This window comes from Triticum urartu, chromosome 5, assembly GCF_003073215.2.
Source record: "Triticum urartu cultivar G1812 chromosome 5, Tu2.1, whole genome shotgun sequence".
Taxonomy (NCBI): domain Eukaryota; kingdom Viridiplantae; phylum Streptophyta; class Magnoliopsida; order Poales; family Poaceae; genus Triticum; species Triticum urartu.
Window position 1 is genome coordinate 190,600,843 of NC_053026.1, and position 144,179 is coordinate 190,745,021.

Sequence of the window (144,179 nt, forward strand, 5' to 3'; positions counted from 1 at the left end):
GGGCGTCACCACGCACGACAATTTTCTCAGATGATTTGTAGTGTCACTTAAAATGTTTGGTGTCACAAAAAATGATCGGCGGTTAGAAAATGATTTTAAAATGGCATGTTGGTGTTCAGAAGATAGTACCTAATAATTTCTCCCTTGGCAGAGTTTATAACATATTAGAATCAAACTTTCAGAGTTCAGGGTTCAAATTCTCGTATCGAAATGCATTGATCAATTTTTCGTACATTCTCATTGTAGTGAACTTTGAGAGCACGAACGGGAAATATGACCACATAGAAATATATTGCGTTAAAAGTTGTAAACTTCACTTCAAATGGTGTGCTTAGACAGCAAAGGGACTGCCAAGTCAGGTGGTAGTACTAAACTTTGTTTTCAGGTTCCTATCGGATGATGTGCATGTAGGGAAGCTGCTCCTTGTTGATAAGGGATGCTTCTTCGCAGTCTTTATTGTTTGCCCGAAAGTTGGCATGTCGCAAGCCAAATGCCATGTTGCCTGAACTGGATGAAATGGTAGTGCTTGTCACGATTTAGATTGAAACTAGACTGGACATGAGAGGATTCTATGGACAACTTCATAATATAAGGTTAATACTGAATATCATTATAAGATATGCATAAGTTCATACATAATTATCATGCACATTTCTAAAACCTAATAGTACTACTCGAACTTATTCATCGTCGTCGCTGTCGTCTGTAGGATCGAAAATATGTCTAGAGGGGGGGTGATTAGACTACTTGACCAAATAAAACCTAACATTTTCCTAATTTTAGTTGTAGACAGATTTTAGCAATTATGACAAGTCAAGTAACACCCTACACATGCAAGTCTAAGAATATAGTAGCGAAATGTAAGACATAGCACATGTAAGTAAAGGGAAGGGTTTGGAGAAGCCAAACACAATGGGGACACGAAGATTTTTGGTGTGGTTCTGATAGGTGGTGCTATCGTACATCCACGTTGACAGTGACTTCAACCCACGAAGGGTAACGGTTGCGCAAATCCACGGAGGGATCCACCCACAAAGGGTTCACGAAGAAGCAACCTTGTCTATCCCACCATGGCCATCGCCCATGAAGGACTTGCCTCACTCGGGTAGATCTTGGCAAAGTAGGCAATCTCGTCGTCTTTACAAACTTCTTGGTTCAACTCCACATCATGTCGGAGGGTCCCAAGCGACACCTAACCAATCTAGGAGACACCACTCTCCAAAAGGTAATAGACGGTGTGTTGATGATGAACTCCTTCCTCTTGTGCTTCAAATGATAGTCTCTCCAGCACTCAACTCTCTCTCACAGATTTGGTTATGGTGGAAGAAGGATTTGAGTGGAAAGCAACTTGGGGAAGGCTACAAGTCAAGGTTCAAATGGTAGGAATGGAAACTCTTAATCTCAACACATGAGTAGGTGTCTCTCTCTCAGAAAATGAATGGTGAAAGTATAGGCACGTTTGGATGGCTCTCCTCAATGACGAAGAAGGGGTGGACGGGTATATATAGCCTCCACACAATATCCAACCATTACACATTTTTTACCCAACTCGGTGGCACCGATCAGAAATCTCGGTAGCACCAACTTGTGGAAAAATATGAATGTTAGGAATCTCGGTGGACCGACGGGAACAACTCAGAGGGACCGATGTGCAAGGGCTTAGGCAAACCTTGTCTCGGTGCCACCGATTGCATCATCTCGGTGGCACCGAAGTGAAGCAATAAGGCAACAGAGAGTTGGTCAAGCCATCTTGGTGGGATCGATTGCAATTCTCGGTGGAACCAAAACAATTGCAACAAGCAATAGAGAGCTGGCAAGGCCATCTCGGTGGGACTGAGATCCATATCAGTGGATCCGAATTGTTAGAGTTTTGGTAGTGGCTAAGTCCAAATGAACTCATTGGCTCTAGATAGGAAGTTTCGGTGGGGCCGAGTTGGAATGTAGGGTTTGGAAATATATGGATATAGAAAGTGGTTGAGTATTTTGGAGCAATATCACTAAGCACTTTGAGCAAATAGATCATTAAGAAACACCTCATACCCTTTTAATAGTATTGGCTTTCCTATCGACTCAATGTGATCTTGGATCACTTAACCAAAAATGTAGAGTCTTGAGCTTTTGCCAATCCATTTTATTTGCATTTTGAGGGGTCTACAATCACTAGTACTTGCCATGCCAATCATTGAACATCCTGGAATATTTATCTTAAATGGACATTAGTTCAATGAGATATATGTTGTTATGAATTAACAAAACTACCTGTGGGTTAGTTGCACTTTCAATCTACCCCTTTTTTGTAATTGATGACAACATATAGATCAAAGCTTCGAGAAATGATTAAATGTATGAAATACATCGTCGCTTTGAGAAGTATGTGATAAGAAATAGCTCCCCCTAAATTTGTGCATTATTAAAAAAATTTCTTTTGAATGCAAAGGCACAATAGATTAGGATCATGGGTCTCTCTTCCATGTCACATACAACTTGGTGGAGCGCACAAAATGACATGAATGGAATAGTAAGCACGCATCAGCAAAAACATAAGTGAATCATCATACACAAATAATGATTAAGGATAAGCATTAAGTATCATATGAAGCATAGTATGATCAATTGTGACGCCCCCGATTCAATCGTACACTAATCATACACGCAAATGTGTACGATCAAGATCAGGGACTCACGGGAAGATATCACAACACAATTCTAGACACAAATCAAAATAATACAATCTTTATATTACAAGCCAGGGGCCTCAAGGGCTCGAATACATAAGCTCGAATACACAACAGTCAGCGGAAGCAACAATATCTGAGTACAAACATAAGTTAAACAAGTCTACCTTAAGAAGGCTAGCACAAAAGCAACAATGATCGAAAAGGCAAGGCCTCCTGCCTGGGAGCCCCCTAACTACTCCAGGCCATCAGCGGCTGTCACTTAGTAGTAGGCACCCTCGGGATAGTAGTAGTCCTCAGTGGGGTCGTCTGGCTCCTGGGATCCATCATCTGGTCACAACAATCGGGTATGGGGGAAAAAGAGGTAGCAAAGCAACCGTGAGTACTCATCCAAAGTACTCGCAAGACCTACATCAGATCTAAACTAAGTATGCATCTGTATCAAAGGAATGGGTTGTATATGTGGACTAAACTGCAGAATGCCAGAAGAGAAGGGGAAAGCCTGGCCTATCGAAGACTAGCATCTTCAAGCATCTTGCAGCATTTAGAAGAGTATAGATCAACATAATGTAAAGTAGTAGTAGTGTTATCAACCTCGCCCAGAGATCCTTCCTCGACCCCCTGCAAGAAATCAATCCCAGAGCCATACTATCCATTTCTCGCCACAAGTATCCAGTTCTAATTGTATCGATCGGGATACAACTTCGAGCGTCCGTTACCGTAGGACAGGCTATCGATAGATGTTTTCTTCCCTGCAGGGGTGCACCAACTTACCCACCATGCTCGCTTAACTCCGTCTGGACACACTTTACTGGCTCATGCCCGGCCTCGGCCAAACAATATGCCACAACTCGACCTAGGCTTAATAGAGAGCTCAGCACGCTGGACTAAACCCATGCCCCTAGGGGTCTTGAGCCATCACCCCAGGAACTCCTGCACGTTGCGTGGGCGGCCGGTGAGCAGACCTAGATACCTCCTTAAAAAGGCAGGTGCTTACGCAGTCCAACCCGGCGCACGCCGCTCAGTCGCATGACGTCTAATAAGCTTCGGCCGATCCAAATCGTAGTGGTTTAGGAACGCGCGGTAACGAGCAGAGACTCACGATCGATGTGAACCCATCGCCCCGTATCAAGGACTCGCGACAAGGACTAAGAATGTCCGGCCACGTCTCGTAATTATCTCGCGGGCACCTTCCAGGTCAACCCGACTCCACATCACTCGCAATTAAGCTCGCGCGGGTACCTGATACGTCCATTTTGCATCATGCTTCTATATCGATATTTATTTCATTATGGGCTGTTATTACACATTATGTCACAATACTTATGCCTATTCTCTCTTATTTTACAAGGTTTACATGAAGAGGGAGAATGCCGGCAGCTGGGATTCTAGGCTGGAAAAGAAGCAAATATTAGAAACCTATTCTGCACAGCTCCAAAAGTCCTGAAACTTCACGGAAGTCATTTTTGGAATTAATAAAAAATACTAAGCGGAGAAAGTTCCAGAGGGGGCCACACCCTGGCCACGAGGGTGGGGGCGCGCTCTACCCCACTAGGCGCGCCCCCTACCTCGTGGGCCCCCTGGTGGCCCTCCGGTGACCATCTTCTGCTATATGAGCTCTTTCGTCCGAGAAAAAAAATCATAAGCAAGCTCACGAGACGAAACTCCACCGCCACGAGGCGGAACCTTGGCGGAACCAATCTAGGGCTCCGGTAGAGCTGTTCTGCTGGGGAAACTTCCCTTCGGGAGGGGGAAATCATCACCAACGACCCTCTCATCGTGAGGGGGTCAATCTCCATCAACATCTTCACCAGCACCATCTCATCTCAAACCCTAGTTCATCTCTTGTATCCAATCTTTGTATCCAAACCTCAGATTGGTACCTGTGGGTTGCTAGTAGTGTTGATTACTCCTTGTAGTTGATGCTAGTTGGTTTACTTGGTGGAAGATCATATGTTCAGATCCATTATGCATATTAATACCCTTCTAATTATGAACATGAATATGCTTTGTGAGTAGTTACGTTTGTTCCTGAGGACATGGGATAAGTCTTGCTATAAGTAGTCATGTGAATTTGGTATTCGTTCGATATTTTGATAAGATGTATGTTGTCATCCCTCTAGTGGTGTCATGTGAACGTCAACTACATGACACTTCACCATTGTTTGGGCCTAGAGGGAGGCATTGGTAATTAATAAGTAGATGATGGGTTGCTAGAGTGATAGAAGATTAAACCCTAGTTTATGCATTGCTTCGTAAGGGGCTGATTTGGATCCATATATTTCATGCTATGGTTAGGTTTACGTTAATACTTCTGTTGTAGTTGCGGATCCTTGCAATGGGGGTTAATCATAAGTGGGATGCTTGTCCAAGTAAGGATAGTACCCGAGCACCGGTCCACCCACATATCAAATTATCAAAGTACCGAACGCGAATCATATGAACGTGATGAAAACTAGCTTGACGATAATTCCCATGTGTCATCGGGAGTGCTTTCCTTCATATAAGAGTTTTTCCAGGCTTTTCCTTTGCTACAAAAAGGATTGGGCCATCTTGCTGCACCTTATTTACTTGCATTACTTGTTACTCGCTACAAATTACCTTATCATAAAACTATCTGTTACCGATAATTTCAGTGCTTGCAGAGAATACCTTACTGAAAACTGCTTATCATTTCCTTCTGCTCCTCGTTGGGTTCGACACTCTTACTTATCGAAAGGACTACGATAAATCCCCTATACTTGTGGGTCATCAAGACTCTTTTATGGCGCCATTGCCGGGGAGTGAAGCACCTTTGGTAGGTGGAATTTGGTAAGGAAAAATTTATATAGTGTGCTGAAATTTATTGTCACTTGTTACTATGGAACATAATCCTTTGAGGGGCTTGTTCGGGGTATCTTCACCCCGACCAGTAGAGCCAAGAGTTGCTCCTCAACCTACTGAACCTACTGAAAATGTTTACTTTGAAATTCCTTCGGTTGTGATAGAGAAACTGCTAGCTAATCCTTTTGTAGGAGATGGAACATTGCATCCTGATTTACACTTAATCTATGTGGATGAAGTTTGTGGATTATTTAAGCTTGCAGGTATGCCCGAGGATGTTATCAAGAAGAAGGTCTTCCCTTTATCTTTGAAGGGAGAGGCATTGACATGGTATAGGCCATGTGATGATATGGGATCATGGGACTACAAGCGATTGAAATTGGAATTTCATCAGAAGTTTTATCCTATGCATCTTGTTCATCGTGATCGTAATTATATATATATAATTTTTGGCCTCGCGAAGGAGAAAGCATCACTCAAGCTTGGGGGAGGCTTAAGTCAATGTTATATTCATGCCCCAATAATGAACTCTCAAGAGAAATGATTATTCAAAATTTTTATGCTCGGCTTTCTCTCAGTAACCGCTCCATGCTCGATACTTCTTGTACTGGGTCTTTTATGATGAAGACTATTGATTTCAAATGGGATTTATTGGAAAGAATTAAACGCAACTCTGAAGATTGGGACCTCGATGAAGGTAAGGAGTCAGGTATAACACCTAAGTTTGATTGTGTTAAATCTTTTATGGATACTGATGTTTTCCGTGAATTTAGCACTAAATATGGACTTGACTCTGAGATAGTAGCTTCTTTATATGAATCCTTTGCTACTCATGTTGATCTCCCTAAGGAGAAGTGGTTCAAATATAATCCTCCCATTGAAGTAAAATAAGTTGCACCTATAAAAGTTAAAGAAAAGACTGTCACTTATGATGATCCCGTTGTTCCTGCTGCTTATATTGAGAAACCACCTTTCCCTGTTAGAATAAAGAATCATGCTAAAGCTTCAACTGTAGTCAATAAAAGTAATATTAAGACACCTAAACCCCCTGAGCAAATTAAAGTTGAACCTAGTATTGCTATGGTTAAAGATCTCTTGGCCGATAATATTGATGGGCATGTTATTTACTTCTGCAATGAAGCTGCTAGAATTGCTAGACCTTATGCTAAAAATAAACATAGACCTGTTGTAGGCATGCCTGTTATTTCTGTTAAATAGGAGATCCTTGTTATCATGGCTTATGTGATATGGGTGCTAGTGCAAGTGCAATACCTCATTCCTTATACAAAGAAATTATGCATGATATTGCACCTGCTGAGATAGAAGATATCAATGTTACCATTAAACTTGCCAATAGAGATACTATTTCACCGATTGGGATTGTTAGAGATGTTGAAGTCTTGTGTGCGAAAGTTAAATATCCTGCTGATTTTCTTGTTCTTGGTTCCCCACAATATGACTTTTGTCCCATTATATTTGGTAGACCCTTCTTGAATACTGTTAATGCTAAGATAGACTGCAATAAGGATATTGTTTCTTTTGGTTTAGGGGATATGTCTCATGAGTTTAATTTTGCTAAATTTAGTAGACAACCCCGTGATGAGGAATTGCCTAGTAAAGATGAAATTATTGGTCTTGCTTCTATTGCCGTGCCTCCTACTGATCCTTTGGAACAATATTTGCTAGACCATGAAAATGATATGTTTATGAATGAAAGAAGGGAAATAGATGAAGTATTCTTTAAGCAGGGACCTATTCTAAAACACAACTTGCATGTTGAAATCTTAGGGGATCCTCCTCCACCTAAGGGTGATCCCGTGTTTGAGCTTAAGCCTTTACCTGATACTCTTAAATATGCTTATCTTGATAAGAAAGAGATATATCATGTTATTATTAGTGCTAACCTTTCAGAGCATGAAGAAGAGAGATTATTGAAAACTCTGAAGAAGCACCTGCTGCTATCGGATATACTCTTGATGATCTTAAGGGCATTAGCCCCACTCTATGTCAACACAAAATAAATTTGGAGAAAGACGCCAAACCAGTTATTTATCACCAACGACGGCTGAATCCTAAGATGAAAGAAGTGGTAAGAAAGGAAATATTAAAGCTCCTTGAAGCAGGTATAATTTATCCCGTTGCTGATAGTCAGTGGGTAAGTCCTGTCCATTGTGTCCCTAAGAAGGGAGGTATCACCGTTGTTCCTAATGACAAAGATGAATTGATCCCACAAAGAATTATTATAGGTTATAGGATGGTAATTGATTTCTGCAAATTAAATAAAGCAACTAAAAAAGATCATTACCCGTTGCCTTTCATTGATCAAATGCTAGAATGATTATCCAAACATACACATTTTTGCTTTCTAGATGGTTACTCTAGTTTCTCTCAAATACCTGTGTCAGCTGAGGATCAAGAAAAGACCACTTTTACTTGCCCTTTCGGTACCTTTTCTTATAGACATATGCCTTTTGGTTTATGTAATGCACCTGCTACCTTTCAAAGATGCATGATGGCTATATTCTCTGACTTTTGTGAAAAGGTTTGTGAAGTTTTCATGGATGATTTCTCTGTTTATGGATCCTCTTTTGATGATTGCTTGAGCAACCTTGATCGAGTTTTGCAGAGATGCGAAGAAACTAACCTTGTCTTGAATTGGGAGAAGTGCCACTTTATGGTTAATGAAGGTATTGTCTTGGGGCATAAAATTTCTGAAAGAGGTATTGAAGTTGACAAAGCTAAAGTTGATGCTATTGAAAAGATGCCGTGTCCCAAGGACATAAAAGGTATAAGAAGTTTCCTTGGTCATGCCGATTTTTATAGGAGGTTCATTAAGGACTTCTCAAAAATTTCCCGACCTCTGACTAACCTATTACAAAAAGATATTCCTTTTGTCTTTGATGATGATTGTGTAGAAGCATTTGAAATACTTAAGAAAGCCTTGATTTCTGCACCTATTGTTTAGCCACCTGATTGGAATTTACCCTTTGAAATCATGTGTGATGCTAGTGACTATGCTGTAGGTGTTGTTCTAGGACAAAGAGTTGATAAAAAATTAAATGTTATTCAATATGCTAGTAAAACTCTAGATAATGCCTAGAGAAATTATGCTACTACTGAAAAGGAATTTTTAGCAGTTGTATTTGCCTGTGATAAGTTTAGACCTTATATTGTTGATTCTAAAGTAACTATTCACACTGATCATGCTGCTATTAAATATCTTATGGAAAAGAAAGATGCTAAACCTAGACTTATTAGATGGGTTCTCTTGCTACAAGAATTTGATTTGCACATTATTGATAGAAAGTGAGCTGAGAATCCCGTTGCAGACAACTTGTCTAGGTTAGAGAATGTTCTTGATGACCCACTACCTATTGATGATAGCTTTCCTGATGAATAATTAAATGTCATAAATGCTTCTCGTACTGCTGCATGGTATGCTGATTATGCTAATTATATTGTTGCTAAATTTATACCACCTAGTTTCACATACCAGCAAAAGAAAAAGTTTTTCTATGATTTAAGACATTACTTCTGGGATGGCCCACATCTTTATAAAGGAGTAGATGGGGTTATTAGACATTGTGTACCTGAGCATGAATAGGAACAAATCCTACGCAAGTGTCACTCCGAGGCTTATGGAGGACACCACGCTGGAGATAGAACTGCACACAAGGTATTGCAATCCGGTTTTTATTGGCCTACTCTCTTCAAGGATGCCCATAAGTTTGTCTTATCTTGTGATGAATGTCAAAGAATTGGTAATATTAGTAGACGTCAAGAAATGCCTATGAATTATTCACTTGGTATTGAACCATTTGATGTTTGGGGCTTTGATTATATGGGACCTTTTCCTTCCTCTAATGGGTATACACATATTTTAGTTGCTATTGATTACGTTACTAAGTGGGTAGAAGCTATTCCAACTAGTAGTGTTGATCATAACACCTTTGTTAAGATGCTTAAACAAGTTATTTTTCCAAGGTTTGGAGTCCCTAGATACTTAATGAGTGATGGTGGTTCATATTTTATTCATGGTGCCTTTCGTAAAATGCTTGTTAAGTATGATGTTAATCATAGAATTGCATCTCCATATCATCCACGGTCTAGTGGTCAAGTAGAATTGAGTAAAAGAGAGCTCAAATTAATTTTGCAAAAGGCTGTTAATAGATCTAGAAAGAATTGGTCAAAGAAACTTGATGATGCATTATGGGCATATAGAACTGCATATAAAAATCCTATGGGTATGTCTCCGTATAAAATGGTTTATGGTAAAGCATGTCACTTACCTCTTGAATTAGAACATAAGGCATATTGGGCTATTAAAGAGCTCAACTATGACTTCAAACTTGCCAGTGAGAAGAGGTTATTTGACATTAGCTCACTTGATGAATGGAGAACCCAAGCCTACGAGAATGCCAAACTGTTTAAAGAAAAAGTTAAAAGATGGCATGACAAAAGGATACAAAAGCGTGAGTTTAATGTAGGTGATTATGTATTGCTATACAACTCCCATTTAAGATTTTTTGTAGGCAAACTTCTCTCTAAATGGGAAGGTCCTTACGTTATCGAGGAGATCTATTGTTCTGGTGCCATAAAAATCAACAACTTCGAAGGCACAAAACCGAAGGTGGTGAATGGTCAAAGAATCAAACATTATATCTCAGGTAATCCCATAAATGTTGAAACTAATATTATTGAAACCGTAACCCCGGAGGAATACATAAGAGACACTTTCCGGAATGTTTCACACTCCAAAAAGGAATAGGTATGTGGTACGGTAAGTAAACCGACTCCAAAATAGTTCTAATGGCAGTTTTTCTCCGTTTTGGAACATTTAAGAAAATAGGAAAATAAGAAGCAGAATGAAAAGGACACGGGGCTTCCACGAGGGTGGAGGGCGCGCCCCCTGCCTCGTGGGCACCTCGTGTGCTCTCGAGACTCCGTTTTCTTGCACGATACTTCTTTTGGTCGGTAAAAATTTACTATATAATCTCCCAAAGGTTTTGACCACCGTATCACGCAAATATCTCATGTCTTTGTTTTGAGCCGCCTGCTGCAGATTTGAGCAACATGTCGTCCCAGGATTCGGAAGGAGAAAGCTATGTGGCTGATTACCTTGCAGATCCTAAGGTCTATGGGGATGTGGAGCATCGTGGTTGGACTACGGAAGAAGAAGATGACTATGAACCCAAGGGAAAGGAGGAGACGAGCTCAGATGAGGATGAAGCCCCATTACCTCAACCTGGGGACATGCATGTGGAGTTCAAAAAGTCAAGCCTCCCTGATAGAGCAAAGAAACCTAAGATCGAGTTTATCCCTTTTCGCCTCTTGGAGGAAAACAAACATGAATTATGCAAGAAGATATTAAGCCTTGAGCAGGAGATCGATGACCTAAGGGATCAAAATTCTGTCCTCAAGCACAAATTAAGGAATAAGCCTACGCCATCAACAAAACCATCACCTTCTTCACCAACAAAGAAGAACTGAGAATCAGGTATGGGCACTCCCCTTGGCAACTGCCAAGCTTGGGGGAGTGTCCCATTAAATCCCTGGTGATTATAGATAATGCCACAAATATTTTTGGAGACCAGAATAATTCTTTTGGTATTTTTCATAATAGGATAACATTTAAAAATGCTGAATTGGTGCTGTTATAATTGCTAATGCTCATATTTGCACAAAAGTGATGTTGTGTTCCTTAACAAATAATTGTTATGGAAATTTTGACAAATGATGAACATTTTTCCAGCAACTTTTGAGCAACTTCAAACTTCACTTGAATTTGAATTGACTGAAATTTCAAATGGGATATTGAACAAAGGTGATTAAGCACTGTTTGGAAAAATGATTAGTTTAATCACACAGGGTTATTATAGCATGACACTGGGGGTGTTACATCAATCAGACATAACCAACGTATCTCACACGCATAACGAGCTAAGTAGCACAAATCAAATGGAAATAGTAGCAGAAACTCTCAAGAAAAACAAACAAGCAAAAGCGAGACACTCTCTCTCAAAGCCTAATGATCTATACAAATTCCCCCCCTTTGGCAACAAGTACCAAAAATTTCGAATAGGTATAGGGCTATACGTCTCTCTAGGAACGATCCTCGGCGGCTCCTGAAGGTGATATCTAGTTGGCGGCTCTGGTGTGCGTAGATGGCATTGAGAGAAGTGCATATGCAAAGGCTTCATCTGATGTCCGCTGAGCTAGTTGAGTAGAGACTAGAGGTGGCACTGTAGAAGTAGCAGCAGGTGAAGAGTGAGTCGTCCTCATGTCTGCAATTGGCACTCCTGCAGATCTGGGTGCTCTGGGTACTGCCTGCTATCTCTCAGTCGTAGCTCTCTCATCTCCACTAACATAAGCTCTGGTTGCATTAACATCATCTCTAAGCTTCTTCACAATGGTATGTACCTCAGTGATCTTCACATCAAGATCATAAACCTTAGTCTCGTCTATCCGCTCTAGGATCTCCTGGTTCTTGATGAGGTTTGCCAGACTTTGCTCAATCCTCAGGGTAGCTTCCAGTAGGTAAGTCATCTGATCATTTTTGGGCTTGAGGTTGGCAATGGGTGCATTGAGAGCATAGGCCTTCTCGGCTTCTTTTGCTACTGTAGCTGCGTGGATCTTCTCTTGGACTTGGGCGGATGTAGGGTGTGAAGGGTCCATCACCACTACACTGTCCTCGAACTCTGGGTGCAACGGGAGATGGTCACGATCAAGTAGATAAGTGCGCGTTCCAACCTTGGAGTTGATGAGAAACTTAATATGAGGAGCAAATCCACAAGATATCTTTTGGTCAGCTGCGGTTCTCTTGATTGTCTCAACAATAAGGCTCATTACCATGAACTTCTGCGGTGTGTCAAACAAATGTAGAAAGTTGATGGACTGAACACGAATCATCTTGTCATCTCCAGACTTGGGCAAAAGAGTGTGCCTCAAGATTGTGTTGGTGGTGGCCAAACCAGTGAGCGAATGCTTCACAGAACCAAACTTATGAGTTTCAACATCTTTTTCAGGGACGGCCCGAACCTGGGTAAACATCGTGTCCCCTGCCTCCTGTTACCATCCGGCCTAGACGCATAGTTCGGGACCCCCTACCCGAGATCCGCCGGTTTTGACACCGACATTGGTGCTTTCATTGAGATTTCCTCTGTGTCGTCGCCATTAGGCTTGATGGCTCCTACTATCATCGATAGTGATGCAGTCTAGGGTGAGACTTTTCTCCCCGGACAGATCTGAGTGTTCAGCGGCTTTGCACTGCGGGCCAATTCGCTTGGCCATCTAGAGAAGATCGAAAGCTATGCCCCTGGCCACCAGGTCAGGTTTGGAAGCTTAAACTACACGGTCGATGTCCGCGGAGACTTGATCTTCGACGGATTCGAGCCTCTGCCTTGTGCGTCACGCGGTCACAATGAGTACGATTTAGCTCTACCATCGGACAGTGTTCAGGAGATCGCACCGGCAGCTGCTCCGACCCTCAATTCGGAGCCAGTTGTGCCTTTCGCGGATGGGTGGATGGACCCCGCCACGGAGGCCTTACCCTCAGCGGTGATCAAGCCGAACATCGACCTTACCTTGCACGAGAGCCGTGTTGATAAACTGCCGGATCCTTCTCCGGCCATGGACTCCGAACCGCCCGCGCCCATTCCTATCGAATCCGATGGGGCGCCGATCATGGAGTTTACCTCTGCGGATATTTTTCAGCACTCGCCCTTTGGCGACATCCTTAACTCGTTAAGGTCTCTCTCCTTATCAGGAGGATCCTGGCCGAACTATGTCCAGTAGGACTGGGATGCGGACGACGAAGAAATTCGTGACCCACCCACCACCCACTTAGTAGCCACTGTCGATGATTAACCGACACGCTCGACTTCGACTCCGAAGACATCGACGGTATGGACGACGATGCAAGAGACAAAGAGGAACCACTGCCCACAGGGCACTGGACGTCCACCTCATCACACGATGTATACATGGTGGACACACCAAAGGAAAACAACGATGAGGAACGGAAGGACGCAACGGAGGGCTGTCCCTTCGAGAAGCAGTCAAGGCGGCAGCGTAAGCGCCGCCCCAAATCCCGCCTCGACAGAAATAATGATCATACAGACCCAGCGTTAGAGCAGGGCGAACCACTGTCGGACCACGGCAACGCGGAGAATCAAACCGAACAAATCAACTCCGTCAAGGATAATAGTCCGGAGGACATAACACCAGACAGACACCCGGAGCAACAAAATGCCCATCAAAGGCTTGTTGCCACCGCAAGGAGTCTAAAAAGGCATAAGCAAAGGCTCAAGGCGGCGCAAGACACACTCCAAATCAGATGGAGTAAAGTACTCAACACAACAACGAAGTATGGCGGTAATCGCCTCACCAAGAGCTACCCGAAGCGGAAGTTGCTACCTGAATTCAATGAGGAGGCCTTAGATCCCCCGCAACCGAAAATTAAAGCAGCCACCAGGCCGAATAGACGACCTCACGGCCAACATGGAGCGGCAAGCAATGCCGCACAGAAGCCAATACGCGATCCACGCAGGTACTCGCATCAAAAGGACGGAGCAACTAGATCCATCTATGGACCGCGCAAGCGTGCTCCAATACATGATGCAACACACCAAACATTCGAACACCACGGCACGCCCAGATACAGGGGCGCCGCACACCCCCTATGTTTCACCTATGAGGTGCTGGACCATGAATTTCCAGAGGGATTCAAACCTGTAAACATAGAGGCATACGACGGAACAACAGACCCTGGGGTCTGGATTGAGGACTATATCCTCCACATCCATATGGCTCGAGGAGACGATCTCCACGCCATTAAATACTTACACCTCAAACTCAAAGGGCCAGCTCGGCACTGGCTTAAAAGCCTCCCCGAAAACTCCATTGGAAGCTGGGAAGAGCTCGAAGACGCTTTTCGGGCAAATTTTCAAGGGACTTATGTCCGACCTCCGGACGCGGACGATTTGAGTCATATAACTCAACAGCCCGGACAGTCAGCCCAAAAGCTTTGGAATAGGTTTCTTACTAAAAAGAACCAAATAGTCGACTGTCCGGACGCCGAAGCCTTGGCAGCTTTTAAGCATAGCGTCCGTGACGAATGGCTTGCCAGACACCTCGGCCAAGAAAAGCCGAGAACAATGGCAGCATTAACAAGCCTCATGACCCGCTTTTGCGCGGGTGAGGATAGCTGGCTAGCCAGAAGCAGCACCAGCGACCCCAGTACATCCGAAGCTAGAGATGGAAACGAGAAATCACGGTGCAACAACAATAACAAACGCGTGAATAAAGAAGACAGCACGAAGAGCACGACAGTAAATGTCGGATTCAAAAGCTCGCGGCCAAGTCAGCAAAAGCCGCCCTCTAAAGGCGCCAGAGACGAACTGTCCAGCCTAAAAAAAATTCTGGACCAAGTATGTCAGATCCATAGCACCCCTGGTAAACCCGCTAATCATACCCATAGAGAATGTTGGGTCTTCAAGCAGTCCGGCAGGCTCAATGCCGTACACCAGGGGGAGGATACACCAAGCGAAGACGAGGATGAGCCTCTCAAGCAAGACACTGGGGAACAAAAGAAGTTTCCACCAGAAGTCAAAACAGTCAACGTGTTCCACGTGATCAAGGGAAGCAAAATGGCACTCCCAGAGAGACACGCCCAAGGGCCTATCACAGCGAAGTCCTGCCACTGGTCGTCTCAAATGATCAGTTCCGACCATCGTGATTACTCAGCAAGTATCCGGCGGGCAGGATGGGCTGCCCTGGTATTAGACCCAATAATTGACGGATACCACTTTACACGAGTTCTGATGGGCGGTGGCAGCAGTTTAAACCTGATATACCAGGATACAATCCGCGAAATGGGGATAGACCCAACGAAAATCCGCCATAGCAACACTACCTTTAAAGGAGTAACGCCAGGCCTAGGGGCTCACTGCACGGGTTCCCTACTACTAAAAGTTATATTCGGCTTCCCCGATAACTTCCGTAGCGAACATTTAACCTTCCACATTGGTCTGTTCCAAAGTGGTTATCAAGCACTACTGGGACGCGAAGCTTTTGCTCGCTTTAATGCAATACCGCATTACACTTCCCTCACGCTCAAGATGCCCAGTCCATGTGGCATCATTACAATGAACGGAAATATTGAGCGATCTTTGCGCGCCGAAAAGAATGCGACTGCCTTAGCAGCCGCACACTAAAAACAGCCTCACCAACTAAAGCATTTGATAGGTCGTCAAGACCACGGACACGGTTAGACGAGTCCGGCGCAGCTATATGTAATTAATACCAGATTTAGGGCCACACCCCTATTACAAATACAAGGGGCTCAACGCGCGCAGACAAGTGGAATTTTTTTACTCATTTTAATTATACATGGTTTCTTTTAAAACCCACCTTTTTGCACGACAACTTTTTCACCTAAGTTCCTCTCTTTTACAGATGACCATCGTGCTACACCCGTCCAGGATACGGCACAACGGAGACACAGGCGCAGACGTGCAGCAGGGACCCGCTCCAAGGATTCCTTTTAGATTAAGACCCTGTGTAAACCTTTTTTACTGTCTCTTGTTGATACACATCCGTCAGCACAATTGAGAAGGATGCTGACGTCTTGGCATGTGGCCACGTCAGAATAATGCACGTACCTGGACACAAGGGGCTTCTTACAAAGGGTACTATTTCGGCCCGGTTTATACCATAAAGACCGAATACCTCAGGGAGTGTTCGACGTCGCGAGTTTGGCCTTATATGCATCAGCTCCGAATCATTGTCTTTGGTCAAATGTTGGGTTTGGCCGGATCCTGTGTTTTGGTGCCTTACGTTCCGCTTTACCGGCTAAGGTAGCACCAGGAGAACTACTACGATTGTGCCCTGGTTCATCCGGACGAGCACCTCAGTAGAGAAAGCCGAAAACTGACTGTCATGATACAGCGTGAGACTGGTCAACCACTCGATGACCTATCGGAATGTTAGAATTCCTCCGCCTTAACGAAGGGCCGTTTTCGGCCAGGCATGAACGCACCCCGAGATCAGGAGAGTGCGGAGCCACCAGGGGCTATCTAGTAGCCCCACTGTCAAACTCCTATGGCTAAGTGAAAGTATTAAAGCATTATAGTCCGGTTGCCTTGTTCACTGTGCTATCACCTCCTTAATAGGATGAAGACGTTGGGTTAAGTGTGAACATGCATTTTTTGCGAGCACCTTCGCATTATATGCGTGGGGGTTGAAGCTGACGACTGCAATCTTTTAGGTTATATACATATATACATAAACGGTCGCACAGGAGGCATCATATTACTTTCCGGCAAAAGTATAAATACAGCCTTACTATATTTCATAAAAATATTGTGTTTACAATGGGAATACATGTCACTCAAACATAATATTCTTCGAGCACTGGGACTCTATCAAACGAGCACCCTCAAGAACCTCTTCAAAATAGTGCTCGGTAGCTACTCGGCCTATGGCCGAACCTTGCGCCGCAATAGTGGTAGCATCCATCTCCGCCCAGTATGCCTTGACATGGGCAAAGACCATCCGCAATCCTTCTATGCACGCTGACCTCTTCATCGCGTTGATGCGCGTCACCGCACCAACGAACTGCTGCACTAAGCTGAAATAGCTGTTCGGCTTCGGCTTCGCCGGCCACAAATGATCTACAACGGACCTCATGGCGAGTTTGGACAACCTAGTAAGTTCGGCCCATTCAGCTAGCTGATCATTCAGGGGAAGCAGATGCTCTGGAGCGTTAAATTGCGACCAGAACAGCTTGTCTACTTCACGATATGACTGATCTCAGAAGTATTCGACCGCATCAACAACTCTTGCCGCCAAGTCCATATATGCGTCTGCCGAACTCCACAGCCGATCCAGAGGGGCATACCTCGGATCTCCGAACTTCCTCTGCAGCAGAAAGGGCTTCCCAGCCGCAATATACCCGGCTTCGCGTAGCTCCTCCTTCTTCGCCCTCATACCAGAGTGAGTGTCTTTGGTCGCCATCGTGGCCTTCTCAAGGTCCGCTGCCTTCACTCGATTCTCTTCTTCAAGGAACTTGCAATGATTGGCAGTGCCTTTTAATTCTACGGCCATCTCGGCCATCTTTTCTATGCTTTCGCAATGGGCGGCCTTATCGGCTCTTAACTCTTCGGCCGCCTTCAAAGCAGCCGCGTTACTAACCCTCGCTTGTTTCTTGGCTCGGGCAAGTTCTGCCCGAAGGGTCTCCACGGTGGCTGCTCCGTCTGTAGTCACAACATATTAAAGATACTGGCGTCATGCTGCTCTTATTAGGTGACATTCACGTGAAAACATTACTTACCCTGTGATTCATCAAGCTGCTTGTTAACAAGCTTGATGTCGGCGTCCGCCGCATCCAGTTGCCACTTTAATTCGGCAAACTCACTAGTCCGGCTAGCCACCGGAGCTTCCACCACCTGCACATAAAGGCAGTATGGTTATTACCTGGAACTATGATCCTCTGTTCGCCGCCGTTCTCGATGGCAACCAGAGTCTCAGGGGCTACTATCTACACAGGGCACACCTAACATGTGCGGTACTATCAAATATTATTTCACGTACCTCAAAGCCTGTTAGTAGACTCATAAAGGCTTCATGTAATCCGCTTTCGACAGACAAAATTCTTTCCATCACCGTACCCATTAGCGTACGGTGTTCTTCTAAGATGGCCGCTCGCTCCAACAGCTCCCTCAGAACGTCCGACCGCATACCAGACGGTGCCGGACTCTTTTGTTTTCTCTCCTCGAGAGCCGGACGCTGAGGACTTTGGATGACTATGGGATTATCTTATGGCCTCACCGGATCCGGAGAGGCCCACCGTGACGACACTTCGGGGTCACCCGCTTCTTGAGCAAAGGAGTCCGGGGGAGGCATTTCGCTCTCCATCATCTCCGGAAGAAGATCCCCCGAAGACGAGCTCAGCTGAGAAGGGCTAAGACCCGAACTGCATGATATATGCGGCGGTTATTTTCCTCAGAGGAAAGGTAGTATACCTTAACTATTAAAGTATTTTTTGAATCACTTACGACTCGTTGGAGGGTTGATCCCCCCGCGGACTTTGTGCGGAGAGAGCACCCCCCGAGGCAGGACCCGCTGCTGGAGACTTCTTCTCTCGTTTGGAGGCCTCGACTTCTGGATCCTCAGAAGCAGTCCTCTTCCTCCCCCGGTTATCCTCCTTTATGGAGGCGCTCATTCCTTCAGTTGGAACGGGCAATAATGGGGGCCCGCTTTCGCCCATATTATTCCCCCCTGTATCTTCCTTCGAGGGCTCCGGGCAAGGTGCGAGCTCGAGCATCTTCTCCAGCACCGGATTTTCCAAACCCTCAGGGAGGGGGGCCGAACACTGGATCATCTTCGCTTTTGTTTGCCAATCCTGGTCAAAGAGTGATTTCTCAGAGATGACGTCATGATGAATAAAAGACGGTGTGTTCGGCTAGAGGATTACTTACTTGTTCGGCGGCGCGGTTACTGCTCAGGCCCACGTCCTCGGTGGTATCCGGACACTCTATTTGAGGTTTGACAAATAACTTGTACATTTCCTCTTGCGTCAGGCCGAGGAAACTTTGAATAGCACGCGGTCCTTCTGGGTTGAACTCCCATAAGCGAAGGGGCCGGCGTTTGCAGGGCTGGACTCGACGAACCAACATAACTTGCACTACCACAACCAAATTAAAATCTCCCTCGAAGAGATCTTGAATGCGGCTTTGCAGTATAGGCACGTCCTTGGCTGGACCCCAGCTCAGTCCCCTGCTAATCCATGACATCAGTTGTGGTGGGGGGCCCGAGTGGAAAGTGGGGTTAGCCGCCCACTTGGCACTTCTGGGAGCCGTGATGTAAAACCACTCCCGTTGCCATAATCCGGACACCTCTGGAAAGGAACCTTTCGGCCATGGAGCTCCTGCTATCTTGCTTATTGATGCGCCTCCGCACGCTGTGTGTTGCCCCTCGATCATCTTCGGCTTCACTTCAAAGGTCTTGAGCCACAGGCCGAAGTGAGGGAAAATATGGAGAAAGGCCTCACACACGACAATAAATGTCGAGATGTGGATAAAGGAGTCCGGAGCTAGATCGTGGAAATCTAGCCCGTAATAGAACATCAAACCTCTGACGAAGGGATCCAGAGTGAGGCCTAGGCCTCGGAGGAAGTGGGAGACGAAAACAACATTCTCGTTGGGTTCGGGAGTGGGGACGACCTGCCCTCGAGTAGGCAGCCAATGCGAAACCTCGACGATCAGGTATCTGGCCTCCCTCAACTTCTTTATATCCTCTTCCGTAACGGAGGAGGGCATCCATCGGCCTTGAAAGCTGGATCCGGACATGATTGAAGATCCGGAGCATCTGACCTGAGCTTTGGGTGTTAGAACTCGAGGCGGGGGAAGGGTTCGATTGAGCACGGGAGAGAAAAGGCGAAAACTTTGTCCCTTTATAAAGAGGGTGAATATCAAGCGTCCTCACTGTGGCCGTTTGGACTTGCCTATAATCTAGGAGTCCTAGACACGGTTGGGTTGCCCACGATCGTATTAATGAGAATCCCGTGATTAGGGGAACACGATCTCTGCTTTGACAAGACGTGTCAAGAAACCGCCTCGCGTTATGTGTGGAGCTGGTTGAAGAAAAACGGTTCGAATAAGCACCGGGCTATGGCATGATGTCATGTTGCCAAAACGTGTCAGCAGACTAAGATTTTTGGAAATATTATTCTCTACGGTGGTATGTGGAACTTATTTTGCAGGGTCGGACACTATCCTTATATTCAAAATTCTTCCGTGGTGGAGGAACCCACCTTGCAATGCCGAAGACAATACTGCACGCCGGACTCATCGTCATTGAAAGCCTGGTTCAGGGGCTACTGTGGGAGTCCTGGATTAGGGGGTCTCCAGACAGCCGGACTATATCGATTGGTCGGACTGTTAGACTATGAAGATACAGGATTGAAGACTTCATCTCGTGTCCGGATGGGACTCTACTTGGCGTGGAAGGCAAGCTTGGCAATACGGATATGTATATCTCCTCCTTTGTAACCGACCTTGTGTAACCCTAACCTCTCTGGTGTCTATATAAACCGGAGGGTTTTAGTCCATAGGACAACATACAATCATACCATAGGCTAGCTTCTAGGGTTTAGCCTCTCTGATCTCGTGGTAGATCTACTCTTGTACTACCCATATCATCAATATTAATCAAGCAGGACGTAGGGTTTTACCTCCATCAAGAGGGCCCGAACCTGGGTAAACATCATGTTCCCTGCCTCCTGTTACCATCCGGCCTAGACGCACAGTTCGGGACCCCCTACCCGAGATCCGCCGGTTTTGACACCGACAAGCACCAAGAAGATCAGCCCATTCAGAGATGGTTGACTGGTATTTGGATCCCTCAGTCATCCACACAATTCTGCCATCGGGGTAAAAGTGTGCAATGGAATAGAATTGCATGATCATCTCATCATTCCACTTTGTGAGCTTCTTCGCAAGAAAATCTGCAACACCTGTATCTTGAAGCTTTCATGAACGTGGGGGAAGTGATCCTCATTTGCATCGATGTACTTCCAGTCCACCCACTTCATGTCACTAAATATGGGCTTCTTGTCAAGCAACACTGTCTCATAGAAGTCTTGTTGCTCTCATCATAATCACATGCAGTTCTTCTCCTGGCAATATACAGATCAGACAATCTCGACTAACGTAGTCCCTTGTCCTTCCTGAGCATCATGTTCTCTGCAACAGGATGTGTGTTATCATGGTCTGGAATCTTGGGTCTAAACCTTCTGAGCACTATTGGCTCATCATCAACCTTAGCCTCAGGCACTGGGGCCTTGTTCTTCTCACTAGCTAAAATGTTCCTCGTTGATCTCTTTGGTGCTGGAGCTTTGGGCTTGGACTTGCTGGGGGCAGTAGACTTCATTGCATCAGACATGAGCTTCCAAGTCTTTGCTGGATGTGCATCAGCTGCTCGTGCCTCATCATCATCATCATCATCATCAACAACAACAACCATGGAGGGTTTGCCAATGACATTGGCAGTAGTCTTCCTAGCCCTCTTCTTCTTCTTTCCTGTAGCAGCTTCTGTATCACTTCGCTCCTCAAGTGTGAATGTCATGTGTTCCCTTGGAGCTATGGCCTTGGAGAGTGGGACTTTCCTCACTACAATTCTCTCCTTGGCACTGCCTGAAGGTCTTGATCTAGCTGTTGTACCATACTCCTTGGCAAGCACCACTTTCTTCTTCTTCGATGTGGCCTCACTAGCCACAAAATCTTCATCCCATCATATGATGTTCTCTTTTTCCTGGTCCTTGTGGCAGCCTTGGGCAGTTCAGGTGAGCTCCTCACTCCTTAATAATAGCTGCCCTTAGGACTAGATTGCTCACTGAGATCCTCATGCTATTCTGACACATCCTGGAGTGGGACTTTCCTCACTACATTTCTCTCCTTGGCACTGCCTGAAGATCTTGAGCTAGCTGTTGTGCCATACTCCTTAGCAAGCACCACTTTCTTCTTCTTTGATGTGGCCTCACTAGCCACAAAATCCTCATCCTCATCATCTGAGGTTCTCTTCTTCCTGGTCCTTGTGGCACCCTTGGGAAGTTTAGTGAGCTGCTCACTCCTTCATAATAGCTTCCCTCAGGACTAGATCCCTCATTGAGATCCTCATGCTATTTTGACACATTTTGGTTGTCACTGGCACTTGACATCTTGCAAATAGACCATGTGAATAGATAGGTATGGGCAAAGTAGATGAGTCATCACAAAAGGCAGTCATTTTTCATGAAAATTGAGTTCAAATCTTAGTTTTAAGTTTTCACAGAATGCATTTCGGATTCACCGAGTTGATAATTTCGGTGATACTGAAGCACCCAACAGAACCAAAGCACACCATTTCTGTCAGACTGAGATGTGATTCGGTGTCTCCGAGATGCTAGGGTTTCATAGAAACGTTACTTTCGGTCTCACCGATTAGTACTTCTCGGTGGCACCAAGACATACTAGTGCAATGGCCAGGGCCAAACCAGTGACTCTGAAAATTTCAATTCGGCCGGTCCAAGATGCTTTCGGTGGAAACCTAAACCTAATTTTTTTGCTCGAAACTAATCTAAGGAATTTTTCCACTGGATAAAATTATTTGATACATGGCAAGATTCATGACAAAAACCTAGTGCATTGAATCAGAAAATTAAATGCACAAGGGGGTGGGATTTTTACCCTAACTCGGCGCAAATCCCCTATGGCAGCAACGGCGAGAATCATTTCCGTTGACTGCGCCGGAGTCCAACGGCGAGGGTGCGCTGGACGCAATGGCGAAGTCCGGAGACGAGGGCGACGGAAGCAGAGGGGTGCGGGAGGCGTGATGTTTGAGTAATTTCATCCATACATGACCTGTGGGATATATATACCTAGCCGCTGTCGGTGGCACCGAGTGGAACAAATCAGTGGCACCGTGATGTGTTACTACGAGCAGTTATAACATATCGATGACTCTGAGTTGGTCTAGTCGGTATCACCAAGGTTGAAAAACTAGATCAGTCAAAATGTTTCGACGAGTCTGAATGAGAATGGATTGGTCACACCAAAGCAAATTTGAAGGTTTTGGAAGTTATCCCTTTCATATCAGTGGCTCTAAGTGCACCTCACCCGGAGGGTCCAAAAATGACTTGTTCAATTTTTGTGATGTAGCATGAAGAGAATTTGAGACAAGAAAGCATAGATAGCAAGAGAAGGTTCTTAGGCATTCTTGTTCATCCACTTGGCCAGAAAAACCAAAACAACAAATGGATGTACTTGAATGAGGAAAACATGCAAACCAACATATATACCCACACAATAAAATAACAAATGAAATATGTGTCAAACATGCACAACCAATTCTAGCATCTATCAAGCAATTGGTGATGACTAGGTCATCTATATATGAGTATATTTACTTAGGAGTCAAATGAGAAGATTTGATCATATGTCATACTCATCATTTAAGCATGAGTGGGGTTGCCACTTTTACATAAAGCATTAATGTGTTCACACCATTAGAGTTGCTTTAGCTCAATTGTTAGAGCAAAGCTCCCCCTAGGTGTGATATCCTCCCAAGGAGGGATGAACTAACCTTGGGTTTTGTCGATGATGACTTCATGTAGATAGTGAAGACGTGGACGCACAATGTTGATGTAGACCATCAAGAGTTTGGATCAACCCTTTGGAGTTTTGCACTTTCAATACCTACATGAGTTAGTCCCAAAAGGAACATACAAGGATATCCATAGACATACTTGAGCTAGCCCAACAAGAGGGTTTGTGACTCCATATGATGATGTCCATGAATGCATTGAGTTACCTTGTCCCTTGTCTTACCAACAAGAGGGTTTGTGACTCCATGAACTAGTGCAAGATGTGAAAGTTGGTTGCTCAAGTCCTTGCTAAAATGAATATGAGTGAAGTATGTTGGCGGAGTCACCCTCAGGAACACTCTAGTTCTTCTTCTTTAGGACCCACATCAACTTGATGGGAGTCCTTGGGGTTGTAGTTGAACTTGATGAAGTAGAGCTTGAAGAAGTCTTGGGAATCCACTTGACCATGGCTTTAGGTGCTTCTTCAAATGAGTCAATCTCTTCTTGAAGCTTGTCCTTGCCTTTTAGCTTGTGGTATTGTGGTGGTAGATCATCTTGAGCTTGTGTTCCCTCAAAAGAAGTGGGGTCATACTTTTCTTGTTGAGGAACAAACTTCGTCTTGGGGTATTGATCTTCTCCCCATTCAATTCCATTCGCATTGAACTTTTGTTCAAAACCAACACCTTGATTCTTCCGCTGTTTTTCTTGCTTGCGTATAAGTTCCTCAAATTGCTTACTGCCGGCAAGACTCTTGTAAACACCTTTCTCTATAATTCCCTTCAATAAGCTATTTTCTTGCTCAAGTGTAACTTGTCTAAGAGTATCATTAGTGAAATCAAGGTAATTACTAGAAGCAACAATACGGGATTTAGCATGGTTATTGTTACTACTAGAAGAAGAATATTTCTTTATCTTGTTACTAGGTTTAACTTGTGGCATGTAAGTAGAAACGAGGAGACATTTGGCAATGTAAGAATAACTCTTCTTTCAAAGATCATCATTGATTGCTTTTAGGAACTCATGATCTTGCTATAAATTTAGCTTCTCGAAGCATAGCTTCTCATGAGTTCTTAGGAGCTCTCTATGATCCTCTTGAGTCATTTCATGAGCTAACTTAAGAGTGTTTAGTTCTTTAGTAGGCGCTCAATCTCCTTCTTAGCATTGTCATGTGTTTCATCTTGACTATCATGATTACTAGCAAGTTCATTATAATTCACATCACTAGTTTTATCAATAAGCACATCATCATCACCTAGCAAATCATCTTCATCACTATTGAAATCAAGATACCAAGGGTGTGATACCTTGGGGCATTTAGCCATGAAGCATCTTACAATTTCTTCATTTGGTGAATCAAATATGTCATGGGAGTTGGATGACACTAGTGCAAGACCGGCAATACCTTCATCTTGAGTATATTTGGAGTCGGAGTGATAGCTTCTCTCAGAGTAGTTCCTGGAGTCGGTGTCGGAAACCCATTCACCAACATGAGCTTGATGTTTTCATCTTGTGTAGCTCTTTGATGACTTGTCATTCCTTTATGAATCCTTGCTTCTTCGAGAGGGACTTCATTCATAACAATCATCTCTACTCCTTCGCTCGCTATGAGGTGATTCATCTCTTCTACTCATCCTTTTTGGCGAGTCTTCTCTTTTATTGTAGGGAGCCGTACAATCATTGGAATAGTGTTCGGGTCTTCCTGTAATGCCCCGAGACCGATGCACTAGGTGTCCTCCGGTTATTCGTTGTTGTTGCCTTGTCTTTTGCTTGGGTGTTGCATTTCATCATGTCATCATGTGCATTGCATCATCATGTTTTCAAAACTTGCATCCGTCCGGGTTCCCCCAGTTCCGTCCGTTGTCCGTTCTGAGTCCAGACACACTTGCACGCGCCCGCGGCACCTCCGAAATATTATTTTACAAGTGGCCGGAAAATGTTCTCGGATTGGGTTGAAAGTTGGCATGCGGTGTTGTTATAGTGTTAGCACGTCGCCTGCCAAGTTTCATCGCATTCGGAGTTCGTTTGATAGCCCAACCGTTAAACTATAGCGGCAGTATAGCCGGTCTTTTCGTTGGACGTTTTCGGTCTCCGGAAACCCTGCCGGGCTGCATCTCTCCCCTCTTCTGTTAGACCAACCCGCTCTCCACAGTCCACCTAGGCCCAGCCTACCCCTCTTTGTGCAGTACATCGGCCCCTCGCGCGCGTCCAAAAATTGTCCCGGACCCGACCCGGACAGTCATCACCGTTGGATCCAGATCATCCCCAAACATCTACAAAACGTCTCCGTTTTGTTAATTGGACTCCCTAGCTATTTTTTTCAAGATCGTCCGATTACGATCGGAGGGACGAGGTAGCCCCTAACCTAGTCTGTGATGTATATATCCCCACTCCTAGTCTATTTGGACAAACCCTAAAACGTAGGGAGTTGTCCCATCTTTCCTTTTCGGCCGCCGCCACTCTCTCATCGGGATCCTTCCCGATCCACCCACCTACCTCTTTCATTTTCCCCAGTGGCCAACCAGCACTCGAGGCTTCCCCTCGATCCAATCCCGCAGCCCCTCGAGCGGGAGGGCTTCGCCTGCCCGGAGCCCCGCGTCCCCGCCTCCATCCGGCCATACACATCGTCGCCGCACTCAGCAGATGAGCCGCCCTGCCGCCGTTCTCTTTCCCTCCATCTCTCCCTGCAGCTCCCTCCTCTCACATCTCTCTCTCTGAACCAGGACGCCGCCCCATGGCCTCCAGCTTGCCGGCGCCGCCCACAGGAGCCCACCTGCGCCGAGCCACCCAGCGCCATTCCGCCGCCTCCGTCTCGATCTGGTTCCGGCCCCGACGCCCATCCCCGAGGTTCCCTCTTCAACCTCCCACAGACCGCCGCTGCCTCTGCTTCAGGAAACCACAACTTGCCGCCCTGGCAAGCATGGCCTCGCCTTCACGCCTCCGACGACCGGCCTCATCGTCGCCGGCTACCCCAGGCAGGCCCCATCGCGCCCCTGGCATCTCCCTCGTCGTCTCTTTCTTCCCCACTTCCTTGTTTGCTTCGCTGAATTCCCTGTCTTTGTTCTTCAGGTAACAGCCGACGCCATGGACGCCAACCGCCAAGCCGTCGCCTTCCACCGCCGCCCTTGCCTCGGATCCGGCTGATTCCCGTGGTCCCTCGCCCCGCCGAGTCCCTCTACTGCTTTCTGCTCCGCGCTGCTACTTCCCCAGCGTCCAGAGGAGGACGAACGCCTCTGCGCCCCGCATCTCGTTTTGTCCAGGAACGAGCGACTGCGCCCGTATCCTCCCCGCCTCGCGTTGACCACGCCAGCGCTAGGCCCAACCCGCTTCTTTGCCAAGGCGTCGTTTTAGCCCACCAGATCCGCCAGCCCATGAGGCCTGGTGAGCAGCCCCTTGTCCCTGTGCACTTTTGGGCCGGCCAGAGTCGGCCCGGGATATGTTTTCTTTCCGCAGAACGAGTTTCCTATTTATTCAGAGACTGTAGGTTTTGCAGAAAACCCCCCGAGCATCATGCATTTGATAACTTTAGAACCGTGCGTCGGATTAAAATAAATTATATATAAAACTTGCTTAGAATTTTGTGTAGATTAATAATTTGCAACTTTCATCCATGTTTGAGATGTTTAAAATGCGATTTGTGTAATTTTGCCCATATGCCATGCTAAAATGCTTTAATTCATTACTATTTAACCGTAACTCAAAATTTAATAAACTTTATATGTAAATGGGGTAGAAAAATGCCTAGATTAACATGGTGGCATCTATTTGAATGTTTAACTACTCTTAAATTGTGTTTAGGGCAGAACAGTACCAAACCTTAAAATATGCACATGAGGAGTTTCCGGAATTGTTGTTCGTTGTTTTCGGCCTCATTTACACTTGCCTAGATAGGTAGTTTTGTTGTGCTTCACACATTGCCATGTTAATTAACATTTAATACTGTTGGGTACATAAACGAGATCGAACTAAATAACTTGAATGTGGTGTTTCGTCAATATGCAACTCGTTGCATATTGAGCTCCACTTAACTTGTAGTGTTGTTTGTGCACTTTGCCATGCCATGCATATTTAAACCGGACATGCATCATACTTGTTTGCGCATCATGCCAGTTTTATCTGATGGTTGTTCACTATGTTGTGTGCTTATTTCCGGTGTTGCTTCTTCGGGTTGGTTCCGATAATGTCGTGTTGTGAGGATTCGTTCGGCTACGTCCGTTTATCCTCTTCATGGACTCGTTCTTCTTCCTTGCGGGATTTCAGGCAAGATGACCATACCCTCGAAATCACTTCTATCTTTGCTTGCTAGTTGCTCGTTCTTTTGCTGTGCCTATGCTACGATACCTACCACTTGCTTATCATGCCTCCCATATTGTTAAGCCAAGCCTCTAACCCACCTTGTCCTAGCAAACCGTTGTTTGGCTATGTTACCGCTTTGCTCAGCCCCTCTTATAGCGTTGTTAGTTGCAGGTGAAGATTGGAGTTTGTTCCTTGTTGGAACATGGATTTCACTGTTGGGATATCACAATATCTCTTATTTAATTAATGCATCTATATACTTGGTAAAGGGTGGAAGGCTCGGCCTTATGCCTGGTGTTTTGTTCCACTCTTGCCGCCCTAGTTTCCGTCATATCGGTATTATGTTCCCGGATTTTGCGTTCCTTACACGGTTGGGTTATAATGGGAACCCCTTGATAGTGCACTTTGAATAAAACTCCTCCAGCAAGGCCCAACCTTGGTTCTACCATTCGCCACCTAGCCTTTTTCCCTTGGGAGTCACGCATCCCGAGGCTCATCTTATTTTAACCCCCCCGGGCCAGTGCTTGTCTAAGTGTTGGTCCGAACTAGAGCCACTTGCGGCGCCACCTCAGGGAAACTTGAGGGCTGGTTTTAGCTGTACATAGTGTTCATCCGGTGTTGCCCTGAGAATGAGATATGTGCAGCTCCTATCAGGATGTCGGCGCATCGGGCGGTCTTGCTGGACTTGTTTTACCTTTGTCGAGGATGTCTTGTAACCGGGATGCCGAGTCTAATCGGATTGTCTTGGGAGAAGGAATATCCTTCGCTAACTGTGAGAGCTTGTGATGGGCTAAGTTGGGACACCCCTGCATGGATTTGAACTTTCGAAAGCCGTGCCTGCGGTTATGGGCAGATGGGAATTTGTTAATGTCTAGTTGTAGAAAACCTGAAGTTGATTTTAATTAAAATGCATCAACCGCATGTGTAACCGTGATGGTCTCTTTCCGGCGGAGTTCGGGAAGTGAACACGGTGTTGGAGTTATGCTTGACGTAGGTTGTTCTAGGATCACTTCTTGATCATAGTTGTTCGACCGTGCTTTTGCCTTCTCTTCTCGCTCTCTTTTGCGTATATGTTAGCCACCAAATATGCTAGTGGCTTGCTGCAGCTCCACCTCATACCTTTTAGCCTTCCTATAAGCTTAAATAGTCTTGATCGCGAGGGTGTGAGATTGCTAAGTCCCGGTGACTCACAGATACTTCCAAAACCAGTTTGCAGGTGCCGATGTTACCGAGCAGGTGACACAACCAAGCTTAAGGAGGAGCTCAATGAAGATCTTGTCCTTTGTGTTGTTTCGTTCTAGTTGATCAGTAGTGGAGCCCAGTTGGGGTCGAGGATCTGTGTAGCATTTGGGGTAGTCTTCTTTTATTTTGGTTCCGTAGTCGGACCTTGATTGTATCTAGATGATGTAATGCTTTATTCATGTATTGTGTGAAGTGGCGATTCTAAGCCAACTATGTATCTCTTTCCCTTATGTATTACTTGGGTTGTGTGAAGATTACCTCACTTGCGACATTGCTTTCAATGCGGTTATGCCTCTAAGTCGTGCTTCAACACGTGAGAGATATAGCCGCATCGAGGGCGTTACACTTCCACAATTGTAGGAATTATGATCACAACTAGAAGATATTTTATCATTCTAGGACCTTCACTTGGAGGTTCAATCTTTGCTTCTACTCTTTTAGAACTTGTTGAAGTTTTTCGCCATTAAGCTCAATTCTTCATTGGAGACTAGCTTGTCACTTGATGTTGTAGGAGCATCACTTGAAGCTTTGTATGAACCATGTGACTTGTTGTGGTCCTTATCCTTGAGTGACATCTCATGAGCAACAATTCTACCAGTGACTTCCGTAGGCTTGAGATCTTTGTAATTGGGCATGATTTGGATCAATGTGCACATGGTATCATAATTGCCATCCAAAGCTCTAAGGATCTTCTTTCAAAACCGGATAAAACAATACTCCATGTATTTATTTACAGAGGGAGTAGTATATTTTTTGTGACATGCATTACTAGATATTGCGAGTCAAATACTAATTCCAGACGGAGGTGGTAGTACTACTAAATCCAGACCATGGTGCTAGTACTAGTAGTACTACGAATGCAGTAGTACTGTACTACCCGTTGGTGAAATTTACGTGTTGCTCATCACAGTGAAGTGACAAGACCCTGCGCCGGAGATGACACATGAGTGTAGGCACTGTGTTCGGCATACCAAAGTCAGCCTCACCATGTGCAGTCACTACCATCATGGTTGTAGAGCTAGCCCGCTTACAACTAGCTGTGTTCGACATAATTTCCCGTGCGTTGCCACGAGCAATAATAAATATTGTACTCGAGTAATGGGTATATCATTACCGCACCTATGCACATGAACATTCATCATAACATAGTACCTTGTGTTGTATAGTCGTAATATTACAAGTTACAAACTAATATTACAAATGGTAGGAGTAATGTTGCACCCACGAAGAGGGAATTATTAGGAAGTTTACGCAAGAACTTTCGTTACTTTAGGTGGATGTAGCATTATCGTACAAACTAAAATCCACCGCACTGACAAGTCACTAATGGGAAAATAATTTTTTGAGTCTCTTGCGACTTGATGTTTCAAAAACAAATTCAGCTTCTGCAGAGCCTTTGTCATTTAGGTTTAGATGCTCGTGGTGATCAGCACGCCATTTGTTGTTGTGCCAGAGAATGCCAAACCTCATTACCTTGAGCACACTTGCCTCCAGCACAAAGAACCTGGCCAATTTAATCTCAGATGTGCTGCCTCAGTAGTCAATCAAATCAATTTCTGTAAGATGGAGATCAAGGCATTCGATGAGATTATTATAGTGCAACACATTTTTTATTTAGGGTCTTTTTTATCTGCAAAAGAAGAGAACATATTAGAGCAGCTGGATGTATAAGATTGTTGTGTCATCAAGAGGTACCAATGTCATTTGCACATACGATAGTGTTGGCTATAGGGTAGGCTCTAAGGCTAGTGATATTTTTCACTCTCTCTCTCTCTCTCTTTCTCTTTCCTCACATTTACCTAGGAGCACGTGAAGAGCTTGGGCATTTGTTGCCTTCCACTATATGGCCGAAGCCATATTTCTCAAAAGTATGCCATATAATATGCATCGATGTCAAATCAAAAATATTTTGGCACTACTCTAGCAATGTGAGAGAGTTCGCACCGTTGTGCACACTGACCCACATGTATAAACAAATCAATCAAACAAACTACACCAGCCACTCCATCTCCCAAACAAGTGTTTTTATTGCCTCAGTCCTCTCCCTCTCCCACGCAAGTGTTTTTTCATTGCATGAGTTAATTGGGCACCAGAGTAAAGTAGGTGAACCAGATTGGGGCACCATATGAGCAATGGAGGGCATCGATTCCAAATGCATCAGAAGTGAATTTGGCATGTGTAATTAGTGTAAAATTTTGACCATACATTTACCTATGAAAATGCCAATGCATGTCACCAAAAATTATACCATCTGAATGTTGGAAATATGCCCTAGAGGCAATAATAAATTGGTTATTATTATATTTCCTTGTTCATGATAATCGTTTATTATCCATGATAGAATTGTATTGATAGGAAACTCAGATACATGTGTGGATACATAGACAACACCATGTCCCTAGTAAGCCTCCAGTTGACTAGCTCGTTGATCAATAGATGGTTAGAGTTTCCTAACCATGGACATTGGATGTCGTTGATAACGGGATCACATCATTAGGAGAATGATGTGATGGACAAGACCCAATCCTAAGCCTAGCACAAAGATCGTGTAGTTCGTATGCTAAAGCTTTTCTAATGTCAAGTATCATTTCCTTAGACCATGAGATTGTGCAACTCCTGGATACCGTAGGAGTGCTTTGGGTGTGCCAAATGTCACAACGTAACTGGGTGGCTATAAAGGTTCACTACAGGTATCTCCGAAAGTGTCTGTTGGGTTGGCACGAATCGAGACTGGGATTTGTCACTCCGTGTAACGGAGAGGTATCTCTGGGCCCACTCGGTAGGACATCATCATAATGTGCACAATGTGATCAAGGAGTTGATCACGGGATGATGTGTTACGGAACGAGTAAAGAGACTTGCCGGTAACGAGATTGAACAAGGTATCGGGATACCGACGATCGAATCTCGGGCAAGTATCGTACCGCTAGACAAAGGGAATTGAATACGGGATTGATTGAATCCTTGACATCGTGGTTCATCCAATGAGATCATCGTGGAGCATGTGGGAGCCAACATGGGTATCCAGATCCCGCTGTTGGTTATTGACCGGAGAGTTGTCTCGGCCATGTCTGCATGACTCCCGAGCCCGTAGGGTCTACACACTTAAGGTTCGATGACGCTAGGGTGATAGGGAAAGTATGTACGTGGTTACCGAATGTTGTTCGGAGTCCCGGATAAGATCCCGGACGTCACGAAGAGTTCCGGAATGGTCCGGAGGTAAAGATTGATATATAGGAAGTATGGTTTTGGCCACCGGAAGTGTTCCGGGCATCACCGGTAGTGTACCGGGACCACCGGAGGGGTCCGGGGGTCCACCGGGAGGGGCCACGGGCCCCGGAGGCATACATGGGCCAAGTGTGAGAAGGGACCAGCCCCTAGGTGGGCTGGGGCGCCTCCCCACCAAGGCCCATGCACCTAGGGAGAAGAGGGGGCAAACCCTAAGGGCAGATGGGCCCTAGGGCCCATGCCTGGTGCGCCTCCCTCTCCCCCCCCACTTGGCCGCCACCCCAGATGGGGATTGGGGCTGCCGCCACCCCTAGGGTGAAAAACCTAGGTGGGGGCGCAGCCCTCCCTCTCCCCCTATATATAGTGGAGGCAAAGGGGCAGCCCAACACATGAAGTTCCTCCCCTATTGGCGCAGCCCTACCCCTCTCCCTCCTCATCTCTCGTAGTGCTTGGCGAAGCCCTGCTGGAGTCCCGCGCTCCTCCAGGCGTAGGAGACGTCACCGGGCTGTACGTGTGTTGAACGCGGAGGTGTTGTGCGTTCGGCACTAGGATCATCGGTGATTTGGATCACGACGAGTATGACTCCATCAACCCCGTTCACTTGAACGCTTTCGCTAAGCGATCTACAAGGGTATGTAGATGCACTCTCCTTCCCCTCATTGCAAGATTACTCCATAGATTGATCTTGGTGATTCGTAGAAAATTTGAAATTCTGCTACGATCCCCAACACTGAAATTATGTTCTAATACGAATCCAACGATACAATTTAGTGACATGCATTAATATTTTGTGAGTTAAACCTATGGTTAAATTTAGATACTACAAAATACGAAGAGTAAGCCAGGACGGAGGTAATACTTGCTCTTAAGCTAACCATGGAGTTACTAGTCTAAGTTAATTGCCACTATGACTAGCCTAGGCTACTAGTACAACAAAGAAACAATGCAGGTGATGATGTGAGAAAAAAATACTAAGAACATTTCTTTCGGTGCAGTGCGTAGGTGCAGTTTTGAACACTACACTGGTCATCGTAATTTGGGAGAAGTATGAAAAATTTGAGCTGCGTTGTGATTACCGTTTACTAATAGGAAAGAAGTTTCACCTTGATGAGTAGTTATCCATGCACAGAAAGCATCTAAGGAATCCAACAACTTGATCCAGATTGGGGCTGATTGATTTTATTACTAAGATCATCGTTGTGCCCACAGATTGGGTCAAGCTTGCGGGAATCATTTTCTGGATGATAGTCATAAATACATCAAGAAGAAATTTAAAAATATTAATTTCAAGAAGATGGAGAAGAAGATGAGTGTTGTACCTGAACGGTTATGGATCCAATAAAGAGTTCGGAGAATTTGGCAGACGAGTACACCAACGCTGTCAATTTCGGCGCGTCAATGACCCGGATTTTTGTTAGACCTTCTAGATCAGATACAAGCAATCTCTCAAGGAAAGGCACATTCTCAATGACTATAACGTGGAACAGCATTGCGGGGCCAACAAGACACATAAATTCATCTGAGATTCGTCGAGGCGATGTGGAGGCTATTGAAACCATGGATCTGCCGAAGATGAAGGTACTCGAGCGCAATACAGGCGCGGAGCAGGTGCTCCATGGTCTTCTTCGAGATGCCAATGTCGAAGAGGTCGAGCTGCTTGAGTTCAGGGAGAAGAAGGGCGAGCGCGGCATTAATCTGGGGAAAATACCAGGAGCTAAAGTTGGCATCACGCAGCATTGGCGTGAGGCAGAGCGCAGACAGCGACAGATAGCGACATCGTCCAGCTTCAAAACTGAAGTCCTCGAGCTGATCTAGGGTGGGGGATAAGAACCACTCGTCGAACTTGGCTTGGACCTTGCAGTTAGTACTCAACATGTGGATGTTAAGGCGTCTGACTGGCCCTGGGTGCGATGCAAGGATCTTGGAGACCGCGGTCATGCGCTGGTACGCGTCGGTGCTATACAAATGGTTTTTAACCCCTTTTCGCGACGACATTTGGAACCGTCGCCAAGTGAGTGTGGGAGGTAGGGGGGTCCTTCCCACACGACCCACAAATCGTCAGGGATAGGCCCTCCTGGGACACAGGCTGGGTCCGTGTGCGATAAGGCGAGGCATTGAAACCCAATCATTTCCGTAGGTATGTACATCCCACTCGGTGAATCCCAGAAAAACAGTTCCGTAGGTATGTACATCCCGCACGGTGAATCCTAGAAAAATATTTCCGTAGGTATGTACATCCCACATGGTGAATCCCAGAAAAACATTTCCGTAGGTATGTACATCCCACACGGTGAATCCTAGAAAAACATTTCCGTAGGTATGTATATCACACACAGTCAATCCAAGGAATACGTTTCCGTTCTTATGTACATCCCACACAGTCAATCCATGGAAAACATTTCCGTTCGTATGTACATCCCACACAGTTTTATGTGTATGCTCGTGTGTGAAAGGTGTAACTATCACACACGGTCTGCCTTGGTTAACAGTTTGCTTTTATCAACTACATCACACACGATTTGATGAAGAAAACTGTGTGGCATTGGGCTATCCACCGCAAGCGCTTTTACTGCTAGAACCGTTTGCAAAGGTCCATGGCACATTTAGCGGCTTTATTAGTTTACAATTAATAATTCCAGTATTATGCAAATTCACATTTCATATTGAACAGCTGTTTGCCAATTTCATATCAGGCACATAAATATATTATAACATCACAGTATGGTAGCTACACGAAAACAACATAGTACAACATATAGCCACTTCAACTTCATAAGAACAATATATTCATTTCCCTAATCGAGATCATCCAGGCTCGTCTTATCCACCTCTGCTTTCAGTTCAGTAAGAACCTATTTTGCACGGGCCAACTGGGAAAGTGCCTCCTCCTTCGCCAACACCATCTTAGCAAAGTCCAATTTAAAAAAAATCTGAGCTTATTCTCCACCTTCAACTTTTTATCCCGCATCTTCAAATATTCTTCAGCGTTGACAACAGTTTCTCTAAGCCTACGTCTGTTCGCTTCCTCATACTTGCTCCGGAGCTTCGCTACGCACATCTTCAAAGACTGTGGCCACTCTTGATCAACCCACTCCAGGTAAGAACACTTCCATTCATCCTAAAATATCTAAAACTAGATCAGTAACAATTGTAGGGGAAATGGGTTTATAGCAACATAGAAAATCACCAATGCTTATTTTGAAAAACTGAAGAAACATGTTAGTTATGACATATCTTCTCAAAAAGATCAATGTTTAAATGAATTAATTGCTACTGACACAACAACCAAATTCTGGAACATCAGAAGCTATAATTAACTACAACAACGCTACAAGTTCTTAGTCATGTACAATAAATAACAAATTGAACATTTTATGAGGAAGGTAAATATAACTGCAACAACATAGCGACAATGTTTGGATGACAGCAAATTGATACTAACAGGTGTGTACATGCACAAATTTAGTAACATAGAACAAATAGCACTAAGGCCGTGCACTATGTATGCCAAAACTGGGGTAAAGACAATTGTTGCTACATCTCGCACCGGTGCCCTACAGTGGCAAGCTGATGCAGCGGAAAAAAAAATCAGGGACCCGGATTGTGGAGCACGTAGTTGCTCCGATGCCCATTTCCTTGTGCCATAAAGATTTAGTATTTTACTGCTTGGCTGCTCGGATGTGTGGACCAAAGTTGGCTGCACAAACTGCTGAAGCGGTGCCAAATAATTTTCTAATGGCATCGCTGATGAGATGGCAACAATTTAAGATACTAGGTACAAACTGTGACATTGTCTTAGGATGCGTTTGGTTGAAGGTGTGGTATGAATGGGTTGGGACCGTGATAGTGTCTGAATCACATCTAACGAATGATTTGTAACAACGGAAGAGGGTCTAACCTTCTCTGCACATGCCAGAAACTTCCTCCCACTGTCCACAGATTCAAATGTAACTAGCTTCACGCATGGAGATTGGTGGTGACAACGAGCAGATAGATCTCCAGCCACCCCGCTCTATTCGTTGCCACTGATGGTCCTAGGGAGCTACAAGAGGAAGAAATGACTCAAATCGGTCGCTGGGTAAAAATCCTTCATTCCAAGTCATAGCCCGAGAAAGAGGGAAGAGAGGCATACCCGGGTGGTGAAGGAGTCGTCGCCGGAGGAGGGACCGATGGAGAGGTCTTTGAAGAAGACCATGGCGACCCCAGCGGTAGGATGCGAGACGACGAGAGTGAGGAAGTGGCTATAGCTTAGGAAGGAAGGAGGAAACCGGAGAAATGTGACTTGTGGTTGGGGAGAAAAGGGGGTGGGGAAGGGGGGAAGGGGGGCGGGGGTAGATATTTTGGCGGTAGGCCGAAATTTTGGAAATGTGGAGGGAAACTTTGCACACGGTGCCGCCGGACCATTCACTTTGAACGATTGTGTGCATCGCAAACGATTCTTGTTCTTTACACGCATGGGATGAGTTTGATAATTCAAATTTTGGTGGAAATTTCCCCGGGTATGTCATTGCATAATTTAACATCGCTTGCTAATTTGGGCACACAAAAGACCGTACAACAGACAGACCACACTAACTGAATCGAGCAATTTTAGTAATTAAACAGAGCCAGTTGACCTAAACATTGCTCTAACAAAAGACCAACATTAAAAATAAAGCCAAAGTACGCGTAATTTTAACAAATCCGCCGCCGCGCCGGCCTATGCATTGCCGGTGTGAGATGAGACATCGATGACTTGTCCTGGCGACATGTCGGCGTTAGTGGACTCCGCGCCCCCCTGCTGAAGTCAATCGTGTCCTCGTCCTCAGCGCCGCCCTCAAGGTTGTATTACTTGTAGTAGTGGCTGCGCCAGAGCTCGCGTTGGTACTCCACCACCGATTCCTCGATGGACAGACTCTTCTCTACCTCGACCTCAACCACGCGCAACTCCTCCTCCCGTCACTCCTTGATCTCCGCCGCCTCCTGCATCTCCAACTCCCGCTCGGCAACCTCATGAGGAAGAAGGTTCTCCATGGCTGGCACCGCCTTTTCGGACGTGGGTTGCATGCTGGAGTCCGAGGTGGCATGGAATATCTTGGCATGTGCATCCTCAATCTTGGCGTGGATGGCCTCGACCCGGGCCAGGGCGACATCGGCGGCACGAACGGCAGCTAGAGCGCTCTTGGCGTTTTCAGCTGTCTCGGCTACTGCAGCTGCCCTGTCGGCTGCCACAGATGCCCTCTCGGCGGAAGCGGCCACACTCAATGCGGATGCGGCGACACTCCCGGTGTAGGCGACCACGCTCTCGGCGCAGGCGACGGCACTCGAGGGGGGACGCGACCATCGTACGGGCCTTCACGAAGCGTTTCCGTGACGTCATCTTTACTAGAAGGGGGTGCGGGAAAGGGGATCGGGATTCGAGGATTCGGGTGTTGCCGGCACTGGAGCAGACGAGCCGGCGAAGCTTAAGGAGGGAGACTTAAATAGACCCAGATATTTTCATCGCAAACGGTTCCTAGTAAGCAACTGTGTGATGTTGTAGATATTTTTTATTAGTTGCGAAAGATGAATTTGGAGTAAAGTGGCAATGGATGGTGTTTTAAATGTACGATAAATTTTGTATTACTAATACAATTGTTATGTAAAATTTTGGAAAATTTCAGGGGTCATTTGACCTTCTAAGACATTTAAGTGATTTTCTAGCCATTTAATGACCGTAATTGAAATTTGAACTACATGTACATGCAACAGCTAACCATAACGGTTTGAAAACTCATATTTTGTGTACTTGAGTGCGATTTAATTTCATGTGCAGTAAATTGGAAGGAATTATCAAACATATTGGTCTAACGGCTATGACACAATTAAGCATGGAGTGACGTGGCATTTTAATTCCAAAAAAATTAAAAAATATCAAAAACAGATGAAACCTTGGTTGATGTAATGTCATGCCACCAAGATGATGTGGTAAAAAACTTGGCATGTTTGACGAAAGTTTGGACACACACCCCTCACAAACCGGAGCAACTCGCTAGAAGGCTCGTGGTTCTGAGACGGAACAATGCATACTTGATGACGAACGGGAGATAGCTTCCTCTTACGGCCTTCAATTTTTTTTACGTTTAACGTGCATTACTATAACTGTAATGTGAAATTTTGGAAAATTCTAGGGGTCATTTGACCTTTTAAAGACATTTGAGTGATTTTCTAGCCATTTAATGACTGTAATTCAAATTTGAACTACATCTACATGCAACGGCTAACCATAAAAGTTTTAAAAAACATATTTCTGTACTTGTGTGCGAGTTAATTCCATGTGAAGTAAATTAAAAGGAATTTTCAAACATATTTGTCTCATGACATGGACACATGCATCTGTATGCATGGAGTGGCATGGCATTTTGATTCAAAAAAAATTAAAAAAAATATCAGAAACACATGAAACCTTCGTTGATGTAATGTCATGCCACCAAGATGATGTGGTAAAAAAATTGGCATGTTTGACGAAAGTTTGGACACACACCCCTCACAAACCAGAGCAACTCACTAGAAGGCTCTTGGTTCCGAGAGGGAACAATGCATGTTTGATGACGAATGGGAGATATATAGCTTCCTCTTAGGGCCTTTATTTTTTTTCTACCTATAACGTGCACTACTACAAATGTAATGTGAAATTTTGGAAAATTTTAGGGGCCATTTGACCTTTTAAAGACATTTGAGTGATTTTCTAGCCATTTAATGACCGTAATTCAAATTTGAACTACATCTACATGCAACGGCTAACCATAACGGTTTGAAAAATCATATTTGTGTACTTGTGTGCGAGTTAATTCCATGTGCAGTAAATTAGAAGGAATTTTCAAACACATTTGTCTCACGGCATGGACACAAGCATATGTATCCATGGAGTGACATGGCATTTTAATTCCCAAAAATTAAAAAATATCAGAAACACATGAAACCTTGCTTGATGTAATGTCATGCCACCAAGATGATGTGGTAAAAAAAATTGGCATGTTTGACGAAAATTTGGACACACACGCATCAAAAACCAGAGCAACTCACTAGAAGGCTCATGGATCCGAGAGGGAACAATGCATGTTCGATGACGAACGGGAGATATATAGCTTCCTCTTACGGCCTTGAGTTTTTTATGTCTAACATTCAGTACTACAACTGTAATGTGAAATTTTGGAAAATTCTAGGGGTCATTTCTCCTTTTAAAGACATTTAATTGATTTTCTAGCCATTTAATGACCGTAATTCAAATTTGAACTACATCTGCATGCACCACCTAACCAAAACAGTTTGAAAAAAAATCATATTTGTGTACTTGTGTGCGAGTTAATTCCATGTGCAATAAATTAGAAGGAATTTTTAAAAATATTTGTGTCATGACATGGACACATGCATATGATGCATGGAGTGACATGGCATTTTAATTCCAAAAAATTAAAAAAATCAGAAACACATGAAACCTTGCTTGATGTAATATCATGCCACCAAGATGATGTGGTAAAAAATTGGCATGTTTGACGAAAGTTTGGACACACACCCTTCACAAACCAGAGCAACTCACTAGAAGGCTTGTGGTTCCGAGAGGGAACAATGCATGTTTGATGACGAACAGGACATAGGTTCCTCTTACGGCCTTCAATTTTTTTCTACGTCTAACATGCACTACTACAACTGTAATGTGAAATTTTGAAAAATTCTAGGGGTCATTTGACCTTTTAAAGACATTAAGTGATTTTCTAGCCATTTAATGACCGTAATTCAAATTTGAACTACATCTACATGCAACGCCTAACTAAAACGGTTTGAAAAATCATATTTGTGTACTTGCATGCGAGTTAATTCCATGTGAAGTAAATTAGAAGGAAATTTTCAAACATATTGGTCTCACGGCATGGTCACATGCATGGAGTGCCATGTCATTATAATTCCAAAAAATTAAAAAATTATCAGAAAAACCTGAAACCTTGCTTGATGTAATGTCATGCCAGCAAGATGATGTGGTAAAAAAATTGGCCTATTTGACGAAAGTTTGGACACACACCACTCACAAAACGGAGCAACTCACTGGAAGGTTCATGGTTCCAAGAGGGAACAATGCATGTTTGATGACGAACGGGAGATAGCTTCCTCTTACGGCCTTCAATTTTTTTCTATGTTTAACTTGCACTAATACAACTGTCATGTGAAAATTTAGAAAATTTCAGGGATCATTTGACCTTTTAAAGACATTTAAGTGATTTTCTAGCCATTTAATGACCGTAATTCAAATGTGAACTACATCTACATGCATTGCCTAACCATAACGGTTTGACAAATCATATTTTATGTACTTGTGCGATTTAAAAAATCATCAGACGATGTAAATATCTGGTGTTCAAAAAAGAAAAATGTAAAGATGTGGCAAGACAACCGGTCCCCACATGATTGGCACTCTATCTCGCGGTTCGAGGTTTGGTAGGTGAGTGGCGGGGATCATTAATCAGAGATAGTTCTGCATTGGAAACCGTCAGCTATTATGTTCACACACGGATATTGCTGCGAGAATCGTGTGTAATTCAAACTACAGTACTTGTAAATTCCGGCGACCGGCGTGTGTATTGTCCCCATGGATCTAGATTCCGACCGCCAATAAATACTACCTTGCTCACGTCGTCCCGCTTGCATTTTCATCTACATCCTCCCCTCGCTCGCCCTCTCTCTCTCTCTCTCAAATCTCTGCCATGGCGCCGCCGGTCTGCCCACGCGCCGACGAGGAGTCGCTCCCCCCCGAGGATGCTCACTCGAATAGCAGCGATGAGGACCCCTACACGCCGTCGTTCGAGGTTGCTCCGGACCCCCCCCAACTTTGGATTGGTTTTGGGGCCAGTACAATCTTTGTCAGTGGAAGTCACTGCTGCTGGCTGAGAAAGCCAGGCAAGTGGCATTCAAGAAGGAGATGGCAGAGGAGGGAGCCAGGTACCAGGCGGCCTATGAAGCCCGTGATGCCGCCTGGAAAAAGGAGACGACGGAGCTTTGGGGGCTGACGCGTCGTCATGTCGAGGAGGTGTACCAAGACGGGTACTTCGCGAGGAAGGTCATAGGCGCTGTGCGCCTCGTCGCTGCATGGAGGTGGGCCGATAAGCTCCAGCGTGCCACCGACGAGGAGCTCCGATGGGCGCCCAACTAAATGGCAAGATCGTTCGTGCGCGTCCGCCATCAAGAGGCAGATCGGTACGTCAAGCGCCGTGAGGCAGAGGAGGCGGAGTACTGCCTCCGCACTGGGAAGAGGCCGCGCACCAGGGAGCTGCTGGTGAGGGGCTGCCAGAATACTGGCCCCAGGGGGATTATTAGTTATAGTATTGTTCGTTTTCAATGTTATGCATTGTACCTAGTACTTAAGTATCATCACGTATATGTGATGATATTATGTATATATATATATTCTGTGATGAACTAATGAACAATTAATATATATATATATATATTATGAATTCCATTTTCTATCTGTTTTTGTATACTAATTTGAATCTAGCTGTTATCATCCACATATACAGAATGGAAAGCGTATATACACACATTGAAACAGAACATATAAGAACGGAAAACAGAGTACACACATTGAAACAGAGGAATAAACAGAGAAATACCATGATTGATGTGAATACATTGCTATCCACGTCGAAATGACTCAACAAAATAAAACGCATCCATGAGACCATGACCAGCAGCCCTTTCCTACGGTAGCTCTTGGCTCTGCCTGAAGTCATGCAGGCGTTCGTCCAAGCGGTCGACATGCTCGTGGTACATCTGGAGCGCGATCTCGAGCTCCAAGTTGGCTATTTCATCGGAGATCACCAGCTCGAGAATGCAACGACCATGTTCCTCTACTACGCATAGGTGGACACCTGGGCCAAGGAGGCGGTCGAGCCTACAGACCAGCACGTTGGCATACAGCGGGCCGCAGACAAGGCGAACGACGCCACCCATGTGAACGACGCGGCGGGCGTTCGGTGCAAGTACGACACGGCCGGTCTCTGGTGCAAGTACGGTGCTGAGGGCCTCTGCCCACTCCTGGCGAGGAATGGGGGTACTGACAGGACGTGTACCCAGCCGCGACGTCGTGTCGACAACAGGCAAGCGCTGATGGATCCGCTCTTGCTGTGCGGCGCAACGCACCTCTCGCTCTGCGGCGCTCCAACGGTCTCGCCGTGCGGCGAGCCGCAGCCTATCTGCGCGGACGCGCCTAGCTTGCTCTACGGCGCGCCATCGATCATGCTGTGCGACGAGCTGCAGCGTGTCAGCGCTGACATGCCTATCTTGATCTGCGGCGCTCAAGCACCATGCGCCAAAGGTGTGTTGAACCCTGGCGATGACGCGCATCACAGTGTCATCCATCGCATTGCCAGGGAGCGCCTCGGCCTTGACGGGACATGGTGCTTGCTCGTTTCCTCGTCGACGAGGTTGATGGCATAGGCGGCACTTTGGTGGGTTGGCATGCTTGGAAAAGGTGGATGTGCTACAAGTTGTGCTTGTCGCCTCCTTGCATCGCGCGCCGCCTAGGTTTATGCGCAATATCGCTGGGTGGTGGGAAACAGGTGAGGAAATGGCGGGAAACGGTGGCGTGTTCATTAAACGCCGTCAATTAATGGAAACTTAGAATAGAAGGAACATCGAGCTAGCACAAGAAGTAGATGATGATCAGATGAACATGGACCACACTAGGGAACCCGTCGATGATGAATTCATCAATCGCAAACGGTTGAATACTAGCAAGTGTTTGCCCACAACACACACGGCTTATTCCATCACAAACAGGTCGGTTAGATCAACTGTATGCCACGTATCACACATTGTCAAAAGTAATGCGGTAGCCCTTCTTTAACATGTGTTGAAAAATAAAAATAAAAATAGAACAAGGACCTCGAGGTTAAATTTACTCATGGCTGCTCCATCAACACAACTTCCCATCCAGTTAACTTGAGAGTTCTCTTCCATGAGCTACTGGTGGAATAACTAGTTCTTACTGATATAGGATGCCTCTTCGCATCCTTATGGCGTATCCGGATGACCGCCCATCCCCAATGGCCAATAGATGTTGTGTAGACAGAGCATATCACATACGTCTTATTAGAAGCAATCGTCTGTGTTATTATCGGTCTTCACACACATTTTTTATTACAGACCTGTTTGCCGCATATCACACACATCTTTGATATATTGAACCGTTTCTGTTTTCTTGTCTCAACGCAAACAGTTCATCCAAGTGAACCACATGCCGTATATCGCACACACCTTGATCTGGTTGACCGATTCTTTTGTGTGGCCTAATCACAAACAGTTCATCTGAGTGAACCTGCCGGATTCCGGGTTCCGGCAAAACCCTTGAGGTTCGAACACTGGGGTGCGCACGAAGATCTCTCCCCCCAGCTCATGCTCTTCCAACGATCCTAAATCCTAACTTACCGAACCTGCAAAACAAGGGACACAAGAGTTTATACTGGTTTAGGCCACCGATGGTGTATAATACCCTACTCCAGTGTGGTGTGGTGGATTGCCTTGTAGGCTGAGAATGAACAAGTACAAGGGAAGAACAGCGTCCGGAGGAGAGGTGTTCTTGAGCTCGGTGAGCTTGTATGGTGGTCTTCGTGGAATGGATCCGGTCAAAGCAGATGCCTCCCTACAGTGGTGGCTAGTCCTATTTATTGAGGCCCTGGTCCTCTTCCCAAATATTCGGTGGGAAGGGATCCCACAACGGCCGATTCGAAGGGGGACAGTTAGTACAAGCCATCCTAACAAAAGGTGGTCTTTGCCTGCCAAAGGCTCTGGTGGTGACGCCGTCGTGGGCTCCGCGATGACCTCCGTCCTGCCGTCCTACTGGTCTTGGTCTTGTTGCACCGATATGGAAACCTTTGCCTGATGCCTCAGGACTCCTCGTCTATGCCTGCTCCTTTAGCACCAAAGAGGCAGATGGTGCTCTGTGCCCGCTGGCGCCCTCCTGTCGCCCGCCTAGCCTTGGTCGTCATGGCTCATGTCACGGGAACCTCACGAGGTGCCCCTTGCCTTGATCTCTCTGCTCCTCGTGAGCCAGCCCAGCGAGGCTGCCCCTGAGGAGGTCTTGTGTCATCCGCCTCGTGAGGCTTGCCCCCTCATGAGGGTCTTGAGTGTTTGTTGGTGAAGATGGGCCGCACCAGGCCACTAGAAAAGCCACGCCGCGGGTCGCAGGTAGGCAAGTCTGGGGACCCCTTGAACACCGACAGTAGCCCCCAAGCCCAAGGCACGCTCATACTTGGCTTCGAGGTGAAGCAAGGGGACAAGTGTGGAGCACCGTGGGCCACAACCGCCTGATGCCTTGATTAACGCATGGCGACTGACGAGACGTGGGTGTCCCCGCTTCCCCATGCGACCTTGATATCCGCATGGCTAGGCGGCCACTGCGACCTACACAGTTATTCCCTCATTGCTCGCGACGTACTGCCCCAACCCTTTCGCCTTCCCGCAACGACAACTTCTCCTTCCAATCTGTCTTGGGCTCCGTCCTCTCCATCGCCATGGCGCCGAGCTGGACAAGGAAGGGGAAGAAGAAGCCCCAATCCTCAGCCGAACCACCTCCGGCCTTTGAGCCAGCTGTCGGACAGTCGGTGGTGCTCAACCAGGAAGCCATGGACAAGGTCCGCCTTGCGCTCGCCACAGATTTCAACGAATGTGGGAAGACGATGGCCTAGCCCGCATCCCGCGCCTCCGTTGATAGGGCAGTCACTGAGGTCCATACTTTCCTTGATGCCCTATGGGCCGGACTGATCCCCCTTTCTCCACCTTCTTCAACGCCGTGCTTTCTCATTACCAGATCCATATGCTGCACCTAGATCCTCAATCCATTGCCCTCCTTGCAGTCTTCACATTCGTCTGTGAGGCCATGGTGGGCATTGCTCCTTCCGTGGCCCTACTTCACCACTTCTTCTCACTACACCTAACTGACCCTCAGTAGTTCTCAGGATGCCTGAGCTTGCATGCCGTGGTTGCGATGGCCAGCTCGGGGATTGACTTCGAGCTTCCGCCATCAACAAGTGGGTTCTGGAAGCGGTGGGTGTTCGTGGACGTCGGCATGCTCAACCCCCTGCTCTCGCTTCCGTCGGCACCCGTCGTTCCCAGCTCTGGCTGGGGCCACGAGAGGCTCGCTGACCCGTGTCTTGCCTACGTCTGGCTCCCGTTGAAGAGGCTGAAGGATCTTGACGTGTCTGCACCCATGGTGGTGAAGGAGTTCATCCGGCGCCGTGTCGCCTCGCTTCAGCGCCATTTTCGACCAATGTCGACCTTGTCCGGTAGCAAGGACCGCATGAGGCTTCACGAGTCTGGGCTTCCCCTTGAGGCGCAGCAAACTATGCTTGAGATCTTGACGGGCGACCCGTCGCTAGCCAACATGCGGGAGGAGGGTTGTCTCTTGTACTGCTGCTCGAACAAGGTGGATTTCGTGATGCAAATGCCCCCTTTCGATGAATGGGGATTACGCCCGGCCGATCTTGAAGGGCCTCGCGAGAACCCGGTCCTTGTGGCTCCCTTGCCCGCCACCAGCGCGATAATCTCCCCGGAAGTGGGCGCAGGGGGCGACCACCGTTGGCCGCTGGCGTTCCGGCTGCTGAGGAGTCGGCGCTGCTCGGGGCTCCCGGAGGGCCGCACGGCCCTCCAGAGAGCTGTCTTGAGGGAGCTGCCAGAGGGGCGTCCCAGCCCGATACTCCTGAGGCCACCGCCCCCGAGGCCTCGGAGGGTCGCCGCGAGGCGAAGGATGGCACCCCCGAGGTCGCCCCCTCAGGAGCTACCCAAGCTGCGCCCGGAGCTGGTGACCATGCCCTGGGCTTCGGTCGGTTTCGATTGAACTTTGATGCGCTCTAGAAGAGGAAAGGGTCTCCAAGCTGCAGCGGTGATGCCTTCCGGCCATTGAAACAGAGGAAGTATATCGCCAGAGACGAGTGAGTACCTTATCTTTGTAGTTCCTCGAGTGCTGCTTGCCCTCCTGACTATGGCTCCTCTGGGTCCCTTCTGCTAGGGCAGCGAAATCTCCCGAGAAGCCACTTCCCCTTGCTTCGAGTCCCCCGCCAGTCTTGAGCGCCCGAAGCCAGCACACCGCACTTGGCGCGAGGTCAGCTGGAGGGGCAAGCACACCCGCCTGGTGCCTCGAACTTGTGTTGTTGTCATCCCTTCTTTGTGGCCTTGCATGCGGGGCAGGAGGTGTGCCAAGGGCTCCTCCCCTGGTTATTGACGGCGGTCGGATCACCTCGGCCTTGGCTTCTTTTTCGAGCAACGAGCCTTTGCTCCTCTGGGCCTCCGCTGATGCCCGAAGGGCGACCGGGAAGGCGCCCGCCTCCAGCTCTCTGCTGGGAGGAAGCGAGCCACTTCAGACTTCTTCGACATCCTCTGGCATGGGGGACGGGCCCGGTCGCGCGCTCGAGCTTGCGCACAAGCGGGGTGCCGTCCTCCACGAGCTCTTCTGGGAGGCGATGGGTGCGCTGAGTAGGCTTGGGGAGGAACTCGTGGATGTTGACGCTCGTCTTGAAACCAAGGGCCTCCGGCTCGTGGACGAATGACATCAACTGAAGGTGGCCATCTGCTACCTCTTGAACACTGTGTTGGTTTTCCCTTGAAGAGGAAAGGGTGATGCGGCAAAGTAGTGTAAGTATTTCCCTCAGTTTTTGAGAACTAACGTATCAATCCAGTAGGAGGCCACGCACGAGTCCCTCACACCTACACAAACAAATAAAATACTCGCAACCAACACAATAAAGGGGTTGTCAATCCCTTCACGGTCACTTACGAAAGAGAGATCTGATAGATATGATAAGATAATGTTTTTGGTATTTTTATGAAAAGATGCAAAGTAAATAAAGCAAAATAAAAACGGCAACAGAAATATCTTGTTGATGGGAGATTAATATGATGGAAAATAGACCTAGGGGCCATAGGTTTCACTAGTGGCTTCTCTCGAGAGCATAAGTATTATGGTGGGTAAACAAATTACTTGAGCAATTAACAGAATTGAGCATAGTATGAGAATATCTAGGTATGATCATGTATATAGGCATCACGTCCGAGACAAGTAGACCGACTCCTGCCTGCATCTACTACTATTACTCCACACATCGACCGCTATCCAGCATGCATCTAGAGTATTAAGTTCAAAAGAACAGAGTAACGCTTTAAGTAAGATGACATGATGTAGAGGGATAAACTCATGCAATATGATATAAACCCCATCTTGTTATCCTCGATGGCAACAATACAATACGTGCCTTGCTGCCCCTACTGTCACTGGGAAAGGACACCGCAAGATTGAACCCAAAGCTAAGCACTTCTCCCATTGCAAGAAAGATCAATCTAGTAGACCAAACCAAACTGATAATTCGAAGAGACTTGCAAAGATAACCAATCATACATAAAAAAATGCAGAGAAGATTCAAATATTGTTCATAGATAAACAAGATCATAAACCCACATTTCATCGGTCTCAACAAACACACCGCAAAAGAAGATTACATTGAATAGATCTCCACGAGAATCGTGGAGAACTTTGTATTGAGATCCAAAGATAGAGAAGAAGCCATCTAGCTAATAACTATGGACCCGAAGGTGTGAGGTAAACTACTCACACATCATCAGAGAGGCTATGTTGTTGATGTAGAAGCCCTCCGTGATCGATGCCCCTTCTGGCGGAGCTCCGGAAAAGGCCCCAAGATGGAATCTCACGGGTACAGAAGGTTGCGGCATTGGAATTAGGTTTTTGGCTCTGTATCTGGTAGTTTGGGGGTACGCAGGTATACATAGGAGGAAGAAGTACGTCGGTGGAGCAACGTGGGCCCCAGGAGGGTGGAGGTCGCACCTGGGGGGGGGGTAGGTGCGCCCCCCTACTTCGTGCCTTCTTGGTTGATGTCTTCACGTAGGGTCCAAGTCCTCTGGATCACGTTCGTTTCGAAAATCATGTTCCAGAAGGTTTCATTCTGTTTGGACTCCGTTTGATATTCCTTTTTTGCGAAACTCTGAAATAGGCAAAAAACAGCAATTCTGGGCTGGGCCTCCGGTTAATAGGTTAGTCCCAAAAATAATATAAAAGTGTATAACAAAGCCCATTAATCATCGAAAACAGAATATAATATAGCATGAAGCAATCAAAAATTATAGATACGTTGGAGATGTATCAAGCATCCCCAAGCTTAATTCCTGCTCGTCCTCGAGTAGGTAAATGATAAAAACAGAACTTTTGATGCGGAATGCTACTTGGTATAATTTTTTAATGTAACCCTCTTAATTGTGGTATGAATATTCAGATCCGAAAGATTCAAGATAAAAGTTTAATATTGACATAGAAACCAATAATACTTCAAGCATACTAACTAAGAAATTATGTCTTCTCAAAATAACATGGCCAAAGAAAGTTCATCCCTACAAAATCATATAGTTTAGTCATGCTCCATTTTCGTCACACAAGAATGCTCTCATCATGCACAACCCCGATGACAAGCCAAGCAATTATTTCATAATTTAGTAATCTCAAACTTTTTCAACCTTCACGCAATACATGAGCGTGACCCACGGATATAGCACTATGGGTGGAATAGACTATAATGATGGGGGTTATGTGGAGAATACAAAAAAGGAGAAAGTCTCACATCAACGCGGCTAATCAACGGGCTATGGAGATGCCCATCGATTGATGTTAATGCAAGGAGTAGGGATTGCCATGCAACAGATGCACTAGAGCTATAAATGCATGAAAGCTCAACAAAAGAAACTAAGTGGGTGTGCATCCAACTTGCTTGCTCACGAATACCTAGGGCATTTGAGGAAGCCCATTGTTGGAATATACAAGCCAAGTTCTATAATGAAAAATTCCCACTAGTATATGAAAGTGACAAAACAAGAGACTCTCTATCATGAAAATCATGGTGCTACTTTGAAGCACAAGTGTGGAAAAAGGATAGTAGTATTGTCCCCTTTTATTTTTTTTTTATTTTTTTGGGCCTTCCCTTTTTTTGGACAATACTCTATGAATGATGATCATCACACTTCTATTTATATACAACTCAATGATTACAACTCAATACCAGAACAAAGTATGACTCTATATGAATGCCTCCAGCGGTATATCGGGATAGCAATGAATCAAGAGTGACATGTATGAAAAATTATGAATGGTGGCTTTGCCACAAATATGATGTCAACTACATGATTATGCAAAGCAATATGAAAATGATGAATGTGTCATGATAAACGGAACGGTGGAAAGTTGCATGGCAATATATATTGGAATGGCTATGGAAATGCCATAATAGGTAGATATGGTGGCTGTTTTGAGGAAGATATAAGGAGGTTTATGTGTGAAAGAGTGTATCATATCACAGGGTTTGGATGTACCGGCAAAGTTTGCACCAACTCTCAATGTGAGAAAGGGCAATGCACGGTACTGAAGAGGCTAGCAATGATGGAAGGGTAAGAGTGCGTATAATCCATGGACTCAACATTAGTCATAAAGAACTCATATAATTATTGCAAAAATATCAAGTCATCAAAAACCAAGCACTACACGCATGCTCCTAGAGGGATAGATTGGTAGGAAAGGACCATCGCTCTTCCCCGACCGCCACTCATAAGGAAGACAATCAAAGAACACCTCATGTTTCAAATTTGTTACATAACGTTTACCATACGTGCATGCTACGGGACTTGCAAACTTCAACACAAGTATTTCTCAATTTCACAACTACTCAACTAGCACAACTTTAATATCACTACCTCCATATCTCAAAACAATCATCAACCATCAAACTTCTCTTAGTATTCAGCACACTCATAAGAATTTTTTTTACTAGTTTCGAATACTTAGCATATTAGGATTAATTTCCCAATTTAAGAAAATTACCATGCTTCTTAAGACTCCAAAAATAATATAAGTGAAGCATGAGATAATAAAAGTTTCTACAAAAGAAATCCACCACCGTGCTCTAAAAGATATAAGTGAAGCACTAGAGCAAAAACTATATAGCTCAAAAGATATAAGTGAAGCGCATAGAGTATTCTAATAAATTTCGAATCATGTTTGTTTCTCTCAAAGGTGTGTAAATCAAAGTTGATTGTGGCAAACTAACAAATAAAGACTCAAATAATACAAGACGCTCCAAGCAAAACACATATCATGTGGTGAATAAAAATATAGCTCCAAGTGAAGTTACCGATGGAAGTAGACGAAAGAGAGGATGCCTTCCGGGGCATCCACAAGCCTTGGCTTTTAGGTTTCCTTAGATTATCTTGGGGTGCCATGTGCATCCCCAAGCTTAGGCTCTTTCCACTCCTTGTTGCATAATCCATCAAATCTTTTACCCAAAACTTGAAAACTTCACAACGCAAAACTTAAAATAGAGAATCTCGTGAGCTCCGTTAGCGAAAGAAAACAAAACACCACTTCAAGGTACTGTAATGAACTCATTATTTATTTATATGGGTGTTAAACCTACTTTATTCCAACTTCTCTATGGTTTATAAATTATTTTACTAGCGGTAGATTCATCAAAATAAGCAAACAACACACGAAAAACAGAATCTGTCAAAAACAGAACAGTCTGTAGTAATCTGCAGCTAACGCAAGTTATGGAACTCCAAAAATTCTAAAATAAATTTCTGGACGTGAGGAATTTATCTATTAATCAACTTAAAAAATAATTAACTAAATATAACTTTCCAAATAAAAATTACAGCAATTTTCGTGAGCGCTAAAGTTTCTGTTTTTTACAGCAAGATTGAAAAGACTTTCCCCAAGTCTTCCCAACGGTTTTACTTGGCACAAACACTAATTAAACACAAAAAACACAACCAAAACATAGTATAGGTAAATTATTTATTACTAAACAGGCGAAAAAATCAAGGAATAAAAGTAAAATTGGGTTGCCTCCCAACAAGCGCTATCGTTTAACGCCCCTAGCTAGGCATAAAAGTGAAGATAGATCTAGGTATTGCCAGCTTTGGTAGGAAATCCATAAGTGGCTCTCATAATAGATTCATATGGTAATTTAATTTTATTTCTATGGAAGTGTTCCATGCCTTTCCTTAACGGAAATTGGAATCTATTATTCCCTTCCTTCATATCAATAATTGCACCAATCGTTCTAAGGAAAGGTCTACCAAGAATAATAGGACATGAAGGATTGCAATCTACATCAAGAACAATAAAATATACGGGCACATAATTCCTATTTTCAACAATAAGAACATCATTAATTCTTCCCATAGGTTTCTTAATGGTGGAATCCGCAAGGTGCAAGTTTAAAGAGCAATCATCAAAATCACGGAAACCTAGCAAATCACACAAAGTCTTTGGAATCGTGGAAACACTGGCACCGAAATCACACAAAGCATAGCATTCATGATCTTTAATTTTAATTTTAATAGTAGGTTCCCACTCATCATAAAGTTTTCTAGGTATAGAAACTTCCAACTCAAGTTTTTCTTCATAGGATAGCATCAAAGCATCAACGATATGTTTGGTAAAGGCTTTATTTTGACTATAAGCATGTGGAGAATTTGTCACGGATTGCAACAAGGAAATAAAATCTATCAAAGAGAAATTATCATAATTAAATTGCTTGAAATCCAAAATAGTGGGTTCATTGATATTTAAAGTTTTGACCTCTTCAATCCCACTTTTAACAATTTTAGTATCAAGATCTAAAGACTCCGAATTTTTGGAACACCTTCTAGGTAAAGGTGGATCATATTCAGTCCCATCATTATCAAGATTCATATTGCAAAACAAAGATTTAATAGGGGACACATCAATAACTTTTAGATCCTCATCTTTATTTTCATGGAAACTAGAAGAACACGCTTTTATAAAGCAATCTTTCTTAGCACGCATCCTAGCGGTTCTTTCTTTGCACTCATCAATGGAGATTCTCATGGCTTTGAGAGACTCATTGATATCATGCTTAGGTGCAATAGATCTAAGTTTCAAAGAATCAACATCAAGAGAAATTCTATCAACGTTCCTAGCCAACTCATCAATTTTAAGCAATTTTTCTTCAACCAAAGCATTGAAACTCTTTTGCGAGGTAATAAATTCTTTAATATTAGATTCAAAATTAGAGGGCATCTTATTATAATTTCCATAGGAATTGTTGTAGGAATTACCATAATTATTAGAGGAATTACTAGGGAACGTCCTAGAATTAAAATTACCTCTATACGCATTATTACCTAAATTGTTCCTACCAACAAAATTCACATCCATAGATTCATTATTATTCTCAATCAAGGTAGACAAAGACATATCATTAGGATCAGTAGGAGCACTCTTATTAGCAAACAATTTCATAAGTTCATCCATCTTTTCACTCAAAACATTAATCTCTTCTATCGCATGCACTTTCTTATTAGTAGATCTTTCAGTGTGCCATTGAGAATAGCAAACCATATTATTATCTAGGAGTTTTGTAGCTTCTCCTAAAGTGGTTTCCATAAAAGTGCCTCTCGCGACCGAATCTAAAAGATTTCTAGAAGCAAAATTCAATCCGGCATAAAAAATTTGTATAATCGTCCACAAATTCGAACCATGTGTAGGGTAATTAGGTATCATTAATTTCATCCTCTCCCAAGCTTGTGCAACATGTTCATGATCAAGTTGTTTAAAATTCATAATATCGTTTCTGAGAGAGATGATCTTAGAGGGAGGAAAATACTTAGAGATAAAAGCATCTTTGCACTTATTCCAAGAATATACTATTTTAAGCAAAGACGAAAACCAAGCTTTAGCACGATCTCTAAGCGAAAACGGGAATAGCTTTAATTTAACAATATCATTATCCACATCTTTCTTCTTTTGCATATCACACAAATCAACAAAGTTGTTTAGATGGGTAGCGACATCTTCCCTAGGAAGGCCAGAAAACGGATCTTTCATGACAAGATTCAGCAAAGCAGCATTAATTTCACAAGATTTAGCATCGGTAAGAGGAGCAATCAGAGTGCTAATAAAATCATTGTTGTTGGTATTAGTAAACTCACACAATTTGGTATTATCTTGAGCCATCGTGACAGGCAAGCAATCCAACACACAAGCAAACAAGAAACAGGCAAAAAGAGGCAAATAGGGAAAGAGAAGGAGGACGGAGAGAGAGGGCAAATAAAACGGCAAGGGTGAAGTGGTGCGGAGGAAAATGAGAGGCAAATGGCAAATAATGTAATGCGGGAGATAAGGGTTTGTGATGGGTACTTGCTATGTTGACTTTTGCGTAGACTCCCCGGCAACGGCGCCAGAAATCCTTCTTGCTACCTCTTGAGCACTGCGTTGGTTTTCCCTTGAAGAGGAAAGGGTGATGCAGCAAAGTAGCGTAAGTATTTCCCTTAGTTTTTGAGAATCAAGGTATCAATCCAGTAGGAGGCCACGCATGAGTCCCTCGCACCTGCCTGCATCATGTATATAGGTATGATCATGTATATAGGCATCACGTCCAAGACAGAATTGAGCATAGTTATTGACAGAATTACTGTTGAGCAATTGACAGAATTGAGCATAGTTATGAGAATATCTAGGTATGATCATGTATATAGGCATCACGTCCAAGACAAGTAGACCGACTCCTGCCTGCATCTACTACTATTACTCCACACATCGACCGCTATCCAGCATGCATCTAGAGTATTAAGTTCAAAAAACAGAGTAACGCTTTATGTAAGATGACATGATATAGAGGGATAAACTCATGCAATATGATATAAACCCCAAATTGATATCCTCGATGGCAACAATACAATACATGCCTTGCTGCCCCTACTATCACTGGGAGAGGACACCGCAAGATTGAACCCAAAGCTAAGCACTTCTCCCATTGCAAGAAAGATCAATCTAGTAGGCCAAACCAAACTGATAATTCGAAGAGACTTGCAAAGATAACCAATCATACATAAAAAAATGCAGAGAAGATTCAAATATTGTTCATAGATAAACTTGATCATAAACCCACAATTCATCGGTCTCAACAAACACACCGCAAAACAAGATTACATCGAATAGATATCCACGAGAATCATAGAGAACTTTGTATTGAGATCCAAAGAGAGAGAAGAAGCCATCTAGCTAATAACTATGGACCCGAAGGGCTGAGGTAAACTACTCACATATCATAGGAGAGGCTATGGTGTTGATGTAGAAGCCCTCCGTGATCGATGCCCCCTCCGGCGGAGCTCTGGAAAAGGCCCCAAGATGGGATCTCATAGGTACAGAAGGTTGCGGCGGTGGAATTAGGTTTTTGGCTCCGTATCTGGTAGTTTGGGGGTACGTAGGTATATATAGGAGGAAGAAGTACGTCGGTGGAGCAACATGGGCCCCAGGAGGGTGGAGGGCGCGCCCCCTACCTCGTGCCTTCCTGGTTGATGTCTTGATGCAGGGTCCAAGTCCTCTAGATCACGTTCGTTCCGAAAATCATGTTCCCGAAGGTTTCATTCTGTTTGAACTCCGTTTGATATTCTTTTTCTATGAAACTCTGAAATAGGCAAAAAAACAACAATTCTGGACTGGCCTCCGGTTAACAGGTTAGTCCCAAAAATAATATAAAAGTGTATAACAAAGCCCATTAATCATCCAAAACAGAATATAATATAGCATCAAGCAATCAAAAATTATAGATACGTTGGAGACGTATCACCATCAACCTCGGGAGCCTCTAGCATGAGCACGCTAGTGCGGATGCCGAGGCATCCCTCACAACCTCGCGCGCGGCCAGCGCCCGAGCCTTGGAGGAGGCCAGGGAGGCATACCACCGCCACGAAGTCACCGAGGAGTGTCGGCGGGAGCTCCAGGCCTTGAATGCCTCACTGGAGCAGCAAGTGGAGGCGCGAAGAGCTGCCTTGGCGTCGATGAAGGGGGCACCGTCCGACGAGGGGGAAATCCTGAGGCGCGAGGAAACGCTAATGCTGGAGGCCACAGAGCGCAGCCTTGAGCTCGAGCGGTTGGAGACGAGGGAGCGTCAGGTTGCACACACGGAAGACGCCGCTAGCGCGCGAGACCAGGATCCAGGAGGAAGTGGACCGCGGGGAGGCGGAGGCCCGCGTTGATCTTGCCAATAGGTACGATCTGGAGCTAAAGTTCGTGGAGGTTGAAGCTGAGGGCAGGACCACCGCCCTCAGGTCAAGGTTGGCGGAGGCGGAGCAGCGCGAGAAAGCCGCCGGAGCTACCCTGATCTCCGTGCAGGCCGAGTTGGCTTTCGCCCGTGCCGAGCTGCTGCTGAGTCCCTTGTGCAACAGAGCAGGGAGGAAGCGCTCCGGCAACAGACGCTGTTGCGCGAGCACGCCCCCATGCTCTGGGACCTCAAGACGAGGGCCAACCAGGCGTTGGGCGCCATTTGCGACGAGCACGCCCCTCATCCCCACACAGAAGACTGCGCCAACCATCTTCGCTTCTTCGTTGATGTCGTGATGCGCTTGGAGAACCGGGCTGAGAGGGCTCGCGAGCTTGTCGAGGAATACAGCTGAGACCTCCTCGGGCGCGCGTTTTCCCACGTTTTCAGCCATCTCCAGAACATCAATCCTGATTTTGACTTTGACGCCGCCATCGCCCCGGTGCCCGAGGTCATCTGGGACAACCTAGCACGCTGGGTGGACGACAATGTGGATGCTCTAGTCAGGGCCTTCTCCTCCGAGGACGATGCGGTGGCGGCTGTGGCAGATGAGGGCGGCATGGTTGATGATGGTGAAGATGGTGCCAGCGACAGTGACAGTGGTGCCAGCGACGCGCCTGATAGTTACCCGGAGGACGCGGCGAGCGACATGTCTGACTGAGCCCGCACTCCTTTGTTTTGAACCTGCATGCAAAAGTTTGTGCACGACCCCTCAGGGCGTAAGAGCATTTTGGGGGAGGGGGGCCTCATGTAATCAGACTACTGCTTTATTCCTTGAACCATACTTAAAGCATGCTTTTGTAAACTCGCGAGCCCCCTGGGAGCGTGCGGCTGTAACTTACCTTGGCCCAAGTAGGCTTTAACCTGATTTGGTTGTTGCGGATGAGTATTTTCTCGAGGGGAGTTCTTCGCGGGCTCGCGAGGCTTGGGGCTCCTGAGGAGTCTGCTAGTCCGCCCGAGAGGGCCTCACGAGGAGCAAGCGCCAGTCATGGTGGGGCGCGGGCGGTGCGCGTACGCAACGCCCATCCCCCGCTCGCGAGGTGCTCGGAAGGGGGGAGGTGGCAGACGCAAACCTCAAAACAAGGCACAAATCTAGAAAACTCACAAAACTAATACGGACGAGAAAATACACCCACCATGATTGCCAATGAAAATACGACTTCAAATTCAAATCCAAAGGCTGCAAATTGAGCTACAGAAAAGGGGTTGAAAACAAAAGGCCGTGTGCGGCACCTAGCTAGTCTTCTTGTCTTCTCACCAGCGTGGAGCGTAGTGTCGTTGCCGGCCATGAGCTTAGTCATTGGGGGACAGTGTCGACGGCCAGTGCAGAGCATGGTGCTTCCACTATGACGTGGGCGGGAGGCCGGGAGCCCACGAGGCCCGAGGGTGACTCTCCGGAGACTCCGGGGCGTGTACAACCCCACTCATTATTACATGAGAGTGTCACGGGCGGAGACATTCATAGGTGCAAGCCTTGCTTCATATCGCCAGACAGGGGCCCCGCCTTGCGCCACCCTCGACCACCGTTGGGGCGTCCGGAAACCAGGACGAGACCAAGGGGCAGAGGGGACGCCAGCGGCACCCTCGGCGACCACGGGCCCTCTGCCGGGGGGAGGGCTTGTCGGCGCCTCCCCGGCAGAGGACCTACCTCCAGGTGACACCTTGCCCCGCGTGACATGGGGGTGGGCCTTGCTCCGGACCCCTTCCGCGCAGCCCCCAGTGCATCGCCCCTGGCTGGGGTAGGGCTGCAGCGCGGGGGGCACCGTCTACCGACACGGCCTGGTCCACCTTTGATCCATGGTTAGCGGAAGCCTACTCCTAAGTTATCTATGGTACCCTGCGGTGGTTGCCTTCGGCGGGGTCGGCGAGGCTCCTGGGTGGCCCGTAGAAGGCCTCGGCTTCCAACATCTCTTCTTCCCAACCCGGCTCATGGAACATGCAGGGGTCGTCCTCTGGCGTGTACTCCTGACTCACCATGCGGGGCAGATAGGCTTCCTAGGCTGTCTTGCCGGAACCTCCGCCAAGGCACCCCGTGCCCCACGCCGCCGAGCCCTGGCGCGCCTTCCTGGTGGTCGTGGGGTGGCGCTCGATTGGGATCGAGAGGAGCAACACCTACGCCCACGCCACCTAGGGGAGGCGAGGGCGCGGCCGGGTCCCCGACACCACCGGTCGTGCCGATGTTGGCGAGCCCTCCTGGTGCACCTGGGAGCACGCGGGTGCCACAATGATGTGAGTAGGGACCAGAAAGGCGGTGTACCCCTGGCCGCAGCATCCAATAGCTCGGCAACGCATTCCAGCAGCACGTCGCGACCGCTCTCCATCAGCCGGCACCGCAGCAGCTCCCGCGTCACCACGAGCGTGGCTCACATGGTCACCTGTTCCCGTCGGGTGTGTGGCGCTGTCGCTGCTGCATAGCTTGCGGATCTTAAGGTGGACCACGCGCGCCGCGGCGTGGCATCGGCGGATGTTGATCCACGTTGCCCACATCCGTGGGCGCTGGGCGGCGCACGGGCCGCCTGGAGCGTGGAGTTCAGGTCTTCCGGAACTGATGGAGGTGTTTGAGCTAGCCGGGCCGCCTAGCGGTCGGCCTCGGCCCTCGGATCGTCAGACATCGGAGATGCGGGGCGACGACGGATCGGTCGATGGGGAAGAAAACGTCGGCGCACCCCTACCTGGCGCGCCAAATGTCGGATTACGGGTTCCGGCAAAACCCTTGAGGTTCGAACACCGGGGTGCGCACGAAGATCTCTCCCCCAGCTCACGCTCTCGGAACGATCCTAAATCCTAACTTGCTGAACCCGCAGAACAAGGGACACAAGAGTTTATACTGGTTCAGGCCACCGATGCGGTGTAATACCCTACTCCAGTGTGGTGTGGTGGATTGCCTTGTAGGCTGAGAATGAACAAGTACAAGGGAAGAACAACGTCCTGAGGGGAGGTGTTCTTGAGCTCGATGAGCTTGTATGGTGGCCTTCGTGGAATGGATCCGGTCAAAGATCAGATGCCTCCCGGCGGTGGTGGCTAGTCCTATTTATCGAGGCCCTGGTCCTCTTCCCAAATATTCGGCGGGAAGGGATCCCACAACGGTCAATTCGAAGGGGGGCAGCTAGTACAAGCTATCCTGACAAAAGGTGGTCTTCGCCTACCAAAGGCTCTGGTGGTGACGCCGTCGTGGGCTCCGCGATGACCTACGTCCTGCCGTCCTGCTGGTCTTGGTCTTGTTGCACCGATATGGAAACCTTTGCCTGATGCCTCAGGACTCCTCGTCTGTGCCTGCTCCTTTAGCACCAAAGAGGCAACTAGTGCTCTGCGCCCACTGGCGCCCGCCTGTCGCCCGCCTGGCCTTGGTCGTCATGGCTCACGTCACGAGAACCTCACGAGGTGCCCCTTGCCTTGATCTCTCCGCTCCTCGTGAGCCAGCCCAGCGAGGCTGCCCCTGAGGAAGTCTTGTGTCGTCCGCCTCGCGAGGCTTGGACCCTCGCGAGGGTCTTGAGTGTTTGTTGGTGAAGATAGGCCGTACCAGGCCGCTAGAAGAGCCACGCCGTGGGCTGCAGGCAGGAAAGTCTGGGGACCCTCATTCCTAGAACGCCGACAGAACCGTATACCATATATCGCACACACCTTCATCTGGCTGCCCGTTTCTTTTTTTCCTCCTCATCACAAATAGTTAATTGAACTGAACCGTGTTCCCTGCATCGCACACGCAACTAAAATTTGAACCATGTTTGATGCATCCTCCATCGCAAACGTTTTGCATATGTTTTGACGATTTTTTACACCATCGTTTGCGATTATTGCATCGCACATAGTTTCGTCAAAGGGTCTCTGATCGTAGTGTCGCGTTAGCAACATCCTGCAGTAGTGATGTGTTTGCAATCCCCGCCGCAGAAGCAGCTGTCGACGGTGAGGTTGAGGGCAATGCGGTGCCAGAGGGGCGCCACCGCCGGGAGAGTAGGGTGGCCCGCACGACAAATTAGGTGGGGAGGAGGGCGATGATGACGAGCAGCATGTCATAGGGGAGGCTGCTAATGAAGTCCAGGCTCATGCGGATGCTCTTTTGGCTCAATACGCCTCCGCTTGTTGGCCGCCTTGCCGTCCATCTCAGCTGGCGGCGACGCCGGTGTACACATGTGCTGGTGTGTATTGTGTGATGGTACTGTGCGAGTGCGTCCTTGTTTGCATGCCGCCACGCGATGGTGTGGTGTGCGCGAGTGTGTCCTTCACGCGGAAGAAGTGTGCCCTCAGTTTACTAAAGTGCATGTGAAACGATCGAGAAGAGGTGTCTAGAGGGGGGGTGCTTAAACCCTCATCAAAGAAAGATAGCAGTTTTTAATTTCTTCAAGTTAAGGTGGAGTTTTAACACAAGTTTAAACATTCACAATACATTTCAAGCAAGCATGGCAAGAGTATATGAGCAGCGGAAAGTGAAGCATGCAATTTGCAAGAAAGTAAAGCGATGGGATTGGAGTGCGCAAATGCAATTGGAGACACGGAGATTTTTGGCGTGGTTCCGATAGGTGCTGCTATCGTACATCTAGGTTGATGGAGACTTCAACCCATGAAGGGTAACGGCTGCGCGAGTCCAGGGAGTGCTCCACCCACGAAGGGTCCACGAAGAAGCAACCTTGTCTTTCCCATCATTGCCATCGCCCATGAAGGACTTGCCTCACTTGGGTAGATCTTCATGAAGTAGGCGATCAACTCCACAATCTTGACGAAGGCTCCCAAGTGGCACCTAACCAATCTAGGAGACACCACTCTCCAAAAGGTAATATATGGTGTGTTGATGATGAACTCCTTGCTCTTGTGCTCCAAATGATAGTCTCCCCCACACTCAAATATCTCTCACAAATTTGGATATGGTGGAAAGATGATTTGAGTGGAAAGCAACTTGGGGAGGCTAGAGATCAAGATTCTTGTGGTTGGAATGGAATGTCTTGGTCTCTACACATCAGTAGGTGGTTCTCTCTCAGAAAATGAGTAGTGGAAGTGTAGGCACATTCTGATGGCTCTCTCCACGAATGGAGAATGGGTGGAGGGGTATATATAGCCTCCACACAAAAGCTAGCCATTACACACAATTTACCAAACTCGGTGGGACCAAATAGTGAAACTCGGTCAGACCTATATGGTTCAAAATGTGAACATTAGAGTTTTCGGTGGGACCGATATGATCAACTCGGTGGGACCGATGTGCAAGGGTTAGGGTAAAACCTCAACTCGGTTTGACCGATTTAACAAACTTGGTGGGACCGATTTTGGTAGTAAGCAAACATGGAGTTGGTCAAGCAAACTCGGTGAGACTGACTGCGTTTCTCGGTGAGACCGAAATAATTACAATAGGCAATAGAGAGTTTGCAAGCCCATCTCGGTGAGACCAAGATCCCATTGGTGAGACCGAACTAATTAGGGTTTCTGACAGTGGCTATGTCAAGTGAACTCGGTGGCGCCGGATAGATCAAATCGGTGGGGCCGAGCTTGACTTTAGGTTTGCGACATATGTGGAAATGAGAAAGTAGTTGAGGGCTTTGGAGCATATCACTAAGCACTTTGAGCAAGCAAGCCATTAAGCAACACCTCATCCCCTTTTAATAGTATAGGCTTTTCCTACGGACTCAATGTGATCTTGGATCACTAGAATGAAAATGTAGAGTCTTGAGCTTTTGGCAATCCTTGTCCTTAGCTTCTTGAAGGGGTTCCACATCCACTTGTCCATGCCACGCCTTTGTTGAACTTTCTCAAATATACTAGATAAAAATATTAGTCCAACAATAGATATGTTGACATTAATTACCAAAATCACCCAGGGAGCATTTGTGATTTCAATCTCCCCCTTTTTGGTAATTGATGACAACATACATCAAAGCTTCAGATAAAGATATGAAGGGTAACAAGTAAAGCTTTGGAAGGACATGTAACATGCATAGGCTCCCCCTACATGTATTAAATCATGTAAATATAGAATATAAGAGCATGTGAGTGCATAAGTTAGTCAGAGAAAGCAATGAGTTACATGTATCTTGGCTATATGCATCAAAGCAAATGATGTAGATACAAGAGATATACCTTCATGTTCTTGAGTCCTTGGAAACAATATGTACAGCAACAAGAGATCATCATGCACATGAGTGTGATGCATATACTTACATTGTGGTCTCGAGCTGGATTTGGAAGAGATGAACCTGAGTAAACAAGTCTAGATAACATAGAAACATCTACTAAATAGAGCAAGAACAGTAAACCACAAGAGTAACAAGACTGGGATGACATGTAGAGAGTGAGTACTTAGTACTCTATTGGATATAGACATGTCCCCAAATAGTAAAGATATGCAATGAATTCGAAGATTTCATTCCCTTATATGTCTCTCTCCCCCTGAATGTTATATTGGATAATGGGAGAAGATAGGGCAAAAGAAAATCAGAGCAAAAACAATCATAACAAACATAACACAAACTAACATGTCTTTCCCCTCTTGAAGACATGTGACTTCTCTCCTCTATGGATAATAAGCATCTAGAGAAGTTTAAGGTGTGCATTCTCTCTTCTGTGATAAGCTTTGATGTGCTCTCTCCCCCTTTGACATCAATTTCCAAGAAGGGATCTTCTGGAGCATGAGTCAAGTAGGTTTGGTCCTTGAGTCACATTATAAAGCATCATGTAATATAAGATGTTGTTAGAGGACAAGAATCATCGAGTGGAGCTGGAACAAATGTGCAGGATGCAAATGACAAAGTGTTCTCTCAGCATTGAAATCGGTAACACCGAGCCTTTTTCTTCGGTGGCACCAAGTTGTTTTAGTTTGGCTGAAAGAAACAAACCGGTGGGATCGAATTCAACACAAGGAGAAAACAATTGTCATCTTAGCTCTCTAGGAAAATAAGATCTCACAAAGATTTGCAAGGAATTAGCTGAAGGATTTTCAATGAATTGGATGCATGGAATGCAGAACATAACAGAGAAAAAGAAAAGAAATCTAGATGAATTTTTTTGAAAAGGGAAACAAACAAGCAAGAGACAAATGCAAGAACATAGAAAAACACTAGAGAACTTCATCTAGAATTGGTCGGTGACAAAGTCACCTATGTTAGAGTATATTGACTAAGGAGTCAAGTGAGAACACTTGATCATAGGTCATACCCATCGTTTAAGCTCAAAATGGGGTTGCCATTTTTCCTTTAAGCATTTTGATGTATTCTCATCTTGTTAAGCTGCTTTGACCCATGAATTGGGTTAAAGATTCTCTAAGATGGAATTACATACCTTGGGTGGTGGTGTTGATCTTGGTCATGTAGTTGAACTTGTGTAGGATGCTCAAGGTTGATGTAGCCCATCAATGAGTTGGGAGCACCAAGTGTAGTTTGAGTTCATCTACCTACATGGGTTAGTCTTGCAAGGAAGAGCACTCATGTATCCAAAGTGACAATCATGAGATTTGATACCAATTGATATTTGATACAAAGAAATTGTCAAAGGATATGTTGAAAGGTTTAATGCTTCCTTGTCTTTAACCACCATATTGTAGTAACTTTGTGATGTAGAGATTGCTCAGGATGTGAGTGAGTTGCAATCTCATAGATTTGGATCCATCCAAGTACCTACAAGGGTTACATAACATGCAAGGGTACAAGTGTATGAGGCATATGATCATCATCATAAGAGAAATATCAAGGATTAGTCAAAGGCTCATAATGCTTTGCATGCATCTAAATGGAGTTTCTACTCCAAGTTTGAGGCATCAATGATGTTCAATTCACCTCTCAAACGACAAAATACTTTCTCATCAAGCGGTTTGGTGAATATATCCGCCAATTTCTTATCTGTACGAACATGCTTAAGATCAATGTCTCCTTTAGCAACATGACCTCGAATGAAATGATGACGAACTTCAATATGCTTAGTTCGAGAATGTTTCATGGGATTGTGAGAAATCTTAATAGAACTTTCATTATCACAAAGCAATGGAACATGTTTCACATATATGCTATAATCTTTAAGAGTTTGGGTCATCCAAAGTAATTGAGCACAACATGAACCGAAGGCAATGTATTCTGCTTCATCGGTGGATAAGGATACCGAGTTTTGTTTCTTGGAGGACCAAGACACAAGAGATCTACCAAGAAATTGACAAGTACCCGAAGTGGACTTTCTATCAACCTTATCACCGGCATAGTCTGAGTCGGAGTAGCCAACAAGATCAAAAGAAGAACTCTTAGGATACCAAATGCCAAAATTTTGTGTATGAATTAAGTATCTCACTATCCTCTTCACAGCCTTAAGATGACATTCTTTGGGGGGGCGCTTGATATCGTGCACACATGCACACACTTAACATAATATCGGGACGGGAGGCACATAGATATAATAATGAACCAATCATAGAGCGATAGACCTTTTGGTCAACCGGTTTGCCATCCTTAGTCAAGTCAAGATGTCCACTAGTAGGCATGGGTGTTTTCATACCTTTGCTTTCTTGCATATTGAACTTCTTGAACAAGTCCTTGGTATACTTTGTTTGAGACACAAAGGTACCCTCCTTAGTTTGTTTGATTTCCAAACCAAGAAAGAACTTGAGTTCACTCATCATAGACATCTCAAACTTCTCCGACATTAGCTTTCCAAACTTTTCACTAAAATGAGGGTTAGTCGAACCAAATATGATATCATCAACATAAATTTGGCACACAAATAATTCACCATTAACCCTTTTAGTAAAAAGAGTAGAATCTATTTTTCCAATCTCGAAGCCTTTTTCAATAAGGAACTTGGTCAAGCATTTATACCATGCTCTAGGAGGTTGTTTAAGACCATAAAGAGCTTTGTGAAGTTTGTAAACATGGCCGGGTTTCTTAGGATTAACAAAGCCGGGAGTTTGTTTAACACAAACTTCCTCCTCAATTTCACCATTTAGAAAAGCACTTTTAATGTCCATTTAATACAATGTGATATCATGATGATTGGCATAAGCAAGTAAGATGCGTATGGACTCAAGTCTAGCAACGGGGGCATATGTCTCACCATAGTCCATACCTTCGACTTGAGTGTAGCCTTAGGCAACGAGACGGGCATTGTTGCATACTACTTGTCCATCTTCATCTTTCTTATTCCGAAACACCCATTTGGTACCAATGATGTTGTGGTTGTTGTCGGGCTTCTCAACCAATGTCCACACTTGGTTCCTCTCAAAATTGTGTAGCTCTTCGTGCATGGCGTTTATCCAATCCGGATCTTCTAGTCCTTCTTCAACCTTCATAGGTTCAATTCTAGAGATGAATGAATAATGTTCACAAAAATTTGCCAAACGAGTTTTAGAGCGAGTGATTCTCCCGGTTTGAATATCGTTGAAGATTTGGTCGACGGGATGGTCTCTTGAGACTCTTCTCTAACTCGTGAGAGCTTTTGTTTGGGCCAGGTTGGAACATCTTCTTCATCATCTTGTTCTTCCTCTTGGCCTTCTTCGTTGTTGTTCTCTTATGGAGGTGGAGAAGTAGGTTCATGAGGTTCATCTTGGTGCACTTCCTCATTTTCTTCATCTTGGCATGTCCCACATGTGGATGCCTCCGAGTCAACTCTTGGTTCACCTTGTAGTGAGGTAGAAGCTTACACTTGGACAGACGAGGTACTTTCCCTCACCTCCGTTGGGCGAATCTTGCCAATAGGCAAGTCTTGGATTGCTTCCGACGGATCTTTGTGTCCTACATCAATTGGCAATTACTCTACTTGTGAGTCATTAGATTCATCAAACTTCACATCTACCATCTCTTCAACCTTCCGGGTGAGATTGTTGTAGACACGGTAAGTGTGTGAGTTTGAACCATAACCAAATAGGAAAACCTCATGAGATTTAGAAGCAAATTTAGAACGACGATGCTTATCAAGAATATAGCACTTTGAGACGAATACTCAAAAGTATCCAACTTGGGGTTTGTTACCGATGAGAAGCTCGTATGCCGTCTTGCCGAGTAGCTTGTGCAGATATAGACGATTTGTTGCATGAAAAGCTGTCTCAATCGTTTCCGCCCAAAAGTGTTTCGCGTCATGTACTCATCAAGCATGATTCTCCCCAGCTCAATAAGAGTCCGGTTCTTCCTCTCAACAACTCCATTTTGTTGAGGTGTGTACGTAGCCGAGAACTCATGTGAAATCCCTTCTTCATCAAGAAGGGTGTCCACATTTGCATTCTTGAACTCCGTTCCGTTGTCGCTGCGAACGTTCTTGATCTTCACTTCAAATTAATATTGGGCCTTCCTAGCGAAGTTCTTGAAGATCTTTTGGACCTGCGATTTATCATCAAGAAAGAACACCCACGTAAATCTTGACAAATCATGGATTATGACTAAACCAAACGAGTTTCCAGCGAGACTTTTATAGGCATTTGGACCAAAGAGATCCATATGAAGTAGCTCAAGCGGTCTTCTCGAGGTCATGTTGTTCTTCACGGGGTGGCTTCCTCCAACCGGTTTTCCTGCTTGACAAGCACTGCATAATCTATCCTTGTCAAATATAACATCTTTCACTCCAAGGATATGATCACCTTTAATAAGCTTATCAAGATCTCGCATGCCCACATGACCTAACCTTCTATGCCACAACCAACCTCTAGAAGACTTAGCAATCAAGCAAGTTCTAGGTTGAGCCTTTTTAGTGAAATTAACAATGTATAGATTACCTCTACGTATACCGGTAAAGAACATTTTATGATTGTCTCTTCGGAACACTTGGCAATCTACTTCAGTAAATAGGACAATGAATCCAAAGTCAGCTAGTCTAGATATGGAAAGTAAATTATAGCCAAGAGATTCAACAAGCATAACATTTTGGATGGAGCTGTATGTGAGATGGCCACCTTACCAAGGCCAACCACCTTACCCTTTGAGTTGTCACCGAAAGTGACATACTTTTGAGGGTCGTCGTTTCCAGCAAGCTCACGAAACATATCCTTGTCTGCGGTCATGTGATCGATACATCCACTATCAAGAACCCATTCCTTTTCTTCAGCCATATAACTGTGAAGATTAGCCATAAGACCAAAGTGTCTCATAGACTCATCGAGATCAACGTCACTATCATCATCCTCATCATAGTATCCATGTTCAACATCGTCTTGTGAATGATCATCACCTACAGACAGTGATTCATTAGATATATGATCATGACAATGTTCATCTTTATGAATTCTAATGACTTCGGAAATGATGTTGCTAATGATTCCAACATCTCCTTTAGCACGCATAAGATCACGAAGCTCAAATAAACAATCACCAAACTTAGGATCATTGGAATTCATCTTACTTAAGGCAATTGACTTATGAAGAATAACATCTAGATTTTGCAAGGAATAGTTTGGAAATCATTCCTCAAGAAATCTCCATATGGTGTAGGCACAATCAAGAGTAGGCAAGCAAACAATCAAATTTCTAGGCAAACCTCTAGTGATAACATTGATAGTCCTAAGGTTGCGAATCATGTCAAGAGATTCATCAGGGGTAGGATGTAAGGGGTCAGCAAGGGGTGTACACGGGCTAGTAATGTACTTGTTCAAATGATATTCATTGAAAATCTCAAGCATCTCATTTTTCCAAGCATGAAAGAACTCTCCATCAAGTATAGGCACTCTATGTCTAAAATTCCCCAACATGGACTCATCCATCTTTCTCCAATGGTGATTAAACCAAAGCAGTGGATACCAATGCTCTGATACCAATTGAAAGGATCGAGAAGAGGTGTCTAGAGGGGGGTGATTAGACCCTCATCGAAGAAAGATAGCACTTTTTATTTTCTTTAAGTTAAGGTGGAGTTTTAACACAAGTTTAAACATTCAAAATACATTTCAAGCAAGCATGGCAAGAGTATATGAGCAGCGGAAAGTGAAGCATATAATTTGCAAGAAAGTAAAGGGATGGGATTGGAGTGTGCAAACGCAATTGGAGACACGGAGATTTTTGGTGTGGTTCTGATAGGTGGTGCTATCGTACATCCACGTTGATGGAGACTTTAACCCATGAAGGGTAATAGTTGCGCGAGTCCACGGAGGGCTCCACCCACAAAGGGTCCACGAAGAAGAAACCGTGTCTATCCCACCATGGCCATCGCCCACGAATGACTTGCCTCACTTGGGTAGATCTTCATGAAGTAGGCGATCTCCTTGACCTTACAAACTCCTTGGTTCAAATCCACAATCTTGACGGAGGCTCCCAAGTGACACCAAACCAATCTAGGAGACACCACTCTCCAAAAGGTAATAGATGGTGTGTTGACGATGAACTCCATGCTCTTGTGCTTCAAATGATAGTCTCCCCAATGATAACCCACAAGTATAGGGGATCGCAACAGCTTTCGAGGGTAGAGTATTCAACCCAAATTTATTGATTCGACACAAGGGGAGCCAAAGAATATTCTCAAGTATTAGCAGCTGAGTTGTCAATTCAACCACACCTGGAAACTTAGTATCTGCAGCAAAGTGTTTAGTAGCAAAGTAATATGATAGTGGTGGTAGTGGCAACAAAAGTAAAGACAGCAAAAGTAATGTTTTTGGTATTTTGTAGTGATTGTAATAGTAGCAGCGGGAAAGTAAATAAGCGAGAACCAGTATATGGAAAACTCGTAGGCACCGGATCAGTGATGGATAATTATGCCGGATGCGGTTCATCATGTAACAGTCATAACATAGGGTGACACAGAACTAGCTCCAATTCATCAATGTAATGTAGGCATGTATTCCGTATATAGTCATACGTGCTTATGGAAAAGAACTTGCATGACATCTTTTGTCCTACCCTCCCATGGCAGCGGGGTCCTATTGGAAACTTAGGGATATTAAGGCCTCCTTTTAATAGAGAACCGGAACAAAGCATTAGCACATAGTGAATACATGAACTCCTCAAACTCTGGTCATCACCGAGAGTGGTCCCGATTATTGTCACTTCGGGGTTGCCGGATCATAACACATAGTAGGTGACTATAGACTTGCAAGATAGGATCAAGAACTCACATATATTCATGAAAACATAATAGGTTGAGATCTGAAATCATGGCACTCGGGCCCTAGTGACAAGCATTAAGCATAGCAATGTCATAGCAACATCAATCTCAGAACATAGTGGATACTAGGGATCAAACCCTAACAAAACTAACTCGATTACATGATAAATCTCATCCAACCCATCATCGTCCAGCAAGCCTACGGTGGAATTACTCACGCACGACGGTGAGCATCATGAAATTGGTGATGGAGGATGGTTGATGATGACGACGGCGACGAATCCCCCTCTCCGGAGCCCCGAACGGACTCCAGACCAGCCCTCCCGAGAAGTTTTAGGGCTTGGCGGCGGCTCCGTATCGTAAAACGCGATGATTTCTTCTCTCCTATTTTTTTCTCTCCGAAAGCGAATATATAGAGTTGGAGTTGGCGTCGGAGGGTTTCCAGGGGGCCCACGAGGTAGGGGGCGCGCCCTAGGGGGGGCACGCTCGTGAGAAGGGTGTGGGCCCCCTAGTCTTCATCTTTGGCGAGGATTTTTTATTGTTTTTTCTAAGACATCCCGTGGAGTTTCAGGTCATTCCGAGAATATTTGTTTTCTGCACATAAAACAACACCATGGCAATTCTGCTGAAAACAACGTCAGTCCGGGTTAGTTCCATTCAAAGCATACAAGTTAGAGTCCAAAACAAGGGCAAAAGTGTTTGGAAAAGTAGATACGACGGAGACGTATCAACTCCCCCAAGCTTAAACCCTTGCTTGTCCTCAAGCAATTCAGTTGACAAACTAAAAGAAAGAAAGAAAAACTTTTACAAACTCTGTTTGCTCTTGTTGTTGTAACTATGTCAAGCCAGCATTCAAGTTTTCAGCATAGATCATAACTAACCACATTTGCAATAATTCTCAGGTCTCATAATTACTCATATCAATAGCATAATCAACTAGCAAGTCATAATAATAAATCTCGGATGACAACACTTTATCAAAACAATCATAATATGATATAACAAGATGGTATCTCGCTAGCCCTTTCTGAGACCGCAAAACATAAATGCAGAGCACCTTTAAAGATCAAGGACTGACTAGACATTGTAATTCATGGTAAAAGAGATACAATCATAGTCATACCCAATATAAATTAACAGTGATGAATGCAAATGACAACTGCGCTCTCCAGCTAGTGCTCTTTAATAAGAGGGTGATGACTCAACATAAAAGTAAATGGATAGGCCCTTCGCAGAGGGAAGCAGGGATTTGTAGAGGTGCCAAAGCTTGGTTTTGCAATAGAGATAAATTGTATTTTAAGCGGTATACCTTCATTGTCAACATAACAACTAAGAGATGGTGATATCTTCCATGCTAAACACATTATAGGCGGTTCCCAAACGGAATGGTAAAGTTTATACTCCCCCTCCACCAACAAACATCAATCCATGGCTTGCTCGAAACAACGAGTGCCTCCAACATACATCAGGTCCCAGGGGGAGTTTTGCTTGCAGTTAATTTTGATTTAGTTTGAATAAAGCATGGGACTGGGCATCCCGGTGACCAGCCATTTTCTCGTGAGTGAGGAGAGGAGTCCACTCCTCTTGAGAATAACCCGCCTAACACGGAAGATAAGGACAACCTTGGTTGATACATGAGCTATTCGAGCATACAAAACAGAATGTTTATTTGAAGGTTTAGAGTTTGGCACATACAAATTTACTTGGAACGGCAGGTAGATACCACATATAGGAAGGTATAGTGGACTCATCTGGAATAACTTTGGGGTTTAAGGGATTGGATGCACAAGCAGTATTCCCGCTTAGTACAGGTGAAGGTTAGCAAAATACTAGGAAGCGACCAACTAGAGAGCGACAACAGCCATGTACATGCATTAAAATTAATAAACATTGGATGCAAGCATGAGTAGGATATAATCCACCATGAACATAAATATCGTGAAGGCTATGTTGATTTGTTTCAACTACATGCATGAACATGTGCCAAGTCAAGCCACTTAAATCATTGAAAGGAGGATACCACCCCATCATACCACATCATAACCATCTCAATAGCATGTTGGCACACAGGGTAAATCATTATAACTTATAGCTAATCAAGCATGGCACAAGCAACTACTATCTCTAATTGTCATTGCAAACATGTTTATTCATAATAAGCTGAATCAAGAACGCGGGGCTCATCATATTTACAAAAACAAAAGCGGTCGAGTTCATACCAGCTTTTCTCATCTCAGTCATTCATCATATATCATCATAATTGCCTTTCACTTGCACGACCGAATGGTGTGAATAATAATAAGAGTGTACATGCATTGGACTAAGCTGGAATCTGTGAGCATTCAATAAACAAGAGAAGACAAGGCAATATGGGCTCCTTGGTTAATTCAACAATAATGCATATAAGAGCCACTTCAACAATTTAATTATGGTCTTCTCCTACTGACCCCCAAAGAAAAGAAAAGAACTAAAACTATTTACATGGGAAAGCTCCCAACAAGCAAAAGAAGAACGGGAAATATTTTTGGGTTTTCTTTTTAATTACTACTACAGCAGAGAAATAAACTACTACTAATTTTTTTGGTTTTTCTTAAGGTTTATTAAACACACAAGAAGAAAGCATAAAAGGAAATAAACTAGCATGGATAATACAATGAAAAAGTATGAGCACCGACATCTAATAATGAGTGTGTGTGAACATAAATGTAATGTCGGTGAGAAATACGTACTCCCCCAAGCTTAGGCTTTTGGCCTAAGTTGGTCCATGGCCATGGCTGGCCTGGCTGATATCCATAATAATAGTTGTTGGGGTCATACTGTGATGAGGAAGAAGAAGGCTCCGATTGCCACTGGCTGGCAATCATCTCCGGATCCCACTGATAGTTAGACTGCCGTGAAGGATCAAATTGTGGTTCCGGTTCTGGCTCCTCGGCTGGTGCAGGGTTCTGGTAGGCGTGAATAGCCGTCAACGGAACAAGGTACGTGCCTGCAGTCAAATCAAACAAAGAAGGAGCGGGCAAGGTAATAGTCTCAGGATGATGCTTATTAAAGAACAATTGATATTTAAGCTCTCCTGCCCTATTCTTAACAATAAAATCATGTGCCACCATACTTTTATGATCTAGATAAACACGGGGCAACACCTTTTCTTCCTTCTCAGCATGCCTAATAGGTATGTTAAAATGTGCGGCTAGGCGTGTAGCATAGATGCCTCCAAAGATGGGACCCTTAGTACGGTTCATATTTAACCGTCTAGCAATAATACCGCCCATACTAAAAGTGTTATCACTATATAAACCTTGGAGTAGAATAATTATATCAGGGATACTAAGGTTTCCACAGTTTCTGCGTCCAATTAAACAACGACTAGCAAATAATGCAAAGTAACGTAAAACAGGAAAAATGTATGCTAGTGATTCGTGCATCGGAAACCTTCCTGGTTTCTCCTACAGTGATATTATTAATAAATCCCTCCACATCATCATGGTGTGGTTCTTCTGTCTTGCCCTCAAAGGGGACTAAACAAATACGACAGAAATCATAAAGTGACATCTCCTTAGGCTCATCATATAAATGAAACTCCACCGTAGGTGGTGAGTTCCTAGGATGAAAATAAAAGTTTTGTACAAAGGTATTTGTGAGTAAGAGATACTGATCGCATTGGTCGTGGAGGAAAGCGGTGAGGCCTGCATTGTGAGCCAATTCATGAAAATCTTCATAGATACCGGCTGCTCTCAAGAAATCATCAGAAGGCCATTCACACGCCCGAATCTCCGCGGTGCGCGGCAAATTATACTTAGGCTTCGGTGCCTTTTCCTTCGAGCTTTGGCTCGATGAGCCCCTCAATAATCTCCTCATCATTTTCTGAAAAATTCTGAAATTTTTAGTAACTTCAAAATAAAATTGAACCAAACTCAATAATATTGATAGCAACTACTCCTACAAGTGCCTAGGGCCTATATCATGTATTAAAACTACTTTGAACCATATAAATTTGACATGCAAGCTCAAGAACATGGTCACCTAAGCAGCAAAAATTTGCAATGAATAAAGCACTAGAACAAAAACTAATTGGACCAACGGAGGAGTCACATACCAAGGAACAATCTCCCCAAGCAGTTTTGTGAGAGGTGCTTTGAGCAAGGAGATCGAAAATCACAGCAAAAGTGGCTGGAACTCGTGCTTGAGTTGGTTTTTCGGGTTTGTGTGAGACAGAGGAAGAAGATGGGTGCTGGGATAAGTGGAGGAGGGCCATCATGGGCCCACGAGGCAGGGGGCGCTCCCTAGAGGGGGGGGGCGCCCACCACCCTCATGGCCAGGTGGCAGCTCCTCCCGCGGTAATTTTTGCACAGTAAATCCTCAAATATTCCCGAAAAAATCATATTAAATTGGCATGGCATTCTGAGGACTTTTATTTTCGGGATATTTTTATATTACACGGGTAAGTCAGGAAATAGACAGAAAAAATACTATTTTTACTTTATTTCTACTAAATAACAGAAAATATAGAGAGGGTACAAAAGTTTGTGCTTCTAGTTTCATCCATCTCATGCTCATCAAAAAGAATCCACTAACAAGGTTGATCAAGTCTTGTTAACAAACTCATTCCGATACTCATGAAACCAAAGAAATTTCGAATAACACTAAGTTACCTCAACGGGGATATGCACATCCCCAATAATAAGTATATCATATTTCTTCTTGACAGTAGGAAGAGGAAATTCAAAACCTCCAAATATAATCGATGGAATTTTTCCAATGGAGTTGATACTATGAACTTGAGGTTGTTTCCTCGGAAAGTGTACCGTATGCTCATTACCGTTAACATGAAAAGTGACATTGCCTTTGTTGCAATCAATAACAGCCCCTGCAGTATTAAGAAAAGGTCTTCCAAGAATAATAGACATACTATCATCCTCGGGAATATCAAGTATAACAAAGTCCGTTAAAATAGTAACGTTTGCAACCACAACAGGCACATCCTCACAAATACCGACAGGTATAGCAGTTGATTTATCAGCCAGTTGCAAAGATATTTTGGTAGGTGTCAGCTTATTCAAGTCAAGTCTACGATATAAAGAGAGAGGCATAACACTAACACCGGCTCCAAGATCACATAAAGCAGTTGTAATATAATTTCTTTTAATGGAGCAAGGTATAGTAGGTACTCCGGGATCTCCAAGTTTCTTTGGTATTCCACCCTTAAAAGTATAATTAGCAAGCATGGTGGAAATCTCAGCTTCCGGTCTCTTTCTTTTATTAGTAATGATATCCTTCATATATTTAGCATAAGGATTTGTTTTGAGCACATCAGTTAATCGCATACGCAAAAAGATAGGCCTAATCATTTCAGCAAAGCGCTCAAAATCCTCATCATCCTTTTTCTTGGATGGTTTTGGAGGAAAAGGCATGGGTTTCTAGACCCAAGGTTCCCTTTCTTTACCATGTTTCCTAGCAACAAAGTCTCTTTTATCATAACATTGATTCTTTGATTGTGGGTTATCAAGATCAACAGCAGGTTCAATTTCTACATCATTGTCATTACTAGGTTGAGCACCATCATGAACATCATCATTAATATTTTCGCTTGGTTCATGTTCATTACCGGATTGTGTTTCAGCATCAGTCATAGATATATCATTTGGATTATTAGGGGGTTCAGCAATAGGTTCACTAGAAGTTTGCATGGTTCTATCATTTTTCTTTTTCTTCTTTTTAGCAGAACTAGGAACATCAATATTATTTCTCTCAGAATCTTGCTCGATTCTCTTAGGGTGGCCTTCAGGATACAAAGGTTCCTGAGTCATTCTACCAGTTCTAGTAGCCACTCTTACAGCATAATCATTTTTCTTACTATTCATTTCATCAAGCACTTCTTTTTGAGCTTTAAGCACTTGCTCTACTTGAGTGGTAACCATAGAGGCATGTTTACTAACAAGTTTAAGTTCACCTTTAATATCAGCCATGTAATCACCCAAGCGTCTAATCATATAAGCATTTTCTTTTAATTGTCTACCAAAATAAGCATTGAAGTCGTCTTGCTTATACATAAAGTTATCAAACTCATCCAAGCACTGACTAGCAATTTTAGTAGGAGGAACTTCAACTTTATCATATCTATAGAGAGAATTTACCTTTACTACCTGTGTCGGGATATCGGGGTCAGGAGGTTCTTCAATAAATAAAGAATTGAGATCATATGTTTCTTCAACATGCGGTATATTAAGACCATGTATTTCTTCAATACGAGGTAAATTCTTAATGTCTTCAGCTTTAATACCTTTCTCTTTCATACCTTTCTCTTTCATAGATTTCTTTGCCTCTTGCATATCTTCGGGACTGAGAAATAGAACACCTCTCTTCTTAGGAGTTAGTTTAAGAATAGGCTCAGTAATTGGAGCAGGAGCTGTCTCAGGAGGTGCCCAATTATTTTCATTTGTCAACGTATTATTCAATAGAATTTCAGCTTCATCCGGTGTTCTTTCCCTGAAAAGAGAACCAGCACAACTATCCAGGTAAAATCTGGAAGCATCGGTTAGTCCATTATAAAGGATATCAAGTATTTCGGGTTTCTTAAGAGGATGATCAGGCAAAGCATTAAGTAACTTGAGAAGCCTCCCCCAAGCTTGTGGGAGACTCTCTTCTTTAATTTGCACAAAGTTGTATATTTCCCTCAAAGCAGCTTGTTTCTTATGAGCAGGGAAATATTTAGCAGAGAATTAATAAATCATATCCTGGGGACTATGCACACAACCAGGATCAAGAGAATTAAACCATATCTTAGCATCACCCTTTAATGAGAACGGAAATATTTTGAGTATATAAAAGTAACGCGATCTCTCATCATTAGTATACAGGGCAGCTATATCATTTAACTTACTAAGATGTGCCACAACAGTTTCAGATTCATAGCCATAAAATGGATCAGATTCAACCAAAGTAATTATATCAGGATCAACAGAGAATTCATAATCCTTATCAGGAACACATATAGGTGAAGTAGCAAAAGCAGAGTCGGGTCTCATTTTATCTCTAAGTGATTCTTTGTTCCATTTAATTAATAACCTCTTAAGCTCATATCTATCTTTGCAAGCAAAAATAGCGGCAGAAGATTCCTTATCAAAAAGATAGCCCTCAGGAATAACAGGCATATTTTCATCATCACTATCATCATCGTATTCATATTCAATAATTTCTTTTTCTCTAGCCCTAGCAATTTGTTCATCAAGAAATTCACCAAGGGGCACAGTAGTATCAGACATAGAAGCAGTTTCATCATAAGTATCATGCATAGCAGAAGTGGCATCATCAACAACATGCGACATATCAGAACGAATAGCAGAAGCAGGTGTAGGTGTCGCTAGCTTACTCATAACAGAAGGTGAATCGAGTGCAGAGCTAGATGGCAGTTCCTTACCTCCCCTCGTAGTTGAGGGATAGATCTTGGTTTTTGGATCTCTCAAGTTCTTCATAATGATAAGCAGATATAAATCCCAAGTGACTCAAAGAATAGAGCTATGCTCCCCGGCAACAGCGCCAGAAATTAGTCTTGACAACCCACAAGTATAGGGGATCGCAACAGCTTTCGAGGGTAGAGTATTCAGCCCAAATTTATTGATTCGACACAAGGGGAGCCAAAGAATATTCTCAAGTATTAGCAACTGAGTTGTCAATTCAACCACCCCTGGAAACTTAGTATCTGCAGCAAAGTATTTAGTAGCAAAGTAATATGATAGTGGTGGTAGTGGCAACAAAAGTAAAGACAGCAAAAGTAATGTTTTTGGTATTTTGTAGTGATTATAATAGTAGTAGTGGGAAAGTAAATAAGCGAGAACCAGTATATGGAAAACTCGTAGGCATCGGATCAGTGATGGATAATTATGCCAGATGCGGTTCATCATGTAACAGTCATAACATAGGGTGACACAAAACTAGCTCCAATTCATCAATGTAATGTAGGCATGTATTCAGTATATAGTCATACGTGCTTATGGAAAAGAACTTGCATGACATCTTTTGTCCTACCCTCCCATGGCAGCAGGGTCCTATTGGAAACTTAGGGATATTAAGGCCTCCTTTTAATAGAGAACTGGAACAAAGCATTAGCACATAGTGAATACATGAACTCCTCAAACTATGGTCATCACCGGGAGTGGTCCCGATTATTTTCACTTCAGGGTTGCCGGATCATAACACATAGTAGGTGACTATAGACTTGCAAGATAGGATCAAGAACTCACATATATTCATGAAAACATAATAGGTTCAGATCTGAAATCATGGCACTCGGGCCCTAGTGACAAGCATTAAGCATAGCAAAGTCATAGCAACATCAATCTCAGAACATAGTGGATACTAGGGATCAAACCCTAACAAAACTAACTCGATTACATGATAAATCTCATCCAACCCATCACCGTCCAGCAAGCCTACGATGGAATTACTCACGCACAGCGGTGAGCATCATGAAATTGGTGATGGAGGATGGTTGATGATGACGACGGCGACGAATCCCCCTCTTCGGAGCCCCGAACGAACTCCAGATCAGCCCTCCCGAGAGGTTTTAGGGTTGGCGGCGGCTCCGTATCGTAAAATGCAATGATTTCTTCTCTCCTATTTTTTTCTCTCCGAAAGCGAATATATAGAGTTGGAGTTGGCATCGAAGGGTTTCCAGGGGGCCCACGAGGTAGGGGGGGGCGCGCCCCCACCCTCGTGAGAAGGGTGTGGGCCCCCTGGTCTTCATCTTTGGCGAGGATTTTTTGTTGTTTTTTCCAAGACATCCCGTGGAGTTTCAGGTCATTCCGAGAATATTTGTTTTCTGCACATAAAACAACACCATGGCAATTCTGCTGAAAACAGTGTCAGTCCGGGTTAGTTCCATTCAAATCATACAAGTTAGAGTCCAAAACAAGGGCAAAATTGTTTGGAAAAGTAGATACGACGGAGACGTATCACCCAACACTCAACTCTCTCTCACAGATTTGGATATGGTGGAAAGATGATTTGAGTGGAAAGCAACTTGGGGAAGGCTAGAGATCAAGATTCTTGTGGTTGGAATGGAATGTCTTGGTCTCAATACATGAGTAGGTGGTTCTCTCTCAGAAAATGAGTAGTGGAAGTGTAGGCACATTCTGATGGCTCTCTCCATGAATGGAGAATGGGTGGATAGTTATATATAGCCTCCACACAAAATCTAGCCATTTCACACAATTTACCAAACTCGGTGGGACCAAATAGTGAAACTCGGTCAGACCGATATGGTTCAAAATGTGAACATTAGAGTTTTTGGTGGGACCGATATGATCAACTCGGTGGGACCGATGTGCTAGGGTTAGGGTAAAACCTTAACTCGGTTTTACCGATTTCACAAACTCAGTGGGACCGATTTTGGTAATAAGCAAACAGAGAGTTGTTCAAGCAAACTCGGTGAGACCGACTGCGTATCTCTGTGAGACCGAAATAATTGCAATAGGCAACAGAGAGTTTGCAAGCCCATCTCGGTGAGACCGAGATCCCATCGGTGAGACCGAACTAATTAGGGTTTCTGGCAGTGGCTATGTCAAGTGAACTCGGTGGTGCCGGATAGATCAAATCGGTGGGCCGAGCTTGACTTTAGGTTTGGGACATATGTGGAAATGAGAAAGTGGTTGAGGGCTTTGGAGCATATCACTAAGCACTTTGAGCAAGCAAGCCATTAAGCAACACCTCATCCCCTTTTAATAGTATTGGTTGTTCCTATGGACTCAATGTGATCTTCGATCACTAGAACAAAAATGTAGAGTCTTGAGCTTTTGCCAATCCTTGTCCTTAGCTTCTTGAAGGGGATTCACATCCTCTTGTCCATGACACGCCTTTGTTGAACTTTCTAAAATATAGTAGATAAAAATATTAGTCCAACAAGAGATATGTTGACATTAATTACCCAAATCACCCTGGGAGCACCTGTGCTTTCAATGGGATGCTACCTCGAGTGGTTTCAACTTTGTTTACTTCACCGCGTGTCAGATGGGCCTCTAGTTTATTTATTTTCACCCACTGCCACATGGGCCAGCACACCAAGATAAAGAACACGAGCTGACAAGGCAGCATGTGGACAGGTTGACCAGTCAACTAAACAGTATACGGAGCTATATGCTAACACAGTGAGCATATAATCCCTCGGTAAAGAGAGATTGAGTGAGAGTACAGAGAGCCATGCCAAAGAAAAAAAGAGAGATAGTACAGAGAGAGAAAGAACTACTCCCTCCGTTCGATAATATCGTGCCTATAATTTTTTAAGTCAAACTTTTGAAACTTTGACCAGGTTTATAAATAAATTACTCATATCTACAGTACAAAAGATAAATGGTAATATGAACTAAGTACATGTTGTGATGTATCCATTGATCGCTCCATATGCAAATGTTTTTCTCCACATATACCTGGTCAAACTTTTCTGAGGTTTGACTTGTCAAAACATCCATATGTTATGGACGTGAGAGAGTACCTAACTAGAGAGAGAGAGTGTGTGTGTGAGAGATAGAAAGAGTGTGTGAAAAAAGTGTGTGTGTGTGTGTGTCTATGAAAGAGACATGGACAACACACGATAAAGTAGAGAAAAAGTGTGTGTGTGTGTCTTATGCAAACATACCACAGATGCATCTTCGACATCGAAAGTGAGGTGAGGAGATAGATTGTGGTTGTTTGCAACCGAGAGATAAAGACCCCTAGCACGTGGCCAAGAGTGGTCTAGCAAACAAGGGAGAGAGGTCAAGAGAGACGTATGGAGAAAATGCAGGCATGCGTAGGAGAGAGTGTGTGTTTGGGATAGAGAGATCCCCTGAAGATCATGATGGGACTACATGGGTGGGAGATCGACTAACAAGGTGTGTGCAAGATAGAAGATTACCCCGGAGATATCGAGATAGACGTAGGAATGGAAGGAGACAATACGTGTGTTCCTGATGGATAGTGAGAGATAGTCATAATTAGGGGGGAATGTGTGTACCTATGATGGAGTGAGAGATTATGGTACTTAGGGGGGGTGGTGCATGTCACATAGAGAGAGAAGAAGGGCGGAGATTGTTAGATGGGTCTATGTAGTGCGTGCGAGATATGTGTATGTGTGAACCAGGGAGATATAAAGTTTGAGAGAGATGGAGGAGCCCCGATACGGCTAAGTGGTGTGTCAGATAGCTGAGAGGGAAAGAGATACTCCATCGATCGGTTCGATAGTGAAGTGCATATAAATTTTCTAGAAGTCAAACTTTTGAAACTTTGACCAGGTTTACACAAAATATTATTTATATCGATAATACCAAAGATACATCATATGAAACTACATCTTGTGATGAATCTAATGATATATGTTTGCCGTTCTAAATGTAAATGTTTTTCTCCACGTACCTGGTCAAACTTTGTGAAGTTTGACTTTTCAATAAATCTATATGCTATGGACCAAAGAGAGTACCTAAGTCGAGAGAGATCAAGTGTGTGTGAAGGAGAAAGAGTGAGTGCACAAAAAGAGTGTGTGTGTGTGTGGAATAGAAAGGGACAATAAACGATAAAATAGAGAGAGTGTATGTGTGTCTTATGCAAACATATCACGCACGCATCTCCGAGATAGAAAAGTGAGGTGATACATGGAGATAGCTAGTGCATGGTTGTTTGCAATGGAGAGAGACCCCCCTCTAGCACCTGCCCACTAAGGGTCTGGCTAACAAGGTACAGAGGTCGAGAGGGACATATGGAGAAGATGGACGCATGGGGAGGGAGAGAGGGTGTGTTTGTGATAGAGAGAGATCCCCTCGAGATCATGAGGGGACTATATGGGTGGGAGATCAAGGGACGAGGTATGTGTGACAGATATATGCCTCGAGAGAAATCTATATATACCAAGTGAGGGAAAGAGGCAATGCGTATGTTTGTGATGGAGATTGAGAAATAGTCATATACATAGAAAATCTCTGAATTTCTGCGAAACGAATTTACATATTTATTGCGAGGGGCTTTGAAAAGCGAAAGGATGAAGACTGATTTAGATCCTCTGAAAGCGCAGGAAGTATGCCTTTTGAGCTTTTTCTCGGACTGCATGTGCCTACAACAGAGTTTGAGACAGTCATACTTTGCTAGGCATGAGATTGTGTGTGTGTGTGTGCGTGTCAGATGGAGAGAGAATGAGGGAGAGAGAGAGAGAGTTTTAGATGGGTCTATCTAGTGCGAGTGAGGTATGCGTGTGTATGTGCGACCTAGGGAGATGGAGAGTTCGATAGAGAGAGAGGGAAGAGCCCCGAGATGGCCGAGTGGTGCGTGAGAGAGTTACGGACAACGAGCTAGGAAATTTGTTTGCATATGATGAGTGCATCCTATATATTTAGCTTGGACTAGAGAATCATACATTGTGTGCCAGAGAGACCAATACATGGAGTGTGCATGCAAACTAGAAAGACCTAGAGAGGGAGATATAGATATATATACATATATAGGGAGAGAGGGAGAGGGACGTACAAGGTTTGTGTTTGTTTGCATCCGACAGAAACAAATATTGTTGGCTAGAGAGAGAACAAGAGTCCGAGAGAGGGGGAGGTCGTGTTTATGCATCAAAGACTGATATAAACCATGTTTCGATATAAATTTGCATTCAAATATTCAAATTGGACAGTACTGCAGGAGATTGCTAACGCGACACTACGATCAGAGACCCTTTGCCGAAACTGTGTGTGATGCAATAATCGCAAAGGGTGGTGTAAAAAACCGTCAAAAAGGGTGCAAAACGTTTGCGATGATGTATGCATCAAACATGGTTCATGTTTTAGTTGCGTGTGTGATGAAGGGCATACGGTTAATCCATTCAAACTATCTGCGATGAGGCAGAACAACAGAAATGGGCAGCCATAACAATGTGTGTGCGATGCAGGACACACGGTTAGTCCATTCGAACTGTTTGCGATGAGGTAGAACAATAGAAACAGGCAGCCATATCAATGTGTGTGCAATATACGGCATACAGTTAACTCGGGCGAACTGTTTTTGATTAGGGAACACAACAGAAATGGTTCAACTTAACAAGATGTGTGGGATATGCAGCATACAGTTCACAAATGTAAACTGTTTGCGATGAGCCAGAAGAACACAAACGAGTCGTGTAAAAAAGATGTGTGTGATACGTGGCAAACAGACGACTCGGATGAACTGTTTGTGATGAGAAATTACAACACAGATGGTCAATACAGTTACTTCGTGTGTGATTCTGTGTGTACAAAAAACTTTGAAAAATTCAAACTAGTTGCTTGCAGTGGCTAGGAGTATCGCACACGATGCGTCTGCGAGTACTCATGTGCGATGATTAGTATGTTACACATATGTTTCCATATGTGTGTGAATTGTCAATATGGACAATTAATGTGCAAATGCCTTCTGTACATCGGGCACATGCTTAAACTCAATGAACTGTGTACCATACTAATACTTTCCATGAAAATTTATGAACTTGGGTAACAGCATTTGAGTCACATATATATAGTGGTAACACTATTCGACAAAAGGAGGATCTTCGTAACACGGTTTTGTCAACCATATGGTCCATATCTACATACTTAACATAGTAACAACTATCACATTTTAAGAGGCTAAGGGCCAACAACCATATGGTCCGTATCTACATACTTAACATATATAGTAACAGCTAGCACATTTTAAGAGGCTAAGGGCCAATAACCGCAACTATCCACTGGAAGCAGCTTGATCACGGTGACTCAGCATCTCATCAATAAAAAGGAAGAGCCCTCCTGTGCCTTGGTAGAGCAGGAGTAGAATAGTGTGTCCAATTTTCCAATATGGATGCATTGCCAGGAGAAGCGAGAACTTGTAAATTTGAATGGTTCCATTTTTGCGGGATATGCAGTACGTTGCAATCACTTTGGCCTTATTAGAAGGCACAAGTGTAATTCGACCACGCCGGGAAATCGATCCAAGAACGGCTACAGGGGGAATTTCTGTTGACATGTAGAATAAAAAACAATTGTAACATATCGTTGAAGATATATAGTTTATGAGCATCAACATTAAAATAAGACTTTTTACCAGCGCTTTGTGCACACAATTGGATTTGTTCAGTGTGTGCACCATAGGTCTAATTAATCCCATCCAAAATCCAGTGTTCATACGTTGTGCTGTCTCTGTCAGATTATCAACAAAGTTTATGACATGCTTCAAGTCCTTCCAGTGAAATTTGGTATGCTTAGTAACATACAGATCGTTCACTATGCATCCAACATATGCTGCTTAAAAGGTGGAAAGGTATTATTTATTCAGAACATGGCAGAAGAATATATAGTGTGCATAAATTGGTAAACAGAATTTATTACTGCCTAGGAACGGAGTCAAAACATGATATCGCAATTGGTTGCTTAAATAGTGATCAATTGGTTGCTTAAATAGTAATATGACATCATGGAGAAAGTTGAAAGGACACTAACCTCGATCAGACTATGATCGGCTGATGACATTGGGGAAGTAAACATCCATATTAATTAGACCAGGCTGTGGTGCACGCACCAGAATTTTATTGCCAGCTTTCAGTTCATAACGCTTAGACATTTTTCTCCAAAGGTCCGCATTAAAACAGGAGTGACCATCTTTATCAAGTTTTATGCTAACCGTCATTGTAAACCCATGTTGCGTTGTCAATATGACATCCTAGGAGTCATCAACAAAGTAAAGCCCAAGATTTCCTTCTACTCATGTTCTTGCAAAGTAAGGGATGTACTGCTTGAAATGAAAATTAAGATCCTAAATTAGATATATTGAAATAAACGAGCAAGATGCAAATATGGGAGTAACTGATAGAACATATCCATATATGGATGCAAGCAAAGTACAAAAATATAGAATTAAAAATAGATAATGTAACAAAGATTTGATGCAAGTATATAGATAATGTAGCAACAAACGGTATATGTTCACAAATTTAGGCCATGCCGACCGTGGTAGGTTGATATTGAACATACCGAGCGCTCCCTGAAGTCATCCGGAATGGTGAGATCGAACTTCGTTTCCGACTGGCCACGACCATAGTTGCCTGATTTGTGTTCGCACTGTGCACACATGAATGAACACCCACGAATTAGCTAGAGCAAAAATGATTCCACGACGATTTCCGCCGGTTGATTAACAGCGACGGACGGACAGCGATAAGAGATGAGTGAATATTTTGCTAATTAAGTTGATTACCTTCTCCATGAGAAAAATCCCCGGCCCAATCCCGCAGAAAACCCCAGTCGACCAGAGTCTAGAATGTCAGTGCAGATAGGTGACGAAAAGCGGTGGAGGCGAAATCTGGTGCCGTTTGGAGCGCAACCTACGGTCGCCGCCAACAGCCGTCGAGCTTAGGGTGTAGAGTTGCGGAGGAGTCCCCGGCGAGTGAGTGGGGACGAAGTGGGCGAGGGTTTTCTTTTCCTTTTGCATGTGTGAGTGAACACACCCGGTTCGTAGAGGTGATGGAGATGAACCGTGTGCGATAGTAAATCACCGAGATTGAATGGGAATCCAAATTTCCTGCTAATCACCCGGTTCCATGAGTTTTTTTCTATGATGAACATAAACCCTGCTAATCACCTTGTTCAAATTTGACACTTTTCCGGGTTCATTTACAATATTTAGGGGATCATGTGCATTTTGTAGGCATTAATGCACGTAATTCAAATTCAAACAATTGGTGCATGAAAGGGTGCACAAGAACGGTCTGGAAAAAGCATACTCGTGGTATTTAGTAATTTCTCAAGCCTTTTACAAGGAATGGGTGGAGATTTCAATGGAGTCAACCACAAACGCGTCATTTACTGGGTTATCAACTATAGAACAATGAAATATGTGCTTGAAAAACATGACGGCTGGCATGGTGCCATGGTATGGCCTCATCGTGCCCTGGTTAAAAGCTGAGAAGGTTTGATTTATGTCGTCATGAATGCCCTTCATAAATCAAACCATCACCGAGGAAGTTCAATGCTTTCGAGAGAGAAATCACCAAGATTGAAGGGGAATCCAAATTTCTATCCTAGTTTGTCTTTCAGATTTTTTTCCAACGATCAACATACCGCCTCAAATGAAACGTGTTCAAATTTGACATTTTTCTGAACTCATTTACCACATTTAGGGGATTATGTGCATTTTCTAGGCATTAATTATGCACATAATTCAAATTCGAACAATCGGTGCATGAAAAGGTGCACAAGAACGGTCTGGAAAACCATGCTCATGCTATACAAAAATTGAAACACATGGTTGGAAAACATGATGCCTGGTGTGGTGCCATGGTATGGCCTCACCATGCCCCTGGTAAAAATTGGAGAATGTTTTCTTTATGTCGTGATGCGCGCCTTTCATAAAATGAACCATCATTCGAGGAAGTTTCATGGTTTCGAGGGGGAAATCACCAAGATTGAAGGGGGGGGGGTCCAAATTTCCTTTGTCCTTTGTCCATGAGTTTTTCTATGATGAGCATACAACCTGCAAATCACCGTGTTCAAATTTGGCACTTTTCCAGGTTAATTTGCCATATTTAGGGGATTATGTGCATTTCCTAGGCATTAATGCGCATAATTCAAGTGCAAACAATCGATGCATGAAAGGGTCCACAAGAACGGCCTAGAAAACCATGCTCATGCCATTTAGTAAATTCTCATGCCTTTTACAAGGAATGGATAGATATTTCGATGAAATGTGTGGCAATAGTCAACCACAAATGTTTGTTTGTTGGGTTTTCAACTATAAAAATGAAATAAATGCTTAAAAAACATGATGCCTGGCATGGTGCCATGGTATGACCTCACCATGCCTTGGTAAAAATTTGAGAAGGTTTGGCTTGTGTTGTCATGCACGCCCTTCATAAATCGAACCATCATCGAGGCAGTTCCATGCTTTTGAAAGGGAAATCCTCGAGATTGAAGGGAATCCAAATTTTCTTCGTTCTTTGCCCTGGAGTTTTTTCTACGACGAACATACACCCTGCAAATCACCGTGTTCAAATTTGGCATTTTTCCGGGCTCATTTACCATATTTAGGGGATTATGTGCATTTTCTAGGCATTTAGCGCATATAAATCCAATCTAGCTACACGTGCACGGGTGTGATGTGCGGGACGTGGATTGCCATTCGATCGCAGTGCATCCAACGGTGCACACGCGTGATCCGCGTGGCTGGGTTTCCGGCCAATCATAACGCAACACACAATAGGCTCAGCCCACACTGTTTCCGGAAGCGACGGAGATGAACCTTGTGCGATAATGAACGAGCAAAACTGTAAGGGAAGCCAAATTTCTGTTGTCATTTGTGGTTGAGCTCTTGAATACCACCACACTGTACGGCTGCCCGGCCTCTCCGTCCCAGAGCTCTCTCCAGGCGTCGTCCATGGCACCGCGGCGCACAGTAACTGGTAAGGAAGCGATGGCATTTCAATTCCTCGCCGCCCGCGACCGCGCACATGGTAAGGAAGCGATGGCATCTCGCCGCGCCGAGTTCATCACCGTCGGCGGCTAGACGGTTACATGGGTGAACTTTGAGGATGCCATGGCCGAATGTGTGGTGGATCTAGAGGTGGCCAAAGCCGCACAGAAGGAGTGGAAAAGGCAGAAAGCAGTCAAGAAAAGAGAGTCCCGCCGCCGCAAGAAAAAGAGGCTGCACGCCGTGGTGAGGAGAGCTTGGCGGAGATCGAAGCACGGTGGGCTGCCATCTACAAGGCCGGGAAGGACAACTCCGGCGTCTGGCCAGCATGCCCTGATGGCAGCATGTGAGAAGTAGTTTAAGTTTGTAGTATTAGAGCAAATTACCAGTAGTATTTTAAGTTTGTAGTATTAACGTACAATGTTGGTAAGAGCATCCTTTGAGGGCTTTGAGCGTTGATTAGCATGTGTGCCCGTGTGCGTTTTTTGCGTTAATCATTAGAAGATCACAAAACACACGGTTTGTATGCCGTACTCGTCTGCGTTTTTTTGTGTTAATGACCCATAAGTCAGTTACCTATGTGATATTTCCTAATAAACCAGGCATACCATTGACCGAAAAAATCAAGTACATGTGTACATTTTTTTGGAGACGGGATATGCCAACTTTCTTTTTTCTCGCACACGAGTATTTTATGCACTTCGTCTGTGTTGCGTGTTTCCCCCGCCCAAGTTTCAAATTTCGCACCGAAATTTTCATTAGGCGCGCGATTTTAGAATTTATTCCTCCAACCACATCCCCTTCCCCTCAGTATCCCCCTCCCTCGTGCCTCCCCCTACCGGCATCTCAAACCACCGCCGCCGCAACCACAACTTCAACCACATCTACGTTCTGCTCGGATCTAGTTAGATAACCACCGATCTCTATCACGTCCCCGTCTTGATTTCTTAAATGGCACCCGCGAAACATCCTCATGCCTGCAAATCCCCCCCCTGCCAGGAGCTGATGGCGGTCCATGGTGCGATGGCCGCTATGCGTGTTGACCCGGAGGAACACCTCGCCTCCGCCGCCACCGCCGACATGGTGCTGGCTCTGGCCCAGATGAAGTCCCCCAGCGACTACCCCCAGGACTTAATAGGTAAGATTTGACAAGCTAGATCTTACCAATACCACTTGCAACGGCTATGATTTGTACGGTTGATGTATTAAGCATGTTCGTGCCTTGTTTATTTCAGTACTACACACTGTGTGATGGTCAAATATTACCGTGTCCAGATCAATTTCACCAATACCAGGAACAAACTTACAATACATGACTTAGGATATCAGTAGAGATGCTACCCATTTTCTATTTTTAGTGGATGCTAACCCTGTAGCACTTAACATGCCTGCCCATGTACTTATGCAGGGTCATAACGGACGATGCTTTTGTTTGCCATCGAGGTGAGCTACATCCCATGTCTTACAGTATTTCACATAATTTGTGCAATTGCAGTTTAACTTCTATCCATTTACTGGTTTCCTGTAGGTACACATGTCAGTGGCACTGATCCACGCTCCGACCCGGAGGAACAGCTCGCCTCCACCGTCGCTGACTTTGGGTGAGCTCTGGCCAAGATGAAGTGCCCCAGCAACTACCTCTCAAGACTTACCAAGTATGTACTCACCAGTTTAATCTTACCAATACGAGTTGCAATTAATGGCTATGTTCTATACGGTCGATGTATTAAGCATGTTCTAGTAAACATGCCTAACACGTTTTTGCTAGTATCCCTACCTTTTTATAGACATTTGGGCCATTCTCTGCTTTGGCAGCACCTGCCTTGTGATGTTTAACTATGCCAATTGCATTTTTATCCGTACCAGTTTCAATGTCTATTAAGACTATTGCAATTAACAGTTTAATCCATTTTTAAACAGTTTCATTTCAATGGCTACAAACTTACAAAACATGACTTAGGATGTTGTTAAGCCTGTTGCAATTAACAGTTGTATCCTTTTTTTTAATCTGTCCATTTGCTACCATGCTACTCTCCGCAATGAAGATATACTAGAGATGCTGCCCCATTTGCTATTTTTGGTGGATGCTAACCCTGTTGTACTTAACATGCTTGTCCATGTACTTACGCAGGGTCTTAACGGCCGATGATGGTGTTTGCCGTCAAGGTTAGCTGCATCCCATGTCTTACAGTATTTCACATCACTTGTGCAATTGCAGTTTAACTTCTACCATTTACTGGTTGCCTGTAGGTACATGTGTCAGTGGCACTGATCCACGCTTCGACCCGGAGGAACAGCTCGCCTCCGCCGCCGCTGACTTTGGGCGGGCTCTGACCAAGATGAAGTGCCCCAGCAACTACCTCTCAGGACTTACCAAGTATGTACCCACCAGTTCAATCTTACCAATACCAGTTGCAATTAATGGCTATGTTTTGTACTGTCGATGTATTAAGCATGTCGTAGTAAACATGCCTAACACGTTTGAGCTATTTTCCCAACCTTTTTATAGACAACTGGGCCATTATCTACTCTTGCAGCACCTGCCCTATGATGTTTAACTATGCCAATTGCATTTTTATCAGTACTGGTTTCAATGGCCATTAAGCCTGTTGCAATTAACAGTTGTATCCATTTTTAAAGAGTTGTATTTCAATGGCTACAAACTTACAAAACATGAATTAGGATGTTGTTAAGCCTATTGCAATTAACAATTGTACCCATTTTTTAATCCGTCCCTTTGCTACCGTGCTACTCTTTCGAAATGAAGATATCACTACAGATGCTGTTGTTTTATTATCATTTGCTATTTTGGGTGGATGTTAACCCTATTGTAGTTAACATTGGCTTTCCATGTACTTACACAGGGCTAAAATGGGCGATGCTGTTCTTTGCCATCAAGGTTAGCTGCATCCCATGTCTTATTCACCATATATTCCTAAATATAGGTATTTTTAGAGATTCCAATATAGACTACATAAGGAGCAAAATGAGTGAATCTAGATTCTCATCTAATCTATATCTATAATTCTATATATATCCGTATGTACTTCATATTGAAATCTAAAAAAATACGTGTACTTAGGAACGTAGGTAGTTGTATTTTACATCATTTGTGCAATCTCAGTTTTGCTTCTAATATGTACTGGTTGCTTGTAGGTACATATATGAGGGGTACTGATCCACGCTTCGATCCCTTTTGCGTATGGGGCAATAAGATGTTCATGAACAAGCATCAAGTGAGGAAACTAAGAAAGATGTTAGGCAAAAGAAATGGGTGATTGGAATTAAGCTCTTTATTTACACTTTGTCGAAGACAAAAGTGAACTTTAGGATGGTAAGTAATGTGTTGCCTTTTTCCCCTACCCACAACAAGTTACTCTATTAGACCTTAGTATCTGATATTTTTCTCTTTTCAATGGTTTCCGAAGCTATTTACTGATGATTACCTTGCAAACTACATGACCGGAGTGGAGGCAACTAAGGTTAAAATATATAATTCATGCTACCATGATAATGCTCTAGAAGTCTTCCTCAAGGCGGTGAAGGATGGGCGGGCGATCGTCATAAGGGGTTGGACAAAAGTGGTTCGTTCCTATGGCATACAGGAAGGCACATTATGGGCATTCCGCTTCTTCAACACCGTCGACAGACAAAATGATTTACACTTGTATCTTCACCTTTACCTCCTTTAAATACTGTGGTTCACCATAGTTAATTGCTTCCTAGTCCTGTAATTACTGAACATATTGTACTGGCAATTTTATTTATGGATTCATTGTTGAACCATTGTGCTGAGAATTTGAATTGCACGCTTCGTATTTCAAAATTTCCAATTAGAACAATAAATTACAGGAAAAAATAAAAATAGAACAAAAGGTCATGGACCTTTCCAAACGGTTCTAGCAGTAAAAGCGCTTGCGAAGGATAGCCCAATGCCACACAGTTTTCTACATCAAATCATGTGTGATGTAGTTAATGAAAGCAAACTGTTAACCAAGGCAGAGCGTGTGTGATAGTTACACCTTTCAAAACGAGTGTATACATAAAACCGCGTGGGATGTACATCCGAACGGAAACATTTTCCCTAGATTGACTGTGTGGCATGTGCATAAGTACGGAAACATATTCCTTGGATTCACCGTGTGTGACATACATACGAACGGAAATGTTTTTCTGGGATTCACCGTGTGGGATGTACATACCTACGGAAATGGTTTTTGGGATTCACCGTGTGGGATGTACATACCTACGGAAATGATTTCTGGGATTTACCGTGTGGGATGTACATACCTACGAAAATGAATGGGTTTCGATGCCTCGCCCGATCGCACACGGCCCCAGTCTAGGTCCCAAGAGGGCCTATCCCCGATGATTTCTGGGTTATGTGGGAAGGACACCCTATCGCACACACTCACTTGGCGACGGTTCCAAATGCCATCGTGAAAAGGGGTTTTAAACCATTTGTTTAGGACCGACGCGCACCAGTGGGAGAACTTCATGTTTGCAATCCACACCTGAATGGAGATATGTGTATCAAACAAGTTCATTAATTTGACTTTCAACATGTTTATGGAGTACTATAATATAACATGCTACTCAATTGAGGTGTTCAATTTTGGATTTAGTCCACAACTTGGACTGGGTGAACAAACTATTTCATTGAATCAAGATATTTCATTTTTGGTTTGATTCCCTTTTTTGAGTGGGTCAACTTTTTGTGAAATAGTAAATCGTTAGCAACGAGCATGTAAAAGCAAATTAGTCCCGAGCATCATCTCACCATCTAAAAAAGAAGTGGCAAGCTAATAAATTTGATTCGAATCGACTTGGTAAGGTAGACATGGATTCTCGTTCTCCCAAAATTTGAACGAACCGCTAAACACCCTCTACTCGCTGGAATTCGCCCGAGCAAATAAATGGGAGACGCGAAATTACCGGCCTATGTGTGACACGCATCAATTGGCCCGTTGTACATCAAGGGTATGTTTGTAACTTCATCCAAGCGCGCCCCTCCTCGGCCGAAATGGTAGGCGCCAAATCTTTATCTTTACCTACTAATAAAGCGGCTATTGCTTCCGTCGGATTAACCGTCATCTATATTACCCAAGAAGTTGGCTAAAATTACCCATGAATGCCACCCGTAAGTGGAAAACAAAAACTTTTCGTGAACGAGGAAAAACTGTTTCGTATTTACCCCGAACTCTTTTGTCCGTACCGATCTCGTGGCTCGCGCATGGCTTCACGGGCTTTAGCCCATCCATCGTTCGCAGCCTGCCCTATGGCCCAACTTAGCAGGCTTGTGGAGGCAAAAACATTAGCTGCAGAAGGATTCGAACTCATGAGCTTCCATCAAAAGTGTATGTCAGCAACCACCTGAGCTATGCTATGCTTTTCGTCTAAAAGAGGATTAGTTTTCTTAAATAATCCCACATCGCTCTATTACGTTCGATTGCACCAGTTTATATACGCATGTGAAACTTCATGTACTCATGAGCTGGCTACTTGATGGATATTTGGGTGAATCGGCTTAGGCTGCTGTCCACCTCATTGAAGAGAGACAAGGAATTAATGTCAAAATTAAACATGGACAAGATAGAGGGCATGCCCATGTATTTAAACTACTGTCCGCGAGGCCCGTGATTGGTGCTCCAGACCAGGACGACCCCGCTTACCGGACGCGCTCGTGACACAGTCACGAAAGCGGGAGGAAGGGAGAGCGAGCGAGGTCGGGGCTAGTAGAATGTCTGTTAGACGAAGCGCATGGCACGTCGTAGGAATCAAGGCGCTGGGCCAACTGAAGGACGCGGCATCATAAGGTGCTCGGATGGAGGCTGTAGTTTGATCCGTGACAAGCAGGAGGTGGCATTCGACACGGCTGCGCTCGGCACACAGCTACTCGCACTAGCAGGAGGTTCAAGATGGTGTGGCCGGATCCTCTAACATGTGCCGATGATGTACTCACCCAGAACGGGAGAGGAGTTGGACTTGGCTATCTAACTTGAATGCTGTTGTTTTAACTTTTGGCTGTTTCTTTTCCTGTTTTGTTTGTTTCAAATTTGTATCTGAATCCTCGCAAGAATATATTAGAATATTCTGAAAGTTAATAAAGATTTAAAATATTCTGCTTTTTTGTGGAATCAAAAAATTACTCAAAGTCCAAATAAAATAATTTCACTACTATTTAGTTCAGATTTTTACTCCTAAAAACATAAACTCCAATTATGTTAAAATTTAGGTTTGAACTACAAGTATGTGATTTTCAATTTGAAGATTCATCATATATTTAAAGTTCTCATAGATATGTAGTTTTTTGATCTATTTTTACTCAATATAAAAATCTAGTTCAATGCTCAAAATAAAATAACAAGATGACTACTGAAAAAATTGTGGATGTATTCTGATAAATAGTTCTCACTAAATCTTAGTACGGGCCAATTTTTCTCTACCGTTGCAACACAGGGCTCGAAAGTTTCCATAAAAAATATATTATCAATTAGATCAATTAACTCCAGACCGTAACCATGTCCTAAGATCCACGTCATGATCGTCAAATAATGCATCTTTTATTTTGTCATCCGCGACCAATGTCCAGTGACATAGTTCCTCGATCTGACCAAGACCAACCATGGTTCATAGGAACTGGTATTTTCTCCCGTTGCAACGCACGGGCATTTGTGCTAGTAATTCATAAACCATGGGTGGCAAAACACCCTCTCCTCGCTCGAAATCGCTCGCGCCGACTATTTCAAAATACGCCCTTCTTGGTCGAAATCGCTCGCGCCCACTATTTCAAAACACGCCCTCCTCTCCCAAAATTGTTCGCGCCCACTAGTTCAAAACACACCCTCCTCGCCTGAAATCACTGGCGCCCACTATTTGGGAGAAGCAAAGTTACCCTAGTCTGCCGGACCTTCAAGACACAGACCCAAGCCCAGAAGCCAAAAGGGAGGGGCAGAACTATAACTTCCCCCACATTTCAGACAAATGTGTCTGTATGACATGGTTTCTCCTCCCAATTCCCCATTCATACAGCATGGGCGCCAAATCACCTTCTCCCTAGCTGCAAAACCTCAGCCCCTCCTCCATGGCGCCCCCACCACACCAAATTCACTACCACCCACTCCCCAATGCCAGAACCGTTGTCTGTTTGCCGTCGTGCACTGGGCCGTGTGCCTCTTACACCGTGCTGCCGGAGTTGCCTCGACGACGACTGCGTGAACCGTACCAGAGCCAATTCACCCGCGCCGTTGTGCACGCCGCCGGAGCGGCTCCAACTTCGGACGCGTCCAGGGCCCCGGCGCTGCTTCCCCGTAGCCGTCGACTGTCTCGACATATCTGCTTTCCCACCGCCGGGAACCCCCGCAACCTCACTGGCCTCACCGACTCGGCAGCTAGAGCTGCCTACTTCACCGGGCCGCAAGATAGGTTGTACACTCAGCTTAAATCACTTTATTTACATGTCAGTCACCTAAAATTTTATCTTGGGTCAGTCGATTCCCAATGGGAACAACACCCCTCAAGGCGGTGGAGCTCCTAGGATGCCGGTTGGCTGGGGCGGCAGTGCCTCAATGTTTATCGTAGTGCTCCGGGGGCGCAAGTTCGCTGCAGAAGCAACGCTTAGGTGGCTATCTTAGAGTTGCGTGGGTTGAAGGTACTGCCGCCGCTGGATGTCGATGCCGGCGAGTCTTTGTGGTTTGGCTGGGGGTGGCGCAACCACGACAGTGCGGTGGGGCGGGGGCGGGGTTTTGGTCAGAGCTGTCAATACCAGGGACGATGGAGGCAGGCTGCTCAGCTGCTGGTGGTCGCTAGCTCTTCGGGGGAGATTCTGAACAGTGTCAGCCGGGAGGCACAAGACGGCCATCAAGCAATCTGGCATAGATCAGACGGTACCAAAATAAAATAAAATCATGGGACCCTAATTTAGTTTTTTAGTCAACAAATGTGTGACCACTCTTGTGAAGGAAATATGCCATAGAGGCAATAATATAGTTGTTATTTTATATTTCCTTATATCATGATAAATGTTTATTATCCATGCTAGAATTGTATTAACCGGAAACTTGATACATGTGTGGATACATAGACAAAACACTGTGTCCCTAGTAAGCCTCTACTAGTGTCGGTGTACAAAAGTAGGGGCTCTCCTTTTGACCCCTTTACTTGTGCACGGGCAGTTAGAGCCATGCACCGCGGCCACACTTAGCATGGTAGAGGAGGGAAGCCGGAGAGAAGCCGAAGCACGAGACGACCAAGGTGACGCCAAGATCGGAAGCACAGGAGGGCAAGAGGGCGAGGTGGACTCCCTCGGCAAGATCCTTGTCGGGGCGGCCCCCCGTAGCCCTGGCAAGAGCCTTGCCGGGGCAACTTGCCCGATGCCAATGGAGTGAACCACCCTTGAGCCCACCGGCTCCAACCCAACCAGCTGTGTTGGAACCAGGGCTCCGGAGGCACCTCTGTGGTGGCATGCAAATCTTCGTCAAGCTCATAAATATATGAGTTCAGAGGAGGACTAGAAGACGACGACCCTCGGCAGGATCCTATCCGAAGAAATCCACAAGACCCCTGGCAAGACCCTTGCCGAGGGCGTTAGCAGGCCCGCTGCCAGGCCCGCACCAGCCGAGACTCCGCCGCCGTTCGCATGCAGCTGCCAGCCCAACCGGCTGGGTAGGCACCTACATGGCAAGATGCAGCTTCCAGGCCAACTCAGCAAGCACCTGCGTGGCGGAATGCAGATCTTCCTAAAGGCCCTATGACCGCGCCACCTCAGCTGCCTGCCTGCCTACATGGCGACGCATGCATCGCCAGCCTGGGCGCATGTCGAAGCGAGGCGGAGCGGCGACGGACGCGGCGGGCCTCGTTCCCGTCCCCGATAAAGCTAATGGTCACCTACGTAGCGCATTTAATGCCCTTTGTCCCGTAATGCCGTGTGATAATCTCGCACACTGTAGGCCTTTCCACCTCCTATGTGCCACTGTGGTAGCCCCTTTTTCCTATAAAAGGAGGCCCGAGGCGACCAAGAGAAGGATTCGGCTTTTTGGGAAGAGACTGCCGCCGTAGCTAGTTCAGAAAGCTCAAGAACACTCAATACATCCACCAAAACAGGACTAGGGTTTTACGCATCCTCGCGGCCCGAACCTAGGTAAACGATCCGTGTGCTTGCTTGCTAAACCTGCTCTTCTCACGACCCTGCGTCCGCTGACCGTAGAAGGGATCCCAGTGATCCCATAGGTGTCGTTCACACCGACATCTTTGGTGCGCCAGGTAGGGGGCGCAGTTGTGAGAATCTGGTCTAGCGACCGGCTTAGCAGTTCCTCACGGCCATGGCTTCCGAAGAAGAAGACAGCTGAGGGAACGACACCACCTGCAAGCGCAAAGGACGCCGGTGCAGCGACAGGAAAGCTAAGTCATACGAAACCTTAAGCAATTTCCTTTTTATATATGAGGTTAATGTCCTCGGAGGTCCTGCCCTATGTATGAAAGCCCACACGCAAAGGGGCCCTTCCGCAATTGGCAACGCCCTTGTTATTTTTCGAGTCCTCTCAACAGCTCAAGCGGCCCCATTGAGAGTGGCAGGGTAGCCTTTCGCAATTGGTAATGCTCTCGATTATGACTCGAGTCAAACTCAACAGTTCGAGCGGCCGCGTTGAGGACGGTAAGGTGGTTCGCTCGGCAGCAAGCACACCCGGCAGGCCATTGGGGATCCATCCTCAAGGTGCCGCCCTGGGTTTACGTGCCGGCAAGCCTACCCGTTTAACATAGGGTAAACATACAAAGGGAAGATCGAACATGAAAATAGCATCCATTGTACCAAAAGTGTTGCAGAGTAATATTACATCAATTGTTGTTGCGGTTCTAACTAAAGATAAAAACTGTCTTGGTCATGAACCTGCAGCGACAGTGGGAGACGGGTGCCTAATCTCGGTGCTGGCCCTCCACCCTCTCGATTTCACTGATGCGGCTGATGATGGGCTTTATACGCTCCTTGAGCGCCGCGAGGTCCACACCCGCCGGCAAGCTGTCCAGCATTGCGTCGATGTCGAGGTTGGGGTTCGAGTACGCCATCTTGGTGAAAACCTTGGTCATGGCACCCTGGCAAAGCCTCCGGGCCTCATTGTCCAGTGAGGCTGCCCGGTTGGCACGAAGCCGCTCCAAGGCACTGACAACCCTCTCAAAGAACAGGGTCAGGCTGCAGTTGGCGCTCAAGTTCGGCTTCGGGGCGTACCTCACATCCTGTATCCCCATGGTAGCCAGCTGCGTGGTGGCCTTGTCGGCAACGGCGGCGAGGCAATTGAGCCAGCGGTTCTCGCCCTCCACGTGCTCCTTGTGGGCGAGGGCGTCATCCTTCCGCAGCTGCTTCTCGGTCTCCAGGTTCTTGGTCAGGGTCTCCTCCCGGGCCTTGCCCTCCGACAACATCCCCTCGAGACCCTCCAACTTCAGCCTGAGGTCTTTGATGGAGTTGTTGGCCTTGGAAAGCTCCCCGGCCCTGCTGAGGACCGTGCCCTGCGCCTCCGTCAGAGCGCTGTTGAGCATGTCCTTCTCCTTGGACAGCGCCAGGACCTGGTTTTTCAGCCCATCCCGCTCCACCTCCAGCTCCTTCATCTTTTCGGCGTGAACTTGGGCTTGGGCATTGAGTGCCTCCCTGTGCCTCTGATCCAGCCCCTGGGTCCGCTCCACGACGAGCTTCTCCACCTCCTCAACCTTGCCGTGGAGCATTGCGGCAAGCTTCTCCTCACGTGCGGCAAGGTCCTCCTCCTAGGAGTTCAGCGCGGCCTGGTGCTGGGCTCGAGCGGCCTCGGCTGCGGCAGCCAAGCTCTCCGCCGTCTCCCGGGCCTTCTCAATGTCGGCCTGCTTCATGGTGAGCTCCACCTCGTGCTTGGCCAGCTCGCCCTGGGTGACCTTCAGCTCCTCGCAAGCTTGGCGGAACCAAGCCTGCGTCTCGGTGACACGTACCTTGAGGTCCGCCTCCGCCTTGTCCACTGTTTGCCGCCCTGGACTTGGCCTTGTCCAGGCGGGCACGGTGGAGCACCTGGAGCTTCCATAAGTTGGCACCCATGGCTTGGAGAAGCTGATCCTCCGGAGAACCATCGCCACCGGTGCTCGGCTCGTCAACAACCTTGAGCCCGGCAATGGCAAGCACCTCTTCGTTGAAAACCTCTCCCTCGATGGGCGCCCTGGAGCTCAACGACCCTGGGAGGTGGACGAAGAGGTCGTCGCTCACCCTCAGGTACCTGCCGGAGCCAGAGGCAGTAGAGGAGGAAGGCTGGTCATCAGCCCCCTCCTCCTTGGCAACGGGCTCGCTGACCTCCCCGGCAGGTCCCTTGCCGGCCTCCTCGGCAGTAGCCTTGCCGGGCTCCTCGGCAGGCCCCTTGGCGGTGTCCTCGGCGGCGCCCTTGGCAGCCTCTTCGGCGGCGGTCTTCTCGGCCTTCGCCGCGGCGTTCTTGGCGACATCCTCGATGACGGTGTCCAGGTCCTCCCGGTCTGCCAGGAGAGGAGCTGGGTATCGGAAGGGGGGGTGAAGTGAAGCCAAGTCCAGGATTCAAATAAGAACAAAAGAGAAGGGATGGAGGGCGAGTGGCTTACCCGTGCCGGGCTGGGAAGCAAAGGCCCCCTCTCTGCCAGCATCAGGCGCCGAGGTGCGGCCGCCGGTGCCCAAGCCTGCCTCCTTCTCCGTGTGCATGGGCTCGGTGCTTGGCGCCCTTGCCGGGGACGCCCCTCGGGGCGGCGTGGTTGACGGTGGCGTGTTGGCGGTAGCCCTCAGTGGCTCCTCCTGCTGCTGTCCTCCTCATGCGATTGCGGCAAGGTCAGCACCAAGGATCATGCCCTTGGCACACGTCGACGGGGAGTGAGTGGCGAACTTACGATGTGGGCTACTGAGGGAGTCCTGGACTAAGGGGTCCTCGGGCATCCGGCCTGTTATCTGTGTGCCGGACTAATGGGCTGTGAAGACATAAAGGCCGAAGACTATACCTGAGTCCAGATTGGACTCTCCTTGGCGTGGAAGGCAAGCTTGGCGGCCGACTATGAAGATTCCTTCTTATGTAACCGACTATATAAACCCTAGATTCCCCCGGTGTATATATAAACCGAAGGGGATAGTCCAGAAAGGACATCATTCATTACCATAGTCATATAGGCTAGGCTTCTAGGGTTTAGCCATCACGATCTCGTGGTAGATCAACTCTTGTAACACCCATATTCATCAATATCAATCAAGCAGGACGTAGGGTATTACCTCCATAGAGAGGGCCCGAACCTGGGTAAACATTGTGTCCCCTGTCTCCTGTTACCATCGATCCTACACGCACAGTTCGGGACCCCCTACCCGAGATCCGCCGGTTTTGACACCAACATTGGTGCTTTCATTGCGAGTTCCTTTGTGCCTTCCACGAAAGGTTCGATGGCTCCTTCAATCATCTACAGTGACGCTATCCAAGGAGAAACCTTCCTCCCCGGACAGATTTTCGTGTTCGGCGGCTTCGTACTGCGGGCCAACTCGCTTGGCCATCTGGAGGAGATCGACAGCAACGCCCCTGGCCACCAGGTCAGGTTGGGAAGCCCGAACTATGTCGCGGATATCCGTGGAGACTTGATCTTTAATGGATTTGAGACCGCAGCGATCTCTTCCCCTCGCTCCGATGAACATGACCTAAATTTGTCACCAGATCACATACAACGGATGGTCCCTGCTGTTGCAACGGCCTTAGAACCGGAGCAAACCGTGCCATCCGAAGCCACCGAGTCCCCGGTGTTGGAGCCGCACACGGACCCGGCACCCCGCGATGTCTACAACAATGGAACTCCGGACTCGTCTTCGGCCATGAGTTCGAAATCGGGTATGCCTGCGGAACCGAGCTGGATCGGTTATCGATTTTCGAATTTAGCGCCGCAGACATGTTTCAGCACTGCCTTTGCGTGATGTGCTAAACTCTTTAAAGAATTTGTCCTTACAAAAGGATTCACAGCCGAACTATGTTCGGTTCGAGCCAGAGGCTAATGATGGGAAATTCCGTTTCCCACCCACCACACACTTCATAGCCACTGTCGATGATTTAACCGACGTGCTCGATTACAGCTCCGAAGACATCGACGATATGGACGACGATGCCGACCAGGAGCAAGGCCAAAACCCGCCATTTACTGGACGTTGTACGACCACCTCTTCGTACGATGTGTACATGGTCGACACACCTAAAGAAGCTAGCGACGATGAAAAAGGGGATCCAGTCGCGGACAGGCCTTCTGGGACACAGTCCAAGAGCCGGCGCCCCAAACACCGCTCCAAGCCTCGCCACTCAAAAAATCACAACACTGGCACCGGAGAAAATGGTATCCCAGGTGTCGGTGTCAAAACCGGCGGATCTCGGGTAGGGGGTCCCGAACTGTGCGTCTAGGCCGGATGGTAACAAGAGGCAAGGGACACGAAGTTTTACCCAGGTTCGGGCCCTCTCGATGGAGGTAAAACCCTACGTCCTGCTTGATTAATATTGATGATATGGGTAGTACAAGAGTTGATCTACCACGAGATCAGAGAGGCTAAACCCTAGAAGCTAGCCTATGGTATCATTGTTGATGTGTATGTTGTCCTACGGAGTAAAACCCTCCGGTTCATATAGACACCGGATAGGGTTAGGGTTACATACAGTCGGTTACAATGGTAGGAGATCTGAATATCCGTATTGCCAAGTTCCACGCCAAGGAAAGTCCCTTCCAGACACGGGACGAAGTCTTCAATCTTGTATCTTCATAGTCCTGGAGTCCGGCTGAAGGTATAGTCCGGCCATCCGGACACCCCCTAATCCAGGACTCCCTCAGTAGCCCCTGAACCAGGCTTCAATGATGATGAGTCCGGCGCGCAAATTGTCTTCAGCATTGCAAGGCGGGTTCCTCCTCCAAGTACTTCATAGAAGATTTTGAACACAAAGGTAGTGTCCGGCTCTGCAAAATAAGTTTCCACATATTGCCATAAAGAGAATAATATTTACACAAATCTAATCTGCTGACGCACTCTGTAGTGTGACATCACACCATGGCCAAGCTTTTATTCGAACCGTTTTACTATCCCATCTCAACGCGTTATGCGAGGCGGTTTCCTTGGCACGTCTTGTTAAAGCTGAGATCGTGTCCCCTTATTCCGGGATTCTCATCAATACGGGCGTGGGTAACCCAACCGCTCCTAGGACTCCTAGATTATAGGCAAGTCCAAACGGACACGGAGAGGACGCTTGATATTCACCCTCTTTATAAAGGGGACAAGGCTTTTATTTTCCCCTCCCGTGCTCAATCAAATCCTTCCCCCACCTCGAGCTCAAACGCCCAAAGTTCAGGTCAGGTGCTCCGAACCTTCAGTCATGTCCGGATCTAGCTTTCAAGGCCAATGGGTGCCTTCCTCCGTCAGGGAAGAGGACATCAAAAAGTTGAGGGAGGCCAGATATCTGACCGTCGAGATTTTGCATCGGCTGCCTCCTCGAGGGCAGGCCGTTCCCACCCGCAAACCCAACGAGAACGTCGTGTTCGTCGCCCACTTCCTCCAAGGACTAGGCCTTGCTCTGGATCCTTTTGTCAGGGGTTTGATGTTTTATTACGGGCTAGACTTCCATGATCTAGCTCCGGACTCCTTTCTTCGTATCACGACATTTATTGTCGTATGCGAGGCCTTCCTCCGGGTTACCCCTCACTTTGGCCTCTGGCTGAAGACCTTTGAAGTGAAGCCGAAGATGATCGAGGGGCAACATGCAGCATGTGGAGGTGCCTCAATACGCAGGATGACGGGAGCCTCGTGGCCCAAAGGTTCCATCCAGAGGTGTCTGAATTGTGGCAACGGGAGTGGTTCTATATCACGGCTCCTAGAAGTGCCAAGTGGGCGGCCGCCCCTGTTTTCTGCTCGGGCCCTCCACCAACAACTGATGTCATGGATCAGTAGAGGTCTGAGCTGGGGGCCGGCCAAGGACATGCCCATACTGCAAAGCCGCATTCGAGATCTCTTCAATGGAGATTTTAGTTTGGTTGCGGTAATACAAGTTATGCTGGTTCGTCAAGTCCAGCCTTGCAAACGTCGGCCTCTTCGCCTATGGGAGTTCAATCCCGAGGGACCGCGTGTCATTCAAGATTTTCTCGGCCTGACGCACGAGTGGAGTGTCCGGAAATCACTGAGGACGTGGGCCTGAGCAGTACCCGCACCGCCGAACATGTAAGGAATCTTCCGGCCGAACATACTGTCTCTGATTTGTTACGAAGTTATTTCTGAGAGCTCGCTTTTTGACCAGGACTGGCTAGCAAAGGCGAAGTTGATTCGGTGTTCGGCCCCCCTCCCTGAGGGTTTGAAAAATCCGGTATTGGAGAAGATGCTCCAGACCGCACCCTGCTCGGAGCCCTTAAAGGAAAATACTATGGAGGGTAATGCGGGCGGATGCGGTCCCTCAACGCTGCCCATTCTAGCCGAGGGAGCGAGCGCCTCCATGAAGGAAGACTACCAGAAGAGGAAAAGAACTACGCCCGGGGATTCGGAAGCCGAAACTTCCAAACGGGAGAAGAAGTCCACCACAGAGGGTCCTACCTCGGGGGGCACCATTGCCGCACAAAGTCCGCGAGGGGATCAATTCTCCCGCGAGTCGTAAGTGACCCGAAATACTTTAATAGTACAGATATGCCATCTTTTTTTCTGAGAAGATAACCACCGCATATATTTTTTGCAGTTCGGGCCTTAGCCCCTCTCAAATGAGCTCATCTTCGGGGGATCTTCTTCCAGAGATGATGGAGAGCGAAACGCCTCCTCCGAACTGCTCCGCTCCGGAAGCGGGCGACCCTGAAGTGTCATCGCGGAGGGCCTCTACGAGTCCGGTGAGGCCAGAAGATAATCCCATTGACCCCCCCAGCTCCCAGTGTCCGGCTCCTGAAGAGAGCAGACAAAAGAGTCCGGCACCGTCTAGTGTGCGATCGGATGTGCTGAGGGAGTTGGTGGGGCGAGCAGCCATCTCAGATGAACACCGTGTGCTGATGGATACGGTGATAGAGAGAATATCGTCCGCTGAAAGCGGATTGCATGAAGCTTTTATGAGTCTACTGACAGGTTTTGAGGTACGTAAAAGAATGTATGATAGTCCTGCACATGCTAGGTGTGCCCTGTGTAGATAGTAGCCCCTGAGACTCTGGTTGTCGTCGGAAACGACGACGAACAGAGGATCAAATTCCCAGGTAATAACCATACCGCCTCTATGTGCAGGTGATGGAAGCTCCGGTGGCTAGCCGGACTAGCGAGTTTGCCCGTTTATAATGGCAATTGGATGCGGCCGACGCCGACATCGAGCTTGTTAACAAAAGGCTTGACGAGGCACAGGGTAAGTGTCTTTATCTGGTAAATGTCACATAGGAAGAGCAGCATAATGCCAGTATCTTTAATATGTTGTGACTGCAGATGGAGCTGCCACTGTTGAAGCCTTGCGGGAAGAACTTGCCTGAGCCAAGGAACAAGCGAGGTTGGGTAATGCGGCTGCTTTAAAGGCGGCCGAAGAGTTGCAAGCCGAGAAGGCCGCACTTGGCGAGAGCCGAGACAAGATGGCCAAGATGGCCAAAGAATTAAAAGCCGCCGCCGACCGTTGCCGGGTTCTTGAAAAGGAAAACCAGGCGAAGGCATTGGACCTTGAGAAGGCTGCTGCGACGAGAAAGGACCACCGCTCTGCTATGAGGGCAAAGAAGGAGGAGCTGCGGGAAGCCGAGGATATTGTAGTCGGGAAATCCTTTATGTTGCGGAGGAAGTTCGGAGATCCACGGTATGCCCCCCTGGATCGGCTGTGGAGCTCGGAGGATGTGTATATGGATTTGGCGGCGAGTGCTGCTGATGCGGCCAAGTACTTCCAGGGTTAGACGGACCGTGGAGTAGACCAGCTGTTTTGGAGACAATTCCATACTCCCGAGCGTCCACTTTCATAGACTGAGCAATTAGCCGAATGGGCCAAACTAAATAGGTTGTCCGGACTCTCCATGAGGTCTGTTGTGGATCAGTTATGGCCGGAAGGGTCAAAACCGAACAGCTATTTCAGCTTGGTGCAGCAGTTACTTGATGTGGTGCCGCGCATTGATGCGATGAAGAGGTCGGCGTGCATAGAGGGCGCACGGATGGCCTTTGCCCGTGTCAAGGCATACTGGGCGGAGATGGATGCTACCAATGTTGCAGCGCGGGATTCGGACATAGGCCGAAAGGCTGCTGAGCACTACTTTGAAGAAGTTTTTGAGGGTGCCCGTTTGGTAGAGGCCAAGTGCTCAAAAAATATTATGTTTGAATGATATGTAATCTCATTGTAAGCGAGATGCTTTTATAGAGTTTGATAAGGCTATTTTTATACTTTTGCCTGAAAGTAATATGGTGCCTCCTGGGCGGCCATTTTTGTATACGTGTGTATAACCTGAAAGATTGCAGTCGTCGGCTTCAACCCCCACGCATATAATGCGGAGGTGCTAGCAAATACACGCGTTCACACTTAACCCAACGTCTTGGTCCTATTAAGGAGGTGATAGCGGAGCGAGCGAGGCAACCGGACTATAATGCTTTAACACTTTCACTTAGCCATGGGAGTTTGACAGTGGGGCTACTAGATAGCCCCTGGTGGCTCCGCACTCTCCCGATCTCGGGGTGCGTACATGCCTGGCCGGAAAATGGCCCTTTGTTTAGGCGGAGGAATTCTAGCATTCCCATAGGTCATCGAGTGGTTGACCAGTCTCACGCTATATCATGACAGTCAGTTTTCGGCTTTCTCTACTGAGGTGCTCGTCCGGATGAACCAGGGCACAATCACAGTAGTTCTCCTGGTGCTAACTTAGCCGGTAAAGCAGAACGTAAGGCACCAAAATACAGGAGCCGGGCAAACCCAACATTTGACCAAAGACAATGATTCGGAGCTGATGCATATAGGGCCAAACTCGCGACGCCGAACACTCCCTAGGGTATTCGGTCTTTGTGGTATAAACCGGGCCTAAATAATGGCCTTTGTAAGAAGCCCCTTGTGTCCAGGTACATGCATTGTTCTGGCGTGGCCACATGCCAAGACGTCAGCATCCTTCACAACGGTGGATATGTATCAACAAGAGACAGTAAAAAAGGTTTACGCAGGGTCTTAATCTAAAAAGAATCCTTTGAGCGGGTCCCTGCTGCACGTCTGCACGTGTGTCTCCGTTGTGCCGTATCCTGGATGGGTGTAGCACGATGATCGTCTGTAAAAAGAGTGGAAGAAGTGAGAAAGTTTTCGTGCAAAAAGGTGGTTTTTAAAGAAACCATGTATAATTGAAGATGATAAGAAATTGCCACTTGTCTGCGCGCGTTGAGCCCCTTGTATTGACAAATAGGGGTGTGGTCACTTATTCGGTGTAAATAGCGGCGCCGGACTCGATCGCTGGTCCGGACGCCTTTAATGTTCGGCTGCCAAGGCAGCCTCACTCTCTTCGGCGCGCAGAGAGCGCTTGATATCTCCGTGCACTGTAATGATGCCACGTGGACCGGGAATCTTGAGTGTGAGGGAGGCGTAGTGTGGTATTGCATTAAAGCGAGCAAAAGCTTCGCGTCCGAGCAGTGCTTGATAGCCACTTTGAAACGGAGTGATGTGGAAAGTTAAATGCTCGCGACAGAAGTTATCGGGGGAGCCGAATGTAACTTGTAATGAGAGGGAGCCCGTACAATGGGCCCCTGGGCCTGGCGTTACTCCTTTAAAGGTAGTATTGCTATGGCGAATTTGTGTTGGGTCTAACCCCATCCTGCGGATTGTATCCTGATATATTAGGTTTAGGCTACTGCCGCCGTCCATCAAGACTCGTGTGAAGTGATATCCGGCAATTACTGGGTCTAATACCAGGGCACCCCATCCTGCGTGTCGGATACTTGCTAAGTAATTGCGATGGTCGAAAGTGATCGTTTGAGACGACCAATGGCAGGACTTCGCGGTGACAGGCACTTGGGTATGTGTCCCTGAGAGTGCTGTGTTGTTTTTTCCCTTGATCACGTGTAACACGTTTACTGTTTTGACTTCTGGTGGAAATTTCTTTTGCTCCGCCGCGTCTTGTTTGGGAGGCTCGTCCTCGTCTTCACTTGGTGTATCCTCCCCCTTGTGTACGGCATTGAGCTTGCCGGACTTCTTGAAGACCCAACATTCTCTGTGGGTATGATTAGCGGGTTTACCAGGGGTACTATGGATCTGACATACATGGTCCAGAATTTTATTGAGGCTGGACAGTTCATCCCTGTTGCCTTTAGGGGGCGGCTTTTGACCTGGCCGAGAGCCTTTGAATACGGCATTTACTGCCATGCCCTTCATGCTGTCTTCTTTAATCCGGCACTTGTTATTGCTGTTGCGCCGTGATTTCCCGTTTCCATCTCTAACTTCAAATGTACTGGGGTCGCTGGTGCTGCATCTGGCTAGCCAGCTGTCCTCACCCGCTCAAAAGCGGGTCATGAGGTTTGTTAATGCGGCCATCGTTCTCGGCTTATTTTGGCTGAGGTGTCTGGCGAGCCATTCATCACAGACGCTATGCTTGAAAGCTGCCAAGGCTTCGGCATCCAGATAGTCGACAATCTGGTTCTTTTTAGTAAGAAACCTGTTCCAAAGCTTTCGGGCTGACTCTCCGGGCTGTTGAGTTATATGACTCCAATCGTCCGCATCCGGAGGTCGGACATAAGTCCCTTGAAAATTTGCCCGAAAGGCGTCTTCGAGCTCTTCCCAACTTCCAATGGAGCTTTCGGGAGGCCTTTGAGCCAGTGACGAGCTGGCCCTTTGAGCTTGAGGGGTAGGTACTTGATGGCGTGGAGATCGTCTCCTCGAGCCATATGGATATGAAGGATGTAGTCCTCAATCCAGACCCCAGGGTCTGTTGTTCCGTCGTATGCCTCTATGTTTACGGGCTTGAATCCCTCTGGAAATTCATGGTCCAACACCTCATCGGTGAAACATAGGGGGTGTGCGGCACCCCTGTAGCTGGGTGTACCACGTTGTTCGAGTGTTTGTTGTGTTGCATTGTATGCTGGGGCGTGCTTGCATGGTCCATAGATGGATCTTGTTGCGCCGTCCTTTGGGTGCGAGCCCTCGCATGGGTCGCGTATTGTATTGCGAGCGGTGTTGTATGCCGCTCTGTGTTGGTAGAGGGGTTGTCTATCCGACCAGGTGGCTGCTTTGATATTTGGTTGTGGGGGGTCTGAGGCCTCCTCATCGAATTCGAGTAGCAGCTTCCGCTTTGGGTTGCTCTTGGAGGGGCAATTGTCGCCATACCTCGCTGCTGTGTTGAGTATTTTGCTCCATCTAATGTGGAGTGTGTCTTGCGCAGCCTTGAGCCTTTGCTTATGCTTTTTCAGACTCCTCGCGGTGGCAACAAGCCTTTTACGGGCAGTCTGCTGCTCCAGGTGTCTGTCCGGCGTTATGTCATCCGGACCATTATCCTTGATAGGATTTGTTTGTTCGGTTTGATTATCCGGATTACCGTTGTCCGGAAGCGGTTTGCCCTGCTCCAATGCTGGGTCTGTGTGATCGCTATTTCTGTCAAGGCGGGATTTGGGGTGGCGCTTGCGTCGCCGCTTTGACTGCTTTTCGAGGGAACAAGCCTTCGGTGCGTCCTTCCGCTCCTCGTCATCATCTTTTGGCGCGTCCACCATGTATACGTCATATGACGAGGTGGCGTTCCAGGGCCCAATAGGCGTTGGTTCTTCTTCGTCTCCTTCATCGGCGTCCATACCGTTGATGTCTTCGGAGTCGAAGTCGAGCATGTCGGTTAAATCGTCGACAGTGGCAACAAAGTGGGTGGTGGGTGGGCTTTGAATTTCTTCATCGTCCGCATCCCAATCTTGCTGACCGTAGTCCGGCCAGGGCTCTCCTAATAAAGAGAGAGACTTCAGTGTCTTCAGAATATCGCCAAAAGGCGAGTGCTGAAAGATGTCCGTGGCAGCAAACTCCATGATCGGCGCCCAATTGGATTCGATTGGTAGGGGCGCGGAGGGTTCGGAGTCCGGAGAGGAGTCCGGCTCCTTGGAGTCACGAGTCTCGCGGAGTGCAGGGCTGGTGTTCAGCTCAATCACCATGGGGATCGCAGCCCCCGAGGCAGTGTCCAACCGCCCATCCTTGATCGGCGCAGTTGGCTCCGAATTAAGGATCGGAGCCGATGCGGGTGCGGCCTCTAGGGCACTGTTCGGCGGCAGAGCTCGATCATGCTCGTCGGGACAGTGCGGCGCGCTCGGCAGTGGCTCGAATCCGTCGAAGATCAAGTCCCCACGGATGTCTGCCATGTAGTTTAAACTTCCAAATCTGACCTGACGGCCAGGGGTGTAGCTTTCGATCTGCTCTAGATGGCCAAGTGAATCGGCCCGCAGTGCGAAGCCGCCGAAGACGAAGATCTGTCCGGGGAGGAAGGTCTCACCCTGGACTGCATCGCCATTGATGATCGTTGGAGCCATCGAGCCTGACGGCGACGACACAGAGGAACTCTCAATGAAAGCACCAATGTCGGTGTCAAAACCGGCGGATCTCGGGTAGGGAGTCCCGAACTGTGCGTCTAGGCCGGATGGTAATAGGAGGCAAGGGACACGAAGTTTTACCCAGGTTCGGGCCCTCTCAATGGAGGTAAAACCCTACATCTTGCTTGATTAATATTGATGATATGGGTAGTACAAGAGTTGATCTACCACGAGATCAGAGAGGCTAAACCCTAGAATCTAGCCTTTGGTATCATTGTTGATGTGTATGTTGTCCTACGGACTAAAACCCTCTGGTTTATATAGACACCGGATAGGGTTAGGGTTACATAGAGTCGGTTACAATGGTAGGAGATCTGAATATCCGTATCGCCAAGCTTGCCTTCCATGCCAAGGAAAGTCCCTTTCGGACACGGGACAAAGTCTTCAATCTTGTATCTTCATAGTCTTGGAGTCCGGCTGAAGGTATAGTCTGGCCATCCGGACACCCCCTAATCCAGGACTCCCTCACCAGGCGACGTCGAAAACAATGAAGACCCTGTTGGAGCCGCATCCAAACAAAAGGAACAAGACAACAGGCAAGATGACCCTGGTAAACAGACCACGCCCAACGACTCGGATGATGATAGCTATCGTCCAGTCTCTAAAGATGAGGAGAGCCTTCGCAACGAGGATTTCATCATGCCTGAGGCACCCCTAGAGTGGGAACGCTTCAAGCGCCAGCTAATAGCTACCGCCAAAAGCCTAAAAAAGAAACAACAACAGCTCCAGGCTGATCAAAACTTTCTTATTGACAGACGTCCTGGCAGCCGAAGAATACGGCCTCGAGCGCCAAGTCAAGAGTTACCCATAGCATAGACTGCTACCTCAGTTTGATGAGGTAGCACCAAATCCCATACCTCCCTCACGCAATGCGGACTGACCACCACGCGGTCAGGGTAGTGCGGCGGACCGACCACCCTACGGTCGGGATAAAGAGACAACTCAGGCCGAACAACAGCCCGCCCCACCACCTCACAAAAACAGGGACAGAACAGCTCGGGACCATACATACGACCTTCGGCAGGAGATGGACTATAGAGCAGAACACACCATATCAATCTACGGATCGCGAGGACGCTTCCCAACTCAGGATGACGGCTACCTATTCAGGCGTGACAAACCTAGTCACACCCGGGCCGATAACCGCAGATGCACTCCATTGGAGATACGCCGTGATGCGTCCCACTATAGAGGCGCCACACACCCTCTCTGCTTCACAGACGAGGTGCTAGATCACGAATTCCCCGAGGGATTCAAGCCTGTCAATATTGAATCATACGACGGAACAACCGACCCCGATGGATTGAGGACTTTATTGTCCACATCCACATGGCCCGGGGAGACGACCTCCAAGCTATCAAATACCTCCCACTGAAACTCAAAGGGCCAGCTAGACGCTGGCTGAATAGCCTGCCTGAAAATTCCATCGGCAGCTGGGAGGACCTGAAAGAGGCCTTTCTTGACAACTTCCAAGGTACATATGTCTGGCCACCCGATGCCGACGACTTAAGCAACATAGTTCAACAACCTGGAGAATCAGCCAGAAAAATATGGACTAGGTTCCTAACCAAAAATAACTAGATCGTTGACTGTCCAGATGCCAAAGCCCTAGCGGCCTTTAAACACAACATCCGTGGCGAATGGCTAGCCCGCCACCTCGGTCTAGAAAAGCCAAGATCCGTGGCAGCCCCCACGACACTTATGACCCGCTTTTGCGCGGGAGAAGATAGTTGGCTGGCTCGCAGCACAAACACAGCCAACGAAGCAGGCCCCTATGAGGCCAAAAATAGCACCAGCAAGCTCCGGCACAATAGACACAAATGCCAAAACAATGGTGATAACACCGTCGACACCACAGTTCACGCCGGATTCAGCGACTCCAAATCCGGCCAGCGAAAGAAGCCCTATAAAAGGAACGGCGGAGGACCATCAAGCTTGGACCGCATACTCAATAGTCCTTGCCAAATACATGGCACCCCAAACAAACCAGCCAACCCATACCACCAGAGATTGTCGGGTCCTTAAGCAGGCTAGCAAGCTAAATAGCGGAAACAAGGAAGGGGAATCGCAGAGCGAGGACGAAGACGAGGAACCTCGGCAGCCGAACAACGGGGGGAAGAAGAAATTCCTGCCTCAAGTCAAAATGGTGAACATGATATACGCTACACACATCCCCAAAAGGGAGTGCAAGCGCACACTTAGGGATGTCTACGCGGTAGAGCCAGTCACCCCAAAATTCAACACATGGTGGTCATTCCCGATCACCTCCGATCGTAGTGATCATCCAACTAGTATCCGTCACGGCGGTTCGGCCGCATTGGTACTGGACCCAATCATCGGCAGATTTCACATGACACGAGTCCTAATGGACAATGGTAGCAGCCTTAACCTGCTCTATCAGGATACAATACGCAAAATGGGCATTAACCCCTCACGAATCAAGCCCACGATAACTACCTTTAAAGGAGTTATACCAGGCATGGAAGCCCGCCGTACGGGCTCGATCACCCTGGAGGTGGTCTTCGGTTCGCCGGATAACTTCTGAAGCGAAGAGCTAATCTTCGATATCATCCCCTTCCGCATCGGCTACCATGCACTGCTTGGACGAACTGCGTTCGCCAAATTCAACGCGGTGCCACATTATGCTTATCTCAAGCTCAAGATGCCCGGTCCACGCGGCGTCATTACAGTAAATGGAAACACGGAACATTCCCTCTGTACAGAGGAACATACCGCGGCCCTAGCAGCAGAAGTACAGAGCGGCCTTCTAAAGAGGCAACATAATCCGTCCGCCGAACCCCTGGACATCGTCAAGAAAGTCCGGACTACACTACAAAAGGGCAGTTCGGTTCGTCAAGAGTTGAATTAGTAAATTCGGCCTCCGCCCCAGCCCCAATGAGGAGGGAGGCACCCATGCCGCGCGTACATAATTACGCACTCAAACCTCATGGGTACTAACGGAGGCATAACTCGCTCGTGATCCACAGTGCGGCTTGACCGACCCTGGATTCACCCGCCTTTATTTTTTTTCTTTTTATTATCACGGGTCTTTTCTCTTTTCGAGGTCTATATGGGCGACCCATTTACAGAACACACCAAGGAGGCAAGAAGCTCTGGCATACAAGGGAATCCCCAGGTGGTCTCTATTAAACGATTGCCATACTTGTTTTACATACCCGCACGTAGCTCGGCCTTGGTTGCGACATGTCAAATAGCTTTACTTGCTTATCACATTACTCGCACAAAGTACGCCTCGACGTACTAATTACATCACAATAATTGATAAATGGTGACGTTAGCTTATTACTTTATTTTCCATGTTTCCTCACCTTTGTGTATGTTATATATTACACGCGTACACTATGGTACGTATTACTGCGCCAGTGTCTTCATTACACCCCGTTCTACGACAATAAAAGTCCGAACACTTCTTTCAGTATAGTTCGGCACCCCAAACTTATAGCACTATATGCATCGGCTCTGAATCATGTCTTTGGTCAATAGTTGTGTTGCCCGGCTCCCGTGCTTACTACCCTACGTTCCGCTATATCGGCTAGGGTTGTAAAGGGAGAACTATTGCGATTGTGTCCTGGTTCTTCCGGACGAGCACCTCAGTAGAGAAAGCCGAAAACTGACTGTCATGATGCGGCGAGAGCCGGACAGCTGTTCAAGAGGTTCCAAATCGTAGAGATTTTTACCGCTTCATGAGAAGAGCCGGTCCCTCCGATTAGAAGTGTATAACGCCCCTAGTTCGTCCTTCTGAATACCAGGGGCTTCGCCAACCTTTTTAAATTTTCAAACTCCTATGGCTAAGTGAGGGCCGTAAAGGCCGCATAGTCCGATTGCCTTGTTCGTTGCGCTAAACACCTCCTTTAAGGACTAGACTGTGGAGTGAAGAGTGTTTAGATTTATCCCGAACACCCCTGTATGATCTACGTGGGGGTAGAAGCCGACGATTGGTCAACTCTCAGATTTCATAAATGGTCGCACAGGAGGTAAAATGTAAATCTTATAATGCATAACATCACTACTCCACATTACAGGACAAGATAATAAAAATGTTCTCATGGGAAAATGATATCCTTCGAACAGTGTTCCGCCGCAAGGCGGGATCCCTCCAGGACACCATCAAAATAGAGCTCGGGTCGACGATGCTCTTTGCCCTATGGCGGCTCCTCGGTCATCAGCTTCTTGGCATCCAGCTTTGCCCAATGCGTCTTGACGTGGGCAAAAGCCATACGCGCACCTTCAATGCAAACCGACCGCTTCACAGTTTCGAGCCGCGGACAGGCACTTACAAGCCGCTTAACAAGTCCGAAATACTTGCTAGGTACAAGCTCGGCAGTCCACAACCGGACTATCAGGTCCTTCACGGCTAGATCTGCCGACTTGTGCAGCTTGACCAACTGCTTCAGCTGGTTGACGAAGGGCAACGGATGTTCGGGTCCAAGATACTGGGACTAGAATAGCTTCTCCATAGACATCCCTTCTTGGGCTCTGTAATACTCGGCAGCATCCGATATACTGGACGACAGATCTGCAAACGCCCCTGGAAAACTCGAATTTGGATAAGTACATGGAACATTTCTTTTACATACTTACTTTGCATGGTGAAAGAATTACCCGCCGTAATCTCCTTGGCCGCCTGAATTTCCTGGAGGGCGTTCTGGGCTTCGGCTCATGCGTCCTGTGCGCTCCGGCGGGCCATCGCCAGTTCGGACTCTTGCGCCTTACAATCACGCTCCAAGGACTGAAATCTCTTGATCGCGTCCTGGAGCTGTTCCTGTGCTTCGCCGACCTGGGCCTTGTGCTTCTCACTCACGGCACGCTCCTTGGCCGCTTTGTCCTCGGCCTCGGCTAGCGCCTTCAGTGCTGCCACCTCGGTAGTGGCCCCTAATAAAGTTCACGACAACTCAGTCTGGATGGACTATTCATTTCTTCTTAAAAGGTACCAGCAGATCAGCACATACCTTGGCTATCCTCTAGCTGCTTCTTTACAAGGCAGAGCTCTTCCTCGGCCCGCTCCAATTTCCGCTTCAGTTCGGAGACCTCTGCAGCATGAGCGGTGGCAGCCTACAGCGACACCTTCTTATTCACAAAGACAAATTATGTTAGACTCCTGCAATTTTTTCTTCTATCCTCTGTTTGGCTTCTTCTTTCCGAAAGACCAAATAGAGCATGAGGGGCTACTGTCTATACTGTGATATTCTTCCTACAAATGCATTACTTACATCAAAGCCTGATAGAAGGCTAGTGCAGGCTTCGGTTAGTCTGCTTTTCACGAACTGGACCTTCTCTATTACCGTGCCCATAAGGGCGCGGTGTGCATCCATAATAGAGGCGCCTCGAAGCGCCTCCAGCAGGTTATCCGGTGCCTCTAGTTGGATAGAGGTCACGGGCGGAACATGCACACTCCCTCCTCTCGGAGCATGCCGTTCGCTGGACTCGGGAGCCGCATAGGTCTCCAGAATGGAACCCGACTCAGGTCCGAAGGGAACCCGGCCCCCGTCGTCGGTCCTCGCAGGGGCTTTTCCCCCATGTGTCCGGCAATTGAGGAATCGTCCTGGGGAACCGCCTTGATGGTCTCCGGAAGCACCCCCCGGTCGGGAATGATCTTTTGCGACACCACCTCATCATCACCCTTGGGAGAGACGGAATGAGCAGGTGGCGGAGACATGCTAGCCATCTCCTTTGAGTCTAGCGATCCCTCGGATGAAGATCACGGGGAGTCATCGCGTGCCGGACTTTAATAACAAGGTTTATCAATATTACAAACCGGGAAAGCTAGATCTTTTCGGATCCTGATACTTACGAGGCGGCCTGAGGCTTGGTCTGGCGAGGTCGCTCCGGACTACTGTCCACATCCCACATGGAGTTATCCGCGTGGGAACCTCTAACCCTTTTAGGCACTCCCGCCTCCGGATTTGTGGAGGCCGCTCTCTTGTTCCTCCCCACTTCAGGTGGGGAATCGCTTTCCTCTTCCTCTTCGTAATCATCATCGGCGGACGAAGAGGAAGTCTCGTCTTCGGACATCATGTCTGGAGCGCCTTTTCGGCGAAGGCCCTTCTTGGCCCCTTTGGCCACTTTCTTGGCTGTCTTCTCCGGCACCTCATAAGGTGCTGGAAAAAGCATTTTCGTAAACAATGGGAATTCTCGGTCTTCGGGTAGCGGAGCCGGACTGTTAATCCCCTCCGCTATCTTGATCCAGGCCTGAAAACACGGATAGGAAGGCTTAGGCTTTTTCCCAGAATATGCTAGTAAAGGGTACGCCTTGAAAACATCAGAAGAGCTTACCGGGTTAGCCTGGCGTTTTAAGCTAAGCCCGCGATCTTCGGTCGTGGGCGGTGGTGTCTCGCCAGCCTTAAAGAGAACTTTCCAGATTTCTTTGTGCGTTGTGCCATAGAGCTCTTGTAACGTCTAGTGCTTGGCCGGACCATACTCCCACAGATAGCAAGTCCGGCGTTGGCACGGAAGAACCTGACAAACGAGCATGACCTGGACCACATTGACGAGCTTGATCCTCCTATCCATCATATTCTGGACACACGTCTGGAGCCCAGTCAGTTCGTCCATGGGCCCCCGGGTTAGGCCCCTCTCTTGCCAGGAGGTGAGCCGCATCAGGAATCCAGATCTAAATTCGGGGGCCGCCACCCAGTTGGCGTCGCGCGGCTTGGTGATATAGAACCACCCCGATTGCCACCCTTTCACCGTCTCCGTGAACGAGCCTTCGGGCTAGGTAATGTTGGACACCTTGCCTACGATGGTGCCTCCGCATTCTGCCTGTTGGCTGCTCACCACCTTCGGCTTCACGTTGAAGGTCTTCAACCATAGGCCGAAATTGGGCGGGATGCGGAGGAAGGCCTCGCACACGACAATGAATGTCGTGATGTTGAGGATGAAGTTGGGGGCTAAGTCATGGAAGTCTAGCCCGTAGTAAAACATCAGTCCATGAACAAAGGGGTGGAGATGGAAACCCAGCCCGCAGACAAAATGTGTGAGGAAAACAACCCTCTCGTGGGACTCTGGAGTAGGAATGATCCGTCCCTTATCCGGGAGTCGGTGAGCGATCTCCTTGGCCAGATATCCAGCCTCCCAGAGCGCCTTGATATCCTTCCTCTTGACGGAGGAGGCCATCCACTTACCCCCAGCTCCGGATCCATACATTTTTTGGAGTGTTTTCTCGGTTGAGGGAAAAGCTAGAAGCTTGGGTCCTGGAGCTCAGGGACGGAAAGGCTGAGGAAGGGCTGAGGTGTGGGTGAAGGTAGGGAATCCTTATCCCCTTATAAAGGCCGTGAATGTCAAGCGTCTCCCCACTTGCCTTGAACTCGCCTATTCCCAAGGGCCGTGCAAAACGGCACGGTTGGGTCACCTACGCCCGTATTGATGAGAATCCCGTAATAAGGGGGCACGATCTCTGCTTCGACAAGACGTGCCAATGGCAACCGCGTCTCGAAACATGGAGAGGTAGACGAAAAATGGTCCAAAATAATAACCGGATAGGCGTGATATCATATTGTAAAAGCTGTCAGCGGATTAGACTCGTGCAAAAATATATATTCTCTCTATGGTTTTGTACGGTGTGTGTGACAGGTCCGGATACTATCATCGCATCCGCAGACTATTTTGAAGTTTGGATAAAAGGGAACCCGCCTTGCAATGCCGAAGACAATCTGCGAGCTGAACTCCTTGTCATTTAAGCCAGGTTCAGGGGCTACTGAGGGAGTCCTGGACTAAGGGGTCCTCGGGCGTCCGGCCTGTTATCTGTGGGTCGGACTGATGGGCTGTGAAGACATAAAGGCCGAAGACTATACCTGAGTCCGGATTGGACTCTCCTTGGCATGGAAGGCAAGCTTGGCGGCCGACTATGAAGATTCCTTCTTATGTAACTGACTCTATGTAAACCCTAGATTCTCCCGGTCTCTATATAAACCGGAGGGGATAGTCCGGAAAGGACACCATTCATTACCATAGTCATATATGCTAGGCTTCTAGAGTTTAGCCATCACGATCTCGTGGTAGATCAACTCTTGTAACACCCATATTCTTCAATATCAATCAAGAAGGACGTAGGGTATTACCTCCATAGAGAGGGCCCGAACCTGGGTAAACATTGTGTCCCTTGTCTCCTGTTACCATCGATCCTAGACGCATAGTTTGGGACCCCGTACCCGAGATCCAGCGGTTTTGACACTGACAGCTGCGCCGGGGGCTGCTGTCCGGATTGCTCACCACTACTAGTGGCGCCTTAGAGGTGCCCACCGGGGTCTGGCCACCCGCCGAAGACCTGGCCCTCTTCACCCTCTGGGCCAGTGTCTCCATATCCCTGCCAAGACGAAAACAAGAGATAAGAAGCACAGTCAGTGGAACCGAATATGACGAAAGGAAACGTCACTTACTCGTCGTCCTCCTCCTCTTCTGCTGCCTTCCTCTTCCTCCTCGGGATGAGAGACCTGAGGTCAAAGAAGACCTCCGTGTCATCGCCTGCGAGAGGAGGGGAAGCGGGTGGAGGAGGGGAAGCAGGCGGAGTTGGGGGACGCTTGGACGAAGAAGAAGCAGATGCTTTCTTCTTCGCCACCGCGGCCTTCACCAACTTCTTCGCCGCCGCGGCCCTCGCTTGACGCACGGACGTCTCCTGGGTTTGCTAGGGTGGCATGGCCCTGCCGGGCCGAACTGGCTCACCGGAGGTGGCCCATCGCAGGACTCACCTTTCCCCGCGGCCGGGGGCTCATCAACTTCAGCCTCCTCCCTGGATGGCTCGTCGTTGTCGTCTCGAATAAGAGGAGCCCTGGTGCCGGTGCTGCTGGCCTCCCCAGCAAACTCCGCCCACTTGGCGAGATCCTTCTCCTCTGCGGCCGCCGTGACTTTGTCCTCCACGCCGCTGGCACTGCCAACCTCCCTGGCGAGCTCCGCCTCCGCCGCCCTGGCGGCGATGTAGTCCAGCTCTGCCTCGGTGGTTTCCTGGACGAGCCGCGATTCCTCGCGGATATACTTCTCCGCCAGGGTGTCAAAAAACTCCCGCACCTGCTCCTCTGGTGGTGCGACCTAGTTTTGGACGGGGCCGTGCGCATTGCAGTCCGGCATCATGGCAATGGTGTTGGTCTGGCGTGAGTTGTTGCTCAGCGGTATGTACCACCCCCGCCGGCAACCCAACAAGGGCCCCTTGATGACCTTGCCGGCCTTCACAGCCTTGCCGGACCTCTCGGCCCTGCCATCGTGGTCCACATCGAGCTGGAAGAGCCGCTGGCAGAAATCGGCATGCGCCAACACGGTGAAGTTGTGGTCGAGGCCGGGGCGGAGTCGCATGATGTCCGCCGCGTTCGTGAAGAGCCAGGCCAGCCTCCCCTTGTTATGCAGCGGAGCGATTCGGTGGCGGAGGAAATCTGCCCCGATCATCTCAAGGGTGAGCCCGGCCTCGGTGAGGCAAAGAATCCTGGTGGTGGCGACCATGAGCTTCGCGACGTCGGGATCGACACTGGTCCAATCGTTGCCGCGAACCGGCGGCGCCTGGCGACCCCGCCAGAACTCTTGTGGATCCTCCTCTTCAATCCAGCACCACCGGCCCCGCCACTCCTCCCACCCCTCCTTCTGAGCACCCTCCGGATATGTCCCCTTGGACCTCGGGATCCAGGTGACAAAACCGGAGATGGCGCCTCCCTTCTAGATCCGAGGGAATAAGTAGTGGTGGAAGAGCGCCGTGTTGGGATACACGCCGGTGAAGCCCTCGCAGAGATGTGTGAAGAGAGCCATGCACGCCACGACATTTGGGGTAAAATCCAGGAGGTGGAAGCCGAAGGTATGCATGATGTCATTGAAGAAATTGGAGAAGGGTTTGGGGGTAAAATGCAGGTGGTGGAAGCCAAAGGTATGCATGATGTCATTGAAGAAATCGGAGAAGGGGGCAAAGGCTGCAGGAGAAGTAATCGACGAAGAACAGATACCGATTCAGGGAGGCCTCGCTGCAGTTGGCGGGGATGACGCATGTGGCAGGATGCCCCGTCGTCTCTCCCCCCGTCTTGACCCCCCACAACGGCCTGAAGTTATCCCGAAGGTGGGCCGCGTCAACCGTCGAAGGAATGTAGGTGAGCTCCGTCCGCTGCGCCATCGACTCCTTCTCCGACGGTTCCGCTCCTCCGGCGTTCTTGGCCACTCCCTTGTCCTTGCCGGTCTTGGGTGCCATGGCGGCTGCGAGCAGCGGAAGGGAAAGGGCAGCGATAGTGCAACGGCGGCGAGCAGGGGCTTGTGGAAGAAGGAAGCAACAACGACTCTGAGATTGGAGAAGACACAGAGGGTAAATGAGCAGCGTGCCCGCGGCCATATCCTTTTTTACGGGGAAGGCACGAGCTGCCACTTTACCACGATCTGACGCATGCGTGCGGGAACCGCCCCACGCATGACCCCCACGTCACGCATGACCCTCCACGTCGCGCTTTCAACGCGGATCGTGGGGAAGCGTAGCGGACGAGAAATTACTACGGTAAAATCCGCCCGACCTGCCCGTGCACCGTTCTAGGCCTAGCCGAACAACATGTCACGCTTATGTGTGGCCCAGGCCCGGGGGCTCCTGTCGGTGTACAAAAGTAGGGGCTCTCCTTTTGACCCCTTTACTTGTGCACGGGTAGTTAGAGCCACGCGTCGCGGCCACACTTAGTAGGGCAGAGGAGGGAAGCCGGAGAGAAGCTGAAGCACGAGACGACCAAGGCGACGCCAAGACCGGAAGCACAGGAGGGCAAGAGGGTGAGGTGGACTCCCTCGGCAAGATCCTTGCCGGGGCGGCCCCCGCAGCCCCAGCAAGAGCCTTACCGAGGCAACCTTCCCGATGCTAGCGGAGTGAACCACCCTTGAGCCCACCGGCTCCAACCCAACCAGCTGCGTTGGAACCGGGGCTCGGGAGGCGCCTCTATGGTGGCATGCAAATCTTTGTCAAGCTCATAAATATATGAGTTCAGATGAGGACTAGAAGACGGCGACCCTCGGCAGGATCCTAGTCGAAGAAATCCACAAGACCCCCGGCAAGACCCTTGCCGGGGATGACAGCAACTCCACGGCAAGACCCTTGCCGAGCCCCCGGCAAGACCCTTGCCGAGGGCGTTAGCAGGGCCACTGCCAGGGCCGCACCAGCCAAGACTCCGCTGTCGTTAGCATGCAGCTGCTAGCCCAACCAGCTGGGCGGGCACCTGTGTGGCAACATGCAGCTTCCAGGCCAACTCAGCAAGCACCTGCGTGGCGGCATGCAGATCTTCCTAAAGTCCCTACCACCGCGCCACCTCAGCTGCCTACCTGCCTACATGGCGCTACATGCATCGCCAGCCTGGGCGCGTGTCGAAGCGAGGTGAAGCGGCGACGGACGGGACGAGCCTCGTTCCCGTCCCCGATAAAGCTAATGGACACCTATGTAGCGCATTTAATGCGCTTTGTCCCGTAATGTCGTGTGATAAGCTCGCGCACTTTAGGCCTTTCCACCTCCTGTGTGCCACTGTGGCAGCCCCTTTTTCCTATAAAAGGAGGCTCGAGGCGACCAGGAGAAGGATTCGGCTTTTTGGGACGATACGGCCACCGTATGTCGGATTTCAGGTTCCGGCAGACCCTTGAGGTTCGAACACTGGGGTGCGCGTGGAGATTTCGCCTCCTACCAACCTGCACCCCCCCGCCTTGCTAGGATCTGAACTATGGAAAGAACAACACAAGAGACACATGGTTTATACTGGTTCGGGCCACCGTTGTGGTGTAATACCTTACTCCAGTTTGTGGTGTGGTGGATTGCCTCTTGGGCTGATGTTGATGAACAATACAAGGAAGAACAGCCTCGCGAGGGTCTGTTCTTGGCTGGGGTGATGAACTGCTGGGAGGAGCTCAGTCACCTTTCTCTCTCTCTCTCTCTCTCTCTTCGTCTCTCTCTCTCTCCTTCCCTCTCTGTCCGTCCGTCCGTCTGTCCCCTTGCTCTGTGGGTGGCTGGTCCTATTTATAGAGGCCCTGGTCCTCTTCCCAAAAATTGAGCAGGAAGGGAGCCAACAATGGCGCGCTAATTTGAAGGGGGACAGGTAGTATCAACTATCCTGACAAAAGTAGTCTTCGCCTGCGCAAAGCTCTGGTGATGACGCCGTCTTGGGCTCCACGGTGACCTCCGTCTCGTAGTCCTCCTGGTCTTGGTACTCCGCGGCTGCGCTTGCCCCCTTTGCACCAAAGAGGAAGGGAGGACGCTGCGCGGGCTGGCACCCGCCTGGTGCCCCCGGTTGTCATGGCTTGCGTCACGGGCACCTCGTGAGGTACCCCGCCTCAATTTCTCCGCCTCCTCGTGAGCCAGCCTGACGAGGCCGCGCCTGAGGAAGCTCCGCGTCATCCGCCCCGCGAGGCTTGGCCCCTCGCGAGGGTCTTGGGTTTGTGTTGGTGGAGATGGGCCGCGCTGGGCCCCCCTTTGAGCCACGCCGCAGGCTGCAGGCAGGCAAGTCTGGGGACCCCCATTCCCAGAACGCCGACAGTAGCCCCGGGCCCAAGGCGCGCCCGGACTTGGCCGTGCTGGGAGGCGGAAGGGTAAGGGCTAAGTGCTGCGGGCCCTAACAGCCGGCGGCCTTGGGCACCGCGTGGTGGTTGATTGGACGTGGGCGCCCTTGCAACCGCTCGAGTTGATGAAGGAGTGGCGTCCACCTAGGCTTTGCTTCTTGCTTTCCCCGGTTGCTACTCAGATCCCCTTTCTTGCGCCTCTCCTTCCTTCCTCCAAAATTTCTAGATCCACTCCGACCGTGTGACCTAGGAAGCCATGGCGCCTCGTCAGCCCCCGGCCGTAGCTTGGTACTCGTCTGCCCTGGATCCGCCGAATGTGTCAGAGGCGAGCCTCGCCCGGTTGCACCGGATGGCGATGGCGCAGGGCGTCAACGGGGCGAAGGTGTTCAAAGCCGGCTCCGCCACCCCTGAGGGTCAAGGGAGCACCTTCTATCCGCTCTTCGTAAGTGCCATTGCTGCTGGCTTGGTGCCTCCCTTCTCCAAGTTCTTCTTCTCTGTCCTCCGCCACTATAAGCTACAAGCCCTGCATCTCCACCCCAACTCCGTCCTTCTCCTGGCAATGTTCGCCTATTACTGCGAGGCTCACGTAGGGGTGCAGCCCTCAGTGGCCTTGCTGCGCCACTACTTCTACCTCCGGACCTCTCGTGGTACAGCTTCCGCGTGCGCGAGCTTCGTCGCGTACGGTGGCGCCATTGCCATTTCGAACCCCGGGAAAAGGATTGAGGGCTTCGGGAGCAAGTGGGTCTTGGTGGATGCTGGGCGCATCCATCCTCGGCTGATCTTGCCGACGGAGCAGCCCACGAGCTCCAGCGATTGGGGTCGAGCGGAGCTCACGGACCCCCGCGCGAAGCTGATGTTGGAGAAGATGGACGCGGATCTGAGGCCGGCCAACATGGCGGCGGCGAAGCTGACCGGCGCGTCGCTGCTGAGGGAATTCCTGGAGCACCAGCTGGCTCCACTTCGGCAGTACTCACTTCCGATGTGGAGGCCCCGTCGGAGCCCCGCGGCCTTAGCCGACGGAGATCTGGCTGCTGTCCTCCAATCTCTGGTCGGGGGTGATGTGGCGAGGTTGGTGGGCGCTCCTACGCCCTTGTTCCTCCGCGACGACTGGGAGCAGGTAGTGAAGTCCATGCCCATCTTCAACGGGGATGGGCCCGTGCCCGTGGAAACTCCCAAGGAACCGGTGGACGTGCCCTCCGACGACTCCAGCAAAGAGGAGGAAGGAGGGGAGCAGGGAAAAGGGCCTGACTCCGAGGCGACTGACGAAGAGTCGAGGGCTCCTCTCCCCCGGTGCAGGTCCCGCATACTCCGCCTCTCTCCAAGCGATGATGACGAGGATGACGACGAAGACGATGACGAGGACAACGACGAGCAGGACGACAGGAGCTCGCCCCCGATCCCGAAGAATGACAGGACCGGGCTGATCTCCCGCGGGTCTGCCCCGGCCCCGGGGCGGACCGCAGACGCACCTTCCGCCTCCAAGCTTCCCGAGGTTGACCCTTCCAGCCGGCTTTCAGGCTTCAAATTTGGCCGGAGGCCGCTTGAGCTCACTGGCGACGACCCGTAAGTATTCGATTCTTGTCTTTATTTCTTGCTCTGCTTTTGAGGCTTGACGCCTGCATCTCTTGGGTAGGCTGGCGCCCGCCGCAAAGAAGCCGAAGGGGGCTCCCGAGGTTCCATCCATGGCAGCGCTTCTGCCCGCGAAGGAGGGTGACCGCGACGCACAGGCTTCTCCTGCCCGGTCGTCCTCACGAGGCCTGGCTAAGCCGGCTGGAGCGAGCTCAGCGCCCACGGCCCAAGTGGCTCCCGAGGTGCTCTTGCCTGCCGCTGCCACTTCAGCTGTCGGGGCGCGGCAGACTCCGCCTCATGGTGTTGTGGCCGCGTTGCCGTCTTCTCCTCCTACTCCACCGGCTGCTGTCTCTCCGACTCCTTCTGCCGTTCTGGATCGTGTTGTTGCTGAGTTGGACCGATTGCGTCAGGATCTTCTTGGCGCCGACCCCCGCTTGGTGGCCGGGCGCTTGGAGCTGGCTTCAGGATGGGTTCGCTCCGACGCTTCGATTCGGGCGGCGCTGGTCCAGGCCTCGACGGCATGCGACGAGGAGAAGCAGGCCGTCCTTGAGGCGAAGGCTGCTCGTGATGCAGCCCTGGGGGAGGTGGTCGATGCCCGTGACTGTTGCTAGGCGCTGGAGGGCGAACTGCAAGGTTTGCGGGACCAGCTCGCGAACGAGGTCCGCCTTCGCCAAGAGCAGGAAGAAGGCATGAAGGCTCGCGAGGCGGCTCTCAAGGAGAGGGAGGTCAAGCTCAAGAAACACCGTGACCACCTAGGTGCGCTGGAGCAGGAGTTGGGGGCAAGGAAGGCCAAGCTGGACGACGAGGCCCTGGTTCTTGCCGAGGACCGCGTGGCCTTCGCGGAGATGGAGGCGAGGGCTCGCTCCTCACTGAGGACGCTTTACGACAGCGGCCTGGAGAGCCCACTGGCTGGCGCCGAGGATGGCCCCGCCAAGCTGCTTCCCTTCCTGGTTCACGCCCTTGAAGATGTCGCCCTTGGCCTTGGCATCGCGGCCGAGGCCGAGGCACGTGTCCTGTCTTCTGCAGCAATGACGCGGGTCCTCACCCACATCTACCTTCGCGATCCCGGTGTCGGCCTTGACAGTCTGCTGGAGCCAGTGAGCGGCGAGCATGCCGCTGCCACTGCCGAGGCCATGAAGGGTCGCGCAGAGGCCCTGTTGGGGAAGTTCCGGGCCTTCAGCACCAAGCCGAAGCAAGGTGCTGCCGACCCCACCGCTCCGTGAGGCGTACCCAATCCGCGCTGCTCCATCCCCGACAAGTGACTCCGTCCCGGCTCCTGTCCTGCCTTTAATTCCTGCACATGTATCATGCCTCGGGGAGGCGTTTAAGCTTGTGTTTGGCATTGAGATAACAGTGTGGACTGTAATATTTGCTATTGAATTCCTTGAAATTTGTGCTTTCCCTTCCTACTTGCTTATGTTCTATGCCGGCAGAGCCCGGCCCAGCGCATGCCTCACCCAGCATTGGTCCCAACCGGAAATCAGGACGGGGCCAAGGAGTGAGGGGCCACGTGACAAGTTAGGCTCCTGAGTCCCGATGCTCAGGAGTCCCCCTTGGCGCACGAACAACAAGTAGGGAGGTGTGATGCGGGTGGATCTACCATTCTACGTCTGTAGAGCCCGGCCGCGCGCGTACCTCACCCAGCGTTGGCCCCGACCGGAAACCAGGACGGGGCCACGGAGTGAGGGGCTACGTGACCAGTTAGGCTCCTGAGTCGTGATGCTCAGGAGTCCCCCTTGACGCGCGAACAGCAAGTAAGGAGGCGTGATGCGGGTGGATCTACCGTTCTACATCCGCAGAGCCCGGCCACGCGCGTACCTCACCCAGCGTTGGTCCCGACCAGAAACCAGGACGGGGCCACGGAGTGAGGGGCTACGTGACCAGTTAGGCTCCTGAGTCGCAATGCTCAGGAGTCCCCCTTGACGCTCAAACAGCCTTCGTACCTTGCCTCCGCTCGGGGAGAGACGCGTGATGAACCAGGCCCAGGGGGACCTGGCTGAGCAGCGTGCGTCTGGGTGTGACCCAGGCGTAGCCCCCGTGCCCAGCCCCCTCGCGCGGCACTCCCAAGGGGAGGCGTTACGATGAGGCTAGACACTGAGCTCTGGGCTCCCTGAGGTTGGTGCGGCCCAGGGGCCACCCTTAGTTGTTTATCACCAGCGCGGAGCATAGCGCTACCATATGTATACGGGCATAGCCGCTCCTCGGCAGTGTCGTCAGCCAGCGCGGAGCATGGTGCTTCCACTTGTACGTGGGAGGGGGGGCCCTCCGAGAGGAGCCCCCGGGGCATGTACAGCCCCGCCCTGACACGTGGCTGGCACGGTAGGGCCTGGCGAGGTGTATCTGGGCACCCGTGAGCCAGCGCGGGACTCACGGGGCCCTACCTCTAGGCGGGTTGCGCCTGGCACTGGGCCTTATCTTGTGACGTGTTCCTGCAAATTTGGTTAGATGTCGGCACTCTACGTCCTTGGGTCCCGGCCCTCGAGCTGGTCTCAGCCGTCGCTGGTATGCCAGGTCGCGATGCCATGGACAAGGCCAGAGGGTGAGGGCTGGAGAGCCAGTAAGAGCCCTGAGTCGTGATGCTCAGGTACCCCCCCCTTTAACGTGCAAGTGGTCGGCATGGAGAAGAAGAGGTGCCGTGGACCGGCATCAAATAATCAAGCGTGGCGGGTCTAACGCATAATCGGAAATAAACGCAAATGGGATACATGCCGCTGGGCCTGGCCCGAGCGGCTTGGGGATCATGCAGCCCGAGGGGCGTCCCCAACAAGGTAAGCTAACAACATGGAATAAAAAAGGGATACACGCCGCAGGGACGGACCCACGCGGCCTGGGAATAATGCAGCCCTGGGGGGGGCGCTCCCAGCTGGAAATGAAACTCGAAAGATGTCACCTGATGATGTTGAGGACGAAGGAGCGTTGGTGTAGCAGGCTCGGTGGGCTGCGGGAGCCGATCCTCACGAGCCCCCAGGCCCAGGGGCCTCGGGAGGCTCCGGAGGTGCTGGCGGCTCATCACGGGCCATCTCCATCACTGCCAGGGCTGCGGAACGCCTGGCCTCTCGTGCCTCCGTGATGCCCCTCATGAGGCGCTGGTACGTGTCAGCCGCGTTCGGCAACCCGTAAGGCATGCGAACGTAGCTATGGGGCGGGCCTCCGCAGCGCCCCACTCGCGAGGGCCAGAGGCGCTCCAGAGAGGCGACTCGGTTGAGCCCTGGTATGTCAATGCAGACGCGCAGACCACCATCCTCGCCTGGATGGGGAGCCACTGCTGGTAGGCGGCGGCCGCCTTTCATGACTCTTGACTCCTGTAGCTCCTGAATGGCCTTGCTGACGAACTCCTGATGGTCTGGGTCTCCTTGCCTTGCTCCTTCTTGAGGGAAACGCGCTTTGAAACACGCCTCCATGTGGTGCCCAAGGATGGCATTGTACAGCAGGCGAATGTCAGCGACGTCGAAGTCGATGAGCTTGGTGCGGTAGTTGTCGCATGCTCCGAAGGTGACAGGGAGGCGGACCTGCCCAATCGGGACCGTGGAGCCGTCGGTGATACCGGAGAAAGGCTTGGTTGGCTGAAGCTGGATGTAGGGCACTTGGAGGTTGTTGAATGTTTCCACGGACAGGACGTTGAGCCCTGCACCGCCATCGATGAGGGTCTTGGTGACCACCACGTTGCTGATGATTGGGGAACAAAGCATCGGGAGAACTCCGGCTGTAGCCGCACACTTGAGCGGATCTACTGAGCTGAACGTGATGGCGCACGCCGACCACCTGAGAGGGCGCGTGGCTTCGAGCCTGGGGAGGACTGCGTTCACTTCGCGGGCGAACTGCTTGAAGATGCGCTGAGAGGCTAGGGCTTGTGCCCTGCCCAGGATGTAGGCGATCGGGCGCGGCTCCTGGAAGCCCCCAGCCCCCTCGTCCTGGTGGCGGTCCTCGTTTCTCCTTGGCTGCAGCGGTAGCGGTGGGAGGCCTGTGTTGCCTTGCGGGCGATCCTCGCGAGGCTGATCCCTCCAGTCTCCTTCGCGAGGCTGATCGCTCCAGCCTCCCTTACGAGGCGGGTCTTGCCAGCGATCCTCGCGAGGTTGATCGCGCCACCCTTGGCACGGGCCACGGTCTTCCCAGCGTCCTGCGTTCTTTCCTCCTCCTCGGTCGTAGCCCCGGTCACTGCGGTCAGGGCGACGGCCGATCCTTCCTTCTCGCACGGCTTGGAGCTCTTGACATTCGTTGGTGTTGTGGGTGTGGAGGTCGTGGTACACACAGTATCGGCTGCCCTTGGAAGGTTCAGGCTGATCTCTGCCCCGCTTGGTGTCTGGTTCTGCCGCGAGCACGGCAGCCCCCTTGCGCTTCACATCCTTGGCCTTGGGCTTCTTCTCTTTTGGGTCTGTGGCAGGCAGCTCGAGGAGGGAGAGACGCCCTTCCTCGGCCCTGGCGCACTTAGTTGCCAAGTTAAACAGCTCCAGGGAAGTGCACAGGTCTTCATGCATCGCCAGCTCCTCCTTCATCTTGACGTCGCGCACGCCGTCGGAGAAGGCCGAGATGATGGCCTCCTCAGTCACCTTGGGAATCTTGAGGCGCACGTTGTTGAAGTGTTGGATGTACTTCTGCAGGGTCTCCCCGGGCTGTTGCTTGATGCGGCGCATGTCGCTCACGGCGGGTGGCCGGTCGCGAGTGCCTTGGAAGTTGGCGATGAAGCGGGTGTGCATCTCGTCCCAGGAGGAGATTGTTCCTGGAGCCAGGTTCAGGAGCCAGGTGCGGGCCCCGTCCTTGAGCGCCATGGGGAACCAGTTTGCCATGACCTTCTCGTCTCCGTTGGCAGCTTCGATGCCCAGCTCGTAGAGCTGGAGGAACTCCGCAGGGTCAGCCGTGCCGTCGTAGCGGGGAAGCAAGTTTGGCTTGAACTTGCCGGGCCACGCGACGTTGCGTAGCTTGGTGGTGAAGGCGCGGCAGCCTGCTGTGGCCACGGGAGGCCTTGGATGACAGGGAACTTGGTCTTGCATGTCCCCACGCGCTGCAGCTGGAAGCAACGCGGGGTCTTGACGCGCGGGTGCAGGAGCATGGTCGCGACGTGCTGGAGCAGGGAGCGCCCGGGCAGCTTCTTGCGGGCGAGGGACTTCTTGACAGCTCTGCTCTTGCTGCGCTGGCGCCTGACAGAGTGGGTTCTGCCCAGGGGCCATGCGCCTTGGAGCCATGGCACCTTCCTGAGGAGGAGGCGGCCCGGGCGCCGCCGGAGCTTCATTGCCCGCGCGGGGCGGGGTGCGGTGCAGTGGAAAGGACCGCGCAGGAGAGCCCCCTGCGGTGCGGACGAGCTCCGTGACGCGGTCGAGCCATTCTTCGTAGACGTCGTCGACGGGATGGTAGCGCAGGAGCTCGTTCGCCGCGATGAGTGCAGCCCGAGCCTCCATGGGCGCGCGGAGCGCGCAGGACGAAGAAGCAGCTGGGGTGAGCGCGGGAGTCACGGTGCGGCCGTCTTGCCGCACGGACGGATGCTGGGACAATGCTTGCTGCTCGTCCCCCGCCGGGCCGGTGGCGGCGTTGACGACAGGTGACGGGGAACGGTGAGGACGCCCGCCGACAGGGGCCGTCTGGGCGACGCGGGAAGCGAGCGCGGCCCGGCGCTCGGCGCGGGCCCGACGAGCGTCAGACATGGGCGTGATGGTCGGTGGAGAATGGGGTGGTGGAAGACGAATCCCGGCGCACCCCTACCCGGCGCGCCAAATGTTGGATTTCGGGTTCCGGCAGACCCTTGAGGTTCGAACACTGGGGTGCATGCGGAGATTTCGCCTCCTACCAACCTGCACCCCCCCGCCCTGCTAGGAGCTGAACTATGGAAAGAACAACACAAGAGACACAGGGTTTATACTGGTTCGGGCCACCGTTGTGGTGTAATACCCTATTCCAGTTTGTGGTGTGGTGGATTGCCTCCTGGGCTGATGATGATGAACAATACAAGGAAGAACAGCCTCGCAAGGGTCTGTTCTTGGCTAGGGTGATGAACGGCTGGGAGGAGCTCAGTCACCTTTCTCTCTCTCTCTCTCTCTCTTCGTCTCTCTCTTTCTCTCCTTCCCTCTCTGTCCGTCCGTCCGTCCGTCCCCTTGCTCTGTGGGTGGCTGGTCCTATTTATAGAGGCCCTGGTCCTCTTCCCAAAAATCGAGCGGGAAGGGAGCCAACAATGGCGGGCTAATTTTAAGGGGGACAGCTAGTATCAACTATCCTGACAAAAGTAGTCTTCGCCTGCGCAAAGCTCTGGTGATGACGCCGTCTTGGGCTCCACGGTAACCTCCGTCTCGTAGTCCTCCTGGTCATGGTCTCGTTGCACCGAAATGGCAACCTTTGCCTGATGCCTCGGTACTCCGTGGCTGCACTTGCCCCCTTTCAACCATAGAGGAAGGGAGGACGCTGCGCGGGCTGGCACCCGCCTGGCGCCCCCGGTCGTCATGGCTTGCGTCACGGGCACCTCGTGAGGTACCCTGCCTCGATTTATCCGCCTCCTCGTGAGCCAGCCTGACGAGGCCGTGCCTGAGGAAGCTCCGCGTTGTCCGCCCCGTGAGGCTTGGCCCCTCGCGAGGGTCTTGGGTTTGTGTTGGTGGAGATGGGCTGCGCTGGGCCCCCCTTTGAGCCACGCCGCAAGCCGCAGGCAGGCAAGTCTGGGGACCCCCGTTCCCAGAACGCCGACACCATAGCTAGTTCACAAAGCTCAAGAACACTCAATACATACACCAAAGCAGGACAAGGGTTTTACGCATCCTCGCGGCCCAAACCTGGGTAAATGATCTGTGTGCTTGCTCGCTAAACCCGCTCTTCTCACGACCCCGCGCCCGCCGACCGTAGAAGGGATCCCAGTGATCCCATAGGTGTCGTTCCCACCGACAACTAGACTAGCTCATTAATCAAAGATGGTTAAGTTTCCTAACCATAGACATGTGTTGTCATTTGGTGAACCGGATCACATCATTAGGAGAATGATGTGATGGACAAGACCCATCCGTTAGCATAGCATATTGATCGTTCAATTTTGTTGCTATTGCTTTCTTCATATCAAACACATATTCCTTCGACTATGGGATTATGCAACTCTCGGATACCGAAGGAATGCCTTATGTTCTATCAAACTTCACAACGTAACTAGGTGATTATAAAGATGCTCTACATGTATCTCGGAAGGTGTTTGTTGGGTTGGCATAGATCGAGATTAGGATTTGTTACTCAGAGTATCGGAGAGGTATCTCTGGGCCCTCTCAGTAATACACATCATAAGAAGCCTTGCAAGCAAAGTGACTAATGAGTTAGTTGCGAAATAATGTATTATGGAACGAGTAAAGAGACTTGCCGGTAATGAGATTGAACTAGGTATGAAGATACCGACGATCGAATCTCAGGCAAGTAACATATCGATGGACAAAGGGAATAACGTATGTTGTCATAACGGATCGACCGATAAGGATCTTCATAGAATATGTAGGAGCTAATATGAGCATCGAGGTTCCGTTGTTGGTTATTGAACAGAGAGGTGTCTCGGTCATGTCTACATAGTTCTCGAACTCGTAGGGCCACACGCTTAACGTTCGATGACAATTTTGTATTATATGAGTTATGTGATTTGGTGACCGAATGTTGTTCGGATTCCCGGATGAGATCACGGACATGAGGAGGAGTCTCGAAATGGTCGAGAGGTAAAGATTGATATATATGACAATAGTATTCGGACACCTGAAATGGTCTGGAGAGTGCCGGGTACATATCGGGTCACCGGAAGGGGTTCCAGGCACCCCCGGCAAATATGGGCCTTATGGGTCAAGAGAGGGACCGACCAGCCTAGAAGGGACTGGTGCGCCCCCATATAGGCTGAAATAGGAGGAGAAGGGAAGAAGGGAAGGTAGAAGAAAAGGGGAGGATTCGGCGCCCCCCTTCCTTCCCTCCCCCTCTCTTTCCTTTCCCCTCCGGTTAATAAGGAAGAGGGGTAGGGGCGAATTGGGAGAGGAACGCCAAGTAGGATTCTCCTACTTGGGGCGCCCCCTTTGGCTGCCCCCTATCCCTCCCACCTATATATATGAGGGGGGGAGGCGCCTAGAACACACAACAACATCTGTTAGCCATGTGCGGCGCCCCCTCCATAGATTACACCCTCGGTCATATTATCGCGGTGCTAAGGCGAAGACCTGCGCGGATCACTTCACCATCACCGTCACCACGCCGTCGTGCTGACGGAACTCATCTACTTCCTCGACACTTTGCTGGATCAAGTGTTTGAGGGACATCATCGAGCTGAAAGTGTGCAGAACTCGGAGGTGACATACGTTCGGTTCTTGATCGGTCAGAACAAGAAGAAGTTCGACTACATCAACCGTGTTGTCAAACGCTTCCGCTTTTGGTCTATGTGGGTACGTGGACACACTCTCCCCCTCTTGTTGTGATGCATCTCCTAGATAGATCTTGCGTGAGCATTGGAAATTTTTGAAATTGCATGCTACGTTTCCGAACAGTGGCATCCAAGCCAGGTCTATGTGTAGATGACATGCACGAGTAGAACACAAAGAGTTGTGGGTGGTGATCATCATACTTCTTACCACGTTCATGATTCGGCGGTGTTGTTGGATCGGCGGTGGCATCCAAGCCAGGTCTATGTCTTATTTTGATTCGGCAGTGTTGTTGGATGAAGCGGCCCCGACCAACCTTACATGACCACGTTCATGAGACCGGTTCCACCGACAGACATGCAACTAGTTTTGCATAAAGGTGGCCGGCGGGTGTCTGTTTCTCCTACTTTAGTTGAATCGAATTTGACTATGGCCAGTCCTTGTTTAAGGTTAAAAAAGCAAACTTGATAAATCACCGTTGTGGTTTTGATGCGTAGGTAAGAACGGTTCTTGCTAGAAGCCCGTAGCAGCCACGTAAAACTTGCAACAACAAAGTAGAGGACGTCTAACTTGTTTTTGCAGGGCATGTTGTGATGTGATATGGTCAAGACATGATGTGATATACGTTATTGTATGAGATGATCATGTTTTCTAAAAGTTACTGGAAACCGGTAGTAGCCTTATGGTTGTCTCTTTATTGTATGAAATGCAAATGCCATGTAATTGCTTTACTTTATCATGATGCGTTAGCGATAGTTGTAGAAACAATAGTTGGCAAGACGACCACGAGGCTACGATGGAGATCAAGGTGTCAAGCTAGTGACGATGGAGATCATGACGATGCTTTGGAGATGGAGATCAAAAGCACAAGATGATGATGGCCATGTCATGTCACATATTTTGATTACATGTGATATTTATCTTTTATGCATCTTATTTTTCTTAGTACGGCGGTAGCATTATAAGATGACCCCTCACTAAAATTTGAAGGTATAAGTGTTCTCCCCGAGTATGCACCATTGCGACAGTTCGTCGTGTTGAGACACCACGTGATGATCGGGTGTGATAGACTCCCCGTTCACATACAGTGGGTGCAAGATAGTTTTGCACATGTGGAATACGCAGGTTAAACTTGATGAGCCTGGCATGTACAGACATGGCCTTGGAACACTGGAGACCGAAAGGTCTAACGTGAATCATACAGTAGATATGATCAACATAGAGATGTTCACCATTTATGACTACTCCATCTCATGTGATGGTCGGACATGTTTAGTTGATTAGGATCATGTATCATTTAGATGACTTGAGGGATATCAATCTAAGTGGGAGTTCTTAAGTAATATGCTTAATTGAACTTAGTTTATCATGAACTTATTCCTGATAGTATTAGCATATCTATGTTGTAGATCAATAGCTCGCGTATAGTTTTATTTTTTATATGTTCCTAGAGAAAACTAAGTTGAAAGATGATAGTAGCATTGCTGCGGACGGGGTCCGTGATCTGAGGATTATTTTCATTGCCACACAAAAGAATTATGTCCTTGATGCACCGCTAGGTGACAGACCTATTGCAGGAGCAGATGCAGATGTTATGAACGTCTGGCAAGCTCGGTATGATGACTACTTAATAGTTTAGTGCACCATGCTTTATGGCTTAGAACCAGGACTTCAAGAACATTTTGAAGGCCACGAAGAATATGAGATGTTCCAAGAGTTGAAATTGGTATTTCAGACTCATGCGCATGTCAAGAGGTATGAGACCTCTGACATGTACTTTGCCTACAAGATGGAGGAGAATAGCTCAGCTAGTGAGCATGTGCTCAGAATGTCTGGGTGCTACAATCACTTGAATCAAATGGGAGTTAATCTTCCAGATAACATAGTGATTGACGGAGTTCTCTAGTCACTATCACCAAGTTACTAGAACTTCGTGATGAACTATAATATGCAAGGGATGACGAAAACGATTCCCGAGCTTTTCGTGGTGCTGAAATCGGCGAAGGTAGAAATCAAGAAAGTGCATCAAATGTTGATGGTTAACAAGACCACTAGTTTTAATAAAAAGGGCAAAAGGGGAAGAGAGGGAACTTCAAGAAGAATGGCAAGCAAGTTGCCACTCTCGGGAAGAAGCCGAAAGCTGGACCCAAGCCTGAAACTGAGTGCTTCTACTATAAAGGGAATGATCACTGGAAGAGGAACTGCCCCAGATACTTGGCAGATAGGAAGGATGGCAAAGTGAACAAAGGTATATTTGATATACATGTTATTGATGTGTATTTTACTATTTTTCGTAGTAACCCCTAGGTATTTGATACCGATTCAGTGGCTAATATTACTAACTCAAAATAGGAGTTGTAGAGACTAGTTAAAAGCGAGGTGACGATGTGTGTTGAAAGTGATTTCAAGGTTTATAAGATCACCAACGCACACTCCCTCTACCTTCGGGATTAGTGTTGAACCTAAATAAATGTTATTTGGTGTTCGCGTTGAGCATGAATTTGATTGGATCATGTTTATTGCAATACAGTTATTCATTTATGTCAGAGAATAATTGTTGTTTTGTCTACATGAATGAAAACCTTCTATGGTCATACACCCAATGTAATTGGTTTATTGAATCTCGATCGTAGTGATACACATCTTACATTCTTAAGAAGTTGATCCCCACTACTACCAATTCTCTCAACATGCACATTGTCCACATCATCTTCATGCCACATCAACACCCCACTAGCTCCAAACATGCAGCGTGCCACGTCACTAAATATTCCATAGCTGATTATTTTTTGTTTCAGTCATTGCTACAAGGTTCCAATATGTATCGGCACATCGTGCATTGTAATATCGGCCTTAAATGAATGACCGAAGACCATTTTCTCTCCTTGTTCCAGTTTTATTCATCTCCTCCTTCAGTTTCCTTCTCCCACGGCTGCTGGAAGTTACAAGTTCTCTGTCCCCTCACTTGCTCCCTTTTCAAAATCAATTAAAGGTTCAAATGATCGCACTAGTGCATTAGCAACTTCTCCCCTTTCTCCTTAATGTTTCCTTCCTCCACCGCTTCAAGGCTCCAAGCAAATCTCTCTACATCCTCAAACGTGCACCAATCTAAACCATGACACAAGCCTCTTGCATGGTTGTTCAGACTGCAGCGCTTGCTCAGGCATGAACTTCAGAGACCTCTTTGATCACCGGGACCACACCATCTGAATCTCCCCCCTAGCACTAGCAGTGGGGTTTTCCCTGGCCTCCCCTCGCGTACACAACAGAGCCAGTGTGGTTTCATGGACATGCTAGTGGGCACACATCCACCGTTGGTTGAATCCAATAAAGCAACAATCACCACCGCCAGTGCTAGAGGAAGTAATTAGTTTTCTTAGGTCAGGGGGCCTGCATACAGGGCATCGACAAGAGTTGTGTGATGATTGTCACAACAGATAATGAAATAATCGAGGTAAGATTTTTATACTTTTACTTAGGATTTGTTGGTTCCTATAGTGTATATTGTTTCTTGATTTTCTCGCAAAAAAGTATATTGTTTCTTGCTTAATGACTATCAACATCCGCACAATATCATATGTACATTATACACTGGTACCACATAAATGGATCCACAATTATTATTTCCCCTCAATTTTAGTTGACAATTACATGTATATAACTTTGTTATGGGGTTACTATTTCATTGTGGAGTCGCTTGGTTCTCCTGGGAAATAAAGGATAAGAAGAAAATATTTCTGGCCATATGTTGGTACGAAGGTATTTTCCATACTATCAAATGTAGAGCTTGGATATTTCAGATCTTAATTATAATTTCTCGATCCATCATCTGCACAAAAATATTGTAAAGCTAGCATGCCACTTATAGCAGTATATATGAGCTCAGTGGACGGTTGTAGGCCCATTTAGTCTATCTTTAATGACTTTTTATAATTACGCGAATCTGTATAGTTGTTATAACGCCCTCGATGAGGCTATATCTCCCACGTGTCGAAGCACGACTTAGAGGCATAACCGCATTGAAAGCAATGTCGCAAGTGAGGTAATCTTCACACAACCCATGTATTACATAAGGGAAAGAGATACATAGTTGGCTTACAATCGCCACTTCACACAATTACATGAATAAAGCATTACATCATCCAAATACAAACAAGGTCCGACTACGGAACCAAAATAAAAGAAGAACCCAAAATGCGACAAGGTCCCCGATCGACCCCAACTGGGCTCCACTACTGATCAACTAGAACGAAACAACACAAAGGACAAGATCTTCATCGAGCTCCTCCTTGAGCTTGGTTGTGTCATCTGAACGGACTCAGCGGCACCTGCAAGCTGGTTTTGGAAGTATCTGTGAGTCACGGGGACTCACCAATCTCGCACCCTCGTGATCAAGACTATTTAAGCTTATGGGTAAGGTAAAGGTATGATGTGGAGCTGCAGCAAGCGACTAGCATATATGGTGGCTAACATACGCAAATGAGAGCGAGAAGAGAAGGCAAAGCACGGTCGAACAACTATGATCAAGAAGTGATCTTAGAACAACCTACGTCAAGCATTACTCCAACACCGTGTTCACTTCCCGGACTCCGCCGGAAAGAGACCATCAAGGTTACACACGCGGTTGATGTATTTTAATTAAGGTCAACTTCAGGTTTTCTACAACCAGACGTTAACAAATTCCCATCTGCCCATAACCGCGGGCACGGCTTTCGAAAGTTCAAATCCCTGCAGGGGGTCGCAACTTAGCCCATGACAAGCTCTCACGGTCAACGAAGGATATTCCTTCTAGCGGGAAGACCCGGTCAGACTCGGAATCTCGGTTGCAAGACATTTCGACAAGGTAAAACTAAACTAGCAACCCCGCCCGAATGTGCCGACAAATCCCGATAGGAGCTGCACATATCTCTTTCTCAGGGCACAATCAGATTGTCTTAGGTACGGGTAGGCCAGCCCAGAGTTGCCCCTGGTGGCCACCGGCAGCTGACAGGTTGGACCAACACTCAGAGGAGCACTGGCCCGGGGGGGTTAAAATAATGATGACCCTTGTGTCTACAGAACCCAAGGGAAAGAAAAGGCTAGGTGGCGAATGGTAAAACCAATGTTGGGCCTTGCTGGAGGAGTTTTATTCAAGGCAAACTGTCAAGGGGTTCCCATTATAACCCAACCGCGTAAGGAACGCAAAATTCGGGAACATAACACCGATATGACGGAAACTAGGGCAGCAAGAGTAGAACAAAACACCAGGCATAAGGCCGAGCCTTCCACCCTTTACCAAGTATATAGATGCATTAATTAAATAAGAGATATTGTGATATCCCAACAAGTAAACGTGTTCCAACAAGGAACAACATCTCCATGTTCCAACAAGGAACAAAACTTCAATCTTCACCTGCAACTAACAACGCTCTAAGAGGGGCTGAGAAAAGCGGTAACATAGCCAAAAACGGTTTGCTAGGACAAGGTGGGTTAGAGGCTTGGTTCAACAATCTAGGAGGCATGATAAGCAAGTGGTAGGTATCGCAGCATAGGCATAGAAAAAGAGTGAGCTACTAGAAAGCAAATATAGAAGTGATTTCGAGGGTATGGTCATCTTGCCTGAAATCCCACAAGGAAGAAGAACGAGTCCATGAAGAAGACAAACGGACGTAGTCGAACGGTTCCTCACAAACGCGACGTTATCGGAACCAACCCGAAGAAGCAACACCGGAAAGAAGCACACAACATAGTAAACAAACCTCGCACGAACATGGCATGATGCACAACAAGTATGATGCATGTCCGGTTTAATGAAGCATGGCATGGCAACGAGCACAAGCAATTCTACAAATTAAGTGGAGGTCAATATGCAACTCCGTTGCATATCGACGAAACACCACATTCAAGTTATTTAGTTCGATCTCGTTTATGTACCCAGCAATATTAAATGTTGTTAAACATGGCAAGAGGGTGAAGCAAATGAAAACTACCTATCTAGGCAAGATTAAAATGAGGCCGGAACAGCAAACAACAAGTCCGGAAACTCCTCATGTGCATGTTTTAAGGTTTGCTACTGTTCTGCCCTAAACCATATTTTATGGTTATTAAACATGCAAGATGATGCCACCATGTTAAACTAGGCAAAATTCTACCCCATTTACATATTAAATTTATTAAAATCCGAGTTACGGTTATTTGGTTATGAATTAAAGCATTTTAGCATGGCATAGGGGCAAATTTAATCAAACCGCATTTTAAATATTTTAATAATAGATGAAAGTTGGATATAAAGAAACTAGACAAAATTCTAAGCAAGTTTCGTATAAAGTTTAATTAATTCCGATGCATGGTTATTTAGGTGTGGGCATTATAAAATGATGGCATATGCTGTAAATATGCATGCACTGGATAAATTGCAAAATTCGTTGGACAAAGGAAAAAAACAAATGGGCCGAAATCTGAGGGATCTGAGCTAGTGGGAGCTGCTCACTTTGGGCCTGGCCCGGCCGGACGAAGAGGGAGGCCTGCAGGAAAGAAAAAAACTAGCAGCGGGTGGCTGGGCCTTGGGCCTGACGGTGGAGGAGGGAGGCCAGCAGGGGCGAGGCTGGGCCGGGAGGCCTAGCGCTGGGCCTCGCGTGCGGGGAGGAGGCTCACGCGGACGAGCGGTGGCCCACGCGGCTGACGACGCGATCGTCGTTCTGCTCGTGCCTGAGTCGCATGAGCAGGAGGCAGTGGCGGCGGCGTCCAAAGTCAACGGCGGGGCAGCGGCGTCTCTAGCAGGTTAGGGCGACGGGGAGGACCAGAGAGGATAGATCTGGTCCCGGGGGCCTCATTCCCGGCAACGGCGAGCTCGGGAAAGCTCCGGGTGGCGGCGCTCCCTGGTGAGAGGCAGAGAGAGATTCGGTGAGAAGGGAGGGGGAATAAGCAGGAGGAAGAAGGGAAGGAAAGGTGCAGCCTGGTGGTGGCCACCGACGACAGGGCTCCTCCTTGAGCTGCGGGAGCTGCTGCTGCTTGCGGGGGTGCTCGGGGCAGGGGCTGCATGGGCTCAGAGAGGCAGGGGCGGGGTGGATCGAGGAAGGCAGGTGGCGACTGGGTGGCGCTGAAATTGAGGAGAAAGTGGGCGGCGGCGCTAGGGTAGGATGGAAGGGACAAACTGCCTAGGATCTAGGGTTGGTCTAGTTTTAGACTAGGGAGTATATATATAAGGAAAGAGGGAGAGTTTAGGGGCTAAACCGTCCCTCCAATTAAAATCGAGCGGTCGAGATAAATAGACTAGGAAGTCCAAATAAGAAAATGGAGACGTTTTGTAGATGTTTGGGGATGATCCGGACATGACGGTGACGACTGCTCGGGTCGGGTCCGGGACAATTTTCGGACGCGCGCGCGAGGAGGGCCGTGGGCTGACGACAGAGGTTAGGTTGGACCTGGCGGTAGGTAGTGGGCTGTGCGGAAGTCCTCAGGCTGAGAGAAGAGAAGAGAGAGGCCCGGCGACTGTTTCCGGAGACCGAAAACGCCCGACGTTAGACCGGCTATAATGCCACTATAGTTATCCGTTGGGGCATCAAACGATCTCCGAATGCGATGAAACTTGACAGGCGGTCTATCTACACTATAATAAGACCACATGTCAACTCTCATCCCATTCCGAGAACATTTTCCAGCCACTTATAAAATACTATTTCGGACATGCCGCGGGCGCGCGCAAGTGTGTCTGGGCTCAGAACGGACAACGGAGAGAACGAGGAGGCCGGGACGGATGCAAGTTTTGAAAACATGATGATGCAATGCACATGATGACATGACAAGATGCAACACGCAAGCGAATGACATGGCAACAGCATTGAATAACTCGAAGACACCTGGCACATCGGTCTCGGGGCGTCACAACACTCCACCACTACAAGAGGATCCCGTCCCGAGATCTAGGATGACACCGGAGGGAAAAGGAAGAGGAAGATAAGAGGTAAAACTAAGTTGCTTCTTTGACAAACGAGTGAAACCAAAGAACCTTGCGAGGTTGAACAAATTCGAGACAGAATACAACGAAGGTGAACAAGGTCGAAAACACTCCTTTAGAAAAGAGGAACAAAGAACATTGCAAAAAACCTTGAGGTTGAAGGCAAGATAAATATTGAAACCACTCCGGTTAAAAACAAGATAGAGAAGGAATAAGACTGATATAATTTGGACAGCACTTCGACTGTAAATGGAAGAAATTGAACATGATCTTGACAAAATGAGATGAAGAGTGAAAAGAGCAACATCAATAGACCTCCAGGAGAAAGAATGGAATAACGATAATTGAGACAGAAGAATGTAGAAGACAGTGCCAACTTCTGCTATAAAAGAGCTTGAAAAGGCACCTTTAGGAGAAGGGTTGAACGGAGTTATTGGAAAGCCAACAACGAAAAGAATAAGCTTGATATGGTCTTATGGAATACATCTCAAATTATGAGTTGACAATCCTGCCACTCACGGGAAAAGAATTGGATTGGTATGAACAAGGAGACAAGAAAGTATTTCACCGAGAGGATAAAGAACTTGGGTCATATATTATCACCATTAATAGCAACAATCCTTAGGGAAAGCTTTAGGTGAAATATAAACCAAGATAACTCCAATGAAGAGGTTGATGGATTTAAAATATCTCATTCTTGACAAAATGTGAATCATGAAAACATGAACTCAATTATCAAGAATGACATAATACCACCTCCAATAATACGAAAGAAAGAATTGCACTCGGGATAGCAAGATGATGAAAGCTTGAGTTCCTTAGAAAATAATCTCAATGAACACTTCGAGAATGAATTAAATCCTTGATGAAACATCATGTAGAACCTTCATGAAGAACTCCGGTAATAAAAGAATTATCCAAAATAATTGAATGATGAAAAGAATAAGATTTAAGCCTCGTAATGATTTAGATAGAGATCTCCGTGATAATATAATTGAAAGAGGTTGGACTCTCGGAAAAAGAGAAGATGAAACAAATGAAACCGAGAGTTTGAAGGGCCTCCGGAATAAGAATTAATCATTAGGATGAAACAAGAATAAGAATTACATTATGCGTATCCTTCACCAATTTAAATTGATGACAAGCAACGGATTGCAAACAACTTATTCCCGTTGGAAGGATTAAGAGAGATATAGCGCAAACTTGAGACGGTATTGAATGAACCACCGGAAGGGTTGAAAACAACGAATAAATTGCTATGATAAGAAAGAAGAAGAAATCTTGAACGAACCACCGTAAGAATTGAAAATGAATGAATAAAAGATAACGAATCACCGGGAAGAATTTGCAGATGAACGGAGATGCTTGAGAGAAACTAGGTACATGAGAACGAAGGGATCACGAACTGATTAGAGAAAACTTGAACGAAGCACCGGTAAGATTGGAGAATGATAACTGAAAGCTGGGAATGAATAATTATGAGGCGATGGGCTCCAAAGAATCAAACTGAAAATACCCTGAATTACTCCGGATGGGTGAAAAGAAATCTCACAATCGAAAACAATTATGAGAGGATGGCGTAACGCTAGAACCATAAATCTTGAAGAGAAAGGAGCAAGATTTAGAGGAAAATCTTCTTCGGTCTTCAAATTTTTGAATTACGACGAGAAATACCACCATGAATTGTGTAGACACCCCGGAAGAATCAAAACAAAGAGGTTGAGCCAATGATGAAAAGAATTCGACAGGTCTTGGGGAAAAAACATAAGACTGATGATAATTCATTCTTATGTCAAACTTCAGAAAAGAATTAGAGAAGCTCCAGAAAAAAAAATAAGAGTCAGGTAAGATCCTGGGAAAAAGACCTATGGGTTAGGGCCCAGTCAAAAGAAACACCGTTGAAATGATTTAAAGAGAGAGATTGCACCGGTTGAATTAAAAGACTTGAATGAGATAACAGCCTCGAGATATCTTGAGGACTCCAGAACAAATGAGTAACGAGAAGTTAATGATTAAGAGGTGCACCGGTAAGAAAAGGTATTTGAAACAAGGAAAAGGATATGATCCACAAGGCTTGGCTTGAATCCACCGGAGAAGAAAAAGAACAAAGAATGATAAACTTGAGACTCCATTAGAATCTTCATGAGAATCACCGGATAAGAACATTGAAAGAAGAGGAATGGAGAGACTTCACACAATAAAATGATACTTGAATAAGAAATCTGGTTCCTTAAAGAAAAGGGTGGGAGGGAGGGAAAACAAAGGCAACTTGGAGACGGATGAAACAAACACCGTTCAGAAGAAACTGATACTCGATCTTGCGGATGTCGAAAAGATCGGATCTACTTGAAGAGAAGCACGCCGGTTAAAAAGGATTGACAAAAAAACAATCTTGATGATCAAGAAGGATTGGTATTCCCATCAGATTATGGGAACACCATCTGGGGAAGGTATGGAATCAACATTTGACATTGAAGCAACTCGAATACCACAACTCAAAACAAAACAAAGGATTGGCTTGCTGAATAAGGCGGAACAAACATATGATAGAGATTTCGTCTGAAGTTTTCGTGGTGGGGCCTACACGGGCTCGATCGTATAGCACCATCATGTACAAGGCAGTGCACATGACATACGAAGCGTCCCCGAGTCGGCATAGCCAAGGACTCTTTAAGACACAACGAGACCACTGTAAAACCAACCGTGAATAGGCAGACCACTAGACGTCGAACCCCAATTTCATATCATACATCTGTCGGAAAGATATCCTAAGAGCTACTTGAATTCCCACTTATAAACTCCCGAAATTTTACGATTATGCAATCAGGTGTTGGGGATACTGGGGAAGCATAATATCTCACCCAAAACTAGCAAATCCTACATCCAGCTGTATCCATCCTTCAACACATAACCAAGAAACCTTCGGAAATCGTCTACCTCAACCTTCGAAAAGCATCCGTTATACAAGTTATGGCAATACTCCCGAACTCCTGCCCCCAATACTGGGTGGCGTCGAGGTTATCTCACCAACAACTGCATAAAAGAGATTTTCTATGTCGGCGAACTAAACTCAGGTATTCCAGAACTACAACGATAAAATTGTGACGACAACACCTCGGAGCTCAACTCCCCGGGACACTGCCACAACCCCTAAATAACAGGAGGCACCAAGAACAATGTTCTCGTCACAAAACCATCAGAACGATTCCAAGATACCCGCGTGATCCTAAATTTTTTTTTGTGAAATTTGAGAAGAGAATAGTCAAAACTCTACGTCAGGATGCCTTACCAGAGCGATGAAGGGACTGGGGAGTAAAAAGAATTCCTAAACTCTCCGATATATAATTCCTAAATGACTCAAAACATTTTTCTAGACTCAACAACAGCTGCTAAATACGATCAAGCAGTGGGGGCTCCTAAGGTCGGGGAAGGCTCTGATTACCAACTTATAACGCCCTCGATGCGGCTATATCTCCCACGTGTCGAAGCACGACTTAGAGGCATAACCGCATTGAAAGCAATGTCGCAAGTGAGGTAATCTTCACACAACCCATGTATTACATAAGGGAAAGAGATACATAGTTGGCTTACAATCGCCACTTCACACAATTACATGAATAAAGCATTACATCATCCAAATATAAACAAGGTCCGACTACGGAACCAAAATAAAAGAAGAACCCCAAATGCGACAAGGTCCCCGATCGACCCCAACTGGGCTCCACTATTGATCAACTAGAACAAAACAACACAAAGGACAAGATCTTCATCGAGCTCCTCCTTGAGCTTGGTTGCGTCATCTGCACGGACTCCGCGGCACCTGCAAGCTGGTTTTGGAAGTATCTGTGAGTCACGGGGACTCAGCAATCTCGCACCCTCGTGATCAAGACTATTTAAGCTTATGGGTAAGGCAAAGGTATGATGTGGAGCTGCAGCAAGCGACTAGTATATATGGTGGCTAACATACGCAACTGAGAGAGAGAAGAGAAGGCAAAGCACGGTCGAACAACTATGATCAAGAAGTGATCCTAGAACAACCTACGTCAAGCATTACTCCAACACCGTGTTCACTTCCCGGACTCCGCCGGAAAGAGACCATCACGGTTACACACGCGGTTGATGTATTTTAATTAAGGTCAACTTCAGGTTTTCTACAACCGGACGTTAACAAATTCCCATCTGCCCATAACCGCGGGCACGGCTTTCGAAAGTTCAAATCCCTGCAGGGGGTCCCAACTTAGCCCATGACAAGCTCTCACGGTCAACGAAGGATATTCCTTCTAGCGGGAAGACCCGGTCAGACTCGGAATCCCGGTTACAAGACATTTCGACAAGGTAAAACTAAACCAGCAACACCGCCCGAATGTGCCGACAAATTCCGATAGGAGCTGCACATATCTCTTTCCCAGGGCACACTCAGATTGTCTTAGGTACGGGTAGGCCAGCCCAGAGTTGCCCCTGGTGGCCACCAGTAGCTGACAGGTTGGACCAAAACTCAGAGGAGCACTGGCCCGGGGGGGTTAAAATAATGATGACCCTTAAGTCTGCAGAACCCAAGGGAAAGAAAATGCTAGGTGGCGAATGGTAAAACCAATGTTGGGCCTTGCTGGAGGAGTTTTATTCAAGGAGAACTGTCAAGGGGTTCCCATTATAACCCAACCGCGTAAGGAACGCAAAATCCGGGAACATAACACCGATATGACGGAAACTAGGGCGGCAAGAGTGGAACAAAACACCAGGCATAAGGCCGAGCCTTCCACCCTTTACCAAGTATATAGATGCATTAATTAAATAAGAGATATTGTGATATCCCAACAAGTAAACGTGTTCCAACAAGGAACAACATCTCCATGTTCCAACAAGAAACAAAACTTCAATCTTCACCTGCAACTAACAACACTATAAGAGGGGCTGAACAAAGCGGTTACATAGCCAAACAATGGTTTGCTAGGACAAGGTGGGTTAGAGGCTTGGTTCAACAATATAGGAGGCATGATAAGCAAGTGGTAGGTATCGCAGCATAGGCATAGAAAAAGAGAGAGCTACTAGCAAGCAAAGATAGAAGTGATTTTGAGGGTATGGTCATCTTGCCTGAAATCCCGCAAGGAAGAAGAACGAGTCCATGAAGAAGACAAACGGACGTAGTCGAACGGTTCCTCACAAACGCGACGTTATCGGAACCAACCCGAAGAAGCAACACCGGAAAGAAGCACACAACATAGTAAACAAACCTCACACGAACATGGCATGATGCACAACAAGTATGATGCATGTCCGGTTTAATGAAGCATGGCATGTCAACGAGCACAAGCAATTCTACAAATTAAGTGGAGGTCAATATGCAACTCCGTTGCATATCGACGAAACACCACATTCAAGTTATTTAGTTCGATCTCGTTTATGTACCCAACAATATTAAATGTTGTTAAACATGGCAAGAGGGTGAAGCAAATGAAAACTACCTATCTAGGCAAGATTAAAATGAGGCCGGAACAACAAACAACAAGTCCGGAAACTCCTCATGTGCATGTTTTAAGGTTTGGTACTGTTCTGCCCTAAACCATATTTTATGGTTATTAAACATGCAAGATGATGCCACCATGTTAAACTAGGCAAAATTCTACCCCATTTACATATAAAGTTTATTAAAATCCGAGTTACGGTTATTTGGTTATGAATTAAAGCATTTTAACATGGCATAGGGGCAAATTTAATCAAACCGCATTTTAAATATTTTAAACATAGATGAAAGTTGGATATAAAGAAACTAGACAAAATTCTAAGCAAGTTTCATATAAAGTTTAATTAATTCCGATGCATGGTTATTTAGGTGTGGGCATTATAAAATGATGGCATATGCTGTAAATATGCATGCACTGGATAAATTGCAAAATTCGTTGGACAAAGGAAAAAAACAAATGGGCCGAAATCTGAGGGATTTGGGCTGGTGGGAGCTGCTCACTTTGGGCCTGGCCCGGCCGGACAAAGAGGGAGGCCTGCAGGAAAGAAGAAAAATGGCAGCGGGTGGCTGGGCCTTGGGCCTGACGGTGGAGGAGGGAGGCCAGCAGGGGCGAGGCTGGGCCGGGAGGCCTAGCGCTGGGCCTCGCGTGCGGGGAGGAGGCTCACGCGGACAAGCAGTGGCCCACGCGGCTGACGACGCGATCGTCGTTCTCCTCGTGCCTAAGTTGCACGAGCAGGAGGCAGGGGCGGCGGCGTCCAAAGTCAACGGCGGGGCAGCGGCGTCTCCGGCAGGTTAGGGCGACGGGGAGGACCGGAGAGGATAGATCTGGCCCCGGGGGCCTCATTCCCGGCGACGATGAGCTCGGGAAAGCTCCGGGCGGCGGCGCTCCCTGGTGAGAGGGAGAGAGAGATTCGGTGAGAAGGGAGGGGGAATAAGCAGGAGGAAGAAGGGAAGGAAAGGTGCAGCCTGGTGGTGGCCACCG